Here is a 128,152-nt window from a genome sequence, read left to right as displayed (position 1 = left end):
AAGAATACCAAAATTCAGACCAACTGGGGCTCTGAACTGAGAGACAGCTGAGAGCTGTGTCCTTTTGTGTGGGTGGCCTTGCAGCTGTTGATCCACCCTCAGGCTACTAGACAGTTGCCTCTTTGCGCCTGCAGAACCAGACTTCAGTTGTAGGTAAAAATGTATCTCCTTCCATGGAATGGACATAAACAATGCATTGACATCAACTCTCAAAACATCACTAAGGCAGCCAGGCACAGCAGTTTCCCTGAAGTATTGAGCAGTACGAAACAACATCAGGGCTGTTTCTACACAATAATATTTGGTTTCGTGCAATAACACTGGGTTCTCTTAAGTGTGTTATAAATATAACAGCTCATAGTCATGCAGATTCAAGGAACCAAAAGGTTCCTTCTTGACAAATGACAAGAAAGCCAGGAACAGCTAGATTGCATGAAACACAATTCCCATATTTTGGTCCTTACTTAAAGATAAGTGAAATTATATTTGGTTTTTACATTGGACATTTTTAGAAATACCAGTATTCGTTATTAGATGAGAGGAAGCATAATTTTGGAATCAGAACTGAGTTCAAAGTCTTATTTGGACTCATTAGCTATGTATCCTTGTTTACAAATTTCTTAGACTTTTTGAGGCTAGTGTGTAAGTCACCCATAATAATACATGATTCATATTGTAAGGGTGAAATACTGTAGCACAGTGTCTACCACAGAGCCTGATAATGTTAAGGGGCTCAAAAATGTTCTCTATTATCATGTGTTTGAAAAATTAAGTGCTGGGCACATAAATTTGTTGTTCATTTCTGATCAATGTAATTGCAAATGTTCCCCTTCTAGATAAAGGGCTCCCCCACAAAAATTATAGGCTGGCAGATAGATACTTATTAAGAACTATCTATTCTATATCTAGAATATATAGACCCTGATAACAGAAAATGCTTTGTGAACAGTATCATAAAATTGTTTTTAGTAACAAGAGATTTTAAACAACCTACATGCTCAAGTGATAGAACACTTACCTAAACTATAGTACCTGCACTTTTCTGCTACCATTTAAAATGATGGCTGTGAAAACAAGAGTAAGATTAGTATAAGATTAAAAATGTTATGGGTATTATAAACAATTTTTAATGCCAAAATGCATTAGATGAATATAAGAATAAATTCTTTCTAAGAACGTAATTTTTGACAGTCTGAAAAGACAGGTCTTACACCAAGTAAGAAGATCCTGATATTTAATGAGATACTAAAACACGTCTTTTACCTATTTAACTTCTGTTCTAGCACCCACACTATAAATACCGTTCATACAACACTCTTAAGAGTATGTTAGGATCCTATTTTATTTAAAAAATTTTAAATGATAGAACTTTTTCCCCTCTCATCACCTCCCTTCTCTCTCTTGATTACTAAAAATTTATTTTGAACTTCAAGTCTCTGCTTTTGATCTATTTTAAAAATGTTTTTCTGCATTTCACTTTCAAACATCTTATTTTGCATAGACCCAGCAATCATTCAAGTAAAAGTTGGAACAGAACAAATAAAAATAATAATAGTGAACAACATTAATACAGCATTTTTTAGATGCCAGATAATACGTATGGATTTTATAATGCCCTTAACTCATACAATTTTTCTAATAGCCCTGTGCAGTCGATAGTTTTTGTCCCCATTATACACATAAGGAAATAGGCAATAGAGAGCTTAAATAATTTGCCCAAGGCCACACAGCTAATACAAACAAATCCGGGCCAGAGTCACACAGCTGATTTACACACAACAGTAATTCCCCACATTGATACTAAAGACTCTGGGAAAGTGAGATTCTGTTAGTTCAACTCCGCTCTGAAAAAATGAATGAGCAAATATTCATTTTCTTAGTCTCACAGCATGAACCTGTGGCCAGTGCGAGGTAGAAGTAGGCAGCAAGTGTCAAAAGGTGAAAATTTTCCTGGCAGTGGCAATTAAATGTTTAAAGTAGCATATTACCCCAGGCATCATTTTGATTGTTGCTGACAGTTTATTATACAATGTACCGTTGGAAAATTCATTATAGGTCTTGCCTGAGCATGTCTGGTAATTAAAACTTTACATTTTAATTATCTGGATGCTGCAGAAATGGAACTACTGTAACTAGTGGAGTGGCGTCCAGTAGTCTTGTCTGTTAGGACATGATTATATGTTGCTCTTGCTCTTTTTATTACTAATATACAATATATTGCTGAAATGCTGCTATTTGTTACTTAATGATTTTAGACAACTCATAAAAGTAGCTGACATTTTTTGCTGTTAAGAATTTAGATATTCAGTTATGTTTTATAAATGAGGACTTTTAGCTTAGAATATTTTTGCTAGGAGATAGCAGGGAACTGAAACTGTAATTAAAGAAGCCCCATTGCTATCAACCTAGGATCTTTTCCAAAATGGTGTATCATAATACGAATGTGAAATTATAGCTTTTATGCATAATACCTTTTGTTATACTGCTTTTCTTCTGGGAAAAAGAAAACGCAATGCATCAGTGGAAAATTTTTGAGGAGAAAGTGTTAATATGTTGTAAGGTTTGAAGAAGATTTTACAGCACACAAGTGATAGTGTGTGATTAGTTAATAAGCTTTGATGGTTTTCTTGAAATATGAAGTTGTCGCATATACCACCTTTTTCCTCTAGGTGGCATGATTTAGGCTGTCATTGAATCAATTGATTTTTTTCCCCCAACAACCAGATGATTATGGCTAGTTTCTGAACATTCAGTACAACTGTGGCATTGGTTAGATTTAATTGTTACAGCTGGTCAAATAATCAGAGTGACCTTGTAATAATCTGTTGTTTAATGACCTTAATTAAGGTTATAAGACAAAGACCTCTTAATAAAAACAAAACAAAAAAAAATTTATTATCTCTAATAATGAGGCAGCCAAAATCATTTTTGCGTAACACTAAGTCCAGGTCGCAGTAACATCCATTTTTGGATTTATTTCTTCCGTTTATGATAAGTAACTTGCTATATACTAGAAACTATAAAGATGATTGCCTTTGAACTTAAAAGGACACACAGATATAGCTGAAGTGATCGAAAGAGAAGCCACAAAATGTAGCAATCTTGATCACAAAAATTTTCAAGTTAACACCCTTTTCAATTATGTAAAGTTAGCTTCCCAGGTGTCCTTGGTTTTCTGAAGCAGTTACTGTTTATTAAAAAGGAAAGATCAACGTATAAAAATCAGTATTATGTGATTCATGAGCACCAAATGACAAACAGAAACATTCTGTTCTTTTTTCTGTACCGGCACTAAAATGGAAAGGAAGAAGAGTTCATTTTTTACTTTTCAGATTCATTACCTGGGGTGCATTTTTCTAAAATTTAAATATGAATTTCCCTAGCTGTACACAGAATACATGCAAAGCTTGTTAATTCCCGATAATTATCATCTTTATCCTCTCCTTCCTTTTCATGTGGTAGATTGACTATAATGAAGTTCAAAAGAGTCTTGACCAAAAGCACTTCTTAGGGGCTTCATTTTTGTGGTAGTGCAAACTTTTCATCAGTACTACAATTATACAAATAAGCATTTTCAAAGTATAACTCCAACAAGTGATTATTAGAATCTACAGCATAGGCAATGGGGGAAAAAGGCTTGGAAATATGCAAAACACCCCATTGTGACAAAAAAGTTGAAAGTCTGATGTTTTGGTACATGTTCAGATTTTAAAATGGCTTTGTTTTGAATAGGGTGGCTATATATTTTCTGGGACCATCCTGGGTTTACACCTGTTGTCCTAATGTACTTATGAATGGCATCCACTTTATCCTCGGAAATGCTTGGGTTTGTGTAATAAATTATATGGTCATCGTAATTATCTTTATACTACTAAGACTTGAAATAAGCATCAGTGAAAGTTTGTGGTTAGAAGTCTCCAGTTTTATAAATTATAGCCATCTACCTAGTTTTGCTTTTTAAAATTTTTCCTTCTAACATAAAAAACTACAATAAGGTTTTCTTTTTTACATGCAAATACTGTTGCACATTGGTTTTTGTTTTGCTTTTATTTTTTAATTGTAGGCTAATTGAGACAACAGAAAGGCAAGACTGTTCGAAATATAGGTTGGTAATTTAACTAATGGAAATTTACACATTTGTAACTTTCCACAACCTTTGAAACCCACTGAGATGATGACAGATAAATGTATTTAAAAACTAAATATTAAAATAGAAAAATATTTCATAGGGTCATATTCATTTTAATTATGAGAACATAATCATGTTTTTCTCTTACGTGCCTTCTCTTTCCTCCTTATCCTTTATTTTTATTTTTACTTTGCTGAAATACTTCTCTCTTACTTTCTCCTTGGCAGCCTAATTCCAGCTTCTTGTTTTGGGCAGTTAATCGGTGGTATATGTGAAGTAGGGGTAGAGATTTTGTAAGGGCAGGTGTCAAACTGCTCTGAAAACTTAAGGGAAATTCTGCTGCTGGCTTCTTTCTGTCAAACATTAGCATTTTATTGAGCTCATATCCATATTGTAATGCTGTATCCCAACTGTCTCCATGTGTTCATTTATTTATATTAGTCACTAAATGTTATTTTAGCAGATGAATTTCACCAGGGCAAGAAACCAGAGGTGGCACTGATTTCAGTAGCTCTTGGTGATGACATAGCCCAGACTCCTGAGGGACTGCATCACAAAGAAAGATTTTCCTTGTGTAACCCTCACAGAGAGCAGAAAATGTAGAGCTATGAGTGGCCCAAAAGCCATAAGGAGTAATCAATCAGCTAACCATAATTCCAAAGTGAGATAAGTGAGAGAATGTATTTTTCAAGTGTGATGAGTTTATCTCTTTAAAGTCTCACAACCTACTAATATGCTCTGCTTTTTCTTGTCCCTATCTTTTGAGTTTACTTCTTTATCTTTTATCACCTCAGATCACTCTGACCTTCTCCTCCCAGTTTCCTCTCTGCTCTCTGTTCCCTCTTTCTTCCTTATCTCCTCTTCCTTAGATTAACCTATAAATACAAAATGGAAATAATAATCTGATTACTTTCCAAAAGGAAATCTCTAACCTTTCCATTTCATTCTCCTAAGATCATAAACTGTTTAATCTATAGAAAATGCATAAAGAACATGAGACAAAAATTGATGCAGACCAAACATTAGAATTGTGGAATCAAAAGATAAAATGAAAACCAAAAATTTAAAGGGTTTTAGTGTATTTTCACATTAAAGGGTTATTTGGCATTTATCAAGTGCCACCATTTGGAGTAAAATCTCATCACTTTTAGTAACTCCATTTATTTCTTTTCCCCACCTGCTGGTTTTTAATGCTTGAAATTTTTGTGGAAAGCTTCAGAATTGTTATGAATGAAGTTACTCTTTCATCAGAGTTAGGAAAGTCCTATGAGATCATAAGATCTCGCCTGTGAGCCATAGGGGAAACACTCCAGGACAAGGATGAGTAGTTGTTTCGATATCAAACATTTGTTTAGCCTCTTGTAGGAATTCCAGATTACTTAAGTGAATAGACCCATTAATGAGCACAGAAGAGCTAGTGGTTGAAACAGCTGTACCGTCTACCTCTCTGATCTAGAATACCAAAGAATTCTGTTATAGGATGTTAAATAACAAGAGACCTTAATCCTGAATGCTTAAATGAACTTTGATAGTCATTTTAGAGTCACCAAATGTGTGTTTTCTTGCTCTTTCCTCCTACAATCACTGAGAGCAAAATACCATAATGTTTAAAATAATTTCATGAGTATATATCCAAAGAAACTGCTAGGAGGTATAACCATGAAGCAAATTTTCTTATTGGCTTCTTCCCTGGCTCTTTCATTCTATTTATATCTGAGAAAGAGTGGAAGTCAGATAGACGTATTCTATTATAAATTCTCTGACGAAAATGAAGTGATAGGATAAGGTGATGGTAGCTAACATTTATGAGTGCCCACTAAGTGCCAAATTTTGAGTGCACTCTGTACATAATATAATTTAATCCTCACCACAATCTTGTGGTGTTGTTACTGTTTGTTATTAGCCCCATTTCACAGAAAGACTAACACAAAGTGCCCAAGTAACTTGACCAGGATTGCAAATCCAGAAAATGACAGGAAATCTTCAGTCTGCGTGATTGCCGCTGTGCTCTACTTGCCTCCTTGAAGTAATTAAGATGCTCTATATGGGTTAAGTGCCATTGTACTGTTAGGATTGTACAGAGTTCTAAGGACATCATAAGATCTTAATAAATTTAGCAAGTGCTTCTAGGATATGGAAGTGAAAAGCCTCCAAAAAGAGTTATTTACTAGAAGAAAGATTCACTTATGGTCACTGGAGGGCAGCTCTTACAGTTTTACCTGTTACATCTTCAAACAATTGCTGCAACTGACACTGGTTCTGGAGAGAGGTGGAAAGGGATTCCTGCCCCTCTGATACACTCAAGTTACTAAATTACACACACGAGAAGACTTCACCAACCGTGCCCCTGTTCTATTCTCCTGGGACTGGGAAATTAAAAGTAGCCACTCAGGAATAGGTTAGGGGCCTCAGGTCTAAGGGATTGTAAAGTAAGCAATAAGTGTTCAGCAAACTAAGTATTATGAACAAAAATGATTATGTGGTTATGTTGGAGGCGGCTGGCCCAAGAATTTATAGCTTGGATTGTTTTCCTAGAAGTGATACAGATGGGCTTTTGTTGCTGTATCCACACTCGCACCTGAATCCACTTAACCTAAGATGTATCTGTGTCTATACCATGAAGCATGTGGTCTATAAACACTTCAGTGAGAGATCTTCACTGGCTTGAGGGGAGGCTGAACCTACAACTTGAGCAGAATATGGTGATAGCTAACTGAGGTAACCAGTCATATTCCAAAGCAGCATCCACACTAAAATGCTCTAACTGAACCCAAAGGAGTGACTTAACTTGATAGAACTACCAGCCCCACAAGAGTTATTCATATTTTGCTTTCGTTTGGAAGATGGTAGCTGGTTGTCTTAACTCCTTTCTAGTTGGTTCAATTTGAGACTGTCCTCAAGGAAAAATATCTGCTGATGCTGATTTATACATGATTTTCAAAATAATTCACAAGCAGGTTGCGACCATTCCTTTATTTCAGAGTTTTCCAATGTGTTCATAGCCAAAAAATAATGTTCAAGAAAGTCCAGAAAACGCTGAGTTAAAAGAGTGAAACAGTTTTATTTTCTGCAAGATTCTCAGAGCCTTTAATATGGTAATGGGAATTGTGTCTCCCAAACATATTTGATCACAGAATCCTTATTTGTCAGAATTTATTCTGGGACCAATATTTCTTGGAAGTACATAGTGGGTAAAAAGACAAGGGTGCCTGACTGCAAAACCCAGCTGTACCACTTAACTCACTATTGTCATGAAAAAGGTACTTATCCTCTCTATACTTCCATCTCCTTATCTGCAAAATAGGGATAATAATTGTACTTACTCCATAGGGTTGTTGTGAGGATTAAATAATTATACATTTGCAATATCCCAAAGAATAATTATATTTATAATCATTTAGAATTATCTGGCACTAAGTGTGATGTGTGATAGCTCCTGTTATTATTCCTATTGAATCAGCCCTCTATTTACTCATGATACATGCCCCGTACACATCTAAAGTATAGATTCAAGTTATAGAAAGTTCCTTGCGATATTTCTGTAATAAAAGGAACAGGGAATAATATAGAGGCCTCGAGTTTGGGGGAATACTCAATAGTTTCCCATTTAAATCATCTATCTAGTCAGTATGGCCACAGAGTCATGCTGAAATGAAAATGTTGACTTTGAGTAACTAAAGGCAAAAAAAAAAAAAAAAAATTGGGGGGTGGTGGTAAATAACAGTTGCAAGAATGATTCCTGTATTCACCTAATTTGGACTAGGCTGAAATAGAAAAAGTAAAGTTCTGTGTAATGTACAATAGACATCAAACATTTAAAATTCCAGTTTCCTGGATGTATACTATGAAAAGCATAAAAGTATGGTTGATAATGTCTAACTTAGGATGAACTGAACAGAAAGCCCTATCAAAAGGTGTTGGCAGCAAATCAAGAAAATGACCATTCATTCAAATAGTAAAATAAATAAATATAGCTTATTCTCTAGGTGAAAAAGGTGGAGCTCCTGTTTCCATCACTTGATAAATGGAAAACTAGGTTATAAGCAGCAAACTGTAGTAAGATAAGCACTAGAATAGAAGAATTAATATATTATGGGCTCTCAGAAAATGTTTCGATTAAAAAGGTGGGATGTGAATCTTCAGTTAGATGGCATGTCTTTAGGGTTAGCCTGGCTTTGAGTAGACTAAAATGCTATGATGCTAAGAGATGACCATATGGAGTGTGTGTGTGTGTGTGTGTGTATTTATGCAGGAGCGAGGACTTCCATTCTAGAGCAAGCGATTCAATTTGGAATGCCGTGAATGAGCCACTCTAAGTAAAAACGGGAGGCTTGATAGCTTGTCCTTCAACAGACCCATCCAAAATGACTATATAAAGTAAATACCGTAAATCACTGTTGCCAGGGCGCACACTCCACCTCCTCCCTCTCTTCCCCACCGCCGTCCTCATTTCCACACCCCCTCAACGGTTCGGGGGAGAGTTCGTGGTCTAAGTAAACGAGAGGACTTCTGACTGTAATCCCAGCACGTCATTGTTTTGAAGGCAAACACGTGGTTCAGAGAGAACTTATAAATCTCTCCTCCCCAGTAAGATCGTGATGTTATCTGCTGGCAGCAGAAGGTTCTCTCAGAGCGGAGCTCCAGAAGCTCCTGACGAGAGAGAGAGAGAGAGAGAGAGAGAGAGAGAGAGAGAGAGAGAGAGAGAGATGGAAAACACACTATAACGGTCTAGGGGTCTAGGGAGCTATTCGAGAACAAACCAAGGGGCTGTCTGGCTGCAGAAAGGAGGAGAAAGGGAGGATCTATTCCAGTGTGGCAAGTGTCTACCTCCCCTAAACTAGAGGGTCCAAGTGAGAGAGATCAGGAGAGGTTGGGAAAGGGCGGGTGTCCAAGGGAGCCCCTACGCAATCCCTTTAGGAATAAAAGTCCCCAGCCAGTGCGTCCCTCGAGTTGCCATTTGCGGTTCGCAGTGAGTGAAAGCAACGGCAGCGGCGGCGGCGGCTGGTTGTCTGTTGCTGGGTTGGCGTTTGGAGCGAGAGGAGGAGGAGGAGGAGCAGAAGGAGGGAGCTGGAGGCTGGACGAGTTCGCAAGCGGCGGCGGCAGCAACGAGGAGTCACCACTCTGGTCGGTGCGTGCCGGCCGGGGAGCAGGCCACAGCGCGGGGCTCCGGGAGCAAGATCCTCGCCGCCTTTGCTGCCTCTACGGCCCCCGCAGCACCCGACCGAGTTCCGAGCACCGTGCGAAGCGCACCCGCCTCCCCGCGGCGCGCCGGGCTCGCTCCCAGCGCGCGCATACGCGCGCGCTCGCGAACACACATACACACACACACACACACACACACACACACAAACACACACGTGTGCGCTCCTCCGTTCTGGAGCTGCTGCTCCTGCTCTCAGCGACGCAGTGGAAGGCAGGGCCGAACCGCTTCTTCTTTAAATATATCAATTACAGCCCTGGGCAGCCTCGGCAGCCCCGGTTACAGCGCTCGCTGCGCCCCTGTCTTCAGTTCGCCAGCTGCCAACCCCCGGACCTTTTCATCTCTTCCCTTTTGGCCGGAGGAGCAGAGTTCAGATCCGCCACTCCGCACCCAAGACTGACACACTGAACTCCGTTTCCTCCTCTTAAATTTATTTTGCTTAATGGTCACTGATCTCTTTTTTCGCCCCATCTCGTCGCTCCAAGAAAACTTTTTCTTACTCCCCAAAGTCAGATTTCCCCCTGACTATACCGTATTAATATTTTCACCTTTGGAACTACTTACATTTTCTTTTTAAAGGAATTCAAGCAAGATACATTTTTTTTTTTAAAAAAACTGGGCATTGACTCTCGATCGTTTGCACAAGTTTCGCATTAAAAAAAAAAAAAAAAACTCTACCTGACCGTCTATATTTTAAGAATTGTTGGTTCTTTTCGGCTTTTTTTTTTTTTTTTTTTTTTAAATTTTTCCTCTTTAAAAAAAAAAATGCACTACTGTGTGCTGAGCGCTTTTCTGATCCTGCCTCTGGTCACGGTCGCGCTCAGTCTGTCTACCTGCAGCACGCTCGATATGGACCAGTTCATGCGCAAGAGGATCGAGGCGATCCGCGGGCAGATCCTGAGCAAGCTGAAGCTCACCAGTCCCCCAGAAGACTACCCTGAACCTGAGGAAGTCCCCCCGGAGGTGATTTCAATCTACAACAGCACCAGGGACTTGCTCCAGGAGAAGGCGAGCCGGAGGGCGGCCGCTTGCGAGCGCGAGAGGAGCGACGAGGAGTACTACGCCAAGGAGGTTTACAAAATAGACATGCCGCCCTTCTTCCCTTCCGAAAGTAAGTGCTGTTTTTCGCTTCTGTTTCCCTGAGGTTTGGCGCTACCCACAGCTCTCAAAACTGCAGCAACTCCTTGGGATCTCCCTTTCCTCCCTGGGTCCCTGCTCGCTCTTTCCCCCTTCTCACGTTCTTCGTCCCACCGACCTCTTTTCTAGTTGCGTGCTTGAGAAAGTTAGGTTTTAAAACTAACTTACCACTTTATTTTATCCATCTTCCCTCTCCCACAACGCCTCAGTTCTTTATAAGGCTTTTCTCTCTCTATCTGTTTCTCGTCTCTGAAATCTTTACTTGGCCACTAGCGAAGAGTCAGCCCTGTTCTGTTAAACTAGAGGCGCTCCTTAGGGCAGAGTTAAACTGGGAAATCTTGGTGGGTTTGTTTGCTTTCTCAGACAGGCGTGAAGCCCGCTAAACTGGTGCACGAAGGGTTAAAAGAAAAGTGGCTCAAAACTAGCCTCTCCCAAAGGCGCCCCCTTTCCGTACCGACCTATCAGCTAGTTACCCCAGCCTCCTATATTGTCTCCAACTCGCCCTAAAAATGTTAGCATCACCAAGAGAAAACCCCTATTGGAGAGCCCTAGGAAAAAAACCTCAATCCTTGATAATATATTTGTCGTCGGTAGGTGTTTTGATATTCCCCAAAGGCAGTATCTTGTATCCAAGTCCCCTTTTGAGTTCACCTGAGTTGTAGAAAGCACAACTTGGTTTCTGCCTGTGTTTAGAAGGGTTTTACTTAAGTTTTTTTTTTTTTTTTCCAGAATTCACCCAAACCTGCCTTATTAAGTTCGCCTTTCATGGTACTGTTTTGTTTACAGTTTAGCAGATCATTTTTCTCAGGGGGTTATCGTTTATCTTTTTCAGTCTTGAACCCTGTGCTCCCTACCCTCTAACTGGCTTCCTGCAGTTACTGCAGTGCATTCCTAATCTCAGAGTAGAATACTGACTTCTCGGAGGGCAGTGTCCTCAAAACCAGCTGGCAGACAGTAGCAATGGGAGTGAAATGATTTATTGTAGAGTTCTTTGAAGGGAAGGGAAGAGAACAGTTAGCATAGAATTATTTCAGAGTCTTTCTAAAAAAAACAGAAAGCAAAGCATCGGGTGATACCTGAGAGGGTTAAATACCAGGAAGAAGGGGAAGGGAAAGAAAAAAAAAAACTTCAATATTTGCTTCTTGCAAAGCCCAAGCCCTACACTTTTCATTGGTTGTCCATTTATCTCCTCCTCTTTCCATGCCCTATATACTTGTTGGCTTCCTTTGCAAAGTCTCTGTGTCTTGCACCAAATAGATAATACAGCCATCTTGGTAATTTTATCCTAGAGGTTCTAATTGCAGGGTGGTGCTTTTCATTCTTAATATTTATTTTTAGTTTGACAAGTTATAGCTATGTGACTTGTCATGTCTTGTACCTGATGGTCTTAGAATGTCAGCTGATGTGTCTAAACCCTGGTCTTCCTGGCTACCTTTCTTTTGCTGCAGCTTCTCCTCTTGTTGTTCAATAACAGAGCACATGCAGGAGATCCTGGCAAACAGGATGATTTTCTTATTGTAATTAAGGACCATCCATTAACAGCAGTGATAAATACACTCCACCCTGGTTATTCCCCTTGGGAAGTAGGCTTTCTACCTAGGGTGGAGCCAAGGAGATATTAGGAAAGGAAAGAAAGTTCATTATAATTAGTTCAAAACTAAGACAGAGCAAGGTGTTGAGTCACTTTGCTTTCTCCAGCACGTGCATCACTTCTACTGGTATTTGGGCAGACAGACAAGTGTGTTACCTGGAAACAGAATGCCTTATTCCTTCAATGTTTATCGGCCCTAATGAACTGCTGGCACTTTTATAACACAGAGAGGAGGTCTGACTTCATCATTTTATAGGTGTGGAGAGAATGAGTTACCCAAAACCCAAAAAGGCATTGTCTCTAGCCCCCTTCAGTCCACAGAACTGAGATGACCCAACCCAGGGTTGTGGTCATCCCCAAATTCTCAGATTATTATTAGGATTCTGAATATGGCATCTAAGATCAGTGTGTGGATTCTCCTTTCCATCCCATCCCCAAATAAATTTAAAACTCAAAAAAAAAAAAAAAAATAAATGCTGTCAGTTTTGATACAAAGACTACAGGCTTCTTAAAATGTGCATTGGGAGGTTAAGAGCACTGAGCCATATTAATAGCAGATTTGATACTACTGTGCAAGGGTTGTGGATAATTTTATAGAAAGTAGGTTAACTGATTTTCCAGCACTTTCTAGTTATATTGGAATATAGTGAATCCTTCCAAAAAAAAAAAGGAAGAAAAGGAATCACTCCACCATAGTTTTAAAGGGCAAATTGAAAGTACAGCACTGGCTTATATACCAAATTTCCCTCTTTAGGACTTTACTGTCTAAGTACTAACTTTTAACTCTGCCGTCACTGAAGTGGCTGTGGGGAGGGAGAGGGAGTGTGCTTGCCATTTCTTGCAGTGAACCCACCGAGGGTCATAAGCCCCAGAGATGAAAGCATGGGAAAGATCACTGGTTCATATTTTACCAACAAGTTATTAGTGTTCAGGGAGTGACTGCAGCTCAAGTATTACAAATATGCTCCAATTATATTGAATGAGCTATATATTATTGCAGATTGCTGATAGCCCTTTGTAGGGCATTTTATATAATTCAGACTAAATATTTTTAGCAATGTAGAGATTTAAAAGTAAAAATATAAGAGATATTGCATATGCCCTAAGGCATATTTTGTCTTAAATATTATCCTTGGCCAAGCATGCTATATAAATACAGTAAATATGAATAGAACTGGCCAGGTGCCAGTCTCCTGGGATGAATTTTAGTCAAGAAGGTATTTATGGGATATAAATAATACTGTGTCAACATTTGAAGAAGGGGTCTGATTAGTTTGAATTTATTCATATTGATCTTTTCACATGCTGTTAGTTTAAGGCTCAAAGTGGAGTTATGCTAGGGTTTACCGATAGTTTTCCTGATGGGAATTAAGGAAGCTGTAGTCCTTTTGGCAATCCATTTGAAGTGCATGTCACATCTATTCAAAAGGCGCTGCACTCTGGAAATTTAGAAAGAGTAATTGCATTAAATACAATACAAAAAATTTACAATTAAAATACATAGGAGCTTGGACAATCAAAAAGAAGAAGAGAAAAACTTTCGTTTTCTTTCTTTCCTCTCTCTTTTTCATTGGAACAAATCAAGCATATACCATGGTTCTAATCGGGGGTGGTTTTGCCCCCCTGGGGACCTTTGACATTGTCTGGAGACATTTTTGGTTGTCATGGCTGGGGGTGGAGGGTGCTACAGGCGTCTAGTGGGTAGAGGCCAGGGACACTGCTCACCATCCTCCAGAGCACAGGACAGCCCCACCCAACAGAGTCATCTGGCCCCAAGTATCAGGAATGCCCACGTTGTTCCTGGCATTTATTTTGGGTTACTGAATTCTGCTAACAGTTCCATTTTAAGGATAATAACATAAAAATAAAATATCTTTATTATCAAAAGGACATGAAAATAAGAGCACTGAATAGGAGGATAATCAGAAATCGTTATCTTAAGTAAATGGGGAGTTGAATTACACCATTTTGGATGGTAGATACTTTACTATTGTGATCTGAAGCATTAAATGCGAGTCATCAACATTGCCCATTCATTTAGCCTAAGTAATCTTGTTGACCCATATTTAGCTTCCGTCAGCAGCAGTGTGATGTTAGTCAGAACAGGGAAAAAAGAAGTGAGTAATTATCTGGGATGTTCACTGCAAGGAAAATAAGCAGCTCATGTTAATAAAGAGTAGAATCTCCAAACTAGATGATGGAAGAAAGTAAATAACCATGTTGGTTTATTCTATCATGCTGAATTAGATAAACTACAGCCTGAAAAATCACAATGAGGTTTCCTTTGTAATTTTTTCACATAAATGTTAAACACAATACTCAGTAACTCTTTTTTCCATTTCCTCTGTAATTTTCCAAGTGACGGTGTGGAATGTAGGAGGAATATCACTAACACTATGGTTTAGGGAAATGTGACAATATTCTATTCATGAATACGTCTTTCTAAATATAAATTGCTGGTCTGTTAGCCAATTGCCCAATAAAGGAAAATATGAACAATTGCGGGGCCTAGTGACATTTTTGCTTTAAGTTTGGGGATTTTTTTTTTTTTCTTTTAAGATTCTCTGTGTGTGTGGCTTATGTGAGAAAGGGAGAGAGCTCAAACATACGGACTTGATCCCCATATACTTCTGGAATGACTGAGTTATTAATACACAACAGACCAATCTTTAATTCCTCCATTTTTATTGCATCATTGCTGGTACTAATTCTAGTGCCTGATTGTGGCTACCCTTAAGTTAGGTCACACTCTCTTCCTTCGGAATTTCCTCTCTCTTTTTTTTTTATTTTTCAAATACTAGAAACAGTCCTCAAAGAAATATGCTGCTTATCACAGAAGCACTTGGGCAGTCTTTATTGCCAGGTGAGCCCAGCCTGCTTTTCCTGAGGACACCTGACCGCTGCGGCCAGAGAGGCGGGTGCTGACCACGTGACCTGGCCGAGGGAGCGGGGAGCCCTCCGTGTCTCTACAGCGACCCCTGTGGCCTCCTCAGAGACCTGCAGGTTTTTATTTATGACTTCTCCCTGGTGAAAAGATGCTGATGTAACCTAGTAGCAGCATCTTTCATATAAAGACACTAGAGAACGACAGATCATTTTTCCTAGAGAAAACGGAGATGTGAAAAAAAAGGGCTAATGACTCACTGTTGACCCCGCATCAAATCTGGGTTAGAACCCAGGAGATCACTGACGCCTAGGCCTTCGCCCAGAGATTGCAACACACTTAGGGCGGCATTTTTAGAAGATTGGGGAAAATACAGTGGAGGAGTCACGTGGAGGTGCCTGGCTCCTGGAGATGAGAGGGGGTCCACGCGGATGTGGACCTGTGGTCAGCCCCTCCCTCCTCCTCGGCCACTCCCACTCTCCTTTATACATTGTGTAAGGGGATCAGCAGGCAGGGTCCTTTTTGGAAGAGCTATGAAAATAGCCCTTTTTGGCTATCTTGATGTAGCATTTCCGGCACTGATGGGATCCTGGAGAGAGGATTTGGATTCGCCAGATGTGCTTGCTCTACTTCTGCAACCTTTCTCCTCAAGGGTGTATTCCACGTCACCCTTTTGCAAGTTCGCTCTTTCTGAACAGCTTGATAAAATGAAGATCTGGTGGAGATAAACAAATGTTTCCCTTGTCATTTTGAAACCATATGGTGTGCTTTTGGTTTTTAAAATTTTTTAACAACAAACACTGTTTTTAACCTAGGAATTCAATGTTCTCCAGGTATTTTATTTTAAATTTAATAACATGCTAGAGATCCTTTGATGGGTTTATTTAGACTAAAAAGTTTGTTTCAGTCATTTGTTCAGAAGAAATTTTCCATCTTGCCTGTGACCACAAGCTGGTCATGGTGGTGGTTGCTTGTTTCATTTTTTCTCTAATCTCTGATATCCAGAAGAAGGTGTTTAACTGCCCTGCACAGTCACCACCTCCCTGTTTCCTGGGTTGGCTTGGTGGGGTTGATTCTGCGTAAGACTCCCCCTTGTCCTCTTCCCCACATGTCTTCTTTTTCTTCTCTATTATGGAATATCTGCATGTGTGGCTGTTAAACGCTTACACACTGTGTCCACATTTGACACTCTGCTGAGTTTGTGGGAGACAGCATGGTCCAGGGGTGCCCTGGAAACCACTCCAACTAGCCCGGGGTGTCTTAGGTCCTCCACCTCATTCTTTTCTTTGTAAGTTCCATTCCATAGATGCATGTCCCTTACTCATATTGTTCCTTAGGTGGCCTCTGCCATCTAAGTGTGACTGGAACAGAGAGTGGCAGGGCTGGTAGTCCACCATGTCTGGGCACCATCTAGCCCTCAGATGAGAAGGGCCTACATGGCTAGCTTCTTAGGAAAGAGTGCAGATTTCCTAGATAATATCTGAGCTCTTCCAGGGCCTGGCCCCTTCACTGAATCTCTGTATGTGTGCCACACTCCAGTCACACTGTCCTCTCTGCATTTACCCAAATGTGCCATTTATTTTCATGCCTCTGGGCCTTTGTTTATGCATTTGTTCCACCTGGAGATCCATCTTTTAAAACTGTTAAACATCCTTCTAGGCCTGTTCAGAAGTTACCTCTTCAAAAAACCTAACTTGATTTTCTTAGTCATATTTAATGGGTCCTTCCTCTGCACTGTCACAAGATTGGTTTTTATTTCAATCACAGCCTGTTTTCTTTTACAGTTGGTAAAATCCAGTTGTGTTCTAGGCTGTCTTCTTCACAGGTTTGTAAACTTCCTCAAAACAGAAATGGAGTCTGACTTATGTATATTCTTAGAAAACCTAGCACATTTTATTTACTCAATAAATGTTTAATAAGTGAAGCAACAGTTCCCTTTAGCAAATATGATTAAGCTGTCAGAAGAAGGATCTGTGAGTTCAAGGCATCAGAGCCAGGATATGTGGAGAGATGAAATCTACTCACCTTTGTTATCAGGGAAATGTGCCTGATGGACCACGTCACTTCGCTAAAGGGAGCATAAGATTTTTCATAAGTACACATTTCCTGTTTCCAATTTCACAGATAGTAATGAGAATAGTGAAAGCGATGATGTTGGTGGTGGTAATGATGATGATCACTAGCCTTTATTGGGCACTTACTATGTGTGCCAATCACAGTTTTAAATATTTTCTTTTATGTGTGCTTAATCTTACTTAATCTTCACAGCAACCCTCTGAGGGAGGTACTAGTATTTTCCCTTTGACACAGGAAATTGATGCAGTTCTTTCTATCAGTGGTGACTTACTGAATGCAAGGCTTTCAGTCCCCACAAATAGTATAGGCTCTAATGTGGAAAATAGGAAGTTGAGAACATGACTTTTCTTGCCCTCTTGCAAAATGATATAGTGCATCCACAAAAGAGTGCTGGCTCTCCTGTCCTACTAAGAACTGCATTCATAAGCTTGGAATTCTTTCCCTAGAAAAGGAAATAGATCTCTGAAGACTTGGGTCTTTTTTCTTGCTGCTAACAGTTTCAGCTTTTATCTTTGCACTTATTTGATACAAAAATTGTGATTAGTCGCTTCCCTTTCTTACAACCATTTTCTTCACAGAAACTTTGATAAATTTGATTGATAGGGGATTCATTGTGTCTTTCACACAATTTATTTGGGCAGGCAGGGTGGTGTCATACAGTGAGCATGGGCTTTGGAGCCAGACAGACCCATATAAGTAAAGGAAGGAAATAGATAAAAGGGAATTGCACCAAAGTCATCTCAGAGGCTGAAAGGGAAGCAAAAGCATCAAAAGACATCCTAGGTCTTTGACAATCATTAAAAAGTGGTCCTGTTTTCGTTAGCAAATTGGCTCCCTCAGGGCAAATTATCAATATTGCCTTGATGACATTTAAGTTGCTTCCAGTTGAATTCAGATCTTGGCTCTGCCATTGTTGGCACCATGGCCAGATGGAGGGCCTTTCATTTAACTAGGCCTCAGTTTCTTCACTTGTCAAGATGAAGAAAATACCTGCTTGCTAAGGTTATAAGGAATTAAAGATAATGTGTATGAAGGAGCATTCAGTGTAGCTGCTTCTAGCACTTGGTAGGTATTCATCACACTGTGGCTGTTATTCAGATCTTAGACACCATTAATTTTAAAGCACCATTATTTTATGTACCTCTACAAAAGAGATATCACTGCCAATTAAATATAATGTGGCATTGAGGATAAGGGAGAATCTGGGTTTTAGAGATATTAAAATGTGGAAAATATTCAGAATTAATGACATTACATACCTGTTAGCAGAATAAAAGAATAGTTGTATGTGTGTATATAGAACAGAATGCTGTACCAGTATCGTGGAAAATAGAATCAAGTGGAGACATGATATCTGCCTTCAGAAAACTTTTCTACTTAGTACATGTTAGGAGTCACCAACTGGTGATAAACACCTGTGGAACCAAAAGTAGGAGGTTCACTCACCTCCTCCCAGCCAAAACATTTTGCTAGGTATGCTCAGTACACTAATTTCCAATTTTAATTTTTCTGACATCTCGAGATTTTACTACTTATTTCAATAGCTATGGAAATTTTTAGGAAAAAAATGTTTAAGGCTTTTTGACTGATCTCTCTGAATTTGCATATCAGTCACAAAGCACCTGCCATTTTATCTTTTTGGATCTTAAAGTATGGAATCAAACTAAGGAATAAAGACCAGGAAATGGAGAGCATGGCTCTTCTTGCCCTCTTACAAAAGGTTGAAGTGCATCCATCAGAGAGGGGTGGTTCTCCTCTCCCACCTTTTATTGTTCCCCAAGGGCAGACATGCAGTGGGTGCTTCCAGGTCTAGTTCAACAACTCCCTGCAAGTCCTTTTTCTCATCTCCTCACCTAGTGATCATCTCTGTTGGGAAAGAATTCAGGCCATTCGGAATCAAGGCTGAGCCAGGTATGGCAGTCGTGGTTAGACTTGGGCAGCCCTCATTTCACCTCCATAACCAAGCCCTGATCACAGCAGTCTCTCAGCTGTAGGATGGTTAATTTTTAAAAAAAGGCTTTAGCAGTAGAATGGCATTGGGAGTGGAAATCAGAGATGAAGACGGATGAGACGAAGGTGGTCTGGAGTCTCTGCAAAGGGCTATAGGAGGAGAAATGGAAAGTTGGGATGTGATTTCTAAAGGGAGAAGCCACACTTAGAGCTTGAGTAGTTGTTTACAGTGTGAAGTATTTCCTAAGTAACTTAGCATCCTGGCTTTCCTGGTGCAACCTAGTAAAAACACTTCTTTGATGTTAGAAAACACTGGTTCCTATCCAAGAGGACATCTGAGCTCACTGGATTTAGTGCCTATTATGAGGGACAGTCTCATGATGCTGAGAAAGCTATTCTCTGGGGCCTGGGCCACCCCTTTATTCTCACAGATGAGCACTTGAATTTGTTGACCCAGATAACTCAGAAACATGTGGCATAGACGTTCCTTTAACCACATCGACTTGGGGAACCTAAGGCAAATGGAAAATGCCTTTGGAATGCTACGAAGCCCAAATCTTCTGAAAGTAGTTTGATTGCATTTCCAACCCTCCACAGGTGGCCGTTTGCACTCGCACTAGCATGTTACACATCTGTGCGCTCACAGGGAGGGTTTCACTGATCCCTCTGGCCTTCCTAGCTGCCTGTATTTTGGTAATAATGAAGCAGCTTATTCCTGAAGAGGAGACATGCATGTTTCTGAAAGAAAGGTCACAGAGCAGCTATTTGAGAATAAGACAGCTTTTTTTTTGGAGTTGTTTGTTTCAGGAAATACTGGAGCATCATTCTGGTCTTATGAAAGGAAAAGAGAAATGTTGTGACTTAGACCTTGGCTCTGTTCATTTGGCTTTCCATATCTAACCCACACCACACTGACAAATACCACATCTGTCTTGACAAGCTAGTTCACAAATCACTATTCATTCATAACTTTAGGCTGTTGTAAGAATCCTTTTTTGTTACTTCATCTTGTGAACAAGAATGCAAAGTTTGGTTTTGAGAAAGGCACTAAAATGACCACAGAGCCACTTGTCTTTGCAGTGCCGTGAGAGAGCACTATCTAAAAGAAAATACTGTGTATTTTTAGTACATTCTAAGTGCATTAAAATATTCATTGTTCCTGAAGGATAAATGGGACTGTTCTAGGAAATATAGTCTTTAAAGTTAGGGGTTAATTTCTGTATTGGTACTTTCAGTGCTTCTTAGACCAAGTTTTTCAGGGATGTAGCAGTGCCTTACCATTCCTTCCATTTGGGGCTTTCATTCTTATACAGTCATTTATTTTCCTATCCAATGACTTAATCTCATTTTCACTCCTGCTTTAACATCCTGAAGACCATACCACTCAGGTTGTTTTTACTTGCTTTATAATGAACTCTTGTAATTAAGCTGCTGGTTCTCCAAGTCCTCAAAAAGATGAGCAACTTACTCTGATTCTAATTTAAAAGGATAAAAAAAGAAAAATGAGACTGAAGGCATTTTCTTGCAGAAGCGGTACGATTTGGTGAAGGGACTGGCTACTTGGAGGCCTGTCAGGGCTTTCTGTGGGTCAGTGTTTCCATATTCAAGATCATCCCTTTTGGGCTCTGGAAATTAAGGAGAAGAAGACAGAAGTATAAAAGCTCCAGAATTCCTGACTTCTCCCTGGCAGTGGCCAAGCAGAATCAAAACTCATTTCAGCCATCACTGCAGGTTTTGATGCAGCAGTTCCCATCTTTGGACAAGTTTGTTCAATTCTACCACCCCAGATTGCCTGGATCTGTTCAGCCCTCTTTATATGTGAGCCATCTCGAGGCATTTTTAAAAAGCATGTGGCTTTGAATCGTAGTTCTGTCATGCATTTGTTCTTCTTCATCGTATTAAGCTTGCAGTTATGTGGTTAAGTGTGTGACTGAAGTTGCTGGTCAGATCTATGGACTGAGTCTTGCACTGTCACTGTTTCACCTATTAAACTTGTACTTTTCTCCTTCTAGAATGAAGCAAACGCTGCTAGTTTGTCTTGGAGAGAGATATATTTCTGAAGAATTCCGCTGTCAGAAAATATCAATAATAAAACCTTAGGTATAGAGTCATGGATAATTTCATTAATTCTTTGGCAATAGTACTCAGGTTTTAGAAAGAGGTTCTTGAGCCAAACTGACTCTGAATCATTACACATTTGGGGTCAACAGTTTGCCTTTTCTTAGTAGTATTTACTGGGAATTCTCTGAATAGCAACTTGTAGTTTGGTATTGGGAGGAAATGATAGTACCCACTATAGAACTGGTATAAACATGAGAGAGATGCATTAGATGGTTGTGCGAGATGGTTGGGGGGAGCAGGAGGGATGAGGATAGGGACTGATTTGACATGGAATTTAGTTGAACTTTTTTTAGTAATATTTAATTCTGCATAAGGTATCACCAAAGCAAGAATGGTTTTATCTCTATCTTATAGACACTTCCAAATTGCACAAAACCAGTACTTACTCAGAGCAAACAGCCCTTATAAGGGGATACTTTTTCCTGAATCCCCCTGGTTGGGTTTTTATGAACTCAGATGAGGTTTTGTAAAAGGCCTTCCTAACCTATAAGTCACAAAGACCTACACCGATGGTTCTCAAATTTTAGCATGCAGAAGAATCACCTGCTGTGTTTATTGTAAATGCAGATTCTAAACTCTTGAGTCTCACCCCCATTCTGGTCATTATTCAGTAGTTTTAAGGGAACCTCCAGAAATCTGCTGCTTAACAAGAAACCAGGTGATTCTCAGGCAAGTAGTTCAGAGGCTAACTCTAGAAACACGCTTTTTGGGTTTTTTTTTTGTTGCTTTATTTGTTAGTTGTGTCATAATAGGCAAAAATGAACTACAACAACTTATGTTAACTTCTTAGTTGTTTAATTATTTTTGTAAATCACTCATGCCAAATTTTGAATCCAATACTGCTTCAATCTATGTTTTATATGAGTTATAGTGCCCCACTGTCAATTAGTGTGTGCCCAAGTACTTCTGAAAAGTGTTATTTCTTTAAGACTATTAATGTCTCAGTTTTCATTGTGTTTCACATTTTACAAAGCATTTTCACATGTACCCAAAGCCTCACTGATCTAAAGAAGTGTATAGACACCACACTACCATGCCAATCATATAGATAATTGAAAATGGATTGTTTAAAAATCAAATATTGCTTTCTTTGGCCTTAATAAACATTGTCAGCATCACTTATATCGCCATCCAGTGCATGATCTTAACTTCTGAAGCACTGGGTCAACAGTGCTCACTATCCGTCAGCCCTGTTTTTAAAAAAAAGGAAGAAAAAAAAGAAAGAAAAGAAAGGATTTTAAGACTGCATCTTACTCATTGCGAGGAAGTAAACCAAAGGTGCATACTTGAGGGGTGCTTGCTAGAAATTGCTATTGACAGTAGTTACCTTGCCTTGTTCCCACATAGACTTCACATGACCTAGGTGACCTTGGAAAATTTTGGAGGTCTGACTTCAGTTAATAGAATTGTCCCTCTTTTGCACCACAGCCTACACTGGCCTGAAGAAGGTGCTGTTTCCCAGGAAAAGGAGTTAAATCCCCCCAAGAAAATCTTCCTAGTTGGAAAAAAACTATCGCGAGCCAAACAACTTACTCTGTATTCAACCTTTCTCTTTGAGATTTTTATTTAACATGACTTTCAGCGTCGATTTATAAAGGTCTGATGTGAATGAGAAAACTTTGTTTGACTTGACAAATCTTGTGACAAACAATTTATATCCACCGTGGCTTCCTGTCTTTGCTGACTGGTTATTTGAGGGAATTTGCCTCCTGTAAGACTCTGGAGAAGGCTCTAAAAATAAACAACACGGCTGCTTATTGGTGGGAACAGATGTGAGCAGATGTCAGCTGTAAGCAGCATATGGTGGCAGTGTGAGAGCCGCGTGTGCTTGCATCAGCCTGAGGGTTGGGCTCCCAGGCCACGCAGGCGGCTAAGCAGGTCTCCATATCTCAGGGCTCCATGTCTTGGGGCTCCATATCTCAATGAAAGAGAGGTCTCACTTGGCAGGGGTAAGACATACGCTTGGGAAAACGTATCTCTGGGATCTGGGTAGAGGGCTGACTGTTGTTAGGGAAGGTTGGAGAAGGTAAGTTTTGGGGGCAGGGAAAAGCCTTCATTATCATTTTTTAAAAGCATATGATAAAAGACACGAATTTGGCCAAAAAAAAAAAAAAAAAAAAAACAACAAATATTGAAAGACAAGTCAAGAAGGCCTTTGTATTTTGCCAAAAGATGTTTTCAAGTCAGATCTGAATAGTGCCAGTGTGACTTCTAGCAGACATGCCCTATACGAATAGAAGGTGCGTGAATTCTATATCTATGGAAGGAGCTAGGAGAGAATTATATTCATGCCAGGCCTAGAGATTCCTTTATCAAGTAAGTTAGATGACAGATATTATTGTATTCCTTGAGCACCTTTTGTTTGTCATTCACTTTTGAGTATTTCAATTTTGTAAAAATCCTTAGGAGTAGCATTACTGTCTACCACATCTCTTACAGGAACAGAGGCTTGGGTAGAATACAGGGGCTTGTCCAAAGATCCAAAGCTAATCAGTGACAGAGAAGGGATTTCAGTCCAGGTCTTCTCATGCAAAAATCCTGTATTTATTGACTTTACCATAGATTGGGAAGCCTTTGAACTTTTAGGAACATTTTCTCCAAAATTTGAGTATTCTTGGTGTATTTTCTTTTTTTAAGAATATGATGCGCAATCTACAAGCTCTGGGTTGCTGTTACTTTAAAGAAAGCAAAGTTCAAAATTTCAATATGTAATAACTATCATGGGAGCTATGTTTAATCCAGTTCAAGTATCTCTAGCTTTTAAACTGCACTTAAGAAGCCTCAAACCAATGTACATTTGTGTTTGAGAAGGAGTTTTTATATGTGGGTTAGAAACGGTAACAGGTGTTTTTAAGAAAACTGACGTCCAGGCCAGCCAAAGTGAAAAAAAAAAAAAGTTTTATTCTTACTAGATCAGCTGTCTTTTGTCAAAGGAGGTCAAGGCCTTTCCTGTTCCATCTTGGCCTTTCATATAAGTCAAGGTATTTATTCTGCCGTTTCAGGGCATAAATTGTACATTGCTATTCTGACACTAGAGCATATGAGTCAAAGGGAAAAGTGAGCTCAGGAGCCTGACTGCCGGTTAAGGGATGCCAGAAGATCTGGGGCTAGAATCCAGATATCCTCTGTGAATCGCTGGAGTCTGATCCTCTGACCCTTATTTTAGTCCATGGTCCTGTGTAACAGGGAGCTTATATTACTGGGGGAATGATAAGAAAATTCAGTGAGCCCCGCTTCTACTTTGAATCTTTGTGTAGCTCTATACAAGGCATCTATTTAGTAAAATAGCTAATGACTGTGCTTTTTAAAACTCCTAGCTGTCTGCTCAGTTGTTACAACACCCTCTGGCTCAGTGGGCAGCTTGTGCTCCAGACAGTCCCAGGTGCTCTGTGGGTACCTTGGTGAGTATACTTGTCTGCTTTATACCTCATTTGCCGTAGTGCTATCAAGTTCATCTTTTAGTATCTGTCTCCTGTGGGGAACTTAGAGGCAAACTAGAATTCTGAAATGCAGCCTTGTAGCTGAGCACTCACAAAAGTGCCCTAAGCTTTCTAGTCAGAGTTTAAATGAGGAAACTCATGAATAGCTTGAAGTAATTTGATGGCTTGATTACAGAATGTGAAAGAATGGGTTGTGGATATACGAGAGATGTGTTCCAGGAGTTACGCAGTGATTTTAAATTTTAATCTCCTGGCCCATGGAGGCTACTCTCTTAAGGATTGAACAACATGACCTGATGTCAAGGGTCCCATTTTTTTCAGCCAGTGGAGATAGATACAGTGGGCACAGACAGTGTCATATTTGTTTCTATATTCTTATTCTTGGCACAGAGCAGTTGCTCAATTAATGTTTCTTGAATTGACCTGAAGTGGAAGAAGGAAATTTTCTCTCCTCTGAGGTTCTGGAGGGAGGCCTGTGGGAGAGTTATGCTGATGTCATTATTTTTGACCTTCATTTTGACTTTTCTGTGTTGTATGGGAAAATGAATCAGGCCCTCAGCTGACTGAACCTGGGAGGTTGCCACTTGCTCAACCACTGAGACCTGACCCTGATACCAAGGGCATCTCTGCAGAGCCAGCACCATGTGTTAGACTGAGACCAAAGCCAGAGTTCTCCACCCTGTTTACTTTAGAACATTAATCATTTCAGGCAGCATTTATTGAGTGCCTTCTGTATGCTGGGCAGTGAGACCACAGCAATGAATAGGACTTGGGTGCTCCTGATGCTCAAGGAATTCATGGCCCGAGTTGTGCACAAACCATGCTTAGGAAGAGTGGAACGGGAAAAAGCCTGGCTTTGGTTCACTCAGCAGTTTTAAGGCTCTGAGAAGGTTTGGGTTATGTTGATTCTAAATGTGGACGAAGGTCCCAGATAGGAACAAAGGAAATGTTTTTATTGCCATAGTAGAAGACTGATATCTTACTGTGCAAAATTATTGTGCCTAACCTTGCTTCTTGGGAATTGGTATAGTTTATTTACAGTGGCCTAACCTGGGGTTTCCTCAAAAAACAAAAACAAAAACAAAAAAAATGGTCCTATTAACAGTAGACATTTATTTGAGTACAGAAAGCCTCTGAGTGGCTAGAAGCTGCCATGTGAATAAAAAGAGTGAAAGATTTAATCCATGCGTTGAAAGCTCCCTTTGTGTGACAGATTATACTTGTTTTCAAGATCTAAATTTTTATTTTGTTTCACTATTTAAGCCGAGGAGTTAAACGTCTGATTTTTCTCTGTCTAAAGGAAAAGAGAAGGGAGTGAGAGAAGGAAGACATTTGCTGAATTCCCCTATGTCCCTGGCATTTAAAACATGCCACCCCAATCCTCCATCGTTGAGTAGGGTGAGGGTGATGGTCCCCATTTTCTAGGAATTGTGGCTTGAGGAGCTAAATACCTTGTTCCTGGTCACAGAGCTGGTGAGTGGCAGAGCCAAAATCTGAATTCAGGTCTGGGCTGGATGCTTTCCACAATACCACAGAGACCCCAGACATTTTCCCCCTTCTTTTAGTTTTCCCTTTGGATTCATGTCCCATTAATTTTGTAACTTTCTTACCTACTACTTTGGATTGATTTCCTTTTCATCCATAATAAACAAGTTGCAGGCTTACCCTGGTTTTTGAGGTGGTTTTTCTTCTCAAACACTCTTCACTTGGGGTTATTTTTGGTCATTTAATTGCTGCAAGCTTCCCTCTTCCTTTGGTTAGAAAACACTGGAAACCCACTCTGCTTCTCTGTGAATCTGGGAAAATCAGGAGTGTTTCTGAGGGCGTGGAAGGGGAGAAAGGATGCAAGTTCTACATAGATTCCCATAGAGCGGGGAGGCGGTTCCATCCCACCCAGCTTACATGCGTGTAGGAAAACTCTGAGCACCCCTTTCAAACGTTCCATGCAAGACTGTGGAGCAGTGGGGCGCTGCAATTTTTTTTTTTTTTTTTTTTTTTTTTGATCTCTGTTCTTAGAAATAGTAATTGAGTAAAAATGTAAGTGAGGATATGCCAGGGGGCAAGCATCCAGGGTCAGAGTGAATTTCTCCATGCTGAGTGTGATTTTGATCACTCGTTAAGTGGAGTCTGGCCTGTGCCAAGCAGCTCGAGGGCCATCCCTGTCACCTTGTGTGAACCGCCTCTCCATTCCAAGGAGATGTTGGGAGCGGCTTGAGACACAGGGCCCGTGGCGCCTCTTGCTTCTCTCACTCTCACTCTCTAACCTGGGTGTAGTTGATAGCTACATGTTCTGACACTGATGACTGGATTGGCAGCTGTGACTCTTCATAAGCTTTAGATAAAATACTCTGGAGTATGAAATAATAATGCATGCTTCTCACAGCTCGTGTGGCTGCAAAATAATTTTCCTCTTTTTAAATTCATTATCCCGTAAGATATTAGCCTGCCTGAAGATTTCCCTAATAAGATGCAAGAATCCAGAGGTAAGCAACACAGACAGGCAGTCTCGCTAGGAATGAATGGATTAATGGTCATGAAGGTGAATATTTTTTCAAGCGTTTACTGAGAAAGAGACTTTTAAGTAACTTGGCTGAGCTTTAAGGATAGGGTTCCTCAAACTGTGCCATTTGCACATTTGTGTCTACTGAGGTCTCTTAAAAAGCAGATTCCCTGGCCCTATGTCACATGTCCCAATCAGAATCTCTGGGGTCAGTGGAGCAGAGGAATCTGCCCTTTTTAAACAGGTACTGCAAGTGACTCTGACTAAAGTCTGCAGCTGTTCAAGGCAGTAGAAGCACTGATTATGCAGGTCTGTTTACTTCAGTCATCCAGCATGGAAGGGTTCAGATCCATTTGGTCAGCTGGGCCCACAGGTATGTGACCCTGAATCCTCAGCACGGTGTGTTTTCCATTTTCACAAGTACCTACAAGGTAGACCTAGTATAGACCTATTACTAACAGTATCCCATGTATCTCTTGCTCACTGTTCACCACAGAGAAGGACAATGAATGAGAGTGTGCAAAGAAGTAAATTGATCACATGGGTAGTGGATGCCTACTTTGGAAGTTAGGCATGAGAGTGATTCCTTCATTCAAGTACCTTCAAACAGGCAACTGTGGAAAGGGGATTTTCAAAGTTAATGTATAACATATAAGTGACATACATTATACAATGTAGAAGTTAATGTATGATGTATAATTCCCCAGAATAGTGTTTGGTCAAAGCCCTGCTGGCCTCTTCATGGCCTGAATTCCATTCTGAGACATTCCATGGGGTAAGGTTATAGCTAACAATGGAATGTAAACTCTATCATCTCAGCCAAACTCAAATTCGCCTAACTGTAGTTTTCTCTTTCCAAATAGTGTTTTTTTTCAACCTGAGGTTTTAGAGCAGGTGACTGACCCAGCTATTAAAATGCAAAGTTTCTCTGTGCAATCTAATACCTTCTTTTATTCTGTGTTTTTGAATAATCCTCTATTTTGAATCCAACTGTACAGTATTGCATGGTATTCTATAACTATAGTAGTTTTTGGTCATTGGACTACTTAGAGAAATACCAGTTTTTTTATATGGTCTGTATCACTAAAGAGCCCACATGGCTATTGAAGTATGAGAAGAATGGTGGTTGGAGTTCATTCCACTTACCCAAAATTCTTCAATTAAAATATCTCTACAGTGACTACACATATGGTATCAGTTTTGAGATAAATATCAGATGCATGCAGATTTTGTGTCAAGACAAAGGTAAATACAGGACATACTTACGATATATTCATTCATTCAGTGATATTTATTGAGTGTCTGCTATATATCCAGCACCAATCGAGGCATTGTTGAAACCATCAGTGAATAAAATAGCAGATACCTTTGCCCATGGGGAGCTTACATTGTTCTGGGAGTAGAAAGGCAATTAACGGTGAAGATTAAATAAAAATGTTGGAATTTGATAAATGTTATAGGGAGAGAAAGTAGAACAGAGTCAGGGAAGTGAAGAGGTGGAGTTGCAACTTTAAACAAGCTGGCCACAGTGGGTTTGCTTCATTAAGAAGGTGGCATGTGTGAGGAGCCTTGAGGGAGATGAGAGAGTAGCCTGGGCCTATCTGGGGGAAGAGCATTTCTGGCACAGGGAACAGTTAGTGCTGTTCTTGGTGTGTTTGAGGATTATCAGAAGTGTCAGAGATGAGAACAGAGAGATAATGCGGGCAGGCTGCATGGGGCGCTGTAGGCCGTTGTCATGCCTGTGGTTTCTACTCTGGATAAAATGGGGAGAAGGGTAGTTTTAGACAAGGAGTGGCATCAAGGGGTCACTCTGGCTGTTAAGTTGAGAATATCATGCAGAGTGGCAACAAGCAGGAAGTCCAGTTAGGAGGTCATTGTAATGAATTGGAATGGCACTTGGCAACTGTGTTTGCTCTATAACAAAGATCCCAAATACATCTGTGCTATGCTAAGTTCTCTCTTTAGCAAATAGTTCTATGGGCAGGTGACAGTGCATTCGGTATACAGAATATGTATTTTTTTGTTTGATTGTTTTAAACTAATAGTCTTGAGATATTGGCAATTCACTTTTCCCTTCCTGTTTGGAAAGAGGATAGTTTTGCACCCTCCTGTGTATGAAAATAACTTCTTAGTCTCCCATCTTGAGCTGACAAGTGTAGAATGGCAGCTGTTGGAATTGGTACTTGCTGTGGGAACTGGGATAATGTTTAATTTGGCACTGTCTGACTTACTGCCCAGAGACTCAGAGTACTAAACCCATAGATGACCACATCTAGAAGGATTGCAAACTACCTTTGCTTGTGAGAAGTAAAGAAGTGGGCTTAGTAGGGTCTTTGGATCTGTCTAGCTGTGCCTAGGGCTTGAAATAGAAGTGTCTTTGCCTAAACTCCAAAATGAGGTCATAGCCAGGGAATTTTTGAAACTATGTTTCATTAGTCACCAAGCATTTCAGTTGGAGCAGAGTTTACTTTCCAATTTTTAAGTTTTGAACAGCAGGGCTTTGCACTGGGATGTTGATTTTATACCTTCATCCATCTGTAAAAGAAACATCTATTAAGAATCTACTGTGTGCTGGGTGCTATGCTAGGCCATGTCCTCAGGGAGCCTACAATTGAGTGAGGAAGTCAGGCAGACCAAACTGAACCAAACAAAAACAAAAGCACCAAAAGCATGTGATTGATTACAAGTAAGACCATCTGACAGGTCAAAAGAACAAATTGTTTCACCTGGCCTGGAGGAGTGAAGGCAGCCTTCCTGGGGGAGGTGATACTTGCTGATTGAACGATGACCTTTGATATTATAGCCTGGTGATCATCAAGCAGGAACTAGGTTGCTGTTGATGTTTTCTAGAAGGAGAAGATTTGCCCTTTCATGTTTTCTTCCTCTGTAAGCTTGCATGACTACCATCTCAATGAATCATGAAGTAGCAGAAAATGCTTAATGTGGTCATTGGAAAAAATTGATGTATTCCTCTGGGAAATCCACTTTGAAATACTGAGGCTGGCAAATAGGGCAATAAGGTTCTCTCAAGTATTTATAGTATAAAGGTGACACATTCGGAAGTCATAATTGACTTGTAACATAAACATCTGTGTAATGAGGTACTGTGGTATGAGGGAATTCTGTGTAATATGGCATTTTTCAAGCTCAAGGTTTCTCTCTAGAGCTCTTCTCCCAATCTCAGTGGCACATGCACTCATTATACATGTCCTCCATGGGTTAGCTGTGGTTCTGCGCCATGGGATCTTCGTTCTGGGGTCCAGCCTTGGGGAGCAGCCTCGAATAGCAGATGGAAAAGAACAACTGCAGAACTGTGAGACGTGGCATAGTTACTTTCATTCACATTCCATTGGCCAAAGCAAGTCACGTGGCCAAGCCTGATTTCAGTGGGGTGGGAAGTTGACACAGCATGGGGCTGGGTAGGGATGGGCTCAGTGGACAGCCAACATTTTGAACAAATGATACAGTAGCAGTGTAGGTGGAGGACTTAGGGCAGGGAGAAAGAGATCACCCATGTTAAAGTTTCTATCTTGTGGGTGGGGCATGATTCCATCCACACTGTTGCTGTATCTGTGAGGTTATGAGCAACTTTATAAAGATCTTTACTGAACTGAACTTTATAAGACAAACCTAAATGTTATTACCCCCCATTTTTATATATGACTTGCTCCTCTAATCGAGACAAGTTTATCTGGTGTAAAAGGTATAGTTGAGAGTACTAAGTTTCTGAAGCAAGTCCTGATATGTTATATGACATTTATGTACGTCAGGGAAATTCTAAAACTCAGGCTTATCTCCCAAATATGTGGTGATATTCCTCACCTTTCGGGTCCTAGGTTACCACCATGGTCCTGACATGCCCAGGAATATCTGGTGGGTGTTATCCACGGTAAGGATTCAGGCTCTGTAGATGCTTAACTGTTTGCTGGAGGGAGTATGAACTTCCTGTTTCTTATCTCCCTTGTGTGAGTTCCATGACAATTTAAACATAATGTACTGTACCATAGAGTTCCCTACAGTCTTGTCTAACCTGAACCGTGGTCTCCTTACAGTGGCCCGTCAGGTAGATTGTTTAGACTCATGCTCCTTCCCACTGTATCCAGTGAGAAAACTGGAACATAACCCTCCCTGGCACAGGGCATCTCCTGTTTGACAATCAACAAAGTGATAGCCACCTGCTGTGCCTGACCCTGAGCATGCTAGGTAGCTTGGTGCTTGGGAGCTCATAAATAATCATCTCCACAGCCTATTTTTAGTAGCAGCAGATGCTGTGCTTTTTCATCCTGCTCTCCGGGTCAGCAGTGGGAAAGAGAAGAAAAAAATGAAAGCATTGTTTTGCACATGGCTGGACATCTGTGTTTCTGAATTGCCCTGTTGTGTGTATGATGCAACTGCTGGAGCTGTTTTGCTGAATATGAACTTTGTTCACCAACTGGAGTCTAAATTGGTTTTGGATCCCTCTGAAATCTAAATGGTCAGGCCATGTTTTTCTAATATTCAGTTGGATTGTATCTTTGCTCTGAAGTGGAGCGGACTCTGTGTGATCACATCAACAGCAGGGGTTGCTTCTCTATTTTCCTGATCTGTGTGGTTTGTTTTCTCAAGACTGCTACTTACCTCCTCCATTGTCCCTATCCAGGAAAGCAGGAAGGCAGCTCCCTGTGGCTGCTGGAATCGTTTGTACTAAGTGTTATTGTTAGGAGGAGGGCAGTTTGTTTTTGGGAAACTAAATAGGTGAAGCATCAAGTACAGCTAACCTACTAGATATGCTGGTGAAGACTTGGACTTGGGCTTCAGCTATCAGTGTGCTCAGGTCCTTTATTTGGCATCTTGGCCGTTGGGGCTGTGGTCTCTGTCTGGTGGCTCTAGCACAGAGGTTCTCAAAGTCACTGTGCATCGGAATCACCCAGGAAGCATTTAACACACACCTGTGCCAGGGTCCAACTCCAGAAATTCTGAGTCAGTTGGTCTGGGGTGGGACCTGGCATGTTTAGTTTTAAAAAGCTCCCCAGGTTCTTTTAATGTCCAGCCAGAGTTGAGGGCCTCTGTTTTGAGGGTTTGATAGTTTGATAAAACTGCGAGGCTCTGTCTAGTGATCCACGTTATAATGTGAGTGAATTTCTGCATGAAGAAAAGAAATATATTTGGATGGCGATGTTGATAGATGAGGAGGGTGAATTCTGTCTTTAATTATAATATGTATAATAATGTTAATGCTGACCACCAGTTATTGAACACTTATATTAGGCACTGTGTTAATCTCCATATTAACCTATAAAATAAACACTGTTATTATTCTCAGTTTTATAGACAAGGAAACTGAGGCTTACAGGCATCATAATTTCAGCACAGTCACACAGCTTGTAAGTGACAGAGCCGGAACTTGAACTTGGTCTGTCTGACTCCAAAGCTCGTCCTAGTAGTCTCTTTCCTAAGATAATAAGTGTAAATAGAAAATGGGAGATGAAGGAAGGAAATCTCACAAAAGGAGAATCCAGGGAATGAGAATAATATATATCTATATGTATTAGGGGATCATTCAACTTTCTGATAAAGGAAAAAGATATGCTTGGGTGTCTTTTTCTCCCTTTTTAAATCCAATATTTTTGTCCAAAAAAACCTGTGAAAGTACAAGGCAGGTAGCAGAACCCAAGGGCTTGAACACCAGCATTGGAATTAGTAGCTTCTGAACGTAACTCACATGAGTTCTCTGTGTTCCCATTTGAGGAGAGGAAATGGTCTTCTGATAGGAGCTGGAGGATGGGTGCATTCTTGCAGTCACTCTCTTGCTCAGGCTGGGTAGTAAGTAGAGTGTATAGTATAAAATTCTGATGTTTTTCATTTTGTTCCATAGATAGGAACAACATTTTTTTTTGTAGGTTGGTGAATCTGGGTACTTACCTACAAGCCTGCATTAATTCTTTAATTCCCATTAAAAGACCAGGATTGTACCAGCACCTGTTAATGGGCAGGATCCTAGAAGTTCAGTAGCCAGTTCCTGGCAGGCTTATCTATCCCCAAACATAGGAAGGAATGTTGCAGATTGAAACATCCAATAAATGTTCATTAAATGAGGAAGTGAATGAATCTTGCAAATATAAATCATAATAGAAAATAGTGCCCTGCATATTGCTAAGGACTCCTTGGGAGATGAGCAAGGGAGGCCTCAGCCCACTGGTTATGCTTCGTCAGTTGGTACGGAGCCACATGGTCTGCAAGCCAACTCCTAATTGCCTACCTGGAAGAACTTTTAGTACGCTAAGCATGGCAATTATAGTAGGCCTTAAAAGAAGTCTTATCCTCCCCAGCCTCTGCTTTTATCTCCCAGTCTTGATGAAAAGGTACTGCCTTTTATTCACTCTAAGTGGCAGTCTTTATATTATGAGTTAGAAAATGTTCAGAGTCCCAGGGCACACAAGGAGCAGGAGAGAAGTTACTTGCCAGCCCATACGAAGGAAGAGAATCCCAACTTTTGATGTATTCTTGCCATCGATCATCCTACAGTGCCCCCTGGATTAGTCCCTGTTCCCTCTGAGAGTTCACACTGCTGTCACTGGAGTTATAAAAGGACATTTAGGCTCATATTCTTGGGTCCTTAGCCAGACAGCACAAGTATTTTTAGGGCTCTTCTTGTCTGAATATGTGATTCCTGCTTGAAACTTTAACACATGCAGGCTGCACTGAAGTGACTTTTAAACTACTCTCTGGGTAGTGTATGGCTTGGATTAGTACTGCAGACCTTAAACAGGTTTTTTTTTTTTTTTTTTTTTTATTGCTAAGTATCCAGCAGGCTGAACGGAGGAAATTCACGTCTAACCCTGGAGGGACCCCTGTTTAGTCATCCGTCTAGACAGACGAGTTCATATAATGGGCTTCTCTGTTCCTTTTGCTTTGTTACAACAGGCAGTAGTCTCTTCCTTTAAAGTTTGTGGAGAAGATGTCAACCTTTGGTTTTTTGATCACAACCTACTTGATAAGCCAAAAAAGTGACTCACACATGAGCCAACAATGACTCGTGAGTGCGACAGTCTGCAGTGTAGTCGAAAGAAAATACAGGCTTTGCATAAAGGTGATCCGGGTAAAATCCTGACTGTGTGACACTGGGCAAGTCAGTAACCCTCTCTGAACCTCATTTTTATCTTCTCTAGCATGAGAATTAATTTTAGAAAAACTACTTCCTAATGTTACTCCAAAGAAATAAATGATCTTACATGTAAAGGCTGCCTTGCACATAGTAGGGACTGAATAAATAGTTGTTTATTCAGTCATTTTAAGGTGCTCAGTGAAGCCTTTGACTTTCTTTCCTCTTCTGAAAACCATATGAAAGACAGAAGTTTAAGCCCATGTTTTTTTTCTTTAACATGAAGAAAATAAAGGATTCCTATCTAGCCTCCTATTATCAACACCTTCCATTGGTGTGGTGCATTGGTTACAGTTGATGAAAGTGCATTTTTATAATAGTACTATTAATTATAGTCCATGGTTTAACTTAGAGTTCACTGTGTGGTGCAGTTCTATGGATTTTTAAATTTTTTTTTTATTTTAGAACCATATATATAACTTAAAATTTCCCCCTTTTAACCACACTCATTTACGTAATTCAGTGCTGTTAATTACATTCAAAATGTTATGCTACCCTCACCACCATTCTTTACCCAAACTTTTCCGTCATCCCAGATAGAAACCCTGTACAATTTAGGCCTCAACTTCCTATGCCCTACCCTATCCCATCCCCTGGCAACCTATAATCTAGATTCTGAATCTGAGTTTGCGTATTCTAATTATTTTATATTAGTGAGGTCATACGACATATGTCCTTTTGTATCTGGCTTATTTCACTCAACATGAAGCCTTCAAGGTTCATCCATGTTGTCACCTGTGTCGGAACTTCATTCTTTTTTATGGCCGAATAATATTCCATCATGTATATATATCACATTTTGTTTATCTGTTCATCGGTTGATGGACACTTGGGTTGCTTTCATCTTTTGGCCATTGTGAATAAGGCTGCTATGAACACCAGTGTGCAAATATCTGCTCGAGTCCCTGCTTTCAATTCTTTTCAATTCTTTTGGTTTTATACCTAGAAGTAGGCTTTCTGGGTCATATGGCAATGCTATACTTAACTTTCTGAGGATCCACCAAACCATCTTTCATAGCAGCTGCACCATTTTACATTCCTGTTAATAATGAATGAATGTTCCTATTTCCCCATATCCTCTTCAGCTCTTGTAATTTTACATTTTTTTAAAACAGTAGCCATTTTAGTAGGTATGAAATGGTATCTCATTTGTGATTTTGATTTGCATTTCCCTAATGGCTAATGATGTTAGCCATCTTTTCATGTGCTTTTTGGCCATTTGTTTGTCTTCTTTTGGAGAAATGTCTATTCAAGTCTTTTGCCCATTTAAAAAATTAGGTTGTCTGTCTTTTTTGTTGTTGATTTATAGGATTTCTTTGTATATTCTGCATATTAAACCTTTATAAGATATGTGGTTTCCAAATATTTTTTCCCATTCTGTAGGTTGCCATTTTACTTTCAGGATAAAGTCTTTCAATGCACAAAAGTTTTTACTTTTGATGAGGTACCATTTATTTATTTTTTTCTTTTGCTGCCTGTGCTTTTGATGTAAAGTCTAAGGAACCATTGCCTAATACAAGGTCCTGAAGATGCTTCCCTGTGTTTTCTTCTAGGAGTTTTCTAGTTCTGGCTCTTATATTTAGGTCTTTGATCCATTTTGAGTTGATTTTTGTATATGGTGTAAAGGAGGGATCCACTTTCATTCTTTTGCTAAAGGGAATTCAGTTTTCCCTGAACCATTTGTTGAAGAGATGATTCTTTCCCAATTGAGTGGTCTTTGCCCCCTTGTCACAAATCAGTTGGCCATAATGAAGCCTGTGTTTTTAAGATCAAGTTGGCATGTATTGAGTAAAATAAGAGATATTTTTAAAAGTTTAGGAAAAATAAAAAGTGGTGCCAATTTTTATAAGAGAAAAATGATATTAGAGATGTTGTTTAAAAATTGGTAGGCATAAATAAGGCAGAATGGCATTCTTTGTCTTAACTGGAAGACCTGAAACTGTCTCTGAACTACCCTAGTGGACTATGGGTGTTAGAAACTAGTTCTACAAATAAGTGGCACCTTGACCATCTCACTCGCTTGTCATTTCACTTTAAGCCCTACCTGGATTGTCCCTGAAAACAATTATCTGGCAAATTTCATTTTATTCATTTTAATTCAGCACATATTTACTGAGCATATTCTGTGTCAATATACCAAACATATACTTTGTGTCTGAATTACAGAGGATGATAAAAAATGAGTGAAGTAGGGATGGATCCCTCCAGGAAGAGGCAGCATAAAAAGCCCAGAGGGAAAGCACTGAGATCAGATGACCTAGGTTTAAGTGGAAGTTCCATGATTTCTATTTCACAACTTTGGGCAAATTCCCTCTCTAAGCCTTAGTTTCTTGTCTACTATGTAGATGGGATAATCCAGGCAGGTACCTGACAGATGGTTTGCTTCTAATAATTAGTTATTTTGTTTTTGTTATTGTTATTCTTGTTCTTTTTTATTATTATCTTATCCCTATCCTCAAGCAACTTATAGCCTATTTGGAAAGACAAACTTCAAAACTAACTAGCTTATACAAACCAGAATTAAAAAAAATGCTTAATGAGATTTACAAGCAAAGTTCAAAGGAAGGTGTGGTTAATGAAACTGACCTTTAAGAGAAGCTGTCTCTAACATTCGTAGAACAACGTATGAACCAGAGCAGTGGACAGCCACAACCTTAAAGTGAAAAAGGAAGTAGAAGAATCAGTTTCTTCTTCAGCCATTAAAGGACAGGAGCAGATCATATGTATGTTGATAGCAAAGCTTTTCACATTTCATAATGCAGTTCATGACATTCTCATACATTGAAATTCCATTATAGCCCAGTGCTCTACGTGGCCTGGATATGGTATGTCTGAGTAGTGTCTGTTCCAATACAACTGCAGTCAATAAAAAGCCCAGTAAAATGTGGTTAACCACAAGGGCATCCCTTCCCACCAACTCCACCCCCAAATCAGCACTGTGATTCATTCATTTTGGTACTGCTCCCCCCCACGTTGAGAAATACTTATGCTTCTTCAAGAACAAAAAATAGGAGTTCTTCTCTTATGCTTGTTTCTTGCCCCTATATTGTATCACCTTGCCCCACCTCCCAACCCCCTGCAGGTCCAGACCTGTGCCCTGTGGTCTGGAGAACCTCTGCCCGATTTCATGGGTAAGCAGATAGATGCTTCTGAAAGATGTCACTGGAGGTCCCAAAAGGCTATTTTGAATAAAAATATTTTCCTCTCTCTTACTATATCCTCACTCTTCCTATCTCCTCTTTTAAAATGAATCCTAAGGAGAGGACTCCCATAAGCCACCACCTCCTTAGTTTCAATTTATTTTGTATGTTGTCATTTTTTGGTTTTTTGTTTTTTCTTACCCAGCAGGGATATGAGGCAACAGCATGTGAGTTTTGCATGGGCAGGGAGGAATGGAGGAGGTCAGAGGGGAAGGAGAGCAAAGGAGGGTCAGAGAAACAGAGGTGTGGAAAGTGGATGAAGATAGTGTCCGCCTGCTTCCTGTCTGGGCCTGTGGCCGTGACCCCTGCGCAGCATGACCTTCCCCGGACAGCCAGGCAGAGGAGGTTGTCTGCCTGCAGACTCGAGCTTCTATCCCAGCAGCCCTTGAAACTTTACCTTCTGTCACCCACAGGGGAAATCTGCCTCCCCTATTACCTTTAATTGTAAAAGCAGACCAAGAGAATATGGTCTATTTTCTTTATCCTTCTGAAAATGCTATACGTTTTTTAGTTCTTCCCTAATGCTTAAAATCAGCCTCCATATTTTTTCTCAAGTTGTCTTTTGGGAGGAGTTTTTGTTTAAGAGTTCTGGGGTTAAATAACCTGAAGATAAGATGAAGCCAATTAAAGAAGCTGTCCTTTTTCCATTCTCCTGCCCAAGAGAAGTTCAGTCCTAACATCTGGATCAGTGAAGACCAAAATTTAAGTCCACTGGCTATGATACAATTTCATTTTACCATTTTCCTCCATGTGCTTTTAGTTAGTAGAGAAAGATGGGTCTAAGTAAGTCCAATCACATTCAACTTCTTTTACTTACTTAAGGAACCAGTTACCCTTTGATAAGCACCTATATCTAGTTCCTTTTAGTCACACTTAGTATTGTCAATAATAATGATAACAATAATTATAAAAATACTTACGTAATGCCTCCTGTGCTCCAAGTACTCTTTTAAGCACTTTAGAGATACAGGTTCATTTCATCCTGTCATGAATGGTACTGTTATTTTCTCTGTTTCACATGTGAGGAAACCAAGGCACAGAGAGTGATGAGTTAACTTGCCCAAGATCAATAGCTTTTAAGTGGTAGAGCAAGACACACACCAGCCCTGGTTACCACTGGCATTGTTGCTGCCTCATAGCAATCGGGAGATCAAATCAATTACTAATCATGTGCCAAAAAGCAGCAGTACAATGTAATGGTTCAGGGCAAGAACTCCAGAACCAAATATTCCCCATCTGTATGTTTGGGAAAAGGCCTTCCCCAAACGTACCTATTTGTGAAGACAAAGGGTTCCATCTGGCCTACAATATATAAGTCATTGTACTGTTAAGCCATATTAGAAACCCCCATGGCCAACAAACTCACAGTGCTCCTTAGGTTCTGAAACTGAAAAGAGCAATCATCAGGCCAAGTTCTCTTCAGATGGTTTTTTGCAAAAACTAACTCCTTTGATTAGCAAACAGTACAATGTTTATAGAGTTGAAGGATTTTTAATATCTTTGTTTGAATTGCACAAAGCAGCCAAATGTAGTTTGGCCCTGGGCTGCAGAGTATGTGTGTCTGGGTGCCAAGAAGCGACTGCACTCTGCCTGAGATGCCAAGCATTCCAGACCTGTTACCTTGTAAGTGTAATATTTACCAGATTTTTGCTTCATCAGGAGATGAAGAGCAGAATTGAATAGAGTGGGGGAAGGTCAGGCTGCTGGGCAGGAAGCTCAGTGTTAAGAGGGATCCCTGAATGAGTAGGTAGCTGGGAAAGGGAACTAAGTTTGGCCAGAAGCAGCTCTCTAACTTTCAGCTTGAAATCCAGGAAAAAATAATAGGGGCTAACATGTTGGGGTGCTTATCGTATCCCAGGCACAGTGCTAAATATTTTGTTTTCTTTATCCTATTTAATCTTCACAAATCTATGAGGTAGAGCTGTTATCATCCCCACTATATAGGTGAGGAAAGTGCAGCTTAGAGACTGAAGTGTATTCCCCAAGGTCACATTGCTAGTTCTGTTCCAAGGTCTCTCTTTGCTTTTTGCTTTGGTAAAACTGGTATAGAGCAAGGCGTGATAGTGGGTAAAGCAGGGCCACTGTCTCTTCTGTGGGTTCTCATTTTCTCTAACCCTCTTAACTTTCCTACGAGGTAGGTGTTACTCACATTTTACAGATGAGGAAACAGGCTTAAAGAGACGAAGACATTTACCAACAATCCTGTTTTTAAATGGCAGTGTTGGAAGTAGAATCTGAGTCTGTTGACTCCCAAATCTTAAAACTCTTTGTTAAAACACATCTTCATTAGGCCCAGTGCCAAGATTACAAACAAAACAAAATCCTAAAACTCTGGACAAGTACAACCCTGTGATGTTCGTAAAAGAGAGGGGGCTCGAGGCAGAGTTTCAGTCTGTACTGAACCCTGTATGTCAATAAACAGAGCTGGTAGATGAGATAATGTTACTAGGAATGTGTGTGCACGCATGTGTGCACATGTGTGTGTGTGTGTGTGCATGTGTATGTGCATGTGAATGTGTGTGCGTGCTCAGTGGGGTGGTTGCAGGCTGCAGCAGTGGAGGATTATTTCCAAATTGAAGAAATTAGTAGTTGCCAGAGCAGCACATGTGTAATGTCCAATGTTTTACTTTCATCACCACCTCATCTGATGAGTAAATGTTGGAAAGATCCCTGCAGGCCTACAAAGGGAGATGGGGAGAGCTGGCTCTAGTTCTTTTCTGCCCTTACCGGATGGCAGTCACCATTAGACTCTGGAGCTTTGACATGTGAAGACCCTCAACTCATCTTCAGTTTTTTTTTTTTTTTGAAGTGTTTGTGTGAAGGTTAAGCCAGAGCATTGGAAACAGCTCTCCCAACACCTTAACATTTTTTTTTTCTTTTTACTTTTTTCACAGTGCTCAGGGCTGTTTTCCAGTGGAGGCTGGAAATGTAAACAGGAGAGCCTTCTTGCCCTGGGGCCCCGTGCGAAAGTCTTTATTCAGCTACTGGTCCCTTTGCTCCTGGGGACTATGCTTTGGTTGAGTCTCACCCAAAAAGCAGTATTTTTAGCTGAAGGTGGAAAGTTATAAAAGCAAAGGTGTGAAATGAAGTCCTTTGGTTAGTTTTTTTAGTGGAAGAACAATCACCTGCAGGATGGGGAATGTGTGTTCCAAGACACACATACAGCATGAGAAGAACCTCTGCTTAATCAAGGTGCTCACTGATGGGCAACTGATAAAAGAACTAGTTTTAAGCAATTGGCTGTACCTTCAAATTAAAGGAGGTAGTCAGGTTTTTTTTCTATGTGGAAAAAGTTAGATTTTTCTCAGCAGGCTTCATGGCACCACTGTGTCCTGTTGGATATTTGGACATAGAAACTGAATCCAAAGAATGATTTTCCATGATTTGAAATCTTAAAGTAGAAGAGAGGTAGAGCAACTTGCCTGGAGTGAAATAGCCAGTTTTGGGGTAAAGAGTCCAGATTAGGAAAATGAGCACTAAAGTCACCAACTCCTGCTACTAACATAATCCCAATGTTATTTTCAGATGCAACTGTTTTCCCTAGAAGCTCTAATTTTTAATGAGCATTCCTTTACAAGAACTGGCATTAAGTTACTCTTTCTCTGTTGACCACTGATCTCAATTTTTGAAAATAAATGAGTGAATGGGAGGTTGTTATATGACACAAACCTACTGTAATTGTTTTTAGAACTGTCTTAGAAATAATTGGGCTCTCTAATCAAACCTAGGTGCTATGGAAAAGTTTCAAGGAAGAATAAAAAGCAGAAAGAAAGAAAATTACTAACCAGAAGAAAATAAAACTGTGTGATAGAGCCTTAAACTTTCTGATTCAGCCCTTGGATCTTACAGAAAAGCACAAGGACTGAAGTTATGATGTCAACAGATTTAACAGGAAGATTATGAGCACAAATGAATGTTCATTGAAACAGAATCTATAACTCCCTGTTTTCTCAATGTATAACCCTCAAGGGACATGCAAGTGATCTTTTGAGTGGTTCAAAATGCCAGACATGAAAGCCTGTGTCTTTTTTTAATGTATAGTCTGTCACAAATATGAAACTATATTAAGTAAAACATAAGAAAATATAATAAATAAAGAAGTAATAACGAAATTCAATAAGGGTGCTAATTTGCCCTTTGAAGGTCCCTTTTCTTTTCCTTTTTGATGGGAAAGCAGGTAGCGTAGGGGCAGAGGGTTTACTGGCCTTCACACCACGTAGGCTCCTCTTGGACTTCACAGGCAAATGAGAATTCTTACTAGGAAGTGGCCATCCTTGGCATAAACCCTTCATCCATTTACCATGATATTTGGAAGTGTTTTACTGAAGGGTTTTTTTTGTTTTGTTTTTGTTTTTTAATGTGTCTTATCTTTTTTTATTTAATGCCATTTTATTGGGATGTATTCACATACCAGGTAATCATCCAAAGTGTACAATCAGTGGTTCACAGTATCATCATATAATTGTGCATTCATCACCGCAGTCAGTGTTTGAACATTTTCATTACTCCAAAAAAATACAAATAAGAAGAAAAAGAAAAAAGAACACCCAAAACATCTCATACCCCATTTCCCCCCCATTATTTATTTATTTTTTGTCTTTGTTTTCTTACTCATCTGTCCATACACTGGATAAAGGCAGTGTCAGTACCAAGGTTTTCACAATTACACAGTCACACCTTAAGAGCTATATAGTTATACAATCATCTTTAAGAATCAAGGCTACTGGATTACAGTTCAACAGTTTCAGGTATTTCCTTCTAGCCATTCCAATACACTAAAAACTACAAAGGGATATCTATATAATGCATAAAAATAACCTCCAGAATGTCCTCTCAACTCCAGTTGAAATCCCTCAGTCACCAAAACTCTGTTTTATTTCATTTCTCTTCCCCCTCCTGGTCCAGGAAGACTTTCTCAATCCCATGGTGCCAGGGCCAGGCTCATCCCCAGGAGCCATGTACCATGCTGCCAGGGAGCTCCACACCCTTGGGAGTATTGTCCCATGAATGGGAGGGCAGTGAGTCCACCTGCCAAGCTGGCCTAGAGAGAGAGAGAGACCACATCTGAGCAACAAAAGAGATTCTCTGGGGGTGACTCCCAGGTACAATCACAAGCAGGCTCAGTCTCCCCTTTGCAGGAATCTGTTTCATAAGGGCAAGCCTCATAATAAAGGACTTGGCCCTTTAAATTGGTAGTCCCCAGTGCTTGTGAGAATACCAGGAATTCCCCAGGTGGGGAAGTTTAACATTTCCACATTTTTCCTCAGTCCCTCAAGGGGGTGCCACAAACACTTTTTTTTTTCTTTCTCTGCCCATATTACTCTAGGATGAATTGGGGCATCACGCTAACCTGTACAAACCAACAAGATCACTCCCTATTCAAGTTTTCATGTAATTACAGTGTTTGAGTAAACTGACCATACAAGTTAAATTAGATAGTGTGCTACAGAAGATATATATTTTGCACCAAATAAACATCTCTACTTCTGATCTCACACAGAAGTTGAAGTTTTAAAACACTGTCAAAACAAAACAAAACAAAAATACCCAAAAAACAGAAATCAAAAAACACTGTCAGTATTGTCCTTTACCTTTTAGTCTGATTTGCTTTAGTCCTAACCAGATCAGCTCCATTCACATCTTTAATTTGAAGTCTGATCACTTTTTCAGCTTTTATAACATTTGCTGTATGGGGTAATGCTGACTTTCATAGCTGCAGAACTCTAGCTCTGAGTCTCACTGTCACACAGATACCCAAAGTTCCAAGGAATGACCAGGTTGTTCACAAAGAGCCCAGCATATCAGAATTTAGAAATAAATGTAACATCTCAGGAATAGATGTGACTGCTCTAAGAGCTTACAATTTAGGAACCTTTGCAATAAGACTTCCCCTGATAACCTATGCTCTAGAATTCAATTCTCAGAGATTGCACATTATATTTAGTCCATATTAGTGATGCATTATAAAATTAGTCTTTTTGTTTCTGGCTTATTTCACTCAGCATACTGTCCTCAAGTTTCATTCATCTAGTTGCATACCTCACAACTTCATTCTTTCTTGCACCTACTTAATATTCCATTGTATGCATACATCACAGTTCAGCCTTCTATTTATCAACTGACGTATCCTTAGGCTACCTCCATCCATTGCAAATCATGAATACTGCTGCCATAAACACTGGTGTGCAGATGTCCACTTGTGTCCTTGTTCTCAGTTCTTCCAAGTATATACCCAATAACAGGGTTGCAGGACCATATGGCAACCCCATACTTAGCTTCCGGTGGCACCACCACACTGTCCTCCATATGGGCTGAACCATTCTACTTCCCCACCAACAATGAATAGGTACATCCCTCTCTCCACATTTTCTCCAGCACTTGTATCTTTCTGTTTATTTTTTAAACAGTTTTATTCACACATTATACAATCCATCCTAAGTAAACAATCAAGGTTCCTGGTATAATCACATAGTTATGCATTCACCACCACCATCTATATGAGGGCAGTTCTGTTTCTTCTGCAAAGATAGAGGAAGAGGAAAAGAAATGAAGAATAAAAAGTAAAAACCAATATAAAATAAAATAAAAAGGAGAAACAACAACAACACCAAGAATCCTATACCCTTCCTTTATATTATATCCGCCTCTTACTGACATTTAGCATTTGTATATTGCCTTTGTTACATTTCATGCAATTATATTACAATGTTACTGTCAACTATAGACTCTAATTTGCATTGATTTTATTTTTCCATATACCATCCCATTTTAACATCTTTCAGTGTTGATATTCATTTGTTCTCCTTCATGTAAAAACATTCTTATATTTGTACATTTAATCATCATCATTGTCCACTGTAGGTATCACTAAGTTATACAGTCCCAGTCCTTATCTTCTGTCTTTAATTCTGGTGTCATACATGTCCCTAGCCTTCCCCTTCCAAAGCTATTCACTCTCATCTTTGTTGAGTGTACTTACAATATTGTATTACCATCTACCACTTTGTCTTTTGGATTTTATATGTCATATCTTATTTTATTTTTGTATTTTTCCTCTCTCTCTCTCTCTCTTTATAACCTTATTGATAGTCTTCATTTCTATATTCTTCTTCAAACCTCTCTTTCTTGTCTTCTTATCTGCCTGTAGTGCTCCATTTAGTATTTCTTGTAGTGCAGGTCTCTTGTTCACAAACTCAGCATCTGTTTGTCTGAAAATATTTTAAACTTTCCCTCATTTTTGAAGGACAGTTTTGCTGGGTATAGAATTCTTGGTTGGCAGTTTTTCTCTTTTAGTATCTTAAATATATCATACCATTGCCTTTCACCTGTATTGTTTCTGCTGAGAAATCTGCAGATCGTCTTATGATGCTTCCCTTGTATGTGATGGATCACTTTTCTCTTACTGCTTTCAGAATTCTCTCCTTGTCTTTGACATTTGACAATCGGATTAGTAAGTGTCTTGGAATAAGTCTATTCCGTTCTATTCTGTTGGGGGTATGCAGTGCTTCCTGTATCTGTAATTTTGTGTCTTTCATAAGCAATAGGAATTTTTCAGTGATTATTTCTTCCGTTATTCTTTCTGCCCCTTTTCTCTTCTCTTCTCCTCCTGGGATACCCAACACATGTATATTCATGTACTTCATGTTGTCATTCAATTCTCTGAGACCCTGCCAATATTTTTCCATTCTTTTCCCTATCTGCTGTTTTTTGTGTAGGATTTCAGATGTCCTGTCTTCTAGTTCACTAATCCTTCTTCTGCCTCTTCAGATTTGCTGTTGTAAGTCTCCATTGTGTTTTTCATCTCTTCTGTTGTGCCCTTCATTCCCATAAGTTTTGCCAGTTATTTTTTAAAACTTTTGAGTTCTTCCTTATGTTCATCCAATGTCTTCTTTATATTCTTCATCACTTTTGCCATATATTCCCTCAACTTGTTGATTTGATTTTTTAATTGATTTAGCATGGTTGTTTGAACATCTTTAATTAGTTGTTTCAATTACTGTATCTCATTTGAAGTGTTGGTTTGTTCCTTTGACTGGGCATATCTTTGTTTTTCCTAGTATGACTCATACTTTTTTGTTGGTGTCTAGGCATCTGGTTTCTTTGCTTAGTTTTTCTAGAGGTTGCTTTCACTCTTTTACCTAGGGTTTTATTGTTGTTTGGCTTTGTTCTCTGTTCTTTGGCATTCAATTCAACTTATTCTAAACCTTTAGTGTACCTTCTGTTTAACTGAACAGAATTTTTCACCTCTTGTTATTCTGGTTCTTGCCTCACCAATATGGCAATATGGAGCCTTTTTTTTTTTTTTTTTTTTTTTTTTTTGAGGGTCTACTTAGATATGACTGACCCCAAACAGATTTTCCAGACAAGACAGGCCAGGTGTCAGAAAGAGGGTGTAACCAGTATCAAGTTTCCCTGAGAATGAGACCCAGGATGTTGTCAGGCTTTCCTCTGAGGCCTCTAGACTCTGTGCTTTTCCTATCATACCCAGCAAGTGGTGCTTGTCAGCCCATGGCTCCCCACCAATGTAAAGAAGGCATGGTACCTTTAACTCTCAGCAGCTCCTGTCCCTGCCAAGGGTGTAGTTGAGACTGAGGGTGAATCAGAAGCCAAAGTTAAGCTGTTTCTTTTTTTCCCCCAGCCCTTGGGGTCTAAATTCTCTGAAGGATGGCTGCCATTTGAGCTGGGCCCCACCCCTACCTCCCTTTTCTTGGGGAGGATATGCCTTTTAGGGAATTATCTCCTTTGCTTAACTCCTTTGCTTAACTACTTTGCTTAACTACTTACTCTTAACTCCTTTGCTTAACTCTCTCAGACGTATCTTAACTCCACCTTTGTCTGGGTCACTGCTGAAAACTGAAAATGCCTGAGGCTTTCTCTAATGAGCTACTTATAATAGTTTAAAAAAAGAGAGGAAAAAAATCCCCTTTTCAGAGCCAGTCCCCAGCTCCCCCTGTTTTGCCAGTCAAGAGCCGCAGTTGGTACCTGGTTCTTTGTGTCCCTTTTCTTGGGGCACATCCCTTTTCCAGTATGCTGAGCTCAGCCAACTCTAAAAGCCTCTGTTTTTATTTATTTTATTTTGTTTTGTTTTGTTTTTTTTTCCATCAGCCCTGCCACCTCTCTGTCAAGAAAGACCTAAGGTTTCCTTTCCTGCTTGCTCTGGATTTATCTGTTTTAGTAGTTTGTACTCAGTAGTTCAGATTTGTTAATTAAAGCTGCAGTTGGAGCCTGGTTTAGCTACCTTCCCTTACTCCTAGAGACCACTTCTTTTTCCCAAAGAGGAATGTTCCAACTCAGCCTGCCATGCCAGTGGGGAAGGGCCAGCACCTCTGCAATTTGGGGGGCTTTACTTAGAGTTCTATGCTGTGGTCTTGGCCCTTTCACCCATTACAGACTGGTGTATGATGTTTGTCTGGTCACAGATGTCCCCCAAACAGTTGTTCCAGACAGTTCCTGGCTATTTGCCAGCTGCCCTAGAGGAGTAATTCTACTGATGAGTTTTAACATGACTACATACCAGAGGACTTGCAGGATTTGGAAATATGGCTCATGAGTCAGGTTTCACAGAGGTAGAAGTTGCAATGGATTAAGCACAGGCCTGTGTAGAACTTCTGAAAGGCATTTTCATGAACAAACTCTACCTTTGGATTTCCTGACCTAAAAAAAGGTAGAGAATAAACACATAATGGAACCCCCAAAGAATTGTGAAATGGCACAAGAATGCTTTCCCCTCTCCTCTTTCCTTCATTTCACCATTATGGAGTTTGTCATGTCAGATTTGTGGTAGTTTTCACAGTTCTGTAGAAAACTGGATATAGAAAAAGTTTAGTTAATTTTTAATTAAATAATGCTAAGTAGTACACAGATTTTTTTTCTTCTCTTCTAGAGCATCTTGATTCATTAAAAATTAAAAAAAAAAGAAGTTAAATAGCATAATTATTTTGAATGCTTTAGGTATGTGCCTTATTTTAACAATTGCATTTTTGTTCATTGTTTTACAAGATTAGACGTTATAATCATTTTCATGTAGATAATTAAAATAGCTATGAATATTGGAATAGAATTAGAGTATATTGGGATAAAATTAGAGTAACTTGGGAATTTCATGGTGGAAAAAGCATTAACAGCTATGTGGATTGTTGAAAAGCTGGGAAAAGCAAGTGTGTTAAATACTCTCTCTATGACTATATGTTACAAACAAGAAATGTGTATAATATGGGTCTGTCTTACCTATGAAAATGAAGCACTAAAAGTAGTCCATTATAGGTCACTTCCCTTCTGGTGCCACCCCTTATTAGCTGTGTGCCCTCTGATAAATCATTTATTCCTTCCAAACTTTCGTCTACTCATCTTCAAAATGGGAATGAAAATAGTATCTACCTCTGAGATTCCTTGTGAAGCTTAAATTCACAACCTAGGTGAGACTTTTAGCTGCTATTGTTGTTACTGTCCCCTTACATATCCAGATTGTGGCTTTTCTGGTGGTGAATTTATCCTGCATTTGCTTTACCTTATTTTTCCTTAAGTTCAGGGACCCTGGACAGCCCATTCACACCTCTCTGGTCTAAAAGGGATGGGAGGCCAAACTCAATTCTGTTGCGAATGGATGATTAACATGTAATTTAGAGGCTGACCTGTGTGTGTGGGTTAGGGGTGGGGGTAGGGGAGACAGTGAAGCCAGATGTCTCTGACAGTGGTGAACAAATGGGAGTTGGCTCCAGGTGTCTTGGAGGCTGAGTGCCCATGGTGACCCCATGCAGTTATTGTTCATAGGTGTGATGAAACAGCAATTTCATGTGACCTGGCTGGGGCCTTTCTGTCAGAGTTGCTCCTAGTCTATGCATTTAAATCAGAATAAACACTTTAGAGTTTAAAGTAGATGTGGTGAGTGGGAGAAGTGCCTGTTAGGAGTTAGGATCTGTTTTTTTTTCCCCTTTTTCTTCCAGTTAACTAGTGCTTTGTGGTTACAAGTTTTGAGTCTCAGTTTCATCATCCACAAAGTGGGAAAGCTACCTCAAAAATTATTTCCTGGGGATTAAATAAGATAAAGTAAGCAAATGCTTGTTATCTCTGAATGATCTGTGGAGATGTGTGTGGATAGCATATTTTTATACAATGTCAGTTAAGATCAAGTTTACTTGGAATAATGCCACCTAACACTTATTTATCACTTTGCTTTTAACAAAGTACCATCATGTGTCATCAGTTTGCACCTAACTAGAGCCTCCCAGTTCCCAAGGCACAGAGAGGTTATGGGTGTTCCCCAGAGGCTGGGGGGAAGGAGGGTCACAGGCCTTGAGTGTCATGCAGACCCCTGTTGGCTTCACAGGTAAATGGGAATTATTATTAAAAAGTGACAGTCCTTGGCCTAAACTCTTTATCCATTTAACCATGATGTTTGGCAGTTTTTTACTAAAGGATTTTAATGTGACCACATGACAAGATTAAGATCAAAGTTTCCTAACTTAACTGCAACAGACAGTATTACATCAAGAGCTAGCAAATCAAACATGAAGTGTGTGCTTAGCTGGTGAAGAGCTGATAAGAAGGAGTAATAATGTGGGCCTCTTATCGACTCCTAAAAGCCTGAATTAGGCTTTTCTTAAACTCAGTCTCTAAGCTCTGAGTGCTATCTGGCTCCTTCCCCATCTTTCCTCTCTCAGGAAGATTGAAGATTGAAACTGTTAGAACTAGACCTGTCTAATAAGTCTCTGTGCAGAATCACAGGTCACCAGGGTGGGTGGCATTTTCTTATGTATATATTTTTTCATTAGAGAAATTGTAGGTTTATAGAAAATATATACAGAAAATACAGAGTTCCCATATATGCCACCTCACATGCACAATTTTTCCCTATTATTAACAGTTTGTATTAGTGGGCTATCTTTGTTACAACTGAAGAAAGAATATTATTAGAATTAAGTATAGTCAATAGTTTATATTAGGATTCACTGTGTTTTATAGTCCTATGGGTTTTTTTTTTTTATTTTTATTCTAGCAACATATATACAGCCTAAATTTTCCCCTTTTAACCCCATTCAAATATGTAAGTCACTGGTTTTAATTACATTCACAATGTTGTGTTACACTACCACCATCCATTACTAACACTTTTCCATCACCCCAAACAGAAAATTTTACCAATTAAGCATTAACTTTCCATTTGTTATCCCTACCCCAGTCCCTGTATTCTAGACTCGACTACATTTGCTTATTCTGCTTATTTCATATCATGGAGATCATACAATATTTGTTCTCTTGTGTCGGGCTTATTTCACTCAGCATAATGTCTTCAAGGCTCATCCATGTTGTTGCATGTATCAGAACTTCATTCCTTTTTATGGTTAAATAATATTCCATTGCATGTGTATACCACATTTTGTTTGTTCATCTGTTGATGGACACTTGGGTCACTTCCATCTTTTGACAATTTGTGAATAATGTGATTGTGAAAACAAGTGTTCAAATATCTTTTTTGGCTCCCTGCTTTCAATTCTTTTCAGTTCTTTTGCATACATACCTAGAAGTGGGCTTTCTGGGTCATATGGCAATTCTGTATTTAACTTTCTGAGGATCCACCAAACTGTCTTTCACAGCAGCTTCACCATTTTACATTCCCACCAATAATGAATGAGTGTTCCTTTTTCCCTCACTTCCTCTCCATTTTTTAATGGTAGTCATTCTAATGGGTGTGAAATGGTATCTCATGATTTTGATTTGCATTTCCATAATGGTTTATGATGTTGAGCATATTTTCATTTGCCTTTTGGCAATTTGTTTATCTTCTTTGGAGAAATATCAATTCAAGTCTTTTGCCCATTTCTTAATTAGGCCATTTGTCTTTTTGTTGTTGATTCATAGGATTTCTTTATGTATTCTGATTGTTAAACCCTTATCAGATATGTGGTTTCCCAATATTTTCTCCTATTCTGTAAGTTTTTTTTTTTTTTTTTTTGGTTTGTTGATGAAGTCCTTTGATGCACAAAAGTTTTTAATTTTGATGAAGTCCCTTTATCTATTTTTTTCTTTTGATGCTTGTGATTTTGATGTAAAGTCTAAGAAACATTGCCTAATACAAGGTCCTGAAATGCTTTCTTATGTTTTCTTCTAGGAGTTTTATTGTTCTGGCTCTTATATTTAAGACTTTGATCCATTTTGAGTTACTTTTTGTATATGATGAAGGTAGGGGTACACCATCATTCTTTTGCATAGGGATATCCAATTTTCCCAACACAATTTGTTGAAGAGGCTATTCTTTCCTCACTGGGTGGACTTGGTGACTTTGTCAAAAATCAGTTGGCTATAGATGTGAGGGTTTGTTTCTAAACTTTCAATTTGATTCCATTGGTCTATATGTTTATCCTTGGGCCAATACCATGCTGTTTTGTTTACTCTAGCTTTGTAATAAGTTTCACGATTGGGAAATGTGAGTCCTCCAACTTTTTCTTCTTTTTCAAGATGGCTTTGACTGTTCAGAGCTCCTTACCAATCCACATCAGTGTGATGATTGGCTTTCCATTTCTGCAAAGAAGGCTTTTGGAATTTTGATTGGGATTGCATTGAATCTATAAATTACTTTGGGTAGAATTGACATCTCAATGACGTTTAGTTTTCCTATCCGTGAATATGAAATGTCCTTCCATTTATTTAGGTCTTCTTTGATTTCTTTTAACAGTATTTTGTAGTTTTCTGTGTGTAAGTCCTTTATATCCTTGGTTAAATTTATTCCTAGGTATTTGATTCTTTTATTTGCTGTTGTAAATGGAATTTTTCTTGATTTCCTCTTCAGATTGTTCATTACTGTTGTATAGAAACACTATGGATTTTTGCATGTTGATCCTGTATGCCACCACATTGCTGAATTTGTTGATTAGTTCTAGTAAGTTTGTTGTGGGATTGTTCAGGATTTCCTATAATAGAATCATGTCATCTGCAAATAGTGAAAGTTTTACTTCTTCCTTTCCAATTTGGAAGCCTTTTGTTTCTTTTTCTTGCCTAATTGCTCTGGCTAGAACTCCCAGTACAATGTTGAATAATAGTGGTGGCAGTGGGCATCCTTGTCTTGTTCCTGATCTTAGAGGGAAAGCTTTCACTCTTTCACCATTGAGTAAAATGTCAGCTATAGATTTCTCATGTATACCCTTTATCATGTTGAAGTTTCCTTCTATCACAGTTTTTTAAGTGTTTTTGTCATGAAGGGGGTCTGGATTTTGTCAAATTCTTTTTCTACATCAACTGTGATGATCACATGTTTTTCCCTGTTAATGTGATGTATTAGATTAATTGATTTTCTTATGTTGAACCACCTTTACATACCTGGGATAAATCCTGCTTGATCATGGTGTGCTGTTGGTTTTGGTTTGCTAGTATTTTGTTGAGGATTTTTGCATCTATATTCATAAAGGATATTGGTCTGTAATTTTCTTTTCTTCTGGTTTCTTTATCTGGTTTTGGTATTTGGGTGATGGTGGCATAATAGAGTGAGTTAGATAATGTTCCCTCCTCTTCAATTTTTTGGAAGAGTTTGAGCAGGATTGATGTTAATTTTTTGACTGTTTGGTAAATTCACCAGTGAAGTCATCTGGTCCTGGGCTTTTCTTTGTTGGGAGTTTTTTTTATGACTGATTCAACTTCTTGTTGTTGATCTGTTGAGATATACTTTTTCTTGAGTCAGTATATGTAGTTTGTATGTTTGTAGGAATTTGTCCATTTCATCTGAGTTATCTAATTTGTTGGCATACAATTGTTCATACTATCCTCTTATAATCCTTCTTATTTCTGTGGGGTCAGTAATAATGTCCCCAGTGGGTGGCATTTTAAAGGTCATTTAGTGCTGTCATCTCTCCTTCAATCTGATCATAATGGCCTGGGTACTTCTTGGAAAGTCCCTAACTCTTACTCTGGGTGGCTCTGACTATTAGAATGCTTTTCATTGCACTGAGCTTGGGCTGGTCTCCTGGGACTTTTCACCCCTTGGTGCTACAGAACAGATCTTTACCCATAGGGAGGAGACATGGTGAAGTGGAGAGTATGGTTCAGATAGGATTGGTTTGCAATTTCTAGCTAGTTCATTCTTGGCTAGATGCTGTTGCACAAGTGATTTACCTACTCTGAACCTCAGTCTCTTTGTTTATACAGTGGGAATTGTGGTGATTGGAAATTATCTTGCACACAGTAGTCACTAGCAATAAGGTAGCACTTTTATGAAATAGCTAGATGCCACTAAGCTTTAAAATGAGGTTTGTTACAAGAAGTACTTTGTAAATTTCATGTGAATATGGTTATTATTAATAGTAAAATTACTAGAAATCTTTCACACCTGTTTTGTATGAGAGTAATCCCTAGGTCAACAAGTTTAAATCCAACAGTGGTTTTCCAAGGCATGCCCTACTTAATCAGCCTCATGTCTGTTCGTGATACTTATAGTTATAAACCGTGACACAAAAGAATCCAAGGGGTGTCCTTGTTTGTTGATTCTGAAAGGCAGAAAAAGGGATGATTTCCAGCCACAGGGTTTCAGACACTGCTGCAGTCTTGAGATACTAAACCTTTTTTTCATTCCTGGTTAGGAGAGTCTTACTGACATTAGACTCTGAAAGTAAGTGGAACCTTTCACCTTTTGCTCTCAGATGTCTGTTAATAATACAAGCTTACATTTATTGAGCACTTAGTATGTGCTAGTCATATTCATTATCTTATTTAATCCTCACAGCAATGCTTGGAGGTAAGAGTATTGCATTTTAAAGATGGAGAAATGGGTCTGAGTCCCTGCTGTCATGTTGCTTATACTATCAGGGTAAATACCTAAAGAGGTAACTGTGATAACATAGCATACATATTGTTGAGTGACAAAGAAGTGAGTAATTAGTCTTGCTCTGGAAGAAATAGAAATACTTCTGAGAAAAGGGGACAGTAAAATTGGACTCTGAAGGCTGGTTAGAATTTTGCTAAATGTGAAAAGTCTCCAGGTGAAAGAATAACATTACATGGGCATGGCCGTCTGTCAGTGCTTGGTATCATTGGAGATTGGATAAAAGGTGGTGTGGCTTGGTTGTGGGCAGAGTCCAGTGTTGGGGGAGGGGAGATGGCAGAGTGCACAAAGCTGGAAAGGTAAGTCAGGATCACGGGAAAAAGCCGGACATGCAGTGTGGTCAGCACTTGAAATCTGTCAAGAGTTTTCACTGATAAGTGGTTAAAAGAGAAGAAAGGGTTTGCTTGGTACCATAATGTTGATATCATTTGAAACGCATGCTGAACTACATTAGGGTGAGTGCTTTCTGATTTTAACCTTGCAGCCTCATCAGCAGGCACTGTCTCTCTCAGCCTTAGATTGTAGAGCTCTAGACCAAGCCATAATTATTTTAGACATGAGAGAACTGAGGCCTGGGAAGGTCGATGATGGCCTGTTGTGAGTTCTACAGATAAAACATACAGCCCTGTTCCCCTAATGCTCACTTCTGAAAGCCACCTCTCATGCTGCAAACTTTAAATCCCTTCCCATCCCCAAGTGGCTGCTGTTGGAGTGCCTTTCCCACGTGACCTTTAACTTCCCTTTTCCCACAGTAGACTTGCAAGAAAAGATAATCTGATTGAAGGTTTGGGGAATACAATTGACTGTTTTGACTCTCTCTATATATTAGACTCATAAAATGCTTTTAGGATTCTGGGATCCTTCTCCGAAATATTTTAAAATGCTGAACATGCCGTGACATTCATGTCTCTCTCTGCCTGTGTGGCCCCTCTTCCTGCAGTCTGGACGGCCCCTAGAGAGCAAGTCCATCCATCTCTCCGTGTCCTCTTCCCAGAACAGAAGCTGCAGTTAGAGGACCCCAGGTACTCACAGAGGAATGGATGTGGGATTAGACATAGTGCTTAATTACATTTGCCTCTTAGAGTCCCAACCCCCACCCTGGGTGGCTTCCTTCCTATAATAAAAAAGAATGACATATGATCGGTTGGTTTCAGAAAAAGGAAGCAAGGGGATCAGTTGGAGTTTTTACCAGTTCATCTTTGTTTGGGCTCTACTAATTGCCTGTACTAATGGACTCTGTGAGGCCATTTTGAGGGAAGACAGGGCACAGCTGATCACACAGCCCTCCCGGCCCCCATTCATAGGGGAATTTTAAAAGTGCAGTAAATTCCTGGGCATATGAACTCCCCATGAACACAGAAAAGTGATTCTGTCATTGAGACTGATTTGTCAAATAGCATCTCTGGTCTTTGTTATGTCCACGGCTGCAGCTGCCTGTGGTCCAGTCTCCCTTCACCCACTGTGAAAGAAAGAGTAGACTGTTCTAAAGATTTCTTACATCCTCTGCTAAAACCTGGGAAATCTGTCATCTATCATTCTCCCTGCCCATCTTCATACCACCCCCACCCCCCACTTTGGAGTATCAAGTCCCTAGGTCATTCCCAGGAGCCCTGTAGCCCTGCATCCTCCCAAAGTACCAGCTATAAAGGAGGTCAGTCTGTCAGGAGCTGCTGAATAACTGATCCCTGGGGTGGCTGCCTGGACAGAAACCACTTGCTCCTTCTTAAGTCCCTTCTAGGTCCTGTTGCCCTCAGGCTGTTGTGCCTTTGGAGGAAGGATGCTTTTGCCCTTGGCACTGGAAGTAGTTATTCACTATAACAATGTAGAGAAAACTACTCTTACCGGAGTATCAGAACCAGTTGAAAAGATAGCTTGCTTGTTTTTTATTTTACTGTGTCTCCTCAAGTTGGAATACCACCAAGATATCGAAGTTCTCGAAATCTGTCTCTTCAGCCTACCCTGTCTTCACTTTAGAAAGCACACTTAAGGGACTTTGCTGTTCCACAGGCTGTTTGATATCTTACAGGGGAGGCCATTTGTGAACCTGGTGTCAAAAGACAAACATTGGATTATCATTAAGAAGTCCTGGGAGTCATTTAAATCAAACTAAATTTAAATCAATGCCTCTGAATTATGGTTTCATCCACAGTAAAATGGGGATGATGCTATCTGGTTTACAGGGTTATCAGGATCAGATGAAAAAGTGTATGTGGAGGTGCTTTGTGAAACAAAGACCTACGAAGTCGTAAGGGGTTGCAATTAACATTCGTCATTATTATGACTTAGCTGTTAGAAGGAAAAGATTCACTTCCTTTTACTTTGTGGTATTAATTGAGCACCTTTTATGTATTGGGGGGCCTGCCCTGGACCTGGAGCTGTGACACAGGGTGAGAAGAGGACAGATTCAGCCCCTGTGCTCATGAAACTTACAAAGACCCCTCCGCCCATATAGAGTCAGTGCTCCCTGCAGGGCGTCCCGTAAGCCGTCCTGGCCCGGAGGGTCTGAGAGGGAGCTCACCGATGAGGTCAAGTAGATGTGTTCAGACCCTCTCTTGCCTGCGGTGACTTCCAATCCAGTGCTACAGGAAAGGAGCCATACAACTCACTCTTCACTACAGGAAATTCTTGGAGTATTTAAGAGCACTTAAAAGGAACTGAGAGGAATTACCACATTTCCCTGGTCAAAATTTCTCTGGCCAGTAAGTGTACAGTATTGCATCTCTGTTCTGATGGATAGCGTACATGTGTGCTAATCAACCATGGGAGGAATATATTTTCTCTATTGGTAACCTCTCATTCCCTTGCAGATATAAAAGTTAAATTAATTTAGGCAGACCAGATTATGAAATTAGCTATTTATTCACTTCTCTGATGCAAGGGAATCTTGCAGACATCTCGCTCTTAAAAATAGTCCAATGAAACCAATGTAATATGGCAAGAAATGAATGTCTTCAGTGACATGCTGCACAGACTCTCACAGGTAACAGTTATTCCACTGGAGTACACGTGGGTACATGTAGATAATCCCCATATCGTGTGCTCATTTGGGTTCAGGTGGGTAAGCCCGATGCTGGTTTTGTGTTAAGTTTTCTCTCTCTCTACCTTCTTTTGCTCTTTATTTTATTCTGGTTATGTATGTATGTATGTATGTATCCATACACAAGAATGGTGCTCTGGAATTTCAATTTCTCTCACCCTAACACATTCATGTAACACTGGCTTTATTCAAAGAACACTTCTTTAAAGAAGACTTTGTAAATACTTTTTCAGAGGCACGGGAGAGCCATTGACTTGGAACTAAATTTGTCCTATCCTGTATTCATAACTGCCTGAGAGAAAAAGGAGCAGAGAAAGATTCATAAACCACCTGAGTTTTGACCCCTGTCAGAAAGACTTCTGAAGGCTTCTAAAGAAAATAGAGAGCTATGAAACAGAGTCCAACCGTCCTCAAAGAGAAGAAACTCACTTTCTCTTAAGAATTCTGCTTCCATTCTCAAAATGACAGTTCCTTCCACTGTTACTGGGGTATAAAATAAACTGGGACTGGTTGGATTAACTCTTTGGAGCTTGGCTATTATTGTTCAGTCACTTTTCTCTCTCAGCATCCCTAAGAGCAGATTAAAATTTAAACTTTTTGTAGCCTTTATTCACAAAAAATAATGATATTGAGGCTAAAATTTTGGCCTTCTCTCAGCTAGTTCAATTAAATAAGAATAGCATGTGCAAACGTTTAAAAGTGCTTAGCCATGGTCAAGTTCTGCAGTGGAGATTCTTACTTTAAAGACTATTTCTTTTTTGCCTTTCATAAGTGGTGACCCAGCCTTGAAGAACAGAAAGCTGCTGAAGCACCCAAATGAACACGATTTCTTAAAACAAACATAACACCCTTGGCTCCATTCCAGAATTTATTCATGCCACAGTTCATCTGGATTCCTATAATTCCTGTACATTCCCATATCTTAATTGCCCATGTCTCCATTGCCAATATAAACAGAATGAGGGAAGAATGTACAGCTTTAATGAATACGTTTACCAACCCTAAGAAAGCACCATCCTTTAAAACTCTAATATTTTCTGTAAGGCACTAAATGACTGTCTATTGAAATGCTAATAAGACTATCTAAAAACTAAAATTCCTTCCAAGCAATTCTTACTCCCTACCTTCTTTATGTTCTAGATACAGGACTAGCATTTGACATGAAGAAAACTTCAACACCTTCCATTTGGCTTCTTAGGGAAGTATATTTGGAAACTAATCCCTCAGAGGGTTGATTAACAGAGGATGCATATTCTGGGGATGGGGTGAGGGTACGGGAACCTTTCTCAGCCCTGCCCCATTGGCCATTTTTCTGGATGATTCCCAATAGGACCTACTTGGCTTCTTGATCCACTTGAAGAAGCTGTGCCGCTGGGAAAACCAGAAGTCTTATGGCGGCTGCAAAGTGTAACTGCACAGCTCCAGGGGTGCCCATTCCTGTGGGCTTGATTGTGCCCCTGGGTAGTGCAACAGAGTGACCATTGCCTGGTGTGTGAAAGCACCTCTGAAACTAGAAGTTCTGCTGTGGATTTAGGCTTGTTTCCACCTTAACAAATCTTAGAAACTTTGTTCACTAACTGTGAATTTAATGACTGAATTAAATAGACACCAGGAATCCTTCTGATTTTTAAGACCCTGTCCCCTGCAATGTCATGTAACAAGTGAACGCACAGTTTTACCAAATCAAACTTCAAAGCTATCTCAACATATTCCTAATCATCTCAAATCAAATAAGTACACATTGAATAGGGGTGCACTGTGAAATTTGCACAAAAGCCTCAGGATATAAGCATAGGATTATGATATGTGAAATTGTGTGGAAAAGATCTAAGGTTTATAATCAATTATGCATTCAAAAATACATAGAAAATGGTGAAGGAAGGAAGGAAAGGGAGGGAGGGAGGAAGGAAAGAAGGAAGGAAGGGAGGAAGGAAAGAAGGAAGAGAGGGAGGAAGGAAAGAAGGAAGGGAGGGAGGAAGGAAAGAAGGAAATAATTCACTGCTGGGATGAATTAGTAAAAGTGCAAGTTCCGCAATAAGAAAGGGGATGGTTTTACTCTATTCTGCTCTGAGAATTATGTTCAGATTTAGGGGTCAGATTTGAAGACTGGGGCAAATCTAGAGGAGAAAAACCAGAAAAGGTGAAGGGTTTTCATGAAAAACAATGAAAGGAAATAGGGATGTTTGCTTAAGAGAAGAAAAGAGGGAACATGAGAACTGACTTCAGAATTTCTAAGGAGGGTCAAGTGCAAAGGGGGTAAATTCATTTTGTGTGGCATGACTAGACTCCTTGGGTAGAAACTGTAGGTAAGCAGATCTCAGCCCTAGACAGAGAAGAGCTCTTGTACAGCTGGAGCTGTCAGGGGCAGGAGTGGGCTGTCCACCAGAGCTCCAGGTCCCTGTCAGTTCTGGGAGAGACTAAAGAGCCACTTGTGGGTTGTAGAGAAAAACTGCAATGAGGGGAGTTAGAACCTGGCAACACTGGCAACACTAAGAGAGAACCTATTAAGCACCAGACCATCATCCCTTTGTGTGCTATCGTTTTTAACTTAAATGACTTACCCCTTGGGAAGACTGAACTTCGGCTGTATTTGCTTTCTTTCCCTCAAACTGGATAATCCAGGCCATCTATTCCTCTTCATATTTACTCACTCCCAAACCATGAACTTAATACGTTAGTAATAACAGCCCCTGCCACTTGGTTAAGATGGTAAACAGCTTGCAATCCTAGGAGGGTGTGTCTTTCTGCTTATTAGCTTAGCTTTAAGGCAGAGCAACAAATCAGTACTGGCTACAAAGTAATTAGGTGATTGCCTAACAAAGGAATTAGGCCACAAGTAAAAACACACAAAGAAACTCTTACAGAATGAACTGTGCATTGGCTATTATATGCATCACTGCTATAATTTGGAAAGATTAGAGAAAGATTTTCAGGCTAGTAAGGAGCCATGGCTCCCATAAAGCATGTCATAGGTCCACAGCAATCATTGCAGAGCTGCAGGGAAAGTGCAGTCCTTTCTGCAAAGGTGAATGTTGGAGTTTGTTTGTTCTGGGATAAGAACATTTTCTCTGCAGAGATGAGCAAGAATGCCCAAAGCTGTGCATTTAATCCTTGTTTTGCCAATGTTTGGAGCAATCCTGGAAAGATTTCAGTTCCCAATTTCTCAGTCTGTAAAAAGGGATAAAAATAAAATGTGCTTCTAATCTATTGAGGTTAAGGATGACATCCCAAGTTTCCAGGTTTAATCCATTAATGGAACGTTACGCTGAAAACAGAATGCACTCTGAAAACCAAAGTACAGAAGTTTATTGAGTTAAAGTAGCATTAATATGGAGCAGTACCAAAGGAGATTTTCTGCTCAAAGACTGGCTTCAGGGAGGCAGTTATTTGGCTGCATAGGACAAAGGAGAGATGCAGGGGAGTGGGGAGGGATGAGGGAGATGTAAGTTACAAGGGAAGCATGAGCCACATGAGCTGTGAGGTAGATGTGGGCTGTCTGGAGCAGGATGTTTTTGGGTCACGTGTGTTAATCAACAAATGCACAAGCAGGACATTTGCATAGGCTGTGGCTATCTGGTGAAGATTAGCAGACTTGCTGGTGTCACCTTGACTTGTTTATTATAGATTTTCTTTCCTGGCAAGGGCAGGAGTCTCTATCAGAACCACAAGGGATCTTTGGCATTTTAGCTTGCCTCAATTGCCCTCTATTTCTTCACTGTAGTTTCCTGGATAAAATGGGAGTTCAAGCAAATCAAGATGATTAGTGAAGCTATTTACCCTTCCAGTTTCACAGGAATAGCACACTGCCTCCCTTCTGTTGCCATTGTTTGGGGACATTGCTTAATTTCAGAGTAGTTGTCTAGATAACCGTGTTGTGCGGTTGGGCCATTGGCCTCTGTAAGCTCGATCAGTGGAGTGAAAAGCATGAGTGTTTGCCCCTGGATATCATAGAGAACAAAAGCTGAGATTGTGAAAAGTAAGAAAAAGAGAAAGAAAATGAAGCAGTGGCACAAAGGAAGGATACAGGGCAGGAGAGAGAGAAGGGAGAGAGAAAAAGAAAAAGAAAAATAAGAGAGCTTGAAGCACCTTAAAGGATGAAAATATGGCAGCGAAGAGCCAAGTCACTGGACTCTACCAACCAGGAGAGGCCAGCCATTTGAAAGGAATGCCACATCCATGGTTTACCTGCCCTCAAAAGTGGGTGCAGGGGCCCTTTTTCCAAATTCACTGCCTCTGAGACACCTCTGAGTTAGCCATTGCCCTCTTAACTGCAGCAACTGCTTACGCCTTTCAGCACCCAAAGCCTTTACTGCCAAAAACAGCATTCCCTACACAAATTGCCTGCACAGCCCTGTGTATGATGAGAAATTTAGAGGAATTGAAGTGCAATAGGTTGTCTCCATTTAGGTGGGATTTTATAGGGGTGATGGAACTTTGGCAAAGAAACTAGAAACCCTGTGTCTATCACAGTTCAAGAAAACCAACCACAATGGGCTGGCACCACTGTTATTTTCCTGTTTTTGCACCGTGTAATAAGGGGCCCCCAACACTTACACGCAGAGTACGCACAGTCTCAAATAGCAGTGAGATGAAGGCCAAGTCACATAAGCTGATGCTGACACAATTAGACTGATTGCCAGCAGCATGTCAAGTTTGACACAGTCCCCCTCTTGGAGACTCCCACTTGAAATCGCAGATGCACTGGTGCTATATTACATTTAATAGGAGCGATGGCCAGAGAGAAAAACAGAAACCACTGCTGATATGCTGTTTATTTCTCAGTCATTTTGTGTTAAATTGCTGTGACTTGAATGTCAGCAGTGTTTGGGATGTGGTACTGAAATAAAATCCATACCCCATGTGCCAAGACAAATTTCAGAAAACCCCAAAACACAATTGTCTTGGTTTCATGCTGGCTGTGTCTGTGCTCACACAAATAGAAGCTAATTTATTGCCCTCCAGCCATTTGGTGGGTTGCTTGTCTTGCCACACTCTGGGGGATGGCTAATGAACCCCAAACTACTTCCCTCAAAGCTGGGGATGTCAGGAATGAGGGGCCACTACACCCATTAAGCATGTCAAAAGTCCACACCAATCATTGCAGAACTGCAGGGAAAGTGCAGGAAAGTGGCAACGGGAAAGTCAGTTTGTTCTGATTGTTCAAGGAGCCTGGGGCTAAGAGCCAGTGGATGCCTCTGGGGATCGGGGCACCTGAAAGATCCTGGGCAATATTGGTATTAGAAAAGTGCCTCTTATTATTATTGTATTATTCTATTATTTCACACAGTGTGAGCCCCCAAATCTCCATATCAGTACAATTCTGTTAAGGAATATCAGTGTAATTACTGGACCTTGAATTACAGTTTCTGAAGCTTTATTGCAGTATCAAATTGATCTCTGGTTGAGAAGGATGAGTCCCTTCTTTGCTCCAGTGCCTGTAGGTTGATGTTTCTGCCTTTGATGCAGGAGGCTTCTTTTTGCAGAAGGTAGGCTATTGTAGTGAGAAGCCATGGGCTTTGGATTTAAGACCGGCCTCACCTTGACTTTAGCCAAGAATCATTTCATTTTCCTCAGTCTAAATTTCTTTATCTTTGAAGTGGGGCTTAAAAAGCCTCTGTAGAAATGAAATAGGTGAAGCTATTATAAAGTGGGAAGGAAGTCCTGAAGCAGAGAATTCTGAGTCTGCAGTGAGATCAGGCCATTATATTCAGGGTGGGGGTGGCAGGATGGGAATATTTGACTCATCTCTGGCTAGTTCGTGACACTGAGAAACAGAAAAGGCCAGCTGGCCAAGTTCAGTGTGGTTAGACCATTGTCTAGGGCAGAGATTCTCAAACTGTAGAGTGTAGAAGAATCACCTGGGATTTACCCAGTAGGTCTGAGTGGAGTCCAGTAATAATCATATACTGGTACAGGTGGTGAGTGAACAATCATCAACTATATGATCCCTAGGGGGATCTATGGGAGTAAAACTGTTTTTGGAGGTTCATCCAAGGAGATCTTCAAAATGAGAATGATGTAATGGCAGAGCTGGAGGGGCACTGAGCGGCCATCTGGCCCAACCCGCCACCAGGCTGAGGAAGCCTCCTGCATCTCACTAACTTCATGAATTCTCCTTAGTCAGGTGGGAGCTCACAACCTTGAAGGGCAGTACTATTCCTTTTTTTAATTTTTTTAATACTTCTAAATTATCAGAAAATTCTTTATATATTGAGCCAAAATATCCTTGGCTTTATGGAGACTAAGAACTTTCCATATGGAAGCCGTTGAAATATTTGAAGTCCCTTAAGGGATTTGACATTCCTTAAATCTTTCCTTCTCCAGACCAAGCATTTACCAGTTCCTTCCATTGAGGTGATCTCAATCCTCAATCTCAGTGGCCATGCATTAGGACTGTCTGAGGAACCTCAAAGAGTCTACCTCAGTCTAATTAAGCAGGCTCTTGGGGGCTGGGACCCAGGCGTCAGTATTTTGAAAGCTCCACAGTTGAGTGAAACGTGCAGCCAAGGCAGAGCATTAGTGTGAATCATAGAGGAATTCCATTTTTCCCTTCTAGGAGTATCAGAGCTCTTGTGTTGTTCCAATTTCTTCTTTTCTGTGTCGACTCTTTTTTTCTTTTAAATGTATAATGCCTGAGATTAGGTGTTCCTCTTTGTTTTCTGCCTCTCCTCTTTTTGTGGAGTTTTTTTCTTTCAGCCTTTATTCAAATTTTAGGGTACATAAGAATCACCCAAGGAGTTTGCTAAAATGCAGATCCCGGCCCTGCCCTAGCCCCAGACTCTGAGAAACACTGCTCTATAGGCTCCATACATCCACTCTAATAAACAGGAACAATGAGTGCAGCTTTTCCCCTAGAAGAAAACTAGCTAGTATTTACAATTCAGGTAACTGGTGAATGTCTTGGAGAGGAAGACAAGCAAAACCTCCCAAACACTGACAACTCCTTAACACCCACACCTTCTTCATTTCCGTTGGAACTACTGTCCTTTCTGGCTTATCCTAGAAACTCCCCCAGGAGACCTTGACCAGTGGCTGGTTTCCCATTGGCTTCCGGTCAATGCTGGCTCCAAGAATGCTGCCTTTAGATACTAATGTCTCTTCTTCTTATCCTCTGGCCTCTTCTAATCTCCTTGTTATTAGTAACTAGTACTAGTTTCACCAGTTAGGAGTCAACCCAGTATCCTCTTTGCACAGTGGTTCTCATACTTTGGTTGAGCATCAGACTCACCTGGATAATTTGCATTTATCACGTGTTCCAGGTGGGGCAGATGCAGTGGTCCTGGGACCACCCTTTGAGAAACACTGCATTAGCAAATACATCAAATAGCCACAGATTCAACGCAACATTCCAGCTTCTGGCATACTTTTCTCCTGCTGATTTTGTGATGTAACCAATGTAACAGGGAATAAACTACAGGTAAATGACTGAGGCATTGCCCTGCCCAAGGACTGATGTCTGGACCGGGTAATCCTTGGGTTTTTTCTTTCAGGCCCTAAATCTGTCAGGGTGCATCAATAGTCGTGCTGTTGTAAGGCCTTCAGTTTTTGTTTGTTCAGTAACTTTTTTTTTTGACAAGGAGTCCTCATGTGAGCATCGGAGTGGGAGGTGGAATTGCTTGATACAGCAATGTTTGGTGGGAAGATAGAGTTTTCTTGTCACCCTTATTGATGGCTAAGTTTATTAAGAAACGGTGAATTAAAGTCCAGTCTTTGGAATCTGTGAGAACAGTGATGACTATAATTGCCCTCTATATAGGGGAGAGGAATTACAGTAGATAGAATCATTATGAAGTGCCCCCGTACACTCGGCTGCCTCTGCCTTTCTTCCTCTTCTAATCATCAGGCAGGCAGTGAGGGTGCTCTGTCTCCTGGGAGGAATTTGAGGAAAGCCGAATGACCACTTGGCGGCTTTATTGCAGGATGGGGATGAGAGACTGGAAGGGACCCTTCTGAGTGGAAATTTGTGCTGTACTCAGTGCTCAAACTTTCCATCTGCCTTTTTCATGTAATCCTGACAACACAGTTGAATACACATGAGTTACATAATTATTTATTTACCTCATCGTATAGATGAAGAAACAGGCAGGTAAGTTCCCTGTTGCCGTACAACCAGGACCTGGTTAATTAGGGATTAGAATAAAGGTCCCTTGCTGCGTCAAGAACCTATAACTATATATGGCTGTGGCAGAGTCAGTTATGAAAATTATAGGCCCCTTTTTCAAAATGAAAATGTGAAGCTCCTTGTTCAAAAAGCAGGGAAAGTACCGTGAAAGAGACCAAAATATAAACCATTTTCCTTCCCTCTGTGGTCTCTCTCGACCTGTCATGTGTGTTTTACATGCTCTTTAATGCCCTGCTCACTGGGGCACAGGCATACTTGCAGAGTGAGTGCAGCCTCTCACAGGCACCCACAACATGGAGCATGCAGCCCACTAACTGCTGAGTTCCACACACTGGTGCTAAGTCCACCCGGGGAATCTCCATTCCCGTGGCACTGCTTCTCCAACCCATAGGATTGCAAACTCTGCACTGCGACGTGCTTGGTATCTGGATTAAGAGTGGGTGAAAGGCCCTACTGAGTGACCCACCTAATGCCTGTGGTGCTACCAGCCTGGGATGGGAACATCCACCACCATGCACAACATGCATGAGCCAGACCCTTCCTTCCCCAGGGTGGAGGGTGAGATGGTCACTTGTGGGTCAGGGAGGCTGGAGCAGGGACAGGGGCACCAGAGACCAATGGGCAGGGGCGAGAACCAATCCCAGTGGGCAGGTAGGTGACGGGAGATGGACAGCATGTGAGCTCCAAGCCCCCTGTAGATGCACCATTGTCCTATCAGACTTCACTTATAAAGCATACATTCAGAGATAAAATTATTAGGGATTTCAAGATGGCAACTGCAGCATGGGAAACCCAAGGTGAGGCTTTCTGGGGCCTGTGTGACTGCACTGTCAGTGCATCCAGGAAGCTGGTATGGGCTGTGGAGAACCAAAGAACTGTAGGGACTCAAGGTGCTCACATTAGAGTAAATGAATAAGATGAAACACAGTAAGTTACTAAATTATTTGCAACAGATAAGTCAACATATAATGTTTATAAAAGTAGTTGGTGATAATTTGATTTTCTGTACACTGTTACTTTGTTTATTAATAATTAGTTCAGTTTCCTCCTATTTTCCCTCCCTCTTATTCCCCAAGGTTTGATTCAGCAAGGCTGTGTGACCAGAGTTGAAGTGAGGGGACACCACTTATTTGATTACATTTTGGAATCTTCCATGTGCTAGATGTTCCCTGAGAGGAAGGCAAATGGGAAGGCAGGGAGGAGGAGCAGAATCGGCCTGTGCATATGCAGTCCAAAGGGTTGGAGGAAAGTTTATTTCACTGAACTGAAAAAGGGGGTCAGAAACTAGTGGAAGCAGAGGGCCAGGATGTGAATATGGGTAAATTGGCCAAGAACAAAGTACCTGATTACCTGAGGCTGGAATTACAGAGGTCTTTAGACAGAACTCCTATCCCAAAGTGGGAAATGAGGTCTTGGAGGATGCAAAGAAAAAAGCCCCATCCCTCCAAGACTAACTGGGTGGATCAGGACTGCATAAGCCATTAAATCCTTACCTTGCTGCCCTGGCCCCTGAGCTGAGGGAGTGGGCCCACTGTGCCCCATCTGGGTGAAGGTGGGTCTGATGGGTCCCCTGGCACCAAGCATCCAAAAGCATTTATGAGGTAAGGGTAGGGTCACAGAAGAAGACCAGATTTGCTGAGATTCCCACCCACCCCCCACCCACCCCAAATCCAGAGACATTTAACAATTTGCTTGAGTTCTTCAGCCAGGCAGGGGGCTTATGACTCATAGCAGATGACAGCAGGGGACAGCTGTGACTGACTGTGGAAGTGGAGTCACTTTTTTGGTGAATGGTCTTTATGGAGCCCCTCTGCTCATCCACTGGAGCACGCATGTGTGGAAGCTGCTATTTCTTCCTGGCGTGGTTCATTGTGGTCACAGAACCAAAGCCGAATCAATGGCGGGTTTGCCCAGCAGTCACCTCACCTTGTGCCTAAACTACTTCTACTTACAAAACAAGAACAAAAAAAGCAGTTTTGTATTATCTGGCAGTTGAAATATAAAGAGCGTTAATGGTTAAAATCGCCAGAAGAGAGGAGTGCTGTTTGTCATTGTATAGAATAGCAAAGAGCAGAACAACTGCACTTAACTATCAAGCTACTCCTATAAATATTTGCAAATGCCCCTCCAAAGCTCAAAAGCCTAGGACGAGATCATTGGATGATTTGCTTAGAAGAAGAAGAAACAAAATTGACCTCATGATCTGAAGCAGCCATAAAAAGAAAGTGTGTGTATGGGCAGAAGACCAGAAAGAGGGACAAAATTGTTCCAAGTTTAATAAACACAAAAGAGAATAAAAATAAATCTCAAGAGCACTTATTTACAAACTTGATGGAGGGATAAGATTGAAGCGGGTGGGTGTGAAAGATGGGTGCTTGTGGAAATAGAGCAGGCCCTTCAGATTCCACTGAAAGAGAAGGGGAAAATGAACACGATGTTTACTCTTCCCAGCAACAGGAAGCACACTGAATTAGCTTTGCTCTTTTCGGGTGCTCTTTCAAAGGATGCTTGAAGCTTCTGCTGTCTAATGGTGAGGACACACAAAGATGAATGCGGCCACTCTGCTGATGGAAGGGTTCTGGCCAAACTAGAGACTGTGCGGAGCCAGAAAGCTGCTCAGGGTAGTATTAGCCTTCCCAATCAGTGGAGTGGACATATTCCAGGGGAGAAAATGTCTATTTCTTCTCAGTAGCTTCTTTTTCAAACTGCTATGCTATGGGGCTCCAAAGACCTTTCTGCTTCTATGAATGTTTGCTAGCCTGAAAACTGTTTACCCACTCTTTCACAGTGGAGATGCAGCGGGCATCACTGCCTCTGCATGAATACTTTCTTTTCCCCAAAACCTGGATGCTTTAGATTTTTGGGTTTTTTTGTTTGTTTGTTTGTTTGTTTGTTTCTGAGACTTTTGGTTCACGGGCTTACAAGGCCCTGATTCACCCGGTTGTTCCAGTGTGTTTCGAGTGCCAAGTGTGTACCAGCCATCGAGCAGAGTGTGGCTTGGAATTCACTGCTTCTCCATGAGAAGTGCTTTCTGAGAGTCACAGGTAAATTGCAGAAGGGATGGGGGAAGCGTTCTGATGACAAAAAAAGGGCAGGGTGATTAAGATGAGGAAATGTTGGGGTGTCTTCAGCAGCTTTCCAGTGTAATCGTCAGGCATGGATTTCCTAGGAAATCACGAAAGGTATTTATTTCTATTTTAAGATCAGCACGATGGTTTATTTATTCAATGTGTTGATCTTGCCAATAGCCAGATGCCCATGTCTTTCAAGACTCTGTTGACTATTCACAGTGGGCATTTGGTGAATTCCATATTTACAGAGCCCTGTCCTGGGTATGTGGGGTGAAGAAAGGCCTGGCAAATATGGTCTTTACCCCCAAAATTCTTAAAATTTCACAGGGAAAAATAAAATAACATAATGCAGAAGTAATGAAAGCATCTTAAAGAAACATAAACAACTGTGAAGGACTATGTTGTAATGAAGCTGCAGAAATGAGGAAAGGGGTAGAAAGTAATGGAGCCCCCAGTGTTGGATAGAGCATTACAGAATGGTGAAAGTAAGTTTGCAGATTTTGGAAGAGGACTGTAAAAACATACCTCTAACAATGACCTGCCCAATGCAGGTGATGAGAAAATGAGTGCTTTATATGAAAGCATTTGGGGTAAAATAGGACTTCCTTTCGTCTTGGTGTAGCCTCAGTTGCATATTCAAGGCCATGGCAGACCACTGCAAATAACAGCAAAACCCTAGCAACCTGTGAGTTTGAAATTGTTGTGTACTTCCTGCATCTCTGTATTTGACATGGTTCAGAACTGAAGGAACTTGTGCTGATTCTTCTCCTTCATTAACCAGGATGCCCTCCCACCAATGGACATTATCCTGAATAAAGAATTTTAAGACAGGAACTGGAATAGCCAGTATGTGGGTGTAGTTTCGTTGATTCAGATAGCTTCAGCGTAACTTGGTTATGGAGTGTGTTTGGCCATATGTGTGTGAAAAGCCAAAATATTGAAGCCAAAAAAGATGCAGTGCATGAGCCTGGATAGAGTAGACTGTTTGGATGCCAAACTTTCAAGGGAAAAAAATACATGCCATTGGGAGCATTTTCTTGGCACATATGATTCAAGTGTATGCAATTCTGACAGCTTTCTCCAGGCATCAACTGTCATAAATTTTTCCAGTTCACAACCATCTAGAATTTTCTACTGCTCTGTTAGCTTTCAGAGGACAGGGTTAATTGCATGCCCTAAAATGGAGTTGGAAATGGTTTGTTAATCTCTATTAATCTGCTACTCCTGTAACCAAATGCACATGGTTATTGTTTTTTCTGATTAAATTGTTAATGGTCTTAAATTTGCCATTGGAAACTACATCATTCTGTAGATATTTCCTTTATGGTTTCTGGGGACTATCTCATGCTATGATCTCTTTGGGGAGAACAATGGATTTTTATCATTTTCAATGATTGCCCTAACTTTTTACAGATGCCATCCCGCCCACTTTCTACAGACCATACTTCAGAATTGTCCGATTTGATGTCTCAGCGATGGAAAAGAATGCTTCCAATTTGGTCAAGGCAGAGTTCAGAGTCTTTCGTTTGCAGAACCCGAAAGCCAGAGTGCCTGAACAACGGATAGAACTGTACCAGGTAACTTGCTTGGGTTGCTTTCGTGGGCAATCGAGTTTGAGGTCTGTGTTAGTTTCCTAGGGCTGCCAAAACAAAATACCATAAATCAGGTGACTTAAAACAACAGGTGTTTATTTTCTCACAGTTCTGGAGGCTGAAGTGTGAATCAAGATCAGCAGGACCAGGCTTCCTCCAAAAGTCTGTAAGGTTCTGTTGATAGATTGCTGGCAATCCATGGCATTCTTTGGCTTGTGACATAACTCTTTCTCTGCCTCTGTCACATGGCCATCTTCTCTGTCTGTCTGGATTCAAATTTCCTCTCCTTATTAGGACACCAGTCATTTTGGATTAAGGCCCACCCTAATCCAGTCAGGCCTAATCTTAACTAATAGCATCTTCAAAGATCCTGTTTCCAAATAGGGTCACATCCAGAGGTGCTGGAGATTAGAGTTTCTATATATCTTTCTGTAAGATACAATTCAATCCATAACAAGTCTTAGATTTTAGATTGTTTCCTAAGTTAACTGACATATACATTTACAATCATGATATACGCCTTCATGTGTTAATACTGATAAGTATAGGTAGCTTTTTCCTCCATCATTCAGGAAGGAAGAACTTTTAGAATAATGTGGTGATGCTCCGAGCATACTTCTTCAATGGCATGAAAGTCTGAAGTGCTCATCCTTGGAAAGGCTTTATTCTGCGAGTCCATCCCCTAATCTGGAAAGGCAAATAATGTGGGCCTGGTTGTAACCTAGGGAGAGAAGTCAGCTGACCTTCCCTTCCTCTTCTGACCGTGCTCTTTTGTGTTTCCTCCTCTCTTCTGTCCTATCGTCTTCCTTCTCCCTGTCTTTTTACTCTTTTTTTCATTCCTCTCTTTGCTGCTTCCTGTCTTTTACTAGTCATCCTTTTTCCCTTTCCTCTCTTATTCTACCCCATTTTTCCTATCCACCCTCCCTCTTCCCCATCCCCTCATCCCCACCTTCTGCCCTGACTCATGCAAGCACACACACTCTCACACACTCACATGTACACACATCCTCTGTCCACTCCTTTCATCCATTATTTCATGAGCTCTAACGTCCCTTTTCTCTTATCTTCCTAAGTAGAGTTGCTGGGCAATCTGTGTCAGATGATGATGATGATGATGATGATGATGATGATGATGATGATGAAGTTCCTAGTTACTGAGATTTCAGAAATGTTCTTAAGACCTTATTATTCGAAAGGAATTTACAGAGCATTAGCATCACCATCAGCTAGGAGCTGTGAAAAATGTAGAATCTCACACCCCATGGAAGACCTCCCTACTTACTGAATCAGACTCTAATGAGATCCCGAAGTGATTCCTATGCACATCAAAGCAGTACTAAAAAGCCCTGAGTCTGGTGAGCAAGGCAGGCATGTAAGCCAATAACTTATTAAATGTGTCCCAGTGTCATAGTACAAGCATAGAGGGCAGAGTTGGGGAGAGTTCACCAGGAAGTTGACACTTGAACGGGACCTTGAGAAGTATCTGTTAAAACAGAATGAGGGACAGTTGTTCTCTGCAGAAGGAGCAGCCTGTGCAAGACAGTCTTGAATGGGCCTGTTGAGGGTGCTTGATGCAAGGTGCACAGTGCATGGAGGTAAGGAGAGGCCAAGGAGAAGGAGAAGGAAAGAGGATCGAGAACAGACCCTGAGGAACCCCAATGTTAAGGAGCAGGTAGGTAAGACAGTAGGATTAATAAAGTACTTGAGGAAAGAAGGCAATTGATGGCTGTATGCAGAAACTTCTAGTTATTCTGGATTCTAGCCATTTGGAAATTTTAATCATATGGACAAGAGTTTTCTTTGTATTTACTATGAAAACGAGGATTTTCTATACAAATAAGCTTTGCATATGAACTCTCAGAGAATCAGGCTGAAGATTTAAAGTTTTCACAATGGTTTTGAAGTACTAATTTACATGTGTGCTCATGAAAAATAATTCTCGCTTATTAAAATGGATCCCCAAGGACCTTAGCTTGGAAACCTTTCTGCCTTATTAGCATGTGTTCCTAGAATATCGGGAGGGCAGCACCATGCCTGCCAGGGCCACTGTCACTTCCGGTCACCTCACAGGATCAGACATGGGGAGAATGCCTAGTATGTACCAGCCGCTAAGCTAAGTGCCTTATAAATATTACCCCAGTTAATGCATCAATCCTATGAGGTTTGTACTATGAGGTATTCTTTCTACTACTGTGCTCCTTCTCCATTCCACAGAGAAAGGCCTGGGGTCATGGAGAAATTAGGTAAGTCAGCCAGGGTCACCCAGCTAGGAAGTGGCAGGGCTGTGACACAAATCCAGCTCTGACCCCTGGTGCCTGCTCCTCACTGGGGACTGCACGATGCTCCTCATTCCCTTCCTCTTTCCCTCAACTGTCAGCTGGAATAGAAGAAAACTGAGAGAAATGAGGCCAGAGGGTGGAGCGACACTTATAGAGAAAGCAAAGGCAGTTTCCGCTGAAAAAGAAGCCAGATTAAAGGTAGGCAATGGTGCTGCTCATTTTTGTGGGGATTTGGGGCACACTAACTTCTGTTCAAGTCACGTTCAACTTGGCAAGTGAACTCAGGATTCTTACTGCCCTCCCCCCTCTACAGAATACTCTGTCATAATTTTTGATGAATGGGAATAAAATAAAATCTCACTGTCATACTGCTTCCTCTGACTTCTTTCTTTAGTACTTAGATCTTAATGCCTGGTTGAATTTGCATTTAAACAGTAACCAGTTTGTCAAATTTAGTGAAATCGCATTTCTAGAGGAGATCATTTCCAAGGGTATATTAAACAGTGGCTAAATCCTAAGATATTTATATCCATTTGTTTCTGGCTTCAAGCTGTACAATAAATATTAAATGATTTTTCAGAAGTAAGGATGAAAGGGTGAATTGATACTTCTGGAGCAAAAAAAGTAAACAAAGGTTTTAGTTTGCAGGAGTGAATCACTAGTTATCTTCAGTGGACTTTCCATATATATCATGTCTACAAAAGATTAAAGGTAGTTGCAAGGTGATTTAAATAAAGAAACAAACAAAAAACAGAACAAAACATGAATACATTTCCTCTTTTTTTCTTCTTCTTTTTCATTTAAATCACTCTTAAATTTCTGTCTGTGCTGACATCATCATCATGGATCATTCTTCCTGGCCCTGTTTCAGTTTCATGGACTTCAGTAAATTGAAAGCAGGGTCCCTCAGGTCTTGTTTTTGGTAATGTAAGCTGCTAAATCAGTGTTATTCATTTGCCCCCTGACCTCAGCTCTGAGGAGTGGCCTCTGACAGCAGGACTGCTGATTGCTTGTCTTACTCCCAGAGGCCATCTCATCTCGTGGAGGGGATGTGTCCCTTGAAGCTGGTAATTTGGTGGATGTGTTCCTGCTCAGAGTTTACTGCCCCAGCACAAGCAACAAAATGTGCACGGATTAGAGTCCCTTAGTTGGAAAAGATACAGCTCAAGACTGAAGCTTATAGCACGGTGAGGGTGAACTTGGGCATATTTAGTCTCAGTGAACATAAGAATCCGGAAGGAGATGGTTTTAGCAGAAAGATAAGGAAGAATAGCAATGCCTTATCTATCTGGAGTTCATCTATGCAGCAGTCTCACATTTTGCAACACAGCCAAGGGCCAGGAAATATGTCAAAGAGATCCCTAAGCATTTACCAGAAGTCACAAAGCACACGTACAGCTTACTTATAAGTCCTTTATTCACTTCTGACCAGGTCGATTATCTCTAGGATCACAAGAAATTAGAAGCACTAAATTGGAAGGGGAGTGCTAGAGGAAGAAACCTTCAGAATAGCAGGTGGCTCTTTTAGACTTGAGATTTTTGCCTGTGTACCCCAGTTGATGCTAGCCCAAAATATCAAGACATGGAATGCAATAAACCACTTGTGGACACTTTTCCTAAACCTTACTCTGTTTATAGATAATCCACTCTTTATCTCCTTGGCTCCCTGCCTGTCTTCTGATCTCTGCTTCTGACCTCATTATTTGGAGTCCCATTTTTGACTTGTTTTCAAATTTCCCACTTGCCTTCAGCTTTCACTGGGGGTCTTTGCAGCCTCTAGTAATAAACTCTCTTCTAGTTCCAGTACAGAAATTGATGCTTGTGATAAGAACCTTGAAATACAAAGCCAAGGTAATTTCTATACGGGAAACCAAACATATGCAATAAATTTTAGAAAGTTTTATATCCAAAGTAGCTGAAATGTTATTTGGGGGGCAGGAGTGTGTGTGTATGCAAGTCTTGGTGCTTAAATGGCAGATCTTCAGCTATTTGGAAAGCTTGAAGATTCTGAAAAACAAAGCCTTTGAAGTTTCCAGATGACATTTAATTACCGTGTCACTTGACACACGCTTGACATGTTACTCACTAGATGAAAGTATGGCATCTGTGAATAGGTTCTCCGTGTTTAGATAGTTGTATGGATGATTTCCTAGGATTCTTCAGTATATTGATTTTAATCAGGGTAGAGTGTGTGTGCTTTTGTGTGTTTATGTGTGTGTGTGCCAGTGTGTGACTAGGCACTCTCCTGAGTGTGGAAGCCCCTGGAGAGCTTTTACAAGGACTGCCTACGGGCCACTTGCTGGAGATAGTGATATTTCCTGGGGAGGAAAAGGAGACTTGCCTCTGCACAGATGTGGTTTGGAAATCTCTCCTCGTGATTTGGATGTGACCATTCTTCATTGGTGAATCACTGATTTAAGGCATAGCTCAAGCTATTTGGGGTCATTCTGTCCCATAAAATGTATCCAGGGACTATTTCCAGAGTCAGAATACCAGGCTGAATGTACCTAAGACAGCATTTCTGTGAGTGAGTTTAGGGTTTGCCTTGTTCCCAGCTGTGCAGGGCTGTGGCTTCTCCCTGCCTGGAAGAGTTGGGGCACTGCAGTATCTGAAGTTACATTTAGCTTGGCGGGGATACTCGGGGCTCTCGGTACACTCCCTTCTCTGCAGAATACTCTGTTAGTACTTTGACGAATGGGACTGCAATAAAATCTTACTGTCCTCTATCATGCTAACAGCACATACTAGGGTGAGCTTGGTGTGATTTCAAATATTCACCAAGATGGAGACAATATGAAAAGGATAAAACCTTCTGAAAGATGAAGGGAAAGAAGAGGGGAAAAAAAAGATACAAACTTAACTTTTGCCAGAGAGGAATGACCCTTGCTGTGTTTTGAAAGCTTTATGCCAAAGGCAGCCTTTATTGGAATATGCTCAGATAAAGCTCCGATACTCTGGGAATGCCTTTGAACCCACTATGCTGATTGTAGCTCTTAGCCTGTTTGGAATTTGCATACATCTTTCTTTGATTAAGTTGTTCCTGGATTTATGATTAAAATTCATGTCCTGAGTTATGAGATAGAGAGAAAATAAGAAGGGAGAATCATCTTCAAGTTGAACATCACCAGTATGAGCAAGAACAGTCACCACCTTGGAATGCGGCAAATCCACCATTTTACCAGTGAAGAAATGAGGCTTGGGGAGGTTACTAGCTTATAAAAGGGTACCCTCAACCTTATGGCCCTGTGGAACTGCTAAAGAATAGCAGAATTAGATGTGCTGACCTCAGAGGACCTTGGTGCTCTCAAGTATTTCTAGCTTTCTCTCATCAACTCACACTTTTCATACTTACTGCTCATTTCAGACTTTACCATGTCTAGGATAATAGATTTGTATCTTTCCGTTTTGGTATTTATTTATAATCTATTTGCTATGTAACGCACAATTCCAAAACCTAGTGGCCTCAAATAACTATTTTATTATGTCTCATGATGTTTTGTAAGAAATCTGGGCAGGGCTTGGCTGGGCCCTTCTTCTGCTCCATGTGGCTTTGACTGGGGTTACTTGGTGGTATTCAGATGGCAGTTGGTCTGGTCTGGGGGTCTGTGGAGACCTCACTCACAGGCTTGGAGCTTTGGCAGGATGGCTGGAAGGTGGGGCTCAGGTGGGCCCCCCCCTTCTCCAGGTCGTCCCAGGGTGAGGTCTTTCCAGAAGGGTAGTCAGCCTTCTTACCTGGAGGCTCAGTGCCCAAGGCAGAAGCTGCCAATCCTCTTGAAGACCAAGCCCTGAGCTGGCACAGCATCACTTCCACCTTAGATGAGTGACAAACCAGTCCAGATTCAAAGGGAATGGAAATAGACCCCTTCTCTTGATGAGAGGACTGTCAGAGGAGTTGCAGCTGTCTTTAATCTGCCACACTCAGCTGCTGTAAAAGGTAGAGTAATACTCAGAAAACTCAGACTGAGGGCCTCCTAGTGGTAATCAGACTCGGTCTCTGCCTTCCAGCTGCTCAGGGTCTGGTGGAGGAGGCAGACATGGAAACAGTCAGCAGTAGTGTCTTTCCACTGATAGAAATATAGTCAACGTATTCTTCCAGCAAAATATGGAGAATCCAGAGAAATTCCTCAGAACTCATTCCTGCCAAAAAAGGAGTTTGGGGATTTGGGGGGTCGCCTGCCATTTCGGTTGGGTTCCTTGAGCAGGCAGGTGCATAGTTCTCAGGGGCTTAGCCATCTGCCTGAATGACGAGATTCCTTTGAGCCTAACACCACTTAAAGCAAGGACATCAGAATAACTCAGCTCAAGATGGGAGCAGGTTGGTTAATTAGTAAGCACAGTATTTTCTTTTATTTACATTAGACCTACTTTTCATTGTGTTTCACCATGCGCACCAACACTCTGAGACTTGGTAAGTACATCTGTATTCCCTGGCTGCTCTTTATGAGGCAGCATGGCATGCTACTCTGACCTAACTTTTGTTAATAACTCCACTTAGTATTTATTGTGAGGGTTCAATGAAATAATATATGTAAAATGTTCGGTGGATTGTGGGCACATGACATGTATTATCTCCCTTCCATGTCACTCGTCTCTTAGATTTTGACATGTAAGTCTTTGATTTCTCCAGGAGGAAGAACCTGACAAGGTGATTTGCCAGGTTAATTTTAAGACTAAATTGTTAGCTTTCAACCACTGAATAGGGTCATGCAAAAAGAGCTCACCGGGAAAGCAGTGTGATATGCCAGTTTCATCCACCATAAAGCACTGGGAGAAAAAAAGCCTCCAAAATGCCAGCTTCATGCCAGGGGTTGGTATAAGGCTGGATAGCTTGGTAAACGCCAATCTGTTGGGGGATCCCTTTAACCATTAGAGGACAAATGTGCTGGGATGAAATTAGCTAAGTGGATTTGAAAGGAAACTTGGATTTCTTGGCTGTGACTTGGGGAGAAGCAATGGCTCTGCTCATTTTTGTGGGGATTTGGGGCACGACAACTTCTGTTCAAGTCATGTTCAACTTGGCAAGTGAACTCAGGTTCTTACTACCCTCCCCCCTCTACAGAATACTCTGCCATAACTTCTGATGAATGGGAATAAAATAAAATCTCACTGTCATACTGCTTCCTCTGACTTCTTTCTTTAGTATTTAGGTCTTAATGCCTAGTTTAATTTGCATTTAAACAGTAGCCAGTTTGTCAAATTTAGTGAAATCTCATTTCTAGAGGTCATTTCCAAGGGTATATGAAACAGTGGCTAAATCCTAAGATATTTATATCCATTTGTTTCTGGCTTCAAGCTGTACAGTAAATATTAAATGATTTTTCAGAAGTAAGGATGAAAGGGTGAATTGATACTTCTGGAGCAAAATAAGTAAGCAAGGATTTTAGTTTGCAGGAGTGAGTCCCACTAGTTATCTTCAGTGGACATTCCATATATATATCCTCTCTGCAAAAGATTTTAAACTATGTACACTCCCTCAAGCTTTATAGTGAAAGTTCACAGTAGATGGCCTGGATTTGCTTTTTAAGAGATACTAGCTCTGTAAAGCTGAGGTTGCTCTCATTGCAGAGTATGGCATTAATAGGGTTAATGGAAATTGCCCCCTTTTCCTAAGCACACACACACAAACACACTTCAAGTTCAACTTTCATTCCTCATTTTGCCCAAGGGTGTGTAAAATAAAAAGAGGTCAGCCAAAAAACTGACTGTCTGTTAAATAAGACTTGCAAAAAGTGCTACTGCAAAAAAAAAAAAAAAATACTGTGCTCCTGTTGTACAGAATTTTACGGCTACAATCCCCTCAATACTGATCCTAATGTGGCGCCACATTGGAGACATACACAGCCTAGTAGCCCACTTAAAGTCACAAGGTATAATAAACACTTTGTTTGCATAAGACTATTAATATCTCAGGTTTTTCCAAACTGATCAAATGTCATGCTTGTCTCATATGGAAACAGAATCCTTATCCTTTGTACTAGGGTTATGACGTTACCCAGACTCAGTTAACCTGTGAGCAGACAGGACCCCAAAAGAAGTCATATGAACAGTAGTCCTTCCCTACTGTGCTCAAAGAAATGTTAATAATCATGCAGTAGTAACTAATGTTTCTATGGTTCTTTTATGTCATGTGACCCAGTAATAATATTGATAATTATCACTAACACACACAGCGTTTACTTTGTGCAAGGCACTCTTTTAAGTGCTGTGTATATATTGACTCATTTAATCCTTATAATAACTCTATGAGGCAGATACTGTTATTCTCATTTTAAAAATGAAGAAACTGGGGCACAGAGAAATTGACTTGTTTAGGTCATACAGCTAAAAGAGGCAGAGCTGGGATTCAAACCTGGACAGTTTGGCTCCAGAAGCTATGCTCTTGACCACTTCACCAAACTAGTAGAAAGAAAACAAGTTTTGGATTTGGGGCAGTGTGGGTTTGGGATGAGGCTCTGCCCCTTTGGTGAGTCTGAGGAAGTCCCATCACTGAGACTAGTTCCTCATCAGTGAAATGTGGATAAAACTTCCTACTTTTGCAAGGATTTTGTTAGGAGTAGAGATGATGTATAGAAACTCCTAGCACAGAATACATCTGCAAAGGTTACTATTACTATTATTAAAGTTTACACAGCATCACTTGTGACCTTTTGTGAGAGACAATCCTTAAATTTACAGTCTGCTCTAAATCCCCTAAAAATGAGAGAACACTCTAGTCCTTGTTGCTTTTTGCTGCAGAGGTCTGGAATCTGGGTTGCTGTACCAGGAGTTCACTTCAGGGCCTCCTTTAAAGAGGATTTTCCAATCACGCTGCTTGTAGTAGCCTCATTCAGTAGACAATGTGCAGCTCCAAGTGGGAAAGAAGAACTTTGCAGCCAGTCAGCCCTGGGTTCACTTTCCACCTTTTTTACTTCCTGGCTTCCTGGTCTTACAAAACACTTCATCTCTCTGAGTCTCCATTTTTCATCTGTAAATGAGTTACTGTAGGGAGAACACATATGTAAAGTGTCAGGCACGTTAGATGCACCAGCATTGGGTTATCATCAGGGTTTTTCTTGTCATCTAGTAGAGGAATGAAGGAGCTAGGTTCCTGTTTCCCCTAGAGTTGGCCCGTGATGTTGAAACTCCTCCATGATGATGTTAATCATTTCTGGTTGGATGAGATCTCGTCTGATCCAATTTCTCAATATCAGTGGAGCAGAGAAGGGTTATGGGGAGCAGCCATCGTTTGAGCTTTCTTTGTGTTTGCTTTATCAAGACCCTAAGGGCAGCTGTTGGAGGGCTGGGAGCTGTGATGTTTCTCGTTCTTCTCACTGAAGAATGATTATAAGGGAACTGACACAATGAGGTGTCTTTTTACCTCCACCCCTGCCCTATACTGCCACTCCTTGCTTTGCCTTCATATAAATAGGTTCAACATATGCTTGCTTAGGTGATTTTAATAAGGTTTTTTTCCTTTTCATGTTGTAAATTTTCAGTACACCAACCATTCTATAGCCTCCGCCAGAGCAAAAATGGTTCCAAGGGAGGATGTATGTTATCTCCTGATGCTAACAGTGCTTAGAGAATTTTTAGAGCTCCTGTTCTAGAACTACATTCAGAGCCTATAATATACCCTTGAGAATTCCTTCAATGAAGACAAATCTGGATTTCTGAAAGGTAGTGTGGATTTTTGAAAACTGCCAAAGTTCTAGTGAGGAAGAAAATGACAAGTAATTAAGGTGATTTTCTTGCGTGGAGGTAGTTTTTAAAATATATATCCAAAATCCAACCATTTCTCACATCTCTTCTGTTACTACCCTAGTACAAATGGCTCTAGTCTTTCAGTTGGGCTAGTGCAGTGACCTCCTAGTTGTTCTCCCTGTTCCCACCCTGGCCTCTGTAGAGGCTGTTTTTAATATGACAGAGTGATCCCTCTTAAGATGTTGGTTGGATCAAAATCCCCTGCTGAAAACCCTACCTACAATGGCTTCTTAGCACTCTCTGAGTAGAAATCAAAGTCCTTAATGTATCCTATGAGGCATATGTGATCTGTTAGTCATCTAGCCCCCAGACCTAATCTCTCTCTTACTCACGTGGAGCTACCAGCCTAGTTTTTCTGCTGCTCCTCCAACCCTCTGCATTTAATCCTTCCTGAGGCTTGGGTGGGGAATATTCTCTCTGCCCACCGTGCTCTTCCCTAGCAGTTTCCTAGATATCCAGACAGCTTAGTCCCTCATGCTTTTAGGCCTTCCTCAGATGTCACCTGCCCTGGGAGGCCTCCCCTGGCCACCCGTCTGACCTCTCAGGGCCCCTCTTCTCCATACGTCCTATCCCCCTTCTCTACTGGAGTTTTCTCCTCAACACTCATCTCTGTCTGCTACCCTTTATCTTCTGTTCTATCTTAATCTTGCTTATGGTCTTAAGACCACCTCGAGAGCTAAAGTCCTAGAACACTGCCTGGTATAGAGGGGGTACTCAATAAATATTTTTGAGTGAATTTAAAAGAAATTTCAAAATAAGTTTCAAATACAAAGAACATTGTTGAAGTAAGTATGTAACTTTATGAGGTGATTCTTTTGAGAAACATCACTCATTTATTTGGATTTGGAAATCCTGCTGTGTTTCTTTTGAAGATATATCTCTATTAGTGAAAAAAGAACTGTATCTTCCTACCCATTTTTCTGTTATTTGTTCAGACCTAATTCAGGTTAAGGGGATAATAACCATGTAGGTAAAAAAAGAAAACAACAAAATAAAATTATATAATAAATTAATGAAACTCATATTCTTGGGTAGCCCATAAAGTCTGTAGGTTTGTAGAAAAGCCAGGCTCATTACCTTATAGTCACACTCCTTAAATTAAAGTGCTCAGCTGAATATAAGCAGGGACTTAAATTATAGTATAGGCCTTATGTGTTACAGGTAGTCAGGAAGTAGGGAAAAGGGTGTTGGAAGTGTGTTCCCTAAGTATATTGTGTTAATATAAAGTCACAGTGGAATTGGAAGGGGAGATCAAATAAGAAAATCAGAAGACATGGTCTAGAGAGCTTGTAGTCTTGCTGGGGAGACTTGTTCCTTCATGGTAAGGATCAATTGGATATTTATCAAAATCCATAGTACTAGACTGGGTGGTTCAGCCTCAAGGACCACAGGAATTCAGTCAAGAAAAGGATGCTGTGATCTTGGTCTTGACTTAGTTTTACTTCAGATTCTATCATTGCATATTGTACTACAGAAATATCTTCTGTTGCCTTTATTGATGTGACTTTAGTCCAGTTGAATCTTTTTCTCTGATGTGTGATTTTTGCATGATGGTCTTATAAATACTGTTTGAGCTGCAGCTTCTGAGAGTCTTTTTGTTCACACAAAGGATTCCTTCATCCCATAGACCTGTAGAAATGAATTTACTTGTTTATACACATGTGCGGTCTGCACAAAAGCCCATCTGTAGAGAATGAAAAAAAAAATATGAAGGAAACAATAGAGAATTATAAGGTGTTTTCATTGCAGAGGAGAGGTTTTCCTGTGTGTGTGTGTGTTTGCGTGTGTGCACGTGTGTGTGTAGCTTGAAGGCATATCTGATGGTATTTCTATAAAGATCATTAAAGATCTCTATGTGTCATATTTTTCATAATTGCATATGGATAGATGTAATATAGGTGCATATCAATGTGTGTTACTATGTGCTGTAAAGAGAAGGAGTTTAATATAGTGTCATAAGAATGTAGATATCTGAGCTCCAAAGAGACTGTATTTTTATGCGCTGCTTTCTTCTGAAGTTTAAGTGTATTTCACAGGAGCAGATCATGGAGGCTCTTGTGAAGTTGTTGTGACATACACATTATTTACAACTTACTAGAGAGGTGTAATTGGCACACAGGGGCCTTGGCAATTAAAGTACATGGAAGTAGGAGAAGCAAGATAAGTACTGGGTCTGTCAAGCCACTTTTGGAGAATAATCATGCAGTGTGCCAGTTTGGTAAGCATCCCAGGTGACCCAGCGTTGACCAAGGAGGCTACGGTTATACAGAACAGAGAGTTACATTTTTACCTCAGTGTAGTAAATGCCATTTTATCCAGTTCTGGTTCTCTATAAGGCCCCACTTTCTGTTACCTGCAAATTCTCTTTCTTGATTTCTCATTCTCATTTTTCATTCCCACAAATCTTTTATGTTAACTAAGTTTAAAGGGTAAAGTGCAGTATAAAGTTGGTTACTCTGATGATTCTTTCTTTCCTTCCTGATATATATACACACGCACACACACACACATATAAAATATCTGTATGTATATGCATAAAATTCCAATAAATAGTTTCTATCAGTATCAAAACTGTTGTTTCAAGGGCTTATATTACTTGATCAAGTGTGTCTTTCTAACAAAGTCTGTTAGTCAATGAGAATTTACCAGTTAATGATTGTGGAAACTGCAGTGGGGCTAATAATAGAATAAAAAATATGTTCTTTGCTCTGAAGGGCTTTTTTACAGTCAAATTGAGCTTTTAGAACATACGCAACACAGTGTAGTTCACCTATCGAGCAAATTCCCCATCAGCCCAAGCATACGGAACTTAGAAAGGCCGAAAGGGCCCTGAAGGGAAAGGAGGATGCATTTATTTGTTCCTTTTTCTAATGAGCCAGCACATCCCTATTACCTGTACTGTGTTCTCTTAGTGCCCAGGATCCTTGCCAGTTTTTCAGATGTTGATGGTTATCTTTTGACTAACTCCTTGCTCCAGGAAACCCTCCCTGACTTCACTAGGCTGGGGCTGATGCCCTGTTTGTGCTCCTGCACACTTGTGCCATCATTTTAAAATGTGTGTTGAGAAGTCCGTATCCTCTTACTATACCATGAATTCCCTTCAGAATGGAAACCATCTTATTTTGTGTCCCTGAGACATAAATGCTATGCCTTGCCCACAGCTGGTGCTTAATAAGTGTTTGTTTAATTAAATTGGAAGATGTGAGCTGTAAAAAGAAGTAAATGAATGACTCCATTTGGTGTATATAGGATGCTCAACAAATATTTGTTCAATGAATGAATGAATAACTAAACAAATTAACTGATCATTTGAAGTGTTTGATTTTTTGTGTGTATGGGTCATGAAGGGAAAAAAGCTCCTTCCCACTCGGTGGCAGCATTCTAGAGTATGGATAGGATGTTGGAGTGGCATGTTGGAGCATCAGTTGTTCATCCTGTTGATAAACCAGGAAATGCCTTCACGAGTGTGAACTGTGTCTCGCGGCATAAGAACAAGGATTTTAACACAGAGAGCAAGATCCCTCCAAAATTAAGTCATTGAATTTCTTAAGGTGCTATTGTCAGCAAACTAGAATTTAAGTGTTTGTAGAGATTTAACTAAGTTTCTGATCCCCCCTATATTTGAGGAGCTAGACATCTTGTTGGAAGAAATTGGCATTTACACACATACAGGATTGCCATCCAAGCTGCTGTATGCAAGAGGCCAAATTGCTTGGGGAACTAGGAAAATAAATCTGACTTTAGATTGAAGATAACTATTCTATGGGAAAACTGAGCATTAAGTTCAGATTTGAAGAATGGAAAGGTATTTTTTTAATGTAAAATGCAGGAAAAGGCATTCTGAAAGGAATAGTGGTCTAAATTCAGGGCTTAGAATATGTAATACATGTTTTAGGGATGTTGTTTAGATTAGACTTCCAGGGATGAGAGGTGAGTCTAGAATGATAGTTGGGAACAGATTGTATCTTAAATATGAAACTAAAGAATCTGGAGTTTATTAGGTACTAGAAATCTCTGGAAGTTTTTGACCAGGAAAGGAACATAATTAAAGTAATAGTTCACATTTATTGAATACCATGCAATGTGATAGGTGTTTTGCCTTCTTTGAGCCAATTAATTCTCTCAACAAACATACCAAGTGGGTTTTATTATCCCCTTTCATAAATGAGAAAATGATGTATCTGGAAAGTGATGGCTTGGGTTTGCCTAATTCCATAGTCTATGACCTTTTCACTACAAGAGTGATTTTCAAATGGTGCTTGTCACAGCCCTAAGGGTTCTTCAAAGAAACCTGAGGGACCACTGAAGAAAAGGAATGGATTGTCAAATGGCCCAGATGGGCAGGACGCCTGGTCTAAACTGGCCTTGCTCCTTACTTCAACTAGCACAACTCTACTTATTTCTGCTGTATACACATAACCTCAGTGTTGATTGAAGAACCAGGATCAACCAGGAAGGAAGTAGTTAAGGACACAGCAACATGTCCTGGTTTTAGCCCTGTGATGTGCAACATTATTATCACCAACTGGATGAAAACAATGGATGCACAATAGCTGGTAATATGTGGCTAGGAAGGATAGCTTTTATGGTGAATAGCAAACTTATGATGCGAACAGATTCCCAAAGGCTAAAACCTGCGTCAAAAAAAAAGTTCAAAATTAACAGAGCTATATGTGTAATTTCCATTTAGTTTCAAAAGTTAAATTGTACAAACACAGACCAGAGCAGTGGCTCTCATAGTAGTTCCTGGATCAGCAGCTTCTGCATCACCTGGGAACATGTTAGAAATGCAGATTCACGGTGTCCAACTTGGTCAGAAACACAGGGGTGACGCTCAGCAATCTGTTTTAACAAGCCCTCCAGGTGTTTCTTATGCCCACTAATGTTAGAGAACCACTGGGCTAGAACAACCAACTTTCCCTCCTTCCTTGCCTTCCTTTATTTCTTTCTCTTCAATCTACCTTATTCCTCCCAAAAATTGAGGTAGAAAATCTGACCTAACAGTTTCTGTGTAAGAACAAAGGTTTTGTTTTACAAAAATGTTAGTATGACTCAGTGGTGTGATGGGGCTGCTGCCAAAAGTAAACAGTTTGCATTAATAGGAGTGACCAGAAAAAGGGAAGCAATAGCCACTTCCCTCTCTATCTTCAGCATATTCTGTAAATTCTCCATATTCTGCTAGACCGTATCTGCAATTTAGTGAGAAACTGGTTTTAAGAGGGACATTGAAGAGAGGGTTGGCCAAGGAGGATCAGTCCTGAGGGAGGCAGTTGAGGCAAGCCAACTTCTTGTTATTGGGACCTGACACAGAGGAGAAAGAGGTGAATTTTATATCTTGCTCCAGAAAGCAAAATACTGTATTGGAAAGTGCCCTCTATTGGTACTAAGCGGGCAAGACTTGAGTCCAGGCTCTTCCAACAGAGTTTTGATAATCTACCTAAATACTTAAGACTTCTTTTCCTTCAGCTGTAGAAGGTGAGTAAGAAGGCCCATGTTGTCTACCCCACAGAGTTTTGTGAAGACTAAACAAGTGAAATATTTAAATATTTGGAACCTATAATGGACTGGACAATTATGAGGTAATAGTACCATTAATAACTAACACTAGTTGATGGAACTTTTAAGTTCAAAATAAAGAAGAATCCTGACAATATTAATTGTCAAAAATGGGATGTCCTTCCTCATTAAGTAATGAGTTCACTGTCATGAGAGGTCTTCAGACAAAGACAGAGATGTTAGAGAATGAGTTGTATTGGTTGGAGCAGATGGCCTATAAGTACCTTTCCAATGCTAGTATTTCAGTTAATGCAAGTCTGAGAGAATAAAGCTAATAGCAGAGTGAATGTTTAACTCAACATTTGATAATTGCTCTGTGCAAGTCACCCAGAACATAATTATATAATCAAAAACAACAAGATGGGTCCAGACTAGTTAACCTGGTGTCCGTTTTACCCTCAGAGCCCTAATGTTAAATTCCCCTTTCCATTAGAAGTCTGGTTGAACTGTTCCCTTGTTTCTCTTGTAGGTCTGTTGATATCTGAATATGGGAAGTAAAATAGAATTCCCAATGCTTTCTTATAACTCTTTTGCAATGTCTCATAAGAGTGTAAGAATTTTCTTTCTAGGTGTCTAAGCCAAACCATGAGTTGATTTATGACATTATTCCTTTAAAATTAAGATTTCCTCCAGCTATAAGTTTGCATCTAGACTTCTGTTTCTTTTTCTGCCCCCAAACTATTGGGTAACATCAGTGACTTTTGCCTCCATGTACTCCATAGTTGGCTGCTTTCCAGTGGCAGAGGGATGAATGGATCCTTTTGTGTAGAGAGTTTTGTAATTCAATGAAGAGCTTAGAGCCTTGCCAAAGGTGGTATGTGGGTATTTTACACACATTATATATAATATATATGTATATCTGTAATGTAATGAAGGTGACATTTTAGCATCACTGGTGAGTGGTAACTAAACCAGAGACAGCAAAATCTTATTTTCAATACATTGGAAGCTTTCTTTTCTGATTCAAACAGGACTGGTTGTTCATCAGTTATTAAAGAAAAATGTCAATTAAAGCGGGGGATTACAAAAAAGAGAGAGCAAGAGATACATACCTTGAAATGTTTAACTTAAAACATACATATGTGTATATATGTGTGCGTGTGTGTGCATACATACTTATGTATTTACATACATACACATATTCAAATAAATTTCGTATGCTGAATTTTTAGTGAAAGGCCAAGGACTGCCGATTGTCACTGCATAAATCACATCCATAGTGCATCATCTAGGATTTCCAGTTTAGTTTCTTGGAAGTAGAAGAGACATTTAAGGACAATTGCTGAGCAACCTGAGTGCAGAATCCTTCTATATTTTTATCAGAATATTTCAGTCTTTTATAGTTCTTTCCCACACCTAAAGTGAGGGAAAAAAATGTTTTAAGCAATCTTGCCTTTTTGAAGGCTTTCCAAAGCATTGAACTCAGTGTTCATAGAAGCAACAGCTCTTTTTTCTTTTCATCCTGTTTTATATCAGTTTCTGGATCATTTAATTAACTTACATAACAGTAGTAATAAGTTCAATGGTCAAAAACAGGTTTAGAAACACATACAGCTGACACTTGCTGTGTACGCAACTCAGTTGGTAGGACCAGAAGAACCTGGAGCCTACTAGAGAGTAGCTTTCCAGCCATGAGCCCCTGCCTGCTGTAGGCATCAGTCAATACATTAGAGAACAAACGGAAAATTCTGGCAAATCTGGACAGTTAAATGGAGGCCAATTAAGAGAGCATCTGCTATTCAACTAACCCATGTTTGTCATGATAAGATGAATGAAGGGATTTAGAAGCAACTGTGGATCTAGAAAAAAAACAACAGCTGCTTATCCGCGACTGTTAATATTCAATACACAAGTTGGGAGATTGGAGAAAGGCACAAAGCGGAAGCTAAGATAGAATGGGAAGTTGATGAATCTGCTTGCTTTTTGTACAAACTCTTGAATTTAAGAGACTACAATAAGATCTCCCTGGCATGTGGGACATGACTCCTGGGGATAACCTTGGACCCAGCATCATGGGATTGAGAAAGCCTTCTTGACCAAAAGGGGGAAGAGAAATGAAACAAAATAAAGTTTCAGTGGCTGAGAGATTTCAAATGGAGTCGAGAGGTCATTCGCGAGGTTATTCTTATGCATTGAATAGATATCCCTTTTAGGTTTTTAGTGTACTAGAATACTAGAAGGAAATACCTGAAACTGTTGAACTGCAGCCCATTAGCCTTGATTCTTGAAGACAATTGTATACCTATATAGTTTATACAGTGTGACCATCTGACTGTGAAAACCTTTTGGCTCACTCTCCCATTATCCACTGTATGGACAGATGGGTAGAAAAATGGGGACAAAAAGTAAATGAATAATAGAGGGGATTGGGGGTTTGGGATGTTTGGGTGTTCTTTTTTTACTTTTATTTTTATTTTTTGAGTAATGAAAATGTTTAAAAATTGTGGTGCTGAATGCACAACTATATGATGATGCTATGAACAATTGATTGTACACTTTGGGTGATTGTATGGTATGTGACTATATCTCAATAAAATTGCATAAAAAAGAAACTACTAAGAGATAATGGCAGTAGGTTGCTTTTTGCTTGTTTTCTCCCTTTAAGCTTTCCCAACAACATTTAGTGTGGGAGAGAAATGGGAGATAAACAGGGAATATCTTCCTGTCCTTAGGAAGAACATACCTTTCAAGTTAAGAGTGGAGACTTTGAGATATGATTGGAAGGTTTTCTAGCCAATTTTGGAATGAAATCAAGAGGCAGTAGGAGGAGTACTTTTATATAGCATCATTCACCTTTGTTAACAACCCAAATGATTAGAGGTTTGGGAAATTGCCCATAAAGGGCAATATGGACTAAGGGAACTGGGTTTATTTATGGACTAAAGGAACTGGGCTAAAGGAATATGGGCTAAAGGAACTGGGTTTATTTAGCTTAGAGAAAGAGAGCAAGCTGAGAGGGACTTAATAAGAGTCTCCAAGAATATGAGGGATATTCTATGAGTGATGGAGAGCAGCTGTTTCCTGTTTTCACTGAGGACTGGATAAGAAAGAATGGAGTTAAATTACAGCAAATGAGTTTAAGAACTCCTTGGCCATAAAGTTCAAGACAACAAACCCACAAGACCAAAGTCAATGCTCTGTTTCAGGATTACATAGCTAGTGAACTGTCTTTTTTGGATGGTTTAAATGTGGGCTGCTCTTGAACTATTAAAAAGGTCACCAGGACCTTTCACCCGTGTGTGAAGTTTTCCAGTGTCTAAGCCTATCAGTACCTGGTGGTCGAAGAAGCCTTTTCTCTAAATTTTCTATTGAGAGAAAAAAGCTTCAGAGGTTCTGTGTTCCCCTTTGGTCTGTTTTATTCCTTCTCCATAAGGTAAAGGGTTTCCATAGATTTGCCAGTGTTTTATCTACCCATTTGGTCAATATTGTCATGATTCTTAAAAAAAATTCTGTGTCTTCAGAAGATATATTTAATATATATGATATATACTTGAGATATGAGATATATATATACACACATCTATTTATATCATATATATTTGACTCAACTATGAAAGCAATGTCTTTTTCTAAGCAGTATTAGGGATATGAAGATGAGTAAGACAAGACACACACTGTGCTAATTAGGAGCCCAGCAAATATATGAAGCCTTATGAAATTATGCATCATTATAGGAGGTCAGAAAGGGGAAGAAATTTAAAGGCCCAAAAGTGAGTTCTGGGTATGTTACTAGTTTTTAGTTGGTGGGGCAGAAGAAAATGTCTAAACACTTATTATCTATTGTTCTATCATTGTTGTCCCATATTAGGTTAATTATACCATTTATTCTGAATTGGATAAATAGTGTCTTGTTTACCATATTGAGAGTATTTTCAGGGAAAAGTTTGATTCCCAAAGGACTGGCTGCTAAGTCCCCAAATCCAGAGACAACAGCCTCTCCAAGAACATCATCCAGGTGCATCCCCTTTCCCCATAATGTTAACATCCTTTTCAATATGAAAAAGTTAGGGTGGAAACTGCCCAGATATCCATGAAGGTTGAGACAGTGATCAAATGAAAGAGAAATGGACAAGATAGGATTTAACAAAGGATTGCAAATAGTAAGTCTGTCTGTCTATCTATCTATCTATCTATCTATCTATCTATCTATCTATCTATCTATGTATCTATATTAGTTTCTATGTTACTAGAATAGCTAGAAGAAAATAACTGACATGGTGGAACTGTAATATATAACATGCTTTGAAATTTGCTCTATAGCTACTGAATTACACTTTGAAAGATACCACATTTCTGTATATATGTTATATTTCAAAGTAAGGAAATAACTGAAACTGTGGAACTGTAACCCATAACGTTCTTTGAAAATTCCTCTATAACTACTTGTTAATGCTTACTGTGAAAGTTAAAAAAAAAAAGGATTGGCTGCTAAGCTGTATCTTTAAAGTTATAGCTTTATGTCAGCATTTACTGTGCATACATTCCACTTGTTATGTTTTCATCTTGTACATTTATTACAATCTTATTAAAAATTTCTGCCTCTATCATTGAATGTCTTCTGCCATCTGGAAAGGGTAAGGCTGAATTGGTTTCAACTCTAACTCCCTCAACTCTTTTGGCCTTCAAAACCCAACCTTGAGGTGGGAAAATGACTTGGGGTTTGTTCACTGTGAGGCACTGGGTGAGTTACTTAACCTCCCCGAGTTTCACTTTCCTGAGTCTAAAAACAAGCAGGGTGAGATGGATAATACCACTTTACAGGAATGTTTTGAGGATTAAAGTAAGTGAAATACAGCACGCCAAGCCCAGAGTCCAGTGTGCCCAGCTCTCAAGTCTTGTTAATTTGATTCCTTTCATTCACAAAGAGTATCACTTGCCTGTTGTAGAATCAGAATTGCCTCTCAATTTAATTTCATTTAATGGGATGAACGGGACCTTAGGGGCAGTAGGATTTATCTAAAATTCATGAGGGCACCCTGGAATCCTACTGTATGAATATCTTTCCATTTCTAAACTTACTTCCAGGAACAGCCTACTATAACTCCAAATGTTCCAGGCAGCGTTTGTTGTCAAATGACCTGAAACAGATCATGTACACACATGGAAGGAAAGTGCACTTTAAACTCTATGGGAAGATTATGCGTTTCTGTCTTATGTGGTTTAAAGGAGAGTTAATAAATCTTCTAGTGATCCAGGCAGTCATTTAGTAGACATTGAGTAAACTGAATGCTGTGCTTTGAAATGATACTGAACTGAAGACATGATCCTCGCCCTAGGGAAGTTTTTGAACATGTTGGAGAGAACACACCCACATGCATGAAACGACCACAGTACAGTTAGACCGAGTATCAGGAAGGGCAGGAAAACATGGAAGGGCTTGAGCCTCTAAGTACTGGGGAAAGGCAGGACACTGGGTTTAGTAGAGATTTAATATAGCTCTAGGAGACTTAGAATCATCATTTCACTAAGTCATAAAACACTGTTGTTTAAAGACGATCAAAAAAACCACCTAAAATCTTAGCTTCCTATAGAAACTCAAGAACATACTGTACTTGCTGTTTACTTACTGAAATGAATGCATCCTTCTCACGTCTTCAGTATTCAGGCTGATTTGTTTTCAGACTCTCATCTATACACTATGCCAAACTGTGCTTGCCTAGATTCATTTTTAGTCTGCAGAATGTAGAATATCTTTATAAATCACTGTAAGTCACATTGAGAATAAAATTCCCAGCTAGAGACTTACCTCAAAAGCCAGCGCATGCCAAGTATTTTAATGTCATTGGGTTTAGGAACCAAGGTTGGGGCCATCCTCTCTTTATTAGGAGGAGATTTATAATTCAGGGACTTTGGAGGGTGAGTATGGGCCCTCTGAACTGGACCTCTCCTGCCTCCCCTCTCAACCCTGGCTCCCCAAAATAAATAAGTAGGAAGCAGAACAACAAAACTATCAACTGAATAGCACAGAATTTATGGCTGAAATCTTGCAAAGCTTATGTCAGCAAAGAAATAATTACTGTCACCGTCTTTTAGACACTTGGCTTTAAGGTTGCTGTCACCTTTATCACAACATGCAGCTGATTTAGTAGCTCTGTTTTTCATGGCAAATGGCCTGGTGTTGTGTTTTTTATGCATGTCGCCATGCAATTGAAATGACAATACATGGATATAGTAAAGTGGAGCTAAATTTAGATCATGAATTGGAATACTGTTAATGGTTTTGGTTTAGTCATGCTGTCCGTATGCCAACTGAACTTTTTCCTCTGCTCTTCTCTCCTCTAGATTCTCAAATCCAAAGATTTAACGTCTCCAACCCAGCGCTACATCGACAGCAAAGTCGTGAAAACAAGAGCTGAAGGAGAATGGCTCTCCTTTGATGTGACTGATGCTGTTCATGAATGGCTTCATCATAAAGGTTACAAATCACCCCTCTGTTATCTTCCCTAAATGTTCAGAGACATTAACTTACTGCAAGTTGATTGTAGATTTAAGGGTGTAGACTGAACTCAAAAAATGATCTCCTTGATTTCGTGTTTTCCAGACAGAAACTTGGGATTTAAAATAAGTTTACACTGTCCGTGCTGTACCTTTGTACCATCTAATAATTACATCATCCCAAATAAAAGCGAAGAACTAGAAGCAAGATTTGCAGGTAATTGAAATGTGGTCATATGAGGTGGGAGAGGGAGGGGTATATGTTGACAATCTCATAGGGGATAAAGTCAGTTTGCATATGAAAATGTAGTTGTTTGGTGAGACCTGGGGAGTTTCATTTCTTTAGGCAAAGACATGGTTGGATAAGAATCTATAGGGCAGAAAAGTTGTAAGAAAGATTAGTTCCCAGTTTAGAAGGTTTAATGTCCAGTATTGACTTGGGCAATACTAAACGACTGCCTTGTTAACCGTCTGAAATATTCAATAGTCAGTTTGGCCCTTTATTCTTTACTTAAGCAAACCAACTTTCCCTCTCTGCTCACGCTATAGAGGAAGATAGCATACATTCAAAGTAATCATTGACAAGCTCCCAAACCCAGTGTCCAGAACCCTAAGCTGTTGTGGCTTCTATAAGTAACCTTTCAGGTATTAAAATACTCCAACTTTTCTAGGGAGTTGGAGTACCCAATATTTCCAGGGACTTCCCTCCAATTTTTTTATAGTTTGTAAACACATAAGATTTTATTTTCCTCCTTTCCTTGCTCACCTTTTAGTGAATTAGCCAGGAATTAGGGAGAATGATGAGATGCCAAGGGCCCAAGCCACTTGCTCTATTAGATAACAAGGTCTTGGATGATAAGAGGCAAGACGGAAATCTGTGGCTGTGGCTGGTTGCAGCATTGGCCTGCACTGCCAGATCGGGAGCAGATTTCCCTCTCCTTACCTGCCACCACCCAGACCTCTATCCACTTTCAGAAGGCTCCTGTGGCCCTTGCTCATGGAAAATTACTCCCAGAGGTCCAGAGATTTATTTCAGATGCTAACATAGTCATGATTCTCTAGAGTGTGGAGATTAAATGCTTAAACTGGCAGTCTCTTGAGCATGCTTTGGGGAGCTCAAGTTTCTAAATCTCAAATGGAATCAGGAAAGTGTTGAGGATGCCATAAAATAAGTGAAAAAGCCCTTTCTTCACAGCTTCCCAAAATAGCATTAGGCAAGGGTGACTACTGTTTCATTTGAACCTAATTCACTGCAGTTTAGTGTAAGTCTTAATTTATGTTCATTAGGAAAGGTTTTTGAGTTTAGAAGTCTTAGTGAGAGTGTGAACCGAGGGGTGACAAGAAATGTTCTATTGCTGTGCTTTCAACATTGAAGGGTTGAGCACAGCCTAAACTGAGGATTGACTAAATTAACCTGCTTAGACTGCTCTTGGATTATAGGTCAAAGTATTACTCTGCAGTGACTTTTATAACCAACAAGCCCTATGTTTAACACTCAACTTGCTTCTGACAAGAGCCACATTGAGAAGTGTTCGTGGTCACCTGGTAGTCCTGTTGAGCCACATCTGTTTACATGGGGAATGACAATAGCCAGCTGATGCCACTGTTGTGGTCATCACTGCTATTTGTGACAATATGCAAAGGAAAAAGAATATGGCTGGTTATATTTGATGAAGGTAAAGCTAAATGTTTATTACCCAAATGCATTTTTTCAAGGTATTGATGGCACCTCCACATATACCAGTGGTGATCAGAAAACTATAAAGTCCACTAGGAAAAAAAACAGTGGGAAGACCCCACATCTCCTGCTAATGTTATTGCCCTCCTACAGACTTGAGTCACAACAGTCCAACCGGCGGAAGAAGCGTGCTTTGGATGCGGCCTATTGCTTTAGGTAAAGGAAATAAAAATTAAACAAAGTAATTGCATCTGTTAACTCTTGTACTGCCTTTGCCTTTTCTTTTACTACATATTGACCTGAATTGAACACATTGCTTTAAGGCCAGGATGCTTTATAGTACAGGATAGCTATCGTATCTTATCACATCATTCTTTCCAGAGGCTTAAAACAGTTATTCTGTGTTTGTGTTCATCAGTTCTTTAAGCAGAGAACTGAGTGTGGAGGGAGAAAACTAGCCCATGTTTGTTTCCCCCCACATTTTCTTACTGAAGAAGAAAATGAACTCTCTGCTGTTCCAGAGTAAATATAAGTTTACACATTATTGTTTTATTAATTTAAGCTTTATTATTATAAATTTCCATGTTATTAAGGGGCTGGGTGATGGTCATTCCTTAGTCGAGGAAGATCCAACATTTGTATGAAGTCCTCACCCAGGTTTCTGAATGCCTTTGGCCACACCTTTTTCATAGACGGCTGAAGAAGGAGACTGGTTTTCATGTCTTCAGCCACAGAATAAGAGAGAAGTGAGGGAGGAGGGCAAGAAATTTATTTTCCGTTCCCATGTGAGTACATGGAGGGAGAGTGAGAATGTTCCTTTCTGCTTCTTGTCAAGTCTGGTAAGAGGAAGGCTCTTCACTTATTCTGAGAATGGGGCAGTGAAGGATCCTCACTGATAAAGTGCCCCAGGTGTCAGAGTTAGTTCATGAGAAAAAGGGCGGTTTTTTTCGTTGCTGGAGCCAGTGGTTGCACTCAGCAAGACTCCATGTATCTTGATCTCTCATTTATCCTTAGGTCAAGGAAAAGGAGATGAAATAAGGGATTTATTCTCAAAGGAAAATGCCTTAGAGGTTCTTTGAATAAAGCCATTTCATATTTGCAAGGGTAATAAAGGCTTGATAACAAAACTGTCCAGTATTGGCTGGAAGGGGCTTCCTAGCCTCCTCTCTGTCTCTATTTGTTGTTTGAGGGTACAGGTTTGACCTTAAGGGAATCAAGGTATATTGCTCACTAGGGAAAGTAATCCAGTGAATCACCATAACACTCCATCATGAAAATCACTTGAAATTACAATAAAACCATTAAAACCCAACCCATGATATTTGCTCATTAGGTGTTTGTTGAATATATAAATGAGTCATTTTTCTGGTTCAGAGTGGAGGGAAAACCAGCTTTAAAATCACCATTGCATTTTCTTTTCGCAGAAATGTGCAGGATAATTGCTGCCTACGCCCACTTTACATTGATTTCAAGAGGGATCTTGGGTGGAAATGGATACATGAACCTAAAGGGTACAATGCCAACTTCTGTGCTGGTGCGTGCCCATATTTATGGAGCTCAGACACTCAGCACAGTAAGGTAAGTCTTTGGCTAACTTGTCGCTTCTATTCTGGGGCTACTAAAGTGTGCCTGCTGATGGGATTTTCAAATGAATTCTAACTAGCGTGGCCGCCTTTCATCCCACACATGAATGGGGCTAGAGAAATCCTTCTGGATGACGGGGAAGAATGTAGTCTGCAGGTCAGTCAGAAAGTAACACTGCTCAGTTATACCCAGTTGCTCTTGCCTTACCATTTAGATTACAAGCAACTAAAGGGCAGTTTTGTTTAATTTTTCTTACTCTTTTTTTTTAATATTCTTAACAGCTGTAAGTATAAGTAGGTAACCAGAAAAAAACTTTTGGAATGTATCAGTCAATATATGACACTTCATGTACTGCAAAGAGGTGAAGGGATCCACATTTCCATGAAACAAAAGGATTTGTTCTTATCTGCATCAGAGATTTTCATCTTAGAAAGAGCATTGAAGACTTCAATTCATATTTTGACTTGATGCTTTACCAGGATGTGGCAATTAGAAAACCATTCAACTTTTCTGAACCTCAATTTCTTATTACTCAAAAGGAATGTGTATATTAAAAATGATCTCTAAAATAATAATGCCAAATGTGAGAGGTCATGTAAAGAACAAGAAGATGAAATGTGTGAAAATGATTTGAAAATTTGTATCTCTAAGTCATTTTGAATATTACCCAGAGTAAATGAGGATGTGAACATATTCTCAAGTTACTTCAGTCAGGATAGAGGGCTAATGCAGAAGGAAGGTCCTAGATTGGATGCCATGGCTTCCCAACCCAGATCAGAAAAGACCTGCTCTGTGTAAAATGATACTTTCCTTATGTTCCCTTCTGATGACTCATTGTGTTGGTTTATATCATGTGTATTAACCTATGATTTTAGAGCTTGAAAGAATGTCACAAGTTACCTTGCCGAAACCTTTCATTTTTCTACAGACATTGGGATCTAAAGAGTGTGTGGATGACTTGCTCAAGAGCAAATGTAGAAATAGTTACAAACTGAGGCCTGGCATGCATCCTTCCTTGTTTTATAACCAGGACTCCATTTGCTCTGTCTTACTGAGTTTAATTCCTGAAATGTGACCACACATTGGGATTTCTATTCTGCTTTTTATGCCTCTGTAAATCTCCCTATTAAAGAGGCATTAGAAAAATTGCCTTCACTGCAGGGTAGGAAAATGAATCTGCTGCCAGAAAGACCACATAATGCATTCAGCCAAATTCAAGACTTTGGGAGTTATCAGTTATTTTGGACAATCTGTATTATAGAACTCCTCTTTTATTCATATGAAAAATCCTATGTGTTAGCAGAAGACATATGCTGACCTTCAAATTGACAAATGTCGCTCCCCTTCTTTTAGCTGTTTTCCCAAATCTTCTGTAGACTCTGGCACCTTGGGGTCACCACGTGCTTGGCCACGTGAGAGAAGCTTGCTCATGCCTGTCCCTTTGTCTGAGCTCTCTGGCTGGGCTCTCTCCACTGAGCAGCGGCAGCAGTAGCTGTAATGTGGGCAAGGCTCAGTTGCCAAGTAGAAACATGATTCTCCTCCCTGATACACAGAGGGAGTGTGTGAAGGCTGAGACCATGCTTGTTTTTCAAGGAGAGAGGAAGAATAACTGTCATGGTCACAAATATGTGGTTTGGACAGTTACCCAAGAAGTCAGAGGTAGCTTAATAAAGTAGTCAGTGTTGCTGCGCTGAACGGATCTTCTGTCCTAGGCTGAAAAAATTGCGGTGTATCTCAAGGAAAAGGTCATTTGTTGTTTGACTAACACATTAATGGCATCCTTGGAAATGTCTCTGTATCATCAGTGGGTAACTGGTAAACGTCACATACCCCTTCGATATAATGGGGGGTTAAAGGTACAGGACTAGCTATAGAACTTCCTCTTCATTCTGTTTTAGGACTGGCTGTCTACTGCTACTTCTTGGCCACTACCATTTACCACATGGAAGCCTCCATGGAGAGTTTTATTATTTTTTTATTGTTGTTTAAATATCAGAATGTAAGAAAGTGAATAATTAGTAATACAGACTGTGCTTTTGTTGTCCATTTCTAGCATCCCTGTATTTATGAAGCAATGGTAAATGAAAAGACTTTTATCAAGAGCTTTTTTTTTCTCTTTTTTAATGTTTTGTTTGTTGCCTTGTTTTTTCTGTCTTTTCCTGTCCTTTGAAATTAAATTGGCCTGAGAAGACACTTAACATAGAAAGATTTCCACCTTGCAAATGGGTAGCTTTTTCTATACCCTGTGGTGAAAGCTCTGACAGGAGAGTGGATAAAAATTTTACTCTTTTACTTAACAGTGTATTCATTACTTCCCTTAGCACGAGTCTTATTTTGCCCGGAAAAGACTTATTAGGTCTGCACAGTAAAAATAACATCTATAGGGTCCCTGATCTCAAGTGAACTCTTTACCTAGATGGGAATTGAAAATGTATACCCATGAAATAACTTTAGTTACAAAGCAGTGCAGCAGCAAGAGCAGAATACTAAGAGAATCACGTTTTCCTAAGGAGGGGGAAAGGGTGTGCAGCAAAGCAGTAATCAGTGTAAAGGCTTTTTGGGAGAATCTGTGGAATGAGCAATTTTGTCCAGAATCATTTTTTTCAAGATGTATGAAAAAAGGGTTCAGTGGAAAAATGGTGAATGTTTTACACATACAAATTTGACCTAAATTTGGAAACAAGCAAAGGAAATTGTAAACCAATAGTGTAAAGGATAGCAGTATGGAATACTTTCTAAAAATGATTGCCTTTTCCTGTATCTCTAAACCAACTGTGCAGATTAACTCACTACCCTCTTCCCTGTGTGGGACATGACTCCCAGGAGTGTAAGTCTCCCTGGCAGCACAGGACCTGACTCCTGGGGATGAACCTGGCCCTGGCATCATGGAATTGAGAAAGCCTTCTTGACCAAAAAGGGGAAAAGAAATGAAACAAAATAAGATTTCAGTGGCTATGAGATTTCACATAGAGTTGCAAGGTCATTCTGGAGATTATTCTTATGCGTTATATAGATATTCCTTTTTGGTTTCTAGTTGTATTAGAATAGCTAGAAGGAAATACCTGAAACTGTTCAATTGTAATGCAGTAGCCTTGATTCTTGATGATGATTGTATAACTATATAGCTTTTATCATGTGACTGTGTGATTGTGAAAACCTTGTGATTGACACTCACTTTATCCAGTGTATGGGCAGATGAGTAATAAAATAAAGACAAAATATATATATATATATATAATAGGGGGCATTAGGGGTATGGGATGTTTTGGGTGTTCTTTTTTATTTTTATTATTTTTATTTTTATTATTTTTGGGGGGAGGAATGAAAATGTTCTAAAATTCAATTTGGTGATGAATACACAACTATATGATGACACTGTGAGTCACTGAATGTATACTTGGGGTGGATGATATTGGTGTGTGAATATATCTCGATAAAATTGCATTAAAAAAAGCGCTAAGGATTAGTTGCAATGTTCTGACCTGAAAAAAAAAATAATTGCCTTGTTTTTTCTGGCTTTTCCTATCCTTTCCTCTGCTGTGCCCTCTCAGGTCCTCAGCTTATATAATACCATAAATCCAGAAGCATCTGCTTCTCCTTGCTGCGTGTCCCAGGATTTGGAACCGCTAACCATTCTCTACTACATCGGCAAAACCCCCAAGATTGAACAGCTCTCTAATATGATCGTAAAGTCTTGCAAATGCAGTTAAAATTCTTGGGAAATTGGCAAGATGATAATCACAATGACGACGATGATGACGACGACAACAAAGATGATGACAATAACGATGTTTGTAACAAGAAAACATTAAGAGAGCCTTGGTTCATCAGTGTTAAAAATTTTTTGAGAATGCGGTACTAGTTCAAACACTTTGGAATTTTGTGTTTTGTTTGTTAAAACTGGCATCTGAAACAAAAAAGTTGAAGGCCTTATTCTACATTTCACCTACTCTGTGAGAGAGACAAGAAGCAAAACCTTTTGTGGTTTTTATTTTTTTTTTTAAGAAAAAATAAACACTGGAAGAATTTGTTAGTGTTAATTATGTGAAAGAAAAAAAAAAAAAAACAGGAAAATCCCGTTAAGTGGAGTTGCTGTACGTACCGTTCCTGTCCCGTGCCCCACTTGATTTTCCTGTATTGCTATGCAATAGGCACCCTTCCCATTCTCACTCTTAGAGTTAGCAGTGAGTTATTTATTGTGTGTTACTATATAATGAATATTTCATTGCCCTTGGAAAATAAAACAGGTGTATAAAGTGGAGACCAAATACTTTGCCAGAAACTCATGGATGGCTTAAGGAACTTGAACTCAAACGAGCCAGAAAAAAAAGAGGTCATGTTAATGGGATGAAAACCCAAGTGAGTTATTATATGATCAAGCAAGTCTGCATTAAGATAAAGGCCCCGAAAACACATGCTATGTACCAACTGCCTAAGGAAGCTTCTTGTAAGAGTCAAAAACTGAAAAGCCTGTTAATAAAAGAAACTTTCAGTCAGAATAAGTCTGTAAGATTTTTTTTTTCTTTTTAATTGTAACAGTTCCTTCACAGTTTAGTAAACCAGTGAAACGTTGAAATGTTTTGGCATGTACTGGTCAAACTTTGGACCTTAAAATATTGCTGTATAGCTATGCTATAGGGTTTTTTTCTTTCCCCTTCATTGTGGTGTGTGTAACCATACCTATATTATTACAATAGCTGGGTGTAGAAGCCAGTATAAGTGGAAACACATCTGCAGTTCTGTTTTGCAAACTATTAAATCAGAAGGTTAGCTACTTCGCATGTAATGAGTAAATTTTCATTATACACATATGTATTTTTAAATTCTGTAATAATGCCAACTATGATTAGATTGGACTTAAATTTGGGCTGTATTAATGATCATTCAAAATTGTGTGTTTCCATTAGCTGGCCAGTACTTTTGAGTAAAGCCCTGATATTTTGACTTGCACTTCCACTACATGTTTTATAGTATTTGCTTGACTTGTGCTTTATGTATTGTCCATTATTGTGACATAAGCTACCTGAGTCCATGTGTCCTTTTCTTAACATTTTTTTTTAACAAAAATTATAGATTTTAGTTCAGTGGTCTTCCTTCATCTTCTAAGCATCATTAATTAAGCAATTCAGATTTTACAATGCTTTTTATTTCAGGAGAATGGGAAATGTTATAGATACATAGATGATTGAGGTGAAATGTTTTAGTTTTAGCAAGGACTTAGGAATCTGACTGACTCTTCATTACTGAGTTAAGGTTTCTCTGACTTGGCCTAATCAGAATTTTCACGGAATTCTATTGTTATCAAAGAGCAGATGATAGGAAACATCTTTTACTTTAATCAGGTTTTTAGCCTTCAGGGGGAGATAGAAAGATTTTACATTTGAGCTGATTTTTTTAAAGGAGAAAAAAATCCCAGTTTGGCATAAGTTGTTCAGTTGATTTCACTGAAGGTAAAAGTTTTTAAGATGCTCTTTGAAGGTTGAAAAGGCACAAGCTGAATTTTCCCATGATCAAAAAATTCTTTCTTTCCCCTGAGTGAGAGTTATCTATATCTGAGGCAATAATTTGCCTTCTTTTAATAAATAATTTGCAAATGAGTGCAAAGAAGGTGTCTTCATGTTGAGATTTGAAGGATACATCAGTTTTTCAGTTAAGGCACTTATTTAGCTTTAAGACAAAAATTAATAGGTAAAACTTAATAGGAATATTTGCAGTTTTCCCTAAAGAGCATCATAGTGAGGTGTGAGCCCAAAATGAAGTTGTTTGATTTAGTGTACTTCTTTTTTGGAATTTCCTGGCCATTAATTACAATGAAGAATTGGATTTGCAGGTTTGAAACTGGAAAAGCAAGAGATAGGATGCCACAAAAGTAAATAGTCCTCGAGTTGGATGTAACCCAATCCCAGATTTGGGTGTGTGTCCATTATTTTTTTCCTCTTCCACTTTTCTATTAATTCTGTGTAAATCACTTTTCATTTCTGCAGGTATTTTTCTCTCAGAATGACATTTTGTTTTGTATTATTGTCTTTTCTCATGAATGCACTGATAATATTTTAAATTCCTCTATTTTAAAATTTCTTGTATCTTTTTTTTTTTTTTTTTTTTTTTTAATTTGGGGTTTCTGTAAGGTCTTTATTTCCCTTAAGTAAATATTGTTGTGGGAGAGGAGGGTGGTGGGAGGGAATGGGGAACTGTTAGTATGGGGATGGGGCGGGGCAGCAGTTTTTATGTGTTAAGCAGCAGTACAATTTTATGGTTGGCATGGTTTTTAAAAATGAAATATAAGAATAGCTGTTCTGTATTTTGATGATGATTATGCTGTATTTTAACACAATGTATGTCTCTCTATGTGGTGCTCTAGTGGTAAATAAATTATTTCAATTGTATGTCGATGTCTTTTTCCTGTCATAGTACCATCATGAGGCTAGACAATACCTCTAATGCAATGAGCACTATCTCAGAGTGACAGAATCATCCCACCTTTAAGACTCCCCTTTGTGCTTTTTTCTTGAGGATAGTCACTTCAGAAATATCTTGCTGTATAGCTCAAGAGCCAGGATATATTCATCGAGGACTGAAGAAAGCCCTGTGCAGTCTTTTTATTCTCTTTTTTATTGCTATTTGGTAATTGTCGGAGATTTAGTTTCCATCCAGCTTGACTGTCTACCAGAAAAAAAATGCAGAGATGTTTGGACCATGCTTTGGCTTTCTGGTTCTATGTACTGCCAACCCCAGGGCCAAAAAGAACTGGTCTAGACAGTATCCCCTGTGGCTCCATAACTTGGATAGTTGCTTAGCCAGCCAGATATAACAAGAGTCACGTGCCTTTTGGTTTAGTTGTTGGGAGAAGCTACTCCTCTCTCAGTTCTACCAGTACCACTGCACCCAAAGAACCCCCCTTTCCCTCACATTTCCTTGGCTTTTATTTGTACGGCCAGACGTCCAAGGGAGTTGCCAGTCTCTTAATAAATGGAACCAATAAAAAAAAAAAGTAGCATGTGGCTCAGTTTGGTTTTCTTGCTGTATATAATAAATGAACTAGTTTGTGCTTGTGGTTGTACATATTTGTCTGAATATTGTGCAGAAACAAACCACCAATTCAAGTGGATAGGTAGAGTAGAAAATGGTTCCCTCTTGTACAATCTTATCTCTCTTTGACCGTTTATACTTAACTCATAGTTAGAGGAAGTGTTTCACTCTAAAACAATTAGTTCATACTTTTGTACTGTCTGGCCTATGGTCCCAGCCCACAACACATTTAATTGATGAGTGAGTATAGGATGGTACCATAGTATGATTAAAAGAGCCAGTAAAAAGCTCTATCTATATTGAGAATTATTCAGCCACCCTGAGCCTTCATTTCCATATCTTTAAAATGAGGATGATAATATCTGCTTTCCTTAATTTTGCCTATTTGTTTCTATACCTTGCTGTTGTTAAATAAATTAATCTATGAAAAGTACTTTGCATGGTGTTCGGCTTGTTGTTGATGATCAGTAAATGGTAGCCTTAGTAGCATTTCCCAGCCTGTTCTATGTTTGGCTTCTTGGCAATCCTATTGTAATGAGTGTTTTATTTCCACCTGTAAATTGAGGCCCATACCTCACCTTGATACTTACTGAATGTATAAAACCTTCAGGCCCTAATCTCCTAAATCCATCAATCCATCAGTTATTCCTGAGAACATTCTGCAACTCTATTTGTTAAACATTTGCTTTTAAATATAGATGATTGACCAGAAAATTTTAAATAAAGGCTAAGTGTTCATTTTAAGCCTTGCTTAAGTCCACCAACTAAAATTCAAAGTGAAAGAGACAAAGTGATTACTTGAATGATCCATTCCCTAAATGATGATCTAATGGCTACAATTTGCTGAGTACCTACTCTTTACCAGGCATGGTTCTCTGTTAACTTGTTTACCATCACATTGCATGCATTTTACAGGGAAGTGATCAGACTCAGAGTGGTTAAGGCACTTGCCCAAGATCACTCAGCTTGTATATGAAGGGTCTAGAACTAAATTATCCAATACACTAGCCACTAGCAATGTGTGGCTATTGAGCAAATGAAATATGGCTAGTCTGAATTGAGATAAGCTGTAAGTGTAAAGAGCACACTAGATTTTGAACAGTGTAAAGTGCACACTGGATTTTGAAGACTTAGTCCAAAAAAAAAAAAAAGATGCAAAATGTCTCAACAATTTTTTATATTGATTACATGTTGAAATAATATTTTGGTTATATGGGATTAAATAAAATATATTATTAAAATTAATTTCCCCTGTTACATTTTTACTTTTTAAATGGCTACTAGAAAATTTTTTATTACATATGTGGCTCACATTTGTGCCTTGCATTAGATTTCTGTTAGACAGTGCTGGTCTAGAATTTGAAAGCAGTTCGTTTGATGAAAGGTTAAGCTGTTCTCATCAGCTATGTCGCCAGCCTTTGTTTTTGTAATTGACATAGGATTGAATGATAATTAGGTAGAACCTTATGTTTAGTAGGTTAAGCAAAGGTAAAACTTTGTTGAATATTGGCAATTCCTTATGGTTCTATCTAACCAGTTGGAGCTGATTAACAAATGTGGTAATGAAAATACAAACATTATATACACTCCACTGGCAAGTTTTCCATAAAATTTATGGTTACAGGCAAGCAATACAATACTAAGTGAGAGTACAGCCTACCCCTGGAGAGGTTGGACTATCGCATCAATTCTTCTCAATTGAAATCTTTATTAATGTACCCGTGATGTCTTCCTATCCTATTCAAGGAAAACCAAAAACCAAAAATACTCATTGAGTCCTTTGAGTTGCGAGCTTTGAGAAGATGCTGCTTTTCTATCTGGAAATAAGCTGTGCTTCCTTCTCTTTGCTAACGGGCCTTAGAGGGGTGGATCCAGGCTTTGTGTCCCGATGTTTATAGAACTGAGCAGGGGGGGGAGGGCATGAGGGGGGAAGGAGGGCTGCTTTAGAAACAGAAAAAGAGTTAAAATTACAAATAAATTAGAAGGGGCCCGGAAGGGTGAGGAGCCTGGACAGATACCCATCAAGAGTGTCATGAAAAACTTGTCTATGGGCTTTAGTTAACATGTCTTTGTCTATCAAAAGACTATTACTTATAATTCTAACAAAAACTAGGTCCCATCTCTTGTTTGATGATCTACTAAATTGGTTTCCCCATTATCTCTGCAACCATATTCTATGTGCTAAACAAAAAAAAGTAAGACTCTCTGCTGTGACCCTTGTTTTACTGACATTCCAGGTCCGAGGCAATAGAGGAAGTGCTTTTTGTACCATTTTTGGCATATAGCTAGATCCCATGAGGTTCCCAATATTACTGATATCATTAATATAAGGATTAGGTAATTGTATCAGTATATGCATATAACTCTACCTGAGAATACAAAGGGAATGCTTTTCAATGGCCTTCTTAAAATGAAAAGATCACTTTAGGTTTTTCACTTGATTGAGTGCTTGTTTCCCTGAGACACTTTGTAGTTGATTTCTTTATTTCAGGGAGTAATGGCTGTTTGGAGAAGAGATGAGTGTGTTCCTGTAATTGAGCAGAGACTTAGTAAAAGGAACAGAATGTACTGAGGGAGAATTTGTGTTGTGCGATCAAAACTAGGAAGATCTTTCAGCCTAAAAGAACATACATAATTAAACAGCAAGGCAAAAAATGTGTGGTAAAGAAACAGGCCCAATATAATCTCCCAGGCTTTTCCCCCGAAGTAGGACTTTTCTTTCCTAAATACACCAAGCCGGCTGAAAGAACACAGATGTGTTACTCAGATGACATCACAAAGACCTGGCCAGCCCTGGAAATGGAAACCCTCTCCTTGGATCCAAATCTCCGTTGTGAATCATATAGAAAATCCCGAATCTCTGGAAGTTGGGAGCAAACAAACTAAGTTATGTAATTCAATATTGCTCTAAAGGCGATGTGAAGTCATGCAGTTTGGCTTGTCCTCAAGTATGGGTGTAACACCAATTTCTTCATCTGAAGCAAAATTAAATTAGACAGTACAGAAAACTGAGGGGAACTTTAAATCAAGTGGTTGTTCATTTAGTGAAGTAAACTGATGAAATCAAATTTCTCCTCACCATGTGCACACATCTTCCCTTTGCTTACCTCCTGGTGTCCCAAGAAACCACTGACTGCAGTCAGAGTCCTGCAAAGATGAAACATAGATCATAGAGAGAAGCCGGCATGGTGGGTCTTGTGGAGCCCCAGGAAGGTGTGGCAACCCCAGAATATCCCCTGCCTACTCGGACAGCCTCTAGTGGTCAATTATGAGGAATTGGCTCTAGTACGATTTTCCTGAAAGATACATATACAAATATTTTTAAAATTCAAATGTTCACAATAGTGTAGCATAGGAAACAATTCCAACTCAAAGGTGCTAGGGTTGATTTTGATTTATTTACTTTTGATCAGGGACCTGGAATGGTGAGAACACGGCACACCTCAAGGTAAAACGGAAATAGAAGGAGGGGACCGAAGGAGGTGAGGGGACAGAGAGGCAGGGGACACTGAGCACAAACTTTACTTCCCACGTATGTAGTCAAGAGTTTGATGTCTGTATGTGACACCAAAGCCACTAAATAAATGTAATGAATAAAATAGAGCAACTTGGTCAAATAGGCTTAACTTCAGACAAAAAATCAAAATAGGAATCCCACCGGGCCATTGTTAATCAATAGATCTTGAAAGCAAAGTGTTGGTTGAATAAATAATGTGACTGGAAAAAGTGGCTCCTTGTTCTCACTGGGTCTCTCTCTGTCCCCGCTGTGCTGGGTTTTGGGAATGGTCACACCCCACTGTTAGGGGCCTCCTTTAGAAGAGTGAGTGTTTCTGATTCTCTGTTTCTTATTCTGAACCAGTCCTTAGCTATTTTGGTGTTCCCAGTACCTAGTACACTACTTAGCTCATGGCAATTAAACGAGAATATGTTTAATTGAGAAAAGGTAACTGACATGATGGAAATTGTGGGGCAGGATTATGGCCCCATTTCTGCCACTGACACATATGGGACCAAGGAAAATCACTTCACTTTCTCAGTGTCTCCTTCAGTAAATCAAAAGGGTTGGATTATGTATCTACAAAGCCTTTGTGATACCTCCCCCCTCCCACCCCCTGATTCTTAGGTTGCTCTCATGTGTTTTTCTGTGATTGTACCAGTGAGCAGGAAGCAAGTCTTTCATTCATTCATTCATTCATCCATTCAGCAAATAATTACTGAAAATATCCTAATATACCAGATTTTGTTCTGTTCTAGGTTAGCAAAAGTAAACAAAATAGGCCAAGTTTCCACCCTCCTTTGAGTAGGAACTTCACTCTAGTAAAGACCAGAGAGCTCTAGCCAAGAGAAAAGGTGCCATGATCTATATTCACACTGCCCTTTCATTGTTGCAGACACTGAGATTTGAGCCACAAGTGTCCTCTGGAGGAGGAATTGGCAACTACTTCTTTGGCCTGATTTTAGAGTCATTGGAGAAGAAAGAGCCTTTACTTCTCCAAATGCTTTCTTCATCATATCCCATAAATGGGCAGACTTTCATTTGCCAATCAGAGACAAGGCTGGAATATAAGCACCTGGGTCAGAGAGAACCCAACTTTGCCACACCAAGTTATAAGGAACCAGTGTCCTGGTTTTCCCAAGGGAATGACTGCTGCAATGTTATCTCTGGGGATAGAGGATTAGCAAATGTGGCATTTTATCCCCTACCTATAATATTTCTCAGTAGTCATTAGTAACTAGTTCTGCCCTGCAAGAACTCATAGCTTAAAGCAGAAACAATAATGAATAAATGTCATCATTATTACCGTCAGTATTGTTGCCATCAATACCATTATCAACGTCAGCATCACTACTGTTTACGTGTGTCTGTGTCTGTGTGCGTTGACTTATGTCCCAGGCTAACTTATTCCATCTATACCAGTGATTCTCAACAGGGGCAATTTTGCTCCCCAGGGGACATTTAGCAAGGTTTCGAGACATTTTTAGTTGTCACAACTGGGTGGTGGCAGCAATGCTACTTAGTGGTGTCTACTGGGTAGAAGCCAGGGTTGCTGCTTAACACCTACAATTCTCAGGACAGCCCCACAGTAAAGAATTATCCAGCCCCAAATGTCAGAGGTGCCATGGTTAAGAGACCCTGATTGACAGAGATTTCCCCATTACTTGGTGAGTAATTAAATATTAAGTATTTCATAAGATAGTGAAGAATTATGAACATGCCATTGCAGAAATGAAGTGTAACTAGCTTCATGATGAGTTTCTGAAATGACCCTCTAGTCACAAAGTGGCAGAAGTGAGAATATTTTCAAAGACATTTACCTTCATCTGAGTGTCCCTTAAAGCAAGCCCGGCATGTTAATTTGTCTCTATTATAGGTTTCAGTTACAATAGTATTTACTACATTTTCCTTGAAGTATTTAAAGAAATTGTTCTCGGGATTCATGTTTGAACACTAGGCAAAGGGACTTGTATTGTCATCTTTATTAATAGGAAAATTTGTGGGAGGGTCCATAAAGCTGTCATCCTCTTTGTGTATTGCTCAAACCCTTAAAAAGGCCACATCTGGGCCCCTCTGTGTTGCTCAGAAAAAACTAACAGGTTTCCCTGCTTTTTTATGCTGTCCCCTGCAATATATTCTCCACAGTGCAACAAAAATATCTTTCTCTAGCAATAATCAAATGCATTACATGTATTAAATGCTCGAAATCCTTCAGTGTTTTCCCACTGCCTAGAAGACAAATATCAAATCTTTAACATGGGAGGTATGCATTTTAAAACTGTATATTTGGAGATGAAAAAGGAACTTTATTTTCTATAACTGAATCATCTTAACTTATGAGCTTCTTATTTCATTTGGGTAGCAGAACAATTAAACTTGCCAACCCAAGATAACTTTTCCACTTCCAGTTTAAAAACTGTCTCTCTTGGCTGACCACTCAGTCCACTTGGGGTTTGCTCTGCCCACTCCTTCTCCTCCTTTGCTAGTCCCTGAGTGGAATGCAGACCTCAAAGAGGCTTTCTTTCCCCCATGAGGTGTGATTTGTTCTGTGGAGTGCTTCTCTCCTCGCTGGCCACAGGGGGTATATCGTGACCCATCAGATCTTAGGCACTGCCTACTATATCAGACAGAGTCCAAACAGGAAAATAAAAACCACTAGTATTTGAAGTGGGAATTTAATTAAGGAAATGGGTTACACAAGTGATAGAAGAGCTGAGAAACCAAATATGGGATTTCAAGGCAACCAACCCAGACTTAGCAAAAATAAGAAGCCAGTATCACCCCTAAGTCAGAGGATCAAGCGAGGAAACGGTATTATTAGAGCGAGGGGCAGTGCCATGGTGGGTCTGTCCATCGGGAGCTGGGCCTTGAAGGACACTCAACCCTTGCTGGAAATGCCCTCTGAGGAAAAGAGGGATAGAGGAAATTCCCTAGCTTCTTCTCCTGCCCTCCAGTGTCCTGCCAGTTGGAGGCCAGGTGATATGGAGGCCTAGGAAATGCACCCTGCCAGATTAGCTTCCCTACGATGCAGAACAGAGCAGGGGAAGGGGAAGGAATGGATCTATGCCAAGCAGGTCTGGGTCCAGCACACCCTTTGTGCTTGCTTCATGTGCCACAAGTGTCAGAGCGCATGCTGCGGCTTCCCCATTGTCAGGGTGATGTGCTTTGCATTTTCCTCATCACAATTCCCATGTCTCCTCTGGCACTCCGCCGTTCCTGAGGGGTTGGGAACACTTACCTGCTTTTCTTGATTCAAGCTGAAATCACAAGATTCCCTGATGCTGCCCAAAGGTCCATTTTTTCAAACATCTTCTTCAGTCATTATATCTGCACAGTTCAGCTTCCATATTCAACAGCTTTACGAGGCTTACTCTCTTTTGGGCTACCCCCTGGGAAAGTAGAGAAATGAATGCTCCTCAAACCTGAACAGGATTATGAGATCTTGGTCCACTTCTCATTGATTCCCTAATCAAGTCACCTCCAATCCTTTCCTAATCACTTGTGAAGCTCTTTATCTCCTGTAGGGAGAGGAAATCTACTCTTCCTGTCCCATTACTATTTATTGGGTGTGTAGGGGCCAAAAGCTTAGTTCACTGGTTTTCAGATCAAGAGAAACATGGCACAGGGAGCTGTACCTGAGAAATTTCACCCAAGTCTCATCCATACCTAGCTCTTATTTAGATGGCAAGCTCCTGGACTTTAAGCTTATGACATGAGACATGGGGGTCTTATAGGAGGGGCTGAGGGTATGTGGCATGTGGGCGTTATGTGAATTATTGTAGAGGGCAGATTCTGACATTATATTTTCTAAACATGGTTGCCACAGAATATCCCATCTCACATGCTTGTCTCATTTACATCATGAAACCGACACTCCTCCCATTAAGTGTGGGGTCTATGTCTTGCCTCCTTGAAACTGCCGGGCTTGGGACTACAGTGGAAGTGATGCTATGTGATTTCCAGGGCTAGGTCATAAAAGGCAATACAGCTTTTGTCTGGTTCTCGTGGGCTGCTTGCTCTTGGAAGTGGGCTGCCATGTTGTGAGGAAGCCCATGCCACACCATGTGGGGAGACCATGGGTAAGTGCTCCAGCAACATCCCCAGCTGAGGTCCTAGCTGACAGTCAGCATCAACTGCCAGACATGTGAGTAAGGAAGCCTTCAGATGGGTCCAGTGCCAGCCACAAACTTTCTGCAATTTCACTACAGACCTCAAACAAGAATTGCCAAGCTGAGCCAAGTCAACCCCAGAACCATGAAAAGTAGTAATAAAAATAACTACTGTTGTTTCAAGCCACCAATTTGCGGTGATTTTTTATGCAGCAATAATACCTGAACAATTACTGTTTTTGCCTTGGCAATTAAGAAATTAGTTGCATGAATTTTAAGCTGTTCTTTAAACTAAATATCCCTGTAAAATAAGAAAATTTAACCAAATGATCTGCATGGTCCATTTTAACTAAAAATATATATATTTTTAATAGCTTAAAGTTTTGATGAGTCCATTCAGCAGCATCTTATATTGACAGGACTTATATTAGTTGCTAGAGATTCAGAGATAAGAAATCCAGTCTCTGGTCACAAAGATCTCACTGTTTCCTGAAAGAGATAGATATGCAAAATAACTAAATTATAATCTGATAGTCAAAAACAACTGATTCATCAAATATATATTGAGCAACTGTGATGTGATAGACACTTTACTAGGTATTGGGAATAGAGTGGTGTTAGGAAGACAGACACATGGAGGTTATACTAGTGATCTATAATAATGCATATGCAAAATGCATTGGAAGTGTATCAAGGTTGTTGAGTAATAAATGACAGAAAATGACTCTGACTAAATTGTTAGGTTGAATCATATGGATTGCTTTTTTGGTAGGTCCAAAAAGGCTGACAATTTTTTATTTTAAATGGGCTCACAGAATCAACAGGACTGGGAGAGCAGACTTGGAAATTAGCAGGGATCAAGCAAGCTCTGGAGGGACAGGAAACGGAGGAGGGAACACAACTACCCAGTGCAAGAACAGCCTGGTGGGAGTGCTGCCAGGCCAGCCATCGCTGCTGCTGCTGAGTTATGGGAATGGCCTCCTAAAGCATCCCTTGTCCATGCTTCCCTTACTCAAGATGGAAAGTCCCAGGAGAAAGCATTCAATTGACTGAGATTAGGTCATGTGCCCATTCCTTTGCAGGAACATGGGACTTTAGAGGAAGGATCTGGTCCCCTTGGCTTCTGCTGTGGGAAAAGCAGTGGAGAATTAGCCTCCAGCTAGACTGCTTCCACTGGCTGGGGAGACAATCCACATGAGAAAAGCTAGGTTTATTAGGAAGGTAGATGGAGACTGGGCTACCAAATAATGACCAATATACACCTCAGAAGTACAGAGCAGAGTGACTGTTCCTGAGGAAGAACAAGGCATCATAAGCTGTATACAAAATGGGTTTTACAATTTGCTAATGGTCAGATTTTTCCACCAATAATAGGGAACAATTTGGGCCAATTAGACCACACTCTTATGCCCAATGTTCTTTGTAAGATACTTTGAAAAAGTCTACGGTTGTGGAATAGAGTAAAACCCTCACACCCCCCTATGAATAGACCCTGTCATCTGTCTTAACAAAGTAGTTCCACACTAGGGTACATAACAGAGTCACCTGTAGACCTTTTAAAAGTACAGATTACTAGGTCCATCCCAGATCTACTGAATCAAAATCACTTCGGGAAAGGGGAGATTTGATATTTGAAAAAAGACAATTCCAGGTAAAATCTGATGCAGTCCAATTCCAGTATTTGTGAATTACTGTCTGGCCAAGTGGGCTATGAAATCTATTAGAACAGTTCACAAAACCTGGACCATTTCAAAGAGAGAGTTTCCTGAATGATTGCAAATGAAACCATCGGTGAGAAAATGAGTATAGATGATCTCGTGGTAACAGACTTCCTCTCACTTCAGTGATCTCAATTGTCTCAGCTCCTTTCTGGTAGGAAATGTTTGCATGTCTCTCTAGCTCTCTAAAGGCAATGTTGCCCATCTCTATAAAAAGAAGCAACTTTATCCCCATTCCATTTAATGGTGAGGGCAGGATCTCTTGGGAAAATGTCAAATATCAAATGTGAAATGTTTAGAAGATACAGTTTAAGGCATTTCCCAAAAAAAGATGTATCCCCTGATGAAAAGGAAGATTGCTTCTTCATATGATGGTGACTAGAGGAGGTTGTAATGGAAGTTTGGTAAGTGGGGCAGTGTGTGATCCATCATCTCAACTAGACATTTCCTGTGGGCTTGGTTTTTCTATGGGAATTTTCTCAAAATTTCCTCTTGCAGATAGTCCTTCCTTAGCGTCAGCTCTTGGTTGTTTCTCCTCAACTCATGGAGAATTCTGGCTTTGCTATCAATCCAAAATCAACTCAATCTCTCATGATAAAAAGAACAACTCAATTTTGCTAAATTTTCCAGAAATGAAATCAGCCAACTAGTTGATTAGTCTTAGGAAGCCCAAAAAATTGTTTTTTCTTTTGTTTTTTTTTTTTAAATTTTCAACATCTGCTTTGCAGCTGCATATGCACCTTTAATGAGGAATGTTTCTGAGAGAGAGGAACATTACCTGGGCTGAAGGCTACATGATGTGAAAGTTTTCCCATTATGTTAGTTTATTTGGGTCAATCAATTGTTTTTCTTGCCCAGCTCCGGTCCACCTGGTGCAGAGACAAGCAGAGTGAATAAGTGAAGAACTGATTTGTCTCATGGCCCGGCATTTACTGCTTAATTGGTTCACTGAAACCAGGTTGCCACAATTTATTTCTAAATAAAATAGACCCTGCATGAGACTGTGAGAGCTTGACCTTTAGAGCCCTGAGAGAAAATTTGTGAAAATGCCGATTCATAGTATCTGGCACATAATAGGTGCTCAATACAATTTGGTGTTCTTTCTTCTTTTTCCCAAAGGTATTGGCTTGCTGGCTTTCCTCACCTCCTGGCATCTTTCTTAGTGGCAAATCTCCCCCTTCATACAGCTTCTATGCTTTCTTCAAATATGTTTTTATGAGGCTTATTTGACAGCTGTAACCTGCCAGTCAGGCAACACTTGTGTAAGTCACTCATCAATTAGGAGCCACAAACCAAAGTGGGTGCCAGTCTAGGACCATGGATCCCTCATCTGTCTTCACAACTCTCCAATTACCCACTTCTTTTGGAAAGCTGCCCTAGCTACAGCTATGCCAGTGTACCCCAGAGGCCAATTGGCCATTGTCCAATGTCCTTGGAGGGAGGAGGAAGTCTGCTCTTTTGGAGGTAGGGGGAGATAGCAGTGTCCTGACACGTATTCAAACTTTGGCATCCTGGGAATATTCTCAGCTGGTTCTGCAAAGTTGTCTGCCCCTTACCATGGCAGAGCAGAATTGCTTTTAAGGAATGTTTGGATAAAACATTTTCCAGGCCACATTTATCCCTCTTCAGGACTATGTTATATGTGACAACATTCCAGTTTTGAAGCATGACTTGTGCCAATCCACACAGGCAATTAGAGCTTACACATTCCAAGGGCTTTGGTCAAGTCTTCAATAGACCAGAAAGAAAACCCACCAAGAAAAATGTTACCAATAAAGGGAACTGATTGGAGCCTCAGAGTAGAAGTTTCATTCTCAACTTGTCTTGCTTGGCCCTTCTACTATCTTACCATTTCTCTTGCCTAAAACCATCACAAGGCTAAGTGGGAAGTGGTGATGTATCAGATGCCATGTAGTGTGACTGAATGTGGCTGATATTAGTGGGGGCAGTACTTGGGACATGCCCACCTGAGACTGACCCTGCAAAACTCAGTGCCCTGTCTCTGAAGAGTAGAGTAATTTAAAACTTCAAGACATTTCCAATGATGTCACAGTCAGCCTGAAACCAGTCTTCACATCATGGAAATGTAATACAGGTGACGTAAAAAAAAAAAAAATCTGTCTGCTCCCAATCAGCCTTAGGTACACTGATAAGTACGCAAATTACTAAGTAAAGCAAAATCACTTCTGGGAATGTTGTGATACCATTTCCTAACTACAAATCCTGTTAAACATCACCTGACAAGCCTCACATACAAAGAAATTACTCTCTTGAGGTTTCTATGCTCTTTTACAACATTAACCAGCAGTTCAAAAAGGAAGTCTGTTCCATGGATGGTTTTGGAAATTTCTGTAGTTTCAGAGCCCGGTTCTGATCACTGACTTTTTATCCCCTCAGTATCTATGCAGTTTTGATTAGAGAAATGGGTTAATTGATCCACTTGAATTGATAGCAAAATCCAAAAGTGAGATTTTTTTAAAAAGGGATGTTAGTGTTTTCAAGTATTCGAAGTGCAGGGACTCTAGGATAAAGAAAGTGTTATATAACAGAAGATTTGGGAGACTTACTGTAGCAAATAGATAATATAAATAAGATACAAGAGAATTATTTTTGATTATCGGTTTGTAAATACCTTATGAAGTGTTTTAAATTATTCTCTAGTATGTTTAATAAGCTCAGTACAATGTCGTCTTTCCTTTTCATTTTTCCAAGTTTTAATAAAAGATTATGATACCATAATCAACAGATTATACTACAGACACTATATTTTATTCATGCTGTGTCCTCTATGGGGATAAATTCATGCATTATCTCTATTAAGGAACAATATAAATAGGAATTATATAAGCCAGTATGATAAAATACCATATTGAAACAAATGGACTTATGTTAAAGCAAATAGAGATTATCACATCAAAGATAATCTGCAGTGTGTGGGTACTTTGTTTTTACAAATTTTATTCAATTTTCATAGCAGATGATTATGTACTTGAAGATCATCAAGAGAAGATGAGAAATGGTTGTTGGAGGGGTATCTGTGTGGTTGGTAAAAATTTAAAACATGAGCCCTACTACGTTGTTTATGATCCTACATATAAAAGACCATACAATCAATTCTTCTTCTAGTCAATTGATAATAAATCATGGGTCTTTCCTCATATAATAGGAGGCTTTCTTTAATTAGATTATAAGAAAATACAAGGCATCACAGTTATCTATTTTTAATCTTAGCTGCCAGTGAGTTTAGAGTTAAATTTTATAGTTTGCCACAGGAGTTTCCTAGCCTAGGAAGAGTTCTCTCCTCCTTCCACTCCTCTGCTCTCTATTACTCGATCCTTATTCTCTTACCCTTCCTTTTGTTGTGACATATCATTTTTTGGAGATAGTCAGGGCATGGATGAGAAATCAATAAAGGGAAAAAAGGGCCTTCATAAAAAGTTAGTGCCAAGCTCAGTCCCCAGCTGCAAATTAGTTGTGTTCTTACTAGAGTTTCACTTTATGTTTACTTATTTGTATATTCCCTTTTTTGTATTTTATCAGTATTTATTTTCCCACGGTTTAACTAGAGATAGTCACCTCCAGGGTCACAGTATAGTCAAAGAATCTACTCATGAAATATGAGAGATTTGAGATGCTTTTTACATGTAAAAAGGCAGCTTTGAACTTCATTTTCTTCAGCTGTTAAATAAGGAAAAGAAAACATATCTTTGAGGATTACATACTATGTCTATAAAATAGCTAGCACAATTTCTGGAACATAGTGAAAGAGAGAAGCAATTTTATGAAGAAATAGTGCTATAACATTATTTTTTTGCCTGAGTGATGTAGTGGGAAAAGCCCTGGACTAGAAGCCATTAGCTACCGGTTCTGGTACCAGTTTTGCCACTTACCCGACATGCTAGTATGGATAAATCACTTAATCGCTAGAGCAGTGCTGTTAGAGATTCTACTGGGGTAGAATGTGAGCCACATATGGAGTTTAAATGTTCTAGAAGTCATGTTTAGAAAATTAAGACAAAACAGGAAAAATTAATTTTAATAATGTAATTTTAACTTAGTATATCTAATATGTCATCATTTCAACATGAAATCAATACAAACGTTTTTGAGATGGCTTGCATTTTTTTCTCATACTAAGTCTTCAGAATCTGGTGTGCATTTTACACTTACGGCACAGTTCAATTTGTACTAGCCCCACTTCAAGTGCTTAAGTTTCATGTGGCTAATGGCTACCATGTTGGACAGTACAGATTGAAATTTCCTGTTTCCACTATTTAACATAAGAATAAATATTAGCACTTAGTATTATTGAGGATATGTGAAATGAGCACCTTTATATGAACCTTTACAAGAGTGAACCTGGTTCACTCTTATAAAAACAATCTTGACTACATATATTAAGAACCTTACAAATATTTATACACATCAAGTACACATCAAGGAATGTTGTTTGTAGGAAATTATTCTAATGAAATAGTCCAAATAGCACCAGTAACAAAAATGTTCACTATGTGTTATTTATAAATACGGAAAATGAAATAATCTAAAGGCCTCAAAATATGGAATTAATTGAACAAATTCTATGTGTAGTATATATGACACTGTATAGTCATATGGGATAAATGTTCACAGTGATTAAAATCATGTATTAGAGAGACGGAAGTGTTCTAGAAATGGATTTTGGAGATGGTTGCATTATGATATACATTTACCAAAACTCATCAAACTGTATACTTATAATGGGTAAATGCTATTGTATTTAAATTATATACCTCAATCAAGCTTTTAAAATGTTGTAGGATATTTAATAAAATGTGAAAAGGTCATAATAATTGTTTCAAACTTTGCCAAAATTTCTACGTATGAAAATACTGAGACACACATGAAAATTTTAATAGTCATAATCTGAGATTGGTAAGATTTGGGGAAACATTTTCTTTTTTGTGTTTTTCTGTCTTTTCTAACTTCTCTGTGGCAATATTTATTAGTTTACCACTGCATAACCAAAACATTAAGATTATGATTTTGAAGTTGCTAATGTCATGCAAAAGTACATATAATTTTAAGTGACAAACAGGGTGCAAAAGTACATGTATAGAAAAACTGAACCTGGAGAAGAGCAAATACTTGCTATTTACCATGCGTCAGGCATGGTTATTACAGGTTTTAGATTTATTAAGTCAGGCTTTACAATGACCCTATGAGATAGACGCTATTATAGTCCCCATTTTTCAGATCAGGAACAACTGGCGATAACAGATAGGTCTCTCTGCCACTGTCACATAGGAATTATGTGAGAGAGCTAACAATACAAAACCAGACAACCGTCTCCAGAGTCCATGCTCTCAGCCACTGTGCAACTAGTGAAGAAACATGCCAAAATGCTGATAGTTCTTATCCCCTTGTGGTGGAATAATATTTCTTATCTCTTTGTATTATCTTTTTTCTTTATATTCTTTGGAAGATAAACACATTTTACTATGATAATGAAAAATGACTTTTATTCAAAAAATAAAATCATTAAACCACAACCACCCACCTCAGGCTAATAAGCACTGCCTGTTTCACAGGGTTCAGAAAGGATTAAACATAGACTGAAAGAACCTCATGCTGTAAGGTGAGGCAACGCTTCTGCTAGGATTATGATCAGCACAGTGTGTGCCCTTCACTGTTGCTGCTGACTTTCAGAAGAGCCACGAGGCTGAGGAGATGAGGCCTGAAAGGGAAGCATGTGGAGCTTACTTAGGCAGGTGGCCAAAATGGCGGCTTGGCCAGAGCTGCAACAGCCACACCAGACGAAAGCCAATCTAGGGGATTTGGGGATAAGATCCAGTAGCCCCAAATCCCTTGCACTGAGCCATGGGTCTATCTCCTTTTTGTCTGTTGCCTCTCATCTGAAAAGGATCTTGTTCGGAAAACACTTTATCCATTAAAACCAGCCCCTGCCTTCTCTTCCTGAAAGTGGATCAATGTCATCCAGGTTTCAGACTCTTTTTTCACTTTTCCCCTGGAAGTCCCCTTGGCAAGACAGTAGTAAGTGCAGATTGTGAGACCATGGCAGCAAAGGTGACCTTTCTGTAGATTGCAGAAGCCCTTCCTTGCCGCAGAGATGAGATTCCAAAACCGACACGGTGAAAGCCAGTTGAGGAGCTTCACAGAGTTACAGGAGGGTGTTCAGCTTTGTACATAGTTTTGGGATGACTCACTACCAAATGCTTCCTAAAAGAGACTCGTTAAGTTTACGGTAACATTTAGAAAGGTATTTATAGTGCCAATAGAAAATAGGAGGGGCGAGTTATCTGAAGCATGGCCTCTTTCTGCTGCCCCTGTCCCCCATCCCCTGCTTGGCTATTTCTCTCTTTTTCAGTTTTCTACTCTTCTTTGTCCTCCTGGCTGAAGGCAGAGCCTGCAAGAGACTGCCTTGTGATGCCCTCGGGGCTCTGCAACGTATGGCCCCCTCACTGGCAGTAAACAGCCTCCCATTATACACAACCCCATCCCTCCAGTCCCGCCAGCTGGACCCTCTATCTGCTGTGTTCCTTCCAACAGTTCTGTTCTCTGTTTAGTAACAATTCAGATGTCCTGTCCTGAAATGAGTGGAAATGCCAGAGGTTATTTGTTCTGGTTTCCTTCCACTGTGTATGCTGCGTTTCCGTGGCTGTCTGTTGGTTACCTAGGATATGACCAGGGGAGGCAATGGGATTGGCTGGGGGCTTGGATGGAGTCCCTGGGAGGCTGTGAAGCAGGGCTTAGTGGTCAGTAGGATGCCCTAATTGAGAGCTTGATTAACCGCTCCATGACCCCTTCTGGGCTGAGCTCACAGTGGCTCCGGGGCTCCAGGAGTTCAATATACATGCCTCTACTTTGACTTTTCCCCAACTAGTTGCAAAAATTTATGTATCTGTCTACCACTAGGCTATGGAATCCTCTAAAACAGAATCTTATCTTGTTCTGGGTTGTGTCCAGCACGTTCAAAGCACACACAAGGTGCTTAATATATGTAGGTTGAATACATGCTTGAATGAGCACTTGTTCTACATTTCTTTGAATTTGAAATAAGCTTCAGCCTTTTATATTCTAACAATTGTTTCATTGAAAACAAAACGAATATTTATAAATTGCCTTTTGAGTCAGAATTCTTTCAGAACTATTAACTTCTTCAACCCTCACAATAATCCTATAAGAAAGTAGTTATTGTTATCTCCACTTCATGTGTGAAATTACGAAGTTCAGGGAAAACAGGTAATTTTGCCTAAATTTCGTCTGTTATTAAGTGGTGAAGGCAGGATTTGGGCCCCTGAGCATCTCATTGTTTTCACTGCTCTATATTGACCCCAAACCAGGTTGCTTAGCTATATGGATGCTTTAATTGTGTGGATTAAATGGAAAAATGTGCTTCTTTTAAAAAGCCACTGAGTGAGTTTATATTGAAAATAAATTAATGGATACATAAGATCTTAAAAAGTTTTTTATTATGTAAAAATTTCAAACATACACAAAAGTAGTGAGAATAGTACAATGAACCCCCAAATACACTTTATCCAGTTCTGTTTTATCTGCATTTCCATTGACTTCCCTCTTCTCCCCACTGGATTATTTTTAAAGAAATCACAGATATTATATCAAATGACTAAGATTTTTATAAACATTAATATAATGATACTCCTTCCTCTGGAACGTAAACAGGTTCAGACAATTTCAGAAAAACCGGTTGAGAGAAATTTCCTGATTCCTTCCTGATGCCAGAACTCATATGGCTCCTGTTTTTTCCAAAAGAATAGGGCAAGCAATTCACATTATTCTCAGATCCCATTAGTTCTTTGGGGGATGGCATGTGTCCTGGATTAGTGGGAAAAAAAGATACATTAAAGCATGTTCCATATTTAGATAAATTCACAGCCTGGGACTATGCATATGATTCTGCATGTCCCAAGTACAATCTTAAAGAGTGCCCTAAATCAGCACAAATGACTTAAAATTTAAAGTGCAATTTCTTTCTTTTCCTTTGTGGATTTTATATGCAATATCACATAGGGGAGATTTTCCCATCCTTTTCAATAGACTCTGTCCATTTTTCAGCGACTGGTTGTTGGTAGTAACAGCAGGCAGGAGAACATCCACAGCATTTTCCCATTACGCTCTCAAAGTTCAAGACTGGTTTGGAGAAAGAACCAACATTTAAATGTTTATAGAAAAACTTGCAAACACCCCAGCCTTTGAAAGAAAACTTTTGGAAGGAAGCCTTAGCAAACAGTCTCTTATCCAGGGGAAACTGTTCAATATTTCTACTGCTCATCATAGTTTGTGTTATGACCCAATGTAGATATTGTGGTAGTGGGATTTTATTCAGATGTGTGAGGCATGTGTGTGTGTGTGTGTGTGTGTGTGCGCACGCGCTCACATGCATGCACCAGACAAAAGGTGTGGGGAATAGTCTGTAGAGGTGACAGGAGGGGCACATCCACCAGGACAAGAACCATTTTGGTGTCTGTTGCTTTATATACTTCAGAATCTCACATCTAAAAATAACACTAGTTTGGAACCCTTGTTGTTTATCTGTATGGTGGGTTTTCCCATTCTTAAAAATACCCTGACATGCATATAAAGACCCTGTTCCAAAGGTTAATGCTCCTTAATCCTGCAGGGAGTGGTGAGTAAATTCCTTATATATCAATCTAAGAATAGGTTTTGGAGCTATTTAAGTGTATGTCATAATGTGAATGGTTTCTTTTTTTTTTTAAAGGAAGCAAACGGTAATGGATAGGAAAGGAAAGGTATAAAGAGAAATGGTAGATAAAATGGTTTGGGACAAAATTAAAACTGTGCTTCATGTTTGTCTTTAGCTTAAAAGAACCATTGAGTAGAAATGTTTATTTTTCTGAGAGAGAAGAAAAAAAAGATATTGTATAAGAATACCCCACCCCCCTTTGGCATTTCCAATAGGAACCTAACGGGAAACTCTGGAAATCACAGGAAAGTGAGTATTTTTTTTTAAAGGCTGCTTTCCATTCTGATTTTCTGACTCAAGAGATTCTGATTACTTCCTCTGCAAGAAAGAATAACAGGTCCAAGCAACATCCCGCTTGCCCCCTCAACACAATCGGAATGCCTTCTGCCTTTCTTCTAACAGAATGTCTGGCAACCAGGCTTTCTGAATCAGTGCTGTTTCTGCACTGCTGCTCCCGAATTGCTGTAGTCCAGGCGGAGAGTAAAATAAAACGTACTGAAATTAGCTCAGTGAGGCTGGTAAAGTTTTAAGATAGATCTCAGCTTCTTCTCTGAATTGATTGCCCTTCTCCATGCCCACTATGTTCCTGGTCATCACCCTCAAGGCTGAAGGATCACCCCTGACCAGCACCTATCCACATTTTCTCACACTACCTGTTTGCATGGTGAATTAGAAATAAACAAAATAGAAAAACTGTGTACATCTGAACAAGCTGGAAAAGTCAGCCAGTTTTTATTTTATTTATTTATTTATTTTTTTTAATGCATTTCTGCATGACTCATGGAGCCTTCCCACATCCGGCTAGAATTATTACAAAATGAATCTAAGAGACGCTGAGCCTGCTGCAGACTTCCCTTCATGGAGTATGGACAGAGCCACTGTAGTATCAGTGCCCCTTTGCCAGTGGGTCATCCTTGGTACCCCTTCCAGCTTCACCAGCAAAATCACAAACTCCATAGACAACAATTTCCTCCTCCAAGCTTGTTTATTATGTTGGGCATTTCAGGAAAACCAGTGGTCATTGATGATGGTTGCGACTATTGCTCATGTGTAGCTTTAATGGCACAAAGCATGCCTGAAAGGGGTTATGTAATGGATTGTGATGATGTTGCTTATGGTGATTGTTATGAAATGTGCTCTGTAATAATTATATATTTCAGGCACTCAGTTTAGATTTCAGTTTCTCAAATGAAACTGCATATGGAAGGAGGGAGCTCTCTGCCTCTAGAAACCTCTAGTTTTGGTGTCATGTCTATAATTATATTTGTTATTTAAAAGTACCAGAGATAATTAGTTGTATGTGAGTACCTGTTTCTCTTTATTTGGAGTCTGTCTAAAGGAGTATCATAAATCAAAAACAAAAAAACAAAACAAAAAGCCAAATCACCAATTTAGAATAAAGAAGTAACAATTTTAAGCAGTTTGAAGCATCCATTTAAATGCAAAAGAATAAATATCACAACTACAAATATGCACGATGCTATCTGCAGTTCCAGGCCCACCTCTTAGATTCTTCCTATCTGTTAACCTCCTTCTGTTGCTAGCTCTCCATTCTGAATCTTTAGCTCTGACCTCTTTCCTGGGCACTGATCACATACCTCTAAGGGTCAACTGAATAGTTCACTTGGATGACTGCCCTCCTTATAACCCAGTGGTTTCTCAACCAGGGTGATTTTGCTCCCCAGGGGATATTTGATAGTGTCTGGAAATGTATTTTGGTTGCCACAACTGGGCAGGTTCCCTACTGGCATGTAGTGAATGGAGTCCAGGGACACTGCTTCACACCCTGCAATGCACAGGACAGTTCCCCACAACAAAGAAGTACCTGGCTCAAATGTTAACATGCTTAGAGTGAGAAATCCTGCCTTAACCTGACATGGAATTTATCATTTCTCTCCTAAATCTATTTCTTCTATTAAACTTTCTCCAAATAATCCTATTTACTTTCTTCTTTGAACACTGCTATTTATTTGACACGAAGTCACGTACTACACTGCATTGTACTTTAATATTTGAATGTGTGTATCTTACTTCTTTAATTGGATTTGAGAATTCATGACAGCAGGGCTCATCTCCTCTTTGTTTTTGTGCCTTTCATTGAACAAAATCCAATGCATTGCACGTAGCAGATACTCAATATATCCCAGATGATTGAATATATCTTCAGTGAATGACTGAGTCCTGAAATTTGAAGATGATACATTGGAGTGACAGCAAGGATTTCCCAAGAAACTTAGAGATGGCTATAGAGATTTGAATAAACTAATTAAGCACATAATAGGAGTAGACAACGTATCTTCTGGGGTCCTTAGAAATAGCCATTTGATACTGGTTAACACTTAACATGTTTAAATACAAATCTAAACACTTTTAAATAAAGCCATATAGTGAAGAAAAAAAGGAATAACAGAACTAATGATTTATGTTCAGTATTAGTCAGATTGAGATGCTCGAATTTGGAGGGCCCAGATATTCACACAGTGCTGTTTCCCTTGAGAAGATGGGAATTTCATCAATTCCTATCCTAGCTCAAATGACACCAACCTCAAGACATTACTCTTGCATTTGTTTAAATTCCATGCCAACCAGACAATATTCTGATTAATAATCCAGCTTCCCAGCCACTTAATATATGAAAAGGGATGTCTTAGATGGGAAAGACAACCATTTAGGACATTAGACATGGATATCCCCCATAGTCAGTTAGTAAATTAGTCTTTTGGTTTGCACATTAATTTCCTGTGAACCTAGTGTATGTGCCTTTCACCAAGATTCTGACCATGGCTGGGATTATCGATAAGGCCCAGTTGCTGGACTGGAACGGCTGAGAGTCAGACCCTGGGCTGTGACTCATTCACCAAAGCAATGTCATGTTTGGATACTGCTTGACAAATAGCTAACAGGCCTTTTCCATGTGATATTCCTATTTTTCCTCAAGTCTTCCTTTCCAGCTTCAACAGATCTTAATATTCTAAGATTTCAAGTCTCATCCCATATCCTGGAATCATCGCTTTTTCTTTTTTTTTAAACTCCAAAGTCCTTTGAAAATTCCATTCATATTTCATTTAGAAATATTCTCATTGGGAAAAACAAAAACCCACATGCAACTTCTTTTAAATAAAGGAAACTAAATGGGAAGGTCAAATTGCTTTCAGAACTTTTTTATAGGCCTGGCAGCACCCGAGACATTTCATCATTAAAGAACGTGTGACAAGTAACTGGGACCATTTACAAAGGGGTTTCTCAGGGACAGACCAAGAATAGCAAAAGTGATCTTTTCAAAGAGACTCCTTGATTTGACTTGATTTTTCTGAGAACAGCTAGGACTAATTGGAAAAAACTTACAGCTTGTATTAGCTACATTTGAGCATTTCTGGTAATGAGCTCTCATATGCAAAACAAAGACTGACTTAAACTTGATTCGTCATTCTAGTTCTTTTTCCATGTTCTGCTTCCATCTTTTCATTTAATTGCAAGAGTGCCTTGTTTAATGTTATTAATTAACAGAGGAAGTTGGGATGAAAATAACTCGGGTGCTCCACCTAATTATATTCCCAGTCATGAACACTGGAGAAAATGTGGCTTCTTAAAAAAAAGAAAACAGTCTAGGACAATATTATGCAGTTTATAAATTCCATCGAACCACTGTACAAATAAACAATGCTACTGAATCACACAACAAATCATCTCACAATTAGGCCACACAGGACCATCTGCTTTACAAAGGATTCTGTGAGCCAAAGAGGAGAACTTTGAAGATAAATATTACCATATGTGAAAAAAAATATTCCTAACAAACCTTAATTGCACAGAACATCATTTTCAAATGCTATTTGCCGTGGGAATAAAAGATTGCATGTTGTGACCTATGACTATCGTAACTATCCTCTTCAGTATAAGGGATAGAATTACAGATACGGCTGGAGGCTTTGTGGGCTTGGATAGACGTGAAATGTGCCCACTTCTCCCTTCATCTCATCTTCCCTTTCCACACCTCGCTGACATTTCTTACCACACATTATATACAATCAATTCTCCATTAATCTATGTGGATTGTCCACTTTGTACCTCAATTGAAGAAGAATGTTAAATGCAGGCTGGCTTCCCAGAACTATGAGTTAGTGGATAGTCCCAGAGGCATAGACTAATTTTGGTGTTTGTTAGAGTTCAACAAGGAGGTACCTTAAATCTGATGGTCCACTCCAAAGCCAAGCATTAATGCTCTTTGGCTTAACAGCAATTCTTGGATTATCCTTGTGTTTGACAGTATCTGCAGTTCTTGGATTTTCCTTGCCACTACTTCTCCTTTTTTTCTTTTTTCTCTTTTAGCCTTTACAGTGACTGCATTTTCAACTTCATTTTTCATTTACATCAAATAGTAGCCAGAGTGGGGGGATGACCAAAGGATTGACTACAGAAATTCTCAGGGTGCCAGAAGCTTAAATAGTAGTTCTTAGATTTGCAGGCCTCAGCCACCATTATGAAGCACAGAGAGTAAAAGCCACCCAAAAGATTAGAAAGAAAATCTTGCTTAACTTTCTAGAGGTGTCTGACTCTGCTTTGAAAATTGTAACCTTTGTAAATGCAATATTTGGGGCCCTCTTTGAAAGAAAATCATTCCATGTTTGTATAATGTTGCCCTGTCTAACAACTCTATACAAAGGTGCAGTGCCTTGCAACTTATACGGAGTTTTTCTTTGTTCCTTGGTTGGTGAAGTATTAACATTAACATCAAAAGTTTGCTTTCCCAATGTCTTATTTGCACACCGTTTCCAAGATAAATTCTTCTTTTCCTCATGCTCTACAAAAGAAATGCTTCTGTCTCCTTATACTTTCTCCCATTTTATGAATTCAGGAATCAAATTGCCTTAGTCAAATTAGAATCTCCTAAAAGGGGCAACCAGATTTATTGGCCTGCTGTGGTATGTAACACTTGGCAAAATATGATGCAAAAAGAATGTTTTGAGGTTGATGATGGGATAAATGTTATATTTTTGAGCAATTACCATAGTTTGGATAATGTTTTATTTTAGAAAGCATGAGAAGAAAATTAAAGAGTCAAGAAGAGGCTAAATGCTTTGCTTTTTTTGCAATGAGAATGCATCATTACCAGAAAAAGTTTTGGAAACACCTAATTACTTAAAAAGATATTTATAATTTAAATTATAGGTAAATTGTAGGTAATTTTCTCCTTTATAGTTACGGGTCACAGGTCATTATCTCCAAGGCTGTAAATCACTCAGGCATCCTCCATTGTCATTTTCTCATGGGTTACTTAGGTCACATAGCTCCTCCGTAAAATCTGCATTATATTTGAAATCAGCAATGTTAACAGAATAAATGTCTGCAGTGATGCTGAAAATAATGACGGTTACCTGGTGTTTCATTCTATACCACATGTAATGGCTCCTACCTGTTATGAGTAGATAGCTACATTACTATGACCCCACTCTGGGGTTGCCATAAAAACAATTTTGAGGGAAAAGCTTATCAATGGGCAGAGCTTCAAGCGGTGTACCTGGTTGTTCATTTCACTTGGAAGAAGAGAGGGCAAGAAGTAAGGGTCTGCAGTAATTCAGGGGTTGTTTCCATTGGTTTGGCTGGATGGTCAGGGACTTGGAAGAAGCCCAATTGGAAAATTAGTGACAAGGAGGTCTGGGGAAGAGATGCATGCTTGGACCTCTTTGAATGTGTATGAACGAACAACCTCAGCAGAGAAAGATCTTAATTATCAGGTAGGTAAGAAGACCTGCCCTACGGACATCAGTCAGTTTCTATCTCCAGCTACCCCTGTCCTTGCCCAGTGGTCTCTAAGAATGAAGTGGGCATGGCAGTAGGGTTAGAGATTATGCCTGGGCTCTGCAGCATGATTTTGGAATTCCATTCACTGAGGCTAACATTTGTCTTGAGTCACTGTTGAGGATCTGTCTTGATAATAGCAAAGAGCAACCCTGAGTCGCCAATTTGGGGAGGGGGGGATAGGGGGGTTGGTCAATCACCTGGTGGTAGGTTGATTACATTGGGTCAAGTCCATCAAATAAGGGACAGCACCCTTACCAACTATTGTTGTCATTGGAATAGATATTTACTTTGGACATAGAGTTGCTTTATCTTCCTGCAGTGCTCCTACCCAAACTACCATCTATGGACTTACAGAATGCTGCAATCACTATACAGCTTTGCTTCTGTTCAAGGAATTTATTTTACAGCAAATGAAGGGTGTTGATGGTCTCATGCTCATGGAATTCACTGGTCTTTTAAGTTCCCCATCGTTCTGAAACAATTGGCCTGATAGAACAGTGGAATGCCTTTTTGAAGACTTTGTTACAGTGCCAAATGGTTGTAAATATCTTGGAGGACTGCAGTAATGTCCTTCGGGATATTTTATATGCTCTAAACCAGTGACAAATATCTGATATTCTTTCTTCCACAGGTAGGATTTGCTATTCCAGGAATCAAGAGGTGAAAATAGGAATGGTTTCTCTTACTTTTGCCCCTAGTGGAATTTTTGCTTTCTATCCCTGCAACTTTGGGTTCTGTTGGTCTAGAGGTCGTAGCTCCCAAAGGAGGGGACACAGTCATGACTCCATTAAACCAGAAGTAGAGAATGCCACTTGCACACTTTGTCTCCTCATGCCACTGAGTCAATAGGAAAAGAAGGGGACTATTGTACTGAGTGGTGTATTTGATCCTACTATCAAGGGGACATTGGATTGTTATGACATAATGGTGGTAAGAATGTAGAAGATCCTATGGAATGCCTCTTAGTAGTCCCATGTCCTGGTTTAAAGTCAATGGAAAAAAATCATATCCCAATAAAGATGGGACAACTAATGGTCCAGACTATTCAGAAATCAAGGTTTGAGTCATTCTACCCCACAAAATAGGGAACTATTACCAGCTGAAGTGCTTGCTGAGGGCAAAGGAAAACAAAATAAGTACAGGAAGAAGGTAGTAAAAAGTGCCAGCTACAGCCACTTAACAAGTTGCAAAAAATGAGGACTGTAATATTTTTTAAAATTTCTTATTTTGATATGAATATATTTGTGTGTATATTATCTAGCCCTCCTCTTCTTTTCTCCCATTACCTACATCTAACATAAATTGTGTTAATAGAAACTAATCTCATATCTTAGTATTTAGGTTATGTGCTCTCAAGGGAAAGTATGACTTGGCTATAAAATGATTACCATAATCCTAAAATGAAAAAAGGGAATTTATCTGCTTTTTTGGGCAAAGGGTTAGCCTGTTTTCATTTGGACAAAGGGTTAGCCTGCTTTCATTTGGATGAGAGAGAGTTACATCATGTTAAGTGGAAGCATAAGTTAAGCATGGATAAAGAAATGTGCATGGGTGCCAAGTTGAGAAGGGGTGGACTGTCAAGGCTTTGTATTATTTCACCTTAAGCTAAGGTAGAACTGTTTCCAGAATTCCCTTCCTTGTACTAGGGTTGACCATAGGAGAAATTTGCATGAGCTCTGGAAGACAGCAGGAAAGCAGAAGTTTGCTTTGAAATTTGATGTGGAACCAGTTGTTGTTGCAGCTTTTGATCATTGTGATAGATTTCTTGACTTGCCTTGTTGTGTGGAGCAGCAGCTGGATGGTTGCACCTCCAGTCCCTCCTGTATCTCCTTCAGTTGCTTGGACTCCTGAGACAAATTCAAGTGTGGCATTGTGGCAAAGCCTGTCAACTATTCTGCAACTTCTTCTCATCACTGAAATTGGAAGCATGGATATGGTGAAAGGCTAATGTTGTTCCAGTTTATCCTCATAGTTTCTATCCTGTCCTCGTGGATTTAATTTGTGCTTGCTCTCACTTACTTCATGTCCATCTTTTCTTCCTGCTGGTACGCCCTGCTGACTTCAGGCCCAGCACCAGACACAAAGGCAACAACAATTTATAAACTGTTTAACCAGTTCCTGTAATTGTATGAGGTTTAATATATATCACTTCCAGCATCTCTGGTTTAATCCTACCTGTCAAGTTGAAATCCAGTGTCTGCTTCTAGCTATAAATGTGATCTTAGTCAAGCCTCTCCAAGCCTAGGGCTCTTCATCTGTAAAATGTGGCTAATACTAAGTACATGTAAGAGTGCTGTGGAGTTTATATGTGCTATATATGCTAAATATTATTATTATTATATATGGCATATAGGAAGGACTCAATAAATGTTTACTTCTATTTACAAATTTTGTCTTCAACTCCAGCTGATTTTACATAGTTTTATATAGGAGTTTGGGGCCTAGGAAAGAGTTTGAAAAATCATCAGAACCAGTAGCCTGCCTTAAAGTGGCTGAACTGCTGAATCTTTTTAGCATAGGATTCTTATCCTTACTAGTTTAATGTCACTATGCGCAACATTGTCAACAGAATGTGACTAGAGAGGAATTCATTGAATGATTATTATTGCTGAGTAGAGTTTTAAAACAAATATTGGATTTTACAATTAAAATGCCTGCTATTCTTCAAAGTAATCTTTTTAAATTTCTTTCCTTCTTCTCCTGTTAATGAGGGAAATTGGAGAAAGTTACTGTGTCTACAGTCCCTTCTAATTCTAAAATTCTATAAAGATTAGTCAACTAGAAGGCTATCCATTTAACCAATGAAGCTTCCTCTGCTTTAAATATTTTTTTTTAGATGTCAAACCAAGAGATTTTTTTTATGGGGGGAAGAGGTGTTTCTGCTTGGAATTGTCTTCAAGAATTGGTTTTTGAGACTCATTCAGAAAAAAAAAAGTCTGACTACATATAGCCATAACTTGTTGGTGAACCCCACTAAGCTTGTTTCGTGAGACTTGACA

At 39.7% G+C, this 128,152-nt stretch overlaps 1 protein-coding gene across 3 annotated transcripts; it reads left to right on the top strand.

Annotated features, from left to right (window-relative positions):
- Nucleotides 1-10,078: 10,078 nt before the first annotated feature.
- TGFB2 (transforming growth factor beta 2) lies at nucleotides 10,079-98,773 on the top strand. Of its 3 annotated transcripts, none has more exons than XM_037823687.1 (8): nucleotides 10,079-10,440; nucleotides 24,406-24,489; nucleotides 68,821-68,984; nucleotides 90,857-90,989; nucleotides 91,116-91,226; nucleotides 92,726-92,903; nucleotides 94,112-94,265; nucleotides 97,823-98,773. In XM_037823687.1, the coding sequence occupies exons 1-8, from the start codon at nucleotides 10,095-10,097 to the stop codon at nucleotides 97,979-97,981; spliced, it is 1,329 nt and encodes a 442-aa protein (XP_037679615.1). In that variant the 5' UTR covers nucleotides 10,079-10,094; the 3' UTR covers nucleotides 97,982-98,773. The 3 variants fall into 3 exon arrangements, with proteins under 3 accessions (XP_037679615.1, XP_037679619.1, XP_037679618.1); XM_037823691.1 differs by having other exon boundaries at nucleotides 92,841-92,903; nucleotides 97,823-97,986; XM_037823690.1 differs by lacking the exon at nucleotides 24,406-24,489.
- The last annotated feature ends 29,379 nt before the right edge of the window (nucleotides 98,774-128,152 follow it).

The sequence above is a fragment of the Choloepus didactylus genome, chromosome 2, assembly GCF_015220235.1.
Source record: "Choloepus didactylus isolate mChoDid1 chromosome 2, mChoDid1.pri, whole genome shotgun sequence".
Taxonomy (NCBI): Eukaryota; Metazoa; Chordata; class Mammalia; order Pilosa; family Megalonychidae; genus Choloepus; species Choloepus didactylus.
The sequence above is the reverse complement of the archived record's forward strand: the minus strand, read 5'-3'. Positions and strand labels throughout refer to the sequence as shown.

Coding starts and splice junctions, on each gene's coding strand:
- TGFB2 (XM_037823687.1), top strand. CDS start 10,095: ATGCACTACTGTGTGCTGAGCGCTTTTCTGATCCTGCCTCTGGTCACG. Junction 10,441..24,405: donor GCCCTTCTTCCCTTCCGAAA/GTAAGTGCTGTT, acceptor TAAAACTCCTAG/CTGTCTGCTCAGTTGTTACA. Junction 92,904..94,111: donor GATGCGGCCTATTGCTTTAG/GTAAAGGAAATA, acceptor TTCTTTTCGCAG/AAATGTGCAGGATAATTGCT.